Genomic DNA, 133084 nt, shown 5'->3' on the forward strand with positions numbered 1-133084 from the left:
CTCGTGGGCACCCACTGCTATTCATCCAGTAGATCCGGAGCGGCTCTGCGCTGGGCGGCGGGTGGCAGGGCAAGATCACCGATTCCCCTTCCTCCACCTCCACAGGTTTCACCGTCTCCTTCGGCCACTTGGGGGCACCTAGAAGGGACAGAGAGAGGCTGGCACTGTGGGGCCCAGCTCTCCTCCCGGTCAAGGCAGGGCAGGGCAGGGGAAAGGAGGAGGGACGGCCAAGAGGGTGAGAGGGCCAGGTGGCGAGGAAGTTCACGCGGTGGGAGGCAGAGACTCGGGGTCCTTTCCGGGCTCCCCACGCCGCACGCAGAGGACCAGATGGCTGTGAGGGGCCAACCCTTCACAATGCTCAGCTCCCACCCAGAGGCCTAAGATGGTTGGGGGGCGGGGGGGGAGGCTGCGGTGCAGCGGTGGGGGAGGGGAGCTGCGGAAGGATGTGGGAGTCACAGACCCTTCCATCATCCTGACACAGAAACCATGGCAACAGTTCCCAAGGTAACCCGCGGGGTGGAGAGGAGAGAGGAGCATGCTCAGGAGGCAGAAAGCTCAGGGAGGACGGAATGCAGAGGGAAAACCCCAGGGACAGGGTGACACAGATAACGACGGAGCTGGCTGGCGGGCAGAAAGGAGGGAGACGGAGGGGCCGGGTCGGAGGTGGAGGGAGGAGGGGAGAGCAGAGGAGAGAGGCCACAGAGTGACGGGCGCAGCGGAGAGAGACGGCCCAGGGTGGGGCAGGAGATGGGGCCGCGGAGGCACGGAGGGGGCAGTGGGTCACCCGGAGGCAGAGCAGGCCCGAGGGAGAGCGAGGCAGGTCAGCCAGGCCGAGGTGGGGCAAAGCCCAGAGGCAGAAACCAGGGAAGGGGAGACGGAGGGGACCAGGAAGGCAGCGCGGAAAGGGACACAGCAAAGAAGCAGGAGGACCCCGCAGGGGAGTGAAGGGGGAAGGCGGCGGGCAGGCGGCCGGCGGAGCAGCCGGTGTCTTCCGCCCGCTAAACCGGCAGCTGGGGGCGCGTGGCCACCCCCGGCCCGGACCCCCACACACGCTCCCTGAGACCCGTTCGGGGACCCTCTCGTGTACCCCCAGGCCCTCCCAGGCCCCTGCGGTGCCTCGCACCCTCAGCCATGAGCTGGATCTCGTGAGACATGGCGGTGCCCAGCTTATTGCTGGCAAAGCAGCGGTAGGTGCCCTGGAACCTCTGGGCGAAGTTGCTGTTGTTGCCCGCGATGGTGAAGGAGCCGGAATGGGGCGCCTGGTGCACGGTCACACCCGCTTCCTCCTTGGGTTTGAAGTGGACGCCATCCCGAGTCCAGCGGAACCTGTGGGCAGAAAAGGGCTCAGAGGCCGAAGGCCCTGGAACCCAGGACAGGGGCTGGCACAGGCTGGAGGCCACGGTGCGAGCAGCCAGGGGCCCCGGGGACGGGCCGTGCAGGGCAAGGACCAGGGGACACGAGAGAGATCCGGGGCATCCGGGCGCAGAGGCTGGGCGGCCCTGGGAGGCAAGAGGACTAGAAGCTGAGGTCAGCAGTGAACAACGGGGCTTAGAAGGTGATGGTCACTCACTGCACTTCAGGTCTGCCGCTGGCCTCGCACTTGAGGCTGATGTCGTCTGTGGGGAAGACGACCAGGCGCCGTGGAGACTGTTCGGTGATGACAGGTGGTTCCATCACTGGGGACAGGATAGGGAAGAGGTGGTGAGGATGGGGTCTGGCTGGCTTCACGGCCTCGACCCCCGTCCCACTGGGAGGGAAGGCACGGTCTGAAGCCCTCAGAGGCCCCAAGGCCGCGGAGGTGGGGGGGCAAGGAAGAACGAGCTGGAAACAACCCGGCTGGGCCACAGGCGGGTGGGCCATGAAAAGAGGGAGAGAAAGGGACACGGCACAAAGGTAGAAAGGGACAGAACAGAGAGGACAGCCACAAAAAGTACAAAGAAAGACATCTGAGGGAGAGATGAAGCCAGAGACAGAAACCAGGAAGTCACGGGGACAGAGGAAGCAGAGAGGACGCAGTGGCGACAAGAAGCAGGAGAGGGTACAAGAAAACCCAGGCCAGGGCAGAGACAGAACAAAGATGGCCCACGGGTGAGACAGCGGGACGAGGACCCAAGAGCCGGAAAAGGCAGCGACCCGCACAGGGCACAGGGCTCACAGAAGCGGAGCATGTGCGTCAGGGGGACTCGCTGGCACCCCTCTTCCCCGCCCCTCCCGCCCCGGGCCTGGGAAACACTCCCCCCCCCCTCCCCCGACTTACCACGGTATCCTTCATCTAAGAAGTCCGGGCAGCAAGGGAGAGAGCGGAGAGAAATGCTGACACTTGCAGACCCCCTGGGGAAGGGGACGGAGGGAAAGGGGGCTACGGGTGGTGTCATACGGGGGGGGGGGGGTGGGCACAGGCCAGGCTGGGGTTGTGGGGCAGAGCAAGGCGCAGAAGGACAGGACGGTCTCAGGGTGGGCTAGGCTGCGGCCCCAGCACACAGGGAGAAATTCCTGCCTTTAACAAGGAAGGCCCTCTGGACAGACGCTTGCATCCCGCGGGCGGAGGCGCAGAACCGACCCCCCTCCCCCCCAGAAGGTGGGGAGGCAGGCAGCCCAGCATCCAGGGCACCCTCCCCCGCTCCAGCCCACTTCCCTCCTAATCCAATTAGCACAGCTCAGTGTTTTCAATTACCCAGGCCCAGCCTTCAGAGCCCGGCTGCCCCCGCTCTCCCCCCCAGCCCTGCGAAACCCTCCCAAAGGCCTGGCTGCCTCCGAGTTTCCATTGCCTGCAGGGCTGACTCCAGTCTTTTCTTTCTCCCCTTCCTTCCTCCCGGGCGGGCGGGCGACGGGGCCACCAAGTTGCCCGGGGCCGAGGCCAGAGCTGCTGCTTCCCGGCCACAGGACTCGGCCCAGCACCAGCCAGGGCGGCTGTGAGGAGGGGAGAGGAGGCGGGGAGGCAGGACGGGGAAGGCAGGAGTGCACAGCCTCTGAAAGCTTTGTCTCTGCAGAAGACCTCAGTCGCCGGTCCCCTGGAGAGAGGAGGAGGCTCCCGGGGGACACTGCAGAGGGAGCCCGGGGCTGGGGAGGGGCCAGTACAGGCAGCCTAGAGCAAGAGACAGTGACCGGGATGGAGAAAGTCGCCTGGGTGGAGGAAGACGGGGAAAGAGACAAAGGGGCCCAGGGGCAGGGAGAGAGACAGCTCTAGCTGGAGGGCAGGTTCCTACAGGGCGGCACCGGGTGCCCAGAGCGGCCCACTTCTCTCTTTCTCCAAACTCTCCCTGCCCCTCCCTCCACAGACGGACACACCCGGCCAGACGGCCCCGTCGCTGTGGCAGCAGGGCAGGCCAGGCGGGTGCCCAGGGTGAGGCCTGAAAAGCGACCAAGAGGAGACGGAGGGGAAGGAGGACGAGCACATGTGTGTGAGTCCAGGCACACATGTGAATGCTCGGGAGTGTACCGCGCACAGGACGTTTGTGTGTGAGTGTGTTTGCATATGGGTGTGTCTTGACAGAGTACGTCTGAAGGCCGTGCGTGTGCCTCCGTTCAGCACCGTACACCTGCCTCTGTGTGTACGGATGACTCTGTTCCTTTGTGTCTAAACCCCTCGCTTGTGTGTTTGTGTGCGTGTGTGTGTGTGTGCCTCCTATGCGTCTTCTCCGGGGGCTCTGCCCCGTCTGTATATCTGTGCCTGGTTGGATACAGGTGGCTCGTCTGCGTCTACCCACGTGTGCCTCTATGTCCATCTGCCACAGGGAATCGGCACAGGCACGACTGCACGTACCTCCGTGTGCATATCCCAGGGGACATCCCCACCCTTTGTCCCATCCGTCCCTCTCCACCTCCTCCAAACCCTCGGCTGCCTCCCCCCAGCACCAGGTGTCCTCCAAGCCCGCCTCCCTCAGCCCCTACCCCATTCCCGGCATAGACAGTGTTCCCCAGCGCCAGCCCCCGGCCCATCTTTCAGGGACACTGGCCTCCCCCAGGTCCGGGCTCAGAGACAAAGGTGGCAAGGTGAGGGAGAAAGGACTGGAGCCACCAAGGAGCAGGCTCGAGATACACAAACGCTGCTGCCCTGCGAGATGCCCCTCACACAAGCCCAAGAGCCACTCACAGCAGTGTGTTTACACTTCCTGCTCACACTGGGGAGAACACATCATCACGGTGACACAGACTCCACACACAAATGGGTACTCACAGACGGCCCCAGCTCACATGCACGCACGACCCACTATAATCAAATGCTAACAGACACCTGCAGACCTTCACAGACCTGACCAACAAGTAACAGCTACAGCGACTCACAAACTTATCCATGTAGGAAATCAAAATCACACTCAATAGCCGCACCTAGTCGATCACAACCACACACATCCACACACACCAAATATACTGTCTGTGCAACTCACAAGCATACACAAATACTCATGTTTTGTCACAAGCCCCCAGTCACACTCCCTAACACCCGCACACCTACCCACGACCCTCCACGGACGGAAAGCTCCAGCAGTCTCACCCCTTCAGCCCCACCCAATCGTCAGGATTTACAAAACTGCTGGGCCTTTGTAAGGTGTCTTGTCCTGTGGCAGTTCACACACAGAGCTACCAGAGGCCGAAGATGAGATTACTCAGGTCAGAAACAGGGCAAAGCTTGAGTCCAGGCCTTTGCACAAGCTAGCCCAGGACTGGGGGCCGGCCCCGTTCTCCCGCCCGCCACAACACCGGGGGGAGGGTGGGGGAGAGCGGGCCAAGGGAGAGCACCGAGGGGGCCCTTCCGGCGCCGAGCCCGCTGTCCGTGGTCCTGAAACCGCCCTCCCCCGCCCGCGCCGGTCCCCTGTCCGTGGTGCTGACACACCCCGCGTCTTCCACCCTGTCCTTCTCTCCAGAGGTCCGGGGTCCCTCCTGTCCACTCTGTACCCAGGAAAGTAGAGGGGAGGGTTCAGAGCCGGCAGAAGGTGAGGAGGCAGAAGATAAAAGAGGAGCCCAGCGCGGCGGCGAAGGGAGGCGTCAAGGCTCCCTCCAGCTACTCACATTCCTCGGGGATCTGGATGAGCAGGCAGGGGCTGCACAGAAGGAGAGGCCACAAGTACCGCAGCGACACGGCCATCTTCCCGGCGGCGCCGGCGGCTCGGCACGGCACAGCCGGCCGGGCTCGGCTCAGGCTCCGGCCGGAGGGAAGGGGGCTGGTGGGCGGCTTGGGGCGGGAGCCAGGGGTGGGGGCACTGGGAGAGGGAAGGAGGGAAAGGAAGGGTGGGGGAAGAGAGAGGAGAGAACGGACGACTTTAGTGACTAACATCTGGGCGAGCCCGGGCTCCTGGCCCCGCCCTCCGCCCCGCCCCCAGTGGGCCAGCTCCCCCATCCCTCCCTCCCCCGCACCTTGGAGGGAGAAACCTAGAAGTCTTAGCACTGGTTAGGCCTCCAGGTTGCCTTTCATTCCCTTTCTCCTCTCCGTCTGTGCTTCCACACCAGCTGCCTCTTCAGCATCAACTTGTTGCCCCAATCAGCTCCCCTGGGCATGCCACAGGCCACTCTGTGCATGAGTGTGGATGTGGATGGGCATGTAGCCAAATATACACATTAGTATTTATGTGGCTGTGCGTGTGCATGCAGGAGCACATTTGTATATGTCTTTTCTGGAAAGGGGGTGTGTGTCTGCAAGAATCAACGCATGGGTCTAGATAGCTGCATGTGCACACGAGAGCATGTGTGTGTCTTCTTGTGTGTCTGTACCTCTGGGGGATGAATCCTCGTGTCTGCTATCTCTGTGTGTGCACACAAGCATGAGTGCACGTGTATGTAGAGAAGAACTCTCGTCGGTCTCATTGCTGTGGGTTTCAGAGCCAACTGATCTCTGGGTGGTGTTCAGGCCTACAAAGCTGGTGGGGGACAGGGAGGTCTTGGGAAGTGGGGACTGGGAAGGGAGGAAAGGGGCCCGGGAGGGTGGCATTTCACAGAACAGGTTGAGGAAATGGAAGAAGGGGGAAGGAAGCCTGACCTCAAGATGTGGCAGGAGGAAGGGAAGTAGGAGAACACCTCTCTGCTGTCCCTCATGCCCCTGGGGGGGGGGGGAGGCAATAGAGGTGACTGTGGCCTCTCCCCTTCCAGATGCTCCAAGCCAGGGTCAGGAGGAGCTCTGAGACAGTGTTTCTGTCACCTCTCATGGGTCTTTTTCTGAGTCTTCAGGGCTCAACTGCTAGATGTGTTCACCCCAGCCCAAGTGACACCAGCCATACCCACATTCTCCCTGCATGCAAGAAGCCCTGAAGACCGGAGGCCCAGGGAAGCGGGGGGGGGGGGGGGGGCAGGGATTCTCTGCCATGACTACAAGAGGAAACACACTCCCGAGAAGACAGCTGTCTTTGACTCCAAACAGGAAGGGGTGTGAGAAAGAGGCAAGGAGAGAAAGTGCAGGTGGGGTAAGAGTAGGTTGCTGGTTGACAGAGAGCTTGGAGGCTGGAGCTGGGGTCTGGATGCACTCTCCAAGACCATACTGGACATCTTCGTTGTGCCCAGCCAACACCTTATCAAAGGGGGACGAGGCCTCATCCGGCATGCTGAAGGGGAGGGGAGGGAGGCCTGGAATGCCATGCTAAGGCATCTAGACTCTGTCAGGAAGGGACTAGGAGACATAAATTGGTTTAGTGTAAGGGGACCCGACAAGAGTGGGGAGTTCAATAGACTGCCTGGGGACTCAGTAGGGGAAATGGATGGTGGTGAACAGCTGGAGGGGGAGGCGGAGAAGCACCAGGACAGGTCAACATGGATGGGCTGAAGGCCAAGAGAAGGACTCAGAGGGCAGGAAGTGGCGAACGCGAGGCCAGTTCCCAACTTGCAAGAACTGAGCTGGGGCCCAGAAGGAAGGAGCAAACAGCAGACCTGTTCTGCCCCCACCTTCCCCCACAAAGCCCGGACAAGCAGGGTGGGCCCCAGGCGGCCTTGGCCTCCACTTCAAGGCCTGTAGGAAACAGTAGGAGACTCAGATCAGAGGGCAGGCGATCAAACGACAACCTTGGGAGCTCTGAGCACTCTAGTCTTAGAAGGGGGGAGGGGAGAGAAACCAGCTAGGGGAAGCTCAAAGAAGGGCCTTCCTGCACAGAGGAGGCCAGGGAGCTCCCTTTGCTGGAATGATGATCACGGTCATGGGAACTCGTCTTTGTCCTCAAAATCTAGGCTCCCAGAATCGGGTTCGGCACATATGCCCTGGATGTATATGCAGGGAAAATGCAGTACTTCCGAGCCCCCGGCTCCCCATTCTCTGCCCCATCCTGATGTCCCACAGTCTCACACCCAACCTCTTTTAGTCTCCTGGCATTTGCCACCCAGCTTGCCGCCTTCCCGGGGAACTCAGACAGGCAGGAGCCAGAAGGTTGAGGCCCCTGACAGCTGGGAGGGGGCTCTGCCTCTTCCCCTCCCACCGCTGCGGGGTCTCTGATCTCTCATCATTCCTCAGGCAATTACAGAGCCAGCGGCTCAGGTTGTCGGCTCAGCAGGCCCCCCAACCCCCATCAGCACCTCCAGGGGCAAGGAAGGCGAGAGTGTTCCACAAGCTGGTGTACAGATGGAGCCAAGGCCACGTCTGCGAGGGGTGGGGATGGGCTGGGGAAGACTGAAGGGTGACAGACAGGGTGAGAAAGAGGCAGGAGGGAGCAGGAGAGGCTGAGGAGAGGGGCTGGGGGAGGGAGGGCAGGGAATGGGAGACAAAGACAGGATGCTGGACCACCACCACGGTAACCGAGACGGAGAAATCCAGCAACAGAGACCGGCATCGGGGAAAGGGTGAGAGCAAAGGAGTACAAAGGGTGAGAGGTGGCCGCAGAAAGCCCTGATGGGAAAAGGTCCAAAGAGCAAGAAGAGTGAGTGGTGTGTGTGCGTGCACATGTGCACAGACGTGGTGGTGCCTCCTTGAGTGTCCTTGTCCCTGGTGGGGGGGGGGGGGCATACCAGGCAAGGGACTGGAAGGGAGGAGGGAGGCGGGCCCAAGTAGGGGGGCTTCTTGGGCTTAGAGGTCAGGCTGTACTGACGGGCAGGGCAGAGAGACAAACAGCAGAGAAGCTGTTGAGCCAGGACCAGAGAGACAAAGCCCACGACAACAGAGACAGAGCAGCAGGTCCCTGGCCACTTGTGGCACTGGGGCTAGGAGACAGTTGTAAGGCAAGATGAATGAGCCACTGCTGGCTGGCCCTCCTGGAGGAGGTGGGGACCCCCACGGCAGGAAAGGAGAAGCACTCAGAGTGAGCAGCCGCCCGGCTGGAGGTAGGCGCCCACACGTCTCCAGGCACAAGCGTGAGTGTCCGTGTGGATGCCCGCACTTTGTGCTGGGGCGATGCACAACAAAGGCAGGCTGATCCTGAGTGGGTCTAGCTGGGAACCCATCCCCCCGGACACACCGCACCGCACAGGCAAGAAGAAAGGGCGTGGCAGGCACCGAGGCAGACTGCCGTCCGCTGGAGCCTGCACAGACACTCAGGGCTCGGGGCGGCAGAGGAGCCACGCCCCTTGCTGCACCCTCAGTCCGGGGTCCCCTGGGGAGTCTTCTCCTCTGGCCTCCTGTCCTCTTACTGAGGGGGACTTGGAAGGTCGTGGGTTGAAGCCGAGATCTGGGGTGGCTGCTTTCCTCCCTGACTCCCTGACCACACACACACACACACACACACTCCTCACGAACCTTCAAGGGTGCCCCACGTGAGTGAGTGCCCAGGTCCTGTGTAGGGTCCTCCGTGTCCCTCCCATCTGAGAGAAATGGAGTCCCTCCAGGGGCACGTAGCCAGAGGGCCCTCCAGCTCAATGTCTGTTGAGAATGGCAGCTTCCCATGGCCCGGCAGGCCCACCAGGGGCAGGGCTGGGGGCTCAGCTGGGGCTCAGTGCCCCAGGTGTGTGAGACGGTCAGGGTGTGGGTGCTGGGTCCACGTCCTTGAGGCTCGGGGAGTGAGCGCATGGTGCGTATATGAGGGTATGGGTGTCACCTCCACCCTACGCACTGTGTTCCTTTAAGGCTCCTCCTCGCCCTCCCCCCCCCCCCAGGCTGTGGCTGGCGGGTTTCCATGGAGATGGAGCCCAACTCCCTCCACTGGCAGCGGAGAGGAAAGCCTGCCTGCCTGCCTGCCTGCCTGTCTGCCTGCAGCAGCCTAATGGGTTAGATAATACATAAAGGAGGCTGCTGGGTGGGAGCCCCCACAGGTATCTGGGGCCTGGAAGTGCTGAAGGACTGCCACCTTGTCCTCTGTGGTTCCCACCGCCTCGCCCCTCCCAAGGCACTCCCCAGAGCGAGCCCACAGCCCCCTCAAGGCTGCAGTCTCCAAGGCAACAGCAGCTCACCTGTAATGGACCATTCTCCTTAAAGGATGAGGAAGGGGTGGGACAGAGGTTAACCCTTCATGGGAGAGCAGTGAGAACAGACCGTCTCCACCGGGGAAGGAAGGGGGCATCTCACCATCTGCGGCCGGAACGGCTTTTCTCCACCCCCTCACGTGTGCGTCTCAGTCAGGTGCCCCATTTTATTAAATAAATCCGTGGATACCACTTACCACACGCCAGGGCTCTTCCAAGCACGTTTACACACATCGCCCAATGAATCCTTAACATCACCCCGGAGAAGGAGGCCCTATCATGACCCCAATTTTACAGATTCGGGAACTGAGGCCCAGAGAACCAGAACACAGTGGCCAAGGTCACAGAGCTGGCACTAACGTTCACCAGGCGTAAGGTTCTAGATGGCGTGGAGGTTCCCAAAGCCACCAAAGACTACTCTGGCAGGGGGGAGGTCAGCTTGCCTCTCAGGCATGTGTAAGGCATGTGTACGTGTGTTCCCAGAGGGCCAGGGGCCTGGACGAGGATGGCCTCCAAGCCGTCCTGTCCCCTAGGGAAGGGCTGATTTGCTAGGCAGATGGCAGGCAAATGGGGGGGGGGGCAGGGATGGAAATCTTGGGAGGAGGCCACGTGGAAGTAGGATGTGACCCATATCACGCCTCAGCACAGAGCAGGGACCATCTCATCCCTAGGCCTGGGGCTTTACTCGACCCACCATTCAAGGACACCACCCAAAGAGAAGGCAAATTCCTTTCTCTATTAAGCTTGGGGACAGCGTGCAGAAGGGGAAACTGAGGCCCAGGAGAGCAGAGGCCAAGACTCATAGAATGCCAGTGCTACAGCCAAGTTTCCCATGCACAGTTGGGGAAACTGAGGCCCACAGCCCGAAAGCTGCCTCCCGCGATGCCCTCTAAGCCTCCCCTTCGACTTTGGAAAGCGGGCTGAAAACAAGACCAGAATACCCCCCATACACACCTGAGAAGTGAACCTGGCACTAGAGGGGGCTTCGGGGGCCAGGCTAGAGGGCACAGCGTATCTCTCATTGCTATGGGCTGGCGGGGCCTGTCGCTAGAGCAGGCAGGCGGTGCAGGGAAGGTGCTGCTCAGATACGTCAGTCCGGGGACACCTGGACCAAAAGGGCGGGTGGGGGCGCCTAAAAATGGCTCAGAGACTGCCAGGCCCCTCCGGCCCCCTCGCGGCTCCCCGCTGCCAAAGGGCTAAAGAACAGAGGGGGCCCAGGAAGCCTGGGGTAGACAATGGGGCCTCTGTTGTCCCCAGGGCCTCGGCATTCCTAAGGCATGAACGCAGGAGGCCAGGGGAGGGGTCAGAGGGCACCCCCCCACACACAGCGGGAAGCCCCACGTCATGCGCGTCATGCACCGGGCATGCCAGCCTCTGTGCCACCGCCATCAGTCCTGCCCCTTCCCCCACACAGGCCCACGGGGCATCTGAGGGGACCCATTCAGGCACAGAAGGATCTGTGTGCCCACGCTCTCTCACGAACACACACAAATGCACACATGCAACCAGATAGATGATCGCCACACATGCAAAGAGGAATACCGGAAGCTACGCACACGCCCATGCCCAACATCGCCCCCATGCAAACATCCAGCCTGGCTGCCCTCTCCCAATGGGCCTAGCTCCGAAGGCTCTAGACGGGAGAGCTGAGGGAGGGGCTCCCGGTAACTCATCTCCTCCCTTCAAGCTCAATCAGACCGACATCAAGATGGACAGGCTCAGAAGGCCCCCCTGGCTGAGTGCACAAAGCCCAGGACGCTGCCGCCTCCTGCTCCACCCAATCCAAGGCTGACAAAGCCGTCCGTCCTCGGTGGGTTTAGGGACAGAGGCTGGCATGAGCCGCTGAGAGGCAGGACAGTGGCTGGGCGCTCCCTCGGAAGCTTCAAGACCTAGAGAGAACACGAGGGCCCAGGCGGGCTCCCGAGGCCCTGGGTGGGGGGGAACTGGACAAAGAAAAGCTTCTGGAAAGGCCAGCAGCCCAGAGCCTTCCCCTGCAGAGGGACCCCCCTCCCCCCCTACCATCTGACCATAGCCTTTAGGAAGCCACAAAGATCCTGTTGATATCTGGGGAGAAGGCAGGCTGGCCTTGCTAACTGCCTGACCCCGGTCCTCTGGCTGGTGGCCAGCAGGCGCCTCCTGTCCACCCCTCAGGTCAGATGGGGCCCCTACGGGCAGTGTGGGCCCAACCCAAAGGCATGAGCAGTCACCCCGGTGCTGAGGCTCAGAGCTGGGGCCAAGCTCAGGGCCACGGGGAGTGGGGCAGGGGAGAAGCAGAGAGAGAAGACAGGCAGAAGGGGAGGGGTGGGGCAGGCAGAGGAAGGGGGAGAGAAGGAGGGGAGTAGTGCCCTCCCCACAGCGAAACTCAACTGAGTGGGGAGAGGGAGGGGGACCTGGAGAGGTGGGTGGCTGGCAAGGAGAGCCCAAGGGGGGGGGGCGCGGGGAGGGCAGAAGAAGGGAGGCGTCCAGAATGGGGCAAGTCAGAGCAAGCAGGAGGGTGGAAGACTGGAGGGCAGGGCCTGCTGAGGGCCCATCCCAGAGGGCCCCACCCAGGGACCCAAGCCCGGCCTTCCCAATCACGGCAGGAGTGGGCAGGGCAAAGACAGCTGCCAGCCTGTGACCCTAGAGGGGGGATCAGACCCGCCGCCTCCCCCATTGTCTGACTCACAGGGTGGGGCAGGGCCCCTGGGACTGCACTCCGGCTGTCACCCTCCCCCCTCGCTCCTGCAGAGGTCTGCACCGGACCCCCATCTCTACTCCATTCTCCCCCAGCGCATGCCCCTCCCCAGGCCCCCAGACAGCCCTGGGAACGCATCCCCCTCATCCCAAAACTGTTCAATCTTTTGCCCAAGAAGGGGGTCCGGCAAAAGCTGCCATCACCTTTGCCCTGGCTCTCCTGGAGGCTGGCCTGGCACTGATGCGTGACTGGCACGGCCTGGTTGGGCCTCTCCTCGAGGCCATGCGGCCCTCACTGCTCAGAAGAGGGCCCTGAGACGTGCTTTCCAGCTGCGGCCATTTGGAGTGGCCCCAGAGACGTTGGTCTTGAAAGGGACCTTGGAGATGAATGTGATAGCCAAGAGGGCTGAGACTCAAAGCAGGGAAGGGACCGAGGGTCCCAAGTCACTGGGCTGGAGAGTGGCAGGTATGGCACACGGGGCTGCTCCCTCCAGCCTCCCCAGCCGGCACTGCCCAAGTGGGTGCCATGGAAGGCACCCACCCCAGCGGCAGAAAGAGGCTTAACAGGAGAACAGTCTGATGCCCCTGCCCCACTGGAGTAGACCTTGGACCAGGCCTTCCGTCACTCCTCGCTTCCCTTTTCCCTTCAGATAGTCACAAAGGAAAAAAGAAAAGCAATCCGTACCCTCTGAGGACAAAGATGGTGTTGGGCTGGTTTGTTACCGGTTTTTCCATCAGTGGCACGGAGCCTGGCCCAAGTGGGCACTTGCCCAGCAAATGACCGTCCACACCACGGCCACCGAGCTCCTGGCCGGGGAGGAGCTCATCACTGTGCAGGAAGGGGACCCTGCCGCCTCGAGGCGCGCGCCTTGCACACACTCGCACACTCGGTGCTCTGCAGGGGGCTGGGGGGCTGGGGGAGGAGCCTCTGGGGAGCGGGCCCGTAGCAAAGCAAAGAGACTGAGGCCGGGGTGTGCTGAGCGGTGATCAGATCACCAGCGCTCCTTAATTTCTTTTGTTCTTTTCTGTATATTTCAAGCGTACCACAGTAAGATGCATTACTTCTGGGGTCGCGCACACACAGACACAAGTGAGTAGGGAGAGAAGGACGAGAAAGCAGCAAACAGAAACGACGGAGGAGCCAGAGGGCGCCGCTGGTCTCAGCCCCGATGCCAACTTGCCTTGTGGCCGTAGAAAGCCAAGAGCCCCTGGAGGCTGGGGAGCCCAGGGGTGCGCGTGTGGGTGCTTCATGGGTGCAGTGCCAGGTGAGAGGCTGGGCCAGACCGAGTCCCGCCGCCCGCAGCAAGGAGCCGATCGGGAGAGAGAGGCCCCGACGGGCCCCTGCCGTAGCCACCCCGTAAGGGACAAGAAACACGAAGCTCGGCAGCAGTTTGTGGGAAGAAAGGCTGACTGGCTTATTCACTGCCAGGGCCACGTGAGTCAGCAGAGATGGCACTGGGTTGCCCAGAAGCCCCTGCCCTTTGGGTGGAGTTAACTGGAAGCAGGGCACCTACTTGGAGGGGGGTGTCAGGCCTGCGACTCCTCGGGGCTGGCAGATGGCCCTGGGCCTGCCTCCCGAAGACAAGACAGGCAGTGAGGAGCCGGGCTCCAGATACCCTGTAGGGGGCGGCAGGTTGCACCACGGTGCTCCTTGCAACCCCTGCCAACGGAGAGATCCCCAAAATCGACCCTAGGGAGGGGGGAGGAGGAATTGCAGGCCCCTCCCATAACAGAACCGAGATAGAAAGACTTGGCAAAAGACCCGCAGTGGGCAGGGACATCGCCATGGGCACCTTGCTTTCCAGAATCCCTGGCCGCGAGCCAATGAGACCCTCCCTCCCTCACCTGTCCCCCACAGACCCGCATTCTACACCCCTGTGCACAGCCGCCCATCTGTTGGTGCCCGGGCTGACCTCACACGGTGCGCCCTTTCTTAGCCACAAGAGCCTGCGGACACTGAGGCCGCGGACACACCCTGCGCCTCCGCAGGAGGAGACCCCGGTCCCGGGGCAGGCTCTCGCAGGGGAGCCCCGGGGAGTCCAGGCTGGGGTTTGGAAAGAAGAGGGAGGAGAACAAAGCCCCCCTTCCCCACCCCTCCGCCTCGGGGGCGGAGGGCCAGGCAGCGCCCTGCCCCGTCCTCACCCCTCCCCCATGGCAGGGGCAGCCTAGGCCAGCCCCTACCACGCAGGCGACGGGATTTTCAGCCAAACAGAGCCGTCGGCTGGGGAAGAGGGGCAGCCACGCCCAGGGCCACACCCCACGGCGGCCGATGGGGGGTCACTCGGCCCGCACCGCGCTCCCTTTCTCACACACGCGCACACACCCGTAGGGACGTGCCAACTTGGGCCCCCCACCTGCCCGCACGGGCCCTGCCTGACTCCCCGCTTGGTGTCCCTCTCCAGATCGGCATCTTGGGCGTCGCCCAGGTACCGCTCACCTGTCGGGCTCCGGCCCCCGGCCTCCCTCCCCCGCCCGGCTCCCGTCCGTGGGGCCCGGAGCCCGGTGCCCGGCCTGGGTGGGGCTCCAGCCGCCCAGCCCGCAACTGCGGGCAGGGCCGTGCGGCGCTCCTAGCTCTCGTCCCCCGACCCCGGCCGGGCAGGGCTGGGACGGGGGGGGGGCCGGGGACGCCGCAGCCGCAGCCGCAGCCGGGGCGCGAGGGCAGGCCTGCCCGGCTTACCTGCGCTGCGGCCGCCGCTCGGGCTGCCCGCCCAGCCTCCGCGCACGCCGGCCTCGGACCCGCTGCCGGAGCGCGTCTGCGATGCCGATGCTGCGGCGGCAGCGGCGGCGGGGCGGGGCGGGCGTGCGCGCAGGGGAGGGGGAGGGGAGCGCAGGGGAGGCGGGGGAGGAGGGAGTGAGATCACCTCCCCCGCCGCCCGCTCCGCCCCGCCGCGCCCTCGCCCCTCGTCTCCGCGGACCCCGGCTTCCGAGCCGGGCTGCCGAGCCCGGCGCGGGCTGGGAGTCCCCTGTGGTCCCCGCCCCCCGCGGGACCTCCGGGGGACCCCCGCCGCCAGGTCCCGCCGGACCTGCGCCCGCAGTCCCGAAGTCCCTGGCCCGGGAGTGCCCCGCATCCGGGCGCCCGCGCTGCAGTGTTGGCTCGGGGCAGGGATCGCGGGGCCGGGGTGCCCCCGGGGCGCGGGGCTGGGCGGTGGAGAGAGGAGTCGGCTGGGGAAACATCTCCCAGCCCTTTCCCGGCCCTCGAGGGCGCTGATGAGCGACGGGCACCCACACGCAACGGGTCCCGGCCGCACCCTGGTCGTGGGGTGTTTGGACGCTCCCCAACCCCAAGGGACAAGATTCCTGAGGCCCTGGGCTCTCTCCCGCACCCCTCCCATCCTAGGCCCCCGATCCGGTCCAGTGGGGCCCGCGGGCCTCCATTTCAGCCCACCAAGGACGCTCCAGGGGCGCAGGCAGCCCGGAGCCCAGGGGCCAGGAGGTCGCGGAGAGGGAGCCCCCGGAGCCGCCCCTCTCATTTCCTAGATTTTCCTCCAGCTCCCTGCCAGCTTTCCCAGACCCGTGTTTTATTTCTTTGTGGTGGGGATTGGCCCCATCTCGACCTTTCCCGGCGGCCCCACTCTCTCTACAGCCTTGCACTGGAAGCCTGGGAAGAAGTTCCTCCCCTGCGCCCCCCCCCCCCCCCCGCGACCCCCCTGGCCGTGACCTCAGATGGGAGGCGGAGGGCGCAGCAATTCCGGAGTGAGCCGAGCCCGGCCTCAGGGCAAGGAAGGCCTAGGGCCCAGATGGCAGATTGCGGCCGTGGTGGCCACGGTATTTTTATGAGCATGCCTGTTGCCCAATGAAGCATTCCGGGGCCTTCAGCTCAGCCTCTCGAGACCCTCCAAGCCATGCAGGAGGCCCGCGTGGGAGGGGCCCGGGCATCCTGGCCTGAAGTTCCCATCCCCCTTCCACCTCCCCCTGAAGGGGAGGCTTGGAGCCCTGCCCTCGGTGACGGTCTGGATGCCATGTTCTAAGGGTCTTTTATTTTGTTTAAGCTTATTTATTTTGCGAGAGACAGACAGAGAGAGAGAGAAGGGGAGAGGCAGAAAGAGTGGGAGAGAGAGAGAATCCTAAGCAGGCTCCGTGCTGGCAGCGCAGAGCCCAGTGCGGGACTGGAAACCACCAAGCGTGAGATCATGACCGGAGCAGAAATCCAGAGTGGGATGCTTGACCCTTAACCGACTGAGCCCCGCCAGACGCCCCTCTAGGGGTCTTTAGAAGGAGGCCGGTGAGGAGGTCAGTCTGGGGCTTGCAGGTGGGGGGCTGCTCGGAGGGAGGAGCCAAGGGAGCTCCGCCCCCCACCCCACCCCCCGGGGCGCCAGGGGCCCAGGGTTGGGCGGTGGTAGACCCAGAGCCGGGGGTGGGTGGCGGGGTGGGTTGATGGCGGCGCTCTCCTACCACTTGCCCGGCCCCTTGCGGGAGCTGGGAGGAGGCTGTGGGCACCGGGCCAGTTGGCCCGGAGCTCCGTAAGGAGGGCGGGGGCGGGCGCCCAGGAGGGGGGTGTTTTCCATGAGGCACTGAGCTGCTATCTGCTTCCTGCCTGCTCTGATCCCACCGCTGATAGGCCCAGCCTCTCTCCTCTCTGGCCACCTCTGCCTCTCCACTCACCCCAAACAGTTACCAGCCTCTTCCTCCAGCCCCGAAGCCTTTGCTCCTTTCAGGAGGGTGGGGTTTGAGGCTGGTGGCCCTGCTGGCATTGGCAGGAGGGAGGTAAGAGGACGCAGCCCGGTGAGTCTGCTCCCCCCTCAGTGCATGATGGTGGGTTCAGTCGCCACGGACCGTGCCCGCGGTCACCACTGTCACAACACGAAATGGCATTCATTGAGCCCTGCCACGGGCCTGCCCTTGTCGGAAGCACGTTTCGTGTGTTAGCACGTTTATTTAACACACCGACCCCGGGGAAGTCCATCATTAGACCCCAGTACAGATGAGGGAACTCAAGTCCCAAGAGCACAGTGGTGCCCCTCTCCCACTCGTGCTCTCTCTCTCTGTCTCGTGGGAACCCGTTTGGAGGCGGTGGTCTCGGGCCCCTCCAGTGGTCCTGCGTGCTTCCCACCCCCTATGATGAACGTTCTCTTGTGATGCTCACTGCAAGCGAGGAGCCTGTGGTCCAGAAGGGAGGCCATGCAGCCCCGGGCGGAGGCGGGGGGGGGGGGGGGGGGGAGGCGCCGTGCCGAGTTTCTGCTCACCTGCTCCTCCGCCCGTCACTAGGGCCCCATTTCCCAGATGAGGAAACCGAAGGTCCGACGGGTCACGTGACTTCACCAAAATGACCCGGAAGGTGAATGGCACAGCTGGGGTTTGAACTCGCCTCTGTTTCACTGCAGAGCCCATTCTCCCACTTCTGCGTCCCAAGATAGAGGGGCCAGCGGGAGTGACAACAGGAAGAAGAGAGGTCCCTGGGCAGAGAAGCAGGAAAGATTGGCCTCTTTCACACGCGGTGAACCCGGTCTCCGCTGCCACACGCTCGCCGTGGAGACCGGGAGGCTCTGCAGAGACAGCGGCTGGGTCTCGCCCACTCACCACCTTCAGTGGCCTGAGCTACTCACGGCTCCCTGTGACCCACGCGTCTTGGGCACAGCAACCAGACGAGGGCAGCCGCCCAGAGTCAGGCCGGACCCTCCCCCACAACAGGACAAAGGCCACGTGATGAGGGAGCAGGAAGAAAGTGCCAGCAGGTTGACAGGGCGGACTGATGAGCCTGACCCACCTGTCTCTGGTTTTCTCCTTTCCATTTGTCTGCGTCTTCCTGTCCCAGGTGTATCTCTTCTTTTTTTTTTTTTTTTTTTTTTTCAACGTTTATTTATTTTTGGGACAGAGAGAGACAGAGCATGACCGGGGGAGGGGCAGAGAGAGAGGGAGACACAGAATCGGAAACAGGCTCCAGGCTCTGAGCCATCAGCCCAGAGCCCGACGCGGGGCTCGAACTCACGGACCGCGAGATCGTGACCTGGCTGAAGTCGGACGCTCAACCGACTGCGCCACCCAGGCGCCCCCAGGTGTATCTCTTCAAGCAGCATGTCGTCGGGGTTTGGTTTGCTTTGATCCGGCCTAACGATCGTTGCCTTTTTAAAACTCGGCTTTACGGAGGCATCGTTTACGTGCAGTAAAATTGGCCTCTGTGAGGTGTACAGCTCGACGATTTTCGATAAACGTCCCGTAACCACCGCCACAATCAAGATATGGAATAACTCCATCACCTCCCCAAATTCTCTCCTACCCTTTTGAAGTCACGCGCTCCCTCTAGCCCTGCCCCCCCCCCCCCCCCCCCCAATCTGCTGCCTTCGCTGGAATTTCAGACTGAATCGTGCCGGGTGTATTCTCTTGGCTGGCTTCCCTCGCTCAGGGTGGTTTTCGAGACCCATCCATGTTGGTGTGTGTGCGTACGCGGCAGTGGTTCGTTCCTGTTTATTACCGAGTAGCATGCCAGTGTTTGGCCATATCCCGCTTTGTTTAGCCACAAGCCCGCTGGGTGGTTTCCAGCTCTGGGCGCCGCTGACAGGAGCTGCTCGAAGCATTAACGTACAGGGTCTGTGTCCGCTTTCATTTCTGTAACCATCACCGAGCCGGGGCTGCTGGGCCAGAGGGGACGTTCTTCTACCTTTGTCTTTTACCTGGAGGGTTCAGTTGATTCTGTCGGTGGTGTTTGCTAAATGCTTGGATTTGTTCTTGCCTGCCTGTTAAGTGCTTCCCACTTGCCCGGCTTTCCACATTTCTCTTTCTCTGCCCCCACTTTCTATCAGTGAAGGTTCAGGCCGGGGAAGCAGAAATCACTCCAGCCATCTTCCGCAGAAAAAGGTTTGTGAGGGGCGCCTGGGTGGCTCAGTCCATTGAGCGTCTGACTTCGGCTCAGGTCGTGATCTCAGGGTCCGTGAGTTCAAGCCCCGCGTCGGGCTCTGTGCTGACAGCTCAGAGCCTGGAGCCCGTTTCTGATTCTGTGTCTCCCTCTCTCTCTGCCCCTCTCCCACTCGCGCTCTGTCTCAAAAATAAAAACATTTTTAAAAAATAAAAGATTTTGTGAGCCTAAGAAAGGGGGTGGGAAGCATGCAGGACCGCTGGAGGGGCCCCAGACCACCACCTCCAAACCGGCTCCCACGAGGAGCCGCCGCCCCTGGCCTCCGCCACCGCGGGCACCGAAGCAAATGCTGAGTTCAAGAAGACAACACCGTAGCCACGAGTCAGGGATCACCAACCCAGGACGGGAAGTCACCGCGGCCGTAAGGAGTGGAGGCCCACCCAGCGCAGGAGCGCTGCCGCCGAAGCCGCATGCTTCTTCGTCCTTGCCATCCAGCAGGAAAACCGCTCCGCACGGCAGAAACGCGGCCTTCCTTCAGCCTTCCCAGTCTCAGGGGAGGGCACCCGACTGGCAAAAGCCGACCTGCCTCCCGGAGCCCGGCCCGCACCGTCTGGGAAGTGCCGCTCATTGCCGCTGTTCTTGGTTGTCATTTACATGGATTGAATTTGCGTTCTGGAATCTTCCTTTCGGTTTAGAAGCACCGCGAGAATCTTTGAATAGTGACTCTAGATATTTTGACATGCGTTCTTTTTTTTTTTTTTTTAAAGTTTATGTATCTATTTTGAGAGAGAAAGGGAGAGAGCGCTTGAGCAGGGGAGGAGCGGAGAGAGAATCCCCAGCAGGCTCCGCGCTGTCAGCGCAGAGCCCGTCGCAGCGCTCAGACTCACGAACCGTGAGACCATGACCTGAGCCAAAATCAAGAGTCGGACGCTTACCCGACTGGGCCACCCAGGCACCCCTTGATGTGCATGCTTAGTAAAGCCCAGAGTTCACCAATATCTCTGTTCTGGTGGTTTTAACCTATGGCCACAAATTCTTTGTTGTTCCTCCCTTCAAGAGGTGGTGACTCCTTTCCTCCTCTTGAACACTGGCTGCACTCCATGCAGCGGAGGCCAAGGTTGGGGCAGGCTCTGTGATACACAGCGTGGCCATCTGTTAGGAACTGAATTTCATGTACCCCTCCCCTTCACAGGCTGAAGCCCTCACCCACCACGTGGCTGTATTTGGAGCCGGGGCCTCTGAGAAAGCCAGTAAGGCAAAATGAGGTCATAAGGGCAGGGCGCTGATCGGAGAGGATTCCTGTCCTTATGAAGACAGACAACAGAGACTTGTCTCTCTGTCTCCATCTCTGTCTCTGCCTCAGCCTCTCTCGTTGCTCTGTGAGAACACGGCAAGAAGACAACCATCTAGAAGCCAAGAAAAGGAAACTGACCTTGGCCGAACTTGATCTGGGACATCCTGCCTCCAGAACGGGGACAAAGTACACGGCTGTCGTTTAAGCCACACGGCCCGTGGCCTTCTGTTGTGGCGGCCCCAGCTGCCGAAGACCCCACCTCTGTGTCCATCGCTGCCAGTGACACCTCCGCAGCACCTGGCCTGGCTGACCACACTTCAGTTACCTGTTGTCTCGTGTCTCCTCCAAACCCCCGGGCTTTGAACGGAATGGCCCGGGTGACACCCACAGTCCCGCTCAGAGGCTGCAGACGCTGTAGGAGAAAGCCGTGTCAGTGTGTAGAGGGGTCTCACTAAGGATTCTCGAGCGCCAGACCATCTGGCTTGTAAGGAACGCAGTGCAGGTGTGTGCCCCCAGCCAGCCTCCGGCCCCTTCCAGAACGTCTCCACATACTGTTGACTTGGACGTAAAAGGGACAAATCGGGGTGCCTGGGTGGCTCGGGTGGGTAAGCATCTGACTCTTGATTCGGGCTCAGGTCAAGATCTCGCAGTTCCGTGCGATCGAGCCCCATGTCACGCTCCGTGCTGATGGCGCAGAGCCTGCCTGGGATTCTCTCTCTGTCTCCCTCTGTGTCTCTGCCCCTCCCCCACTCACACTGTCTCTGTCTCTCTTAAAATAAATCAATTTAAAAAAAATTTTTTAAAGGGACAAATTCAGCACAGCCATTTATTTGCTCTCCCTTATGAAACCCTACTAAAATGACAGCAAGTGAGTTTTTAAAAGCAAATGGTGCCGAGGACGAAAGTAATAGGAGATGAGGTAACCCCAACGAGAGCGTGGGGGTCCGGCAGTCACCCCCGCAGCGGCCCCAGCTGAACGGTGAATTCCCACGGCAGAGCTCACCTGTGGCGCAGAAATCAGCCGTGCAGACAGGGGTGAGAATCTGTGCAAGAGGCAGATAGACCCCCACATGCCGCCCCCCATCCCCGCAGAAGAGGAAGTTCTTTCTTTGGAGACGATGACACAGAAAGTGCCTTCGCTGGGCACCGCCAGGGACAGTTGCAGGGGCAGCACGCTGGGGACAGGAGGACGAGGCAGGTGAACGTTCCCAGCGAACATGGAGTCTTCCGGCCCTCTCGCCCTGCTCAGTTCAAGTGCAGACAGCCAGCCCCAGGCACCGGACTGGAGATCTTTCTCTGGGCTCTTCGGCCATTCCAAGAGGAAGGAACTGAAGCCAGGAGGTGGCGGTCACCACCGAACGCTGCTCAGCGCCGAGGACTGGCCACACGCGAACCTTACCTCTGGCCTCTCCCTGTGGGCCTCGGGCCTCGATTCGTGACCCTGGGCTCCTCGGGGCACCTCCGACCCAGCAAGCGACACCTCAGTGGAGCATGTGACTCCTGGTCTCAAGGTTGTACGTTCGAGCCCCGTGTTGGGTGTAGAGATTACTACAAATAAAATCTTTAAAAAAAAAAAAAGAATTGTTCCATTGCAGGCATTGGAAGAGGAGGAGGGGAAAGGGAGGCGGGTTATGGGCCAGCTGAGCGAGGACCTCGGCGATCCAACAGGTATGTGATCAAGCTGTCTGACCGGAGCACGGACTTGGGTCAGTTCAGCCAGAACACATCGCTGTACCCACTCTGCCGGGCCTGGATGCCCGACAGCCCCCCAGGGCAAGAGCGTGAATGCCCACTCGGTTCACCACTGCCACCACTGCCTGAGGACGAGGAGAGGTCAGAGGTCACTGACTGCCTCCACCCACCACCCCCAGACCACCTGGAGGGGCTTGCGGGATTTCCAGTTCAATCCCCGTTGCAGCCCGAGACCCAGGGTACCCCTGATGAGGAGCCCTCCAAGCCTGAGCCCTCAGCACCCACACCCTGGACATTCCCCTCCTTCACATCTTAAAAAAATAATAATAATGAAGAGAGTAGGGCCACCTGGGTGGCTCAGTGGGTGGAGCGTCCGACTTCGGCTCAGGTCATGATCTCACAGTTCGTGGGTTCGAGCCCCGCGTCGGGCTCTGTGCTGACGGCTCAGAGCCTGGAGCCTGCTTCTGTGTCTCCCTCTCCCTCTGCCCCTCCTTGTGCTGTCTCTCTCCGTCCCTCAAAAAAACGAATAAACAGTAAAAGAATTTTTTTTCAATGGAGACGAAATCGAAGAAGAAAACAGTTTCTGGGAAACAGGACCATGAGGGATAAGAACACAAATTCAATCCACGTAAATGACAACCAAGAACAGGGGGAATGAGTGGCACTTCCCAGACGGCGCCGGCCAGGCTCCGGGAGGCAGGTCGGCTTTTGCCAGTCGGGTGCCCTCCCCTGAGACTGGGAAGGCTGAAGGAACAAGTCAGTAGGTGGATGTTTTGCATCTGTCTGGGATGCAGAAAGTTGCAAGACTTTGGAAGCACGGTAGCCTCCAAAGTCATGGATTGTTTTTTCCTCTAAGCCCATCAGGGAGCTGAAGTTGCCACAGTGGGGGGAAAAGCAAAGTGGGCCAAAATGTGAAACACAACAGGCCCTTCCCAGGAAAAAGACACAGGGGCACTTTTGTCCTTGGCGGCAGCGGCCCTAGACTCGAGGAAGAAGGGAGCAGAGAACTGTTCGCTAATGTTTAAAGGTCGTGTGGCGGTGCAGTTTGAATCCCCAGCCTCAGACAGAGGAGTTTGTGTTCGCCCAGCAACTCTCTTCCACGGGTTTCCCCGCAAAGGCTGGAGGCAGCACTAACAGGGTGAAGTGTGAATGCAGGGGCAGGAGAACTGAGGGTAACCCCACTCCTGCCGGCAGCAGTCCATGGCCGGGGAAGGACAGAAGACCTGACCTGTCTTAAGGCAGGGGAGGGGGACTGACAGAAACCTTCCAGCCTCCCTGAGTCCGACACTGAGGACAAAGCAAAAGCCTGCTACGACAGCAGTCGAGGCAGAAGACCCGAGAGAGACGCTCCTGAGGCACCTGTTCGGGGATCTGCTAACGTCGCAGGGTGAGGTGGAACTGAAAAAAAAATCTCCAGGCACTCAGATCACAAGGCCACAATATTTTATTTATTTTTACTTACCTGTTTAAGATTTTATTTTTATTTATTTTTCATTTTTTTCAATGTTTTTATTTATTTTGGAGACAGAGAGAGACAGAGCACACGCGGGGGAGGAGCAGAGAGAGAGGGAGACACAGAATCGGAAGCAGGCTCCAGGCTCCGAGCTGGCAGCCCAGAGCCCGACGTGGGGCTCGAACCCACGGACCGTGAGATCATGACCTGAGCTGAAGTCAGACGCTCAACCGACTGAGCCACCCAGGCGCCCCTAAGATTTTGTTTTTAAGCAACCTCCGCACCCAACGTGGGGCTCGAACTTCCAACCACGAGATCAAGAGTCGCACGCTCCATTGACCGAGCCAGCCGGGCGCCCCACAAGTCCACAATTCTTTTTTTAAAGAAGCATCTGGGAAGGGCTCAGCTGGGTGGTCCCGCCCGAGGGTCCTTCGTGCGCTCGCTGTCCAGCTGGGGCTGGAACAGTGTGGAGTTGGAGCAACTTAGAGCTGCGTGAGCATCTCTCTTCACGGGTCAGAGCCCTTCCATGTGGTCTGTCCATGAGGGCCTAGCTTGGGCTTCCTCACAGCATGGCAGCCTCAGGGAAGCTAGAGGCCAGAAGGCTGAATATCCCTGCCAACAGGGCCGAAGCTGCATTGCCTCTTCTGACCCAGCCTCAGAAATCAAGCGGCATCGCTTATGCCACATTATGTGGATTATTTATTTTTGAGAGTCAGCGAGCGAGAGAGAGAGAGAGCAAGGGCAGGGAAGGGGCAGAGAGAGAGAGGGAGACACGGAACCCCAACTGGGCTCAGCACAGAGCCTGACGCAGGGCTTGAACCCCAAAACTGTGAGATCATGACCCGAGCTGAAGTGGGATGCTTCACCGACTGAGCCAGCCAGGCGCCCCAAATTCCACCTCTTGATGGCAAAATGGCAAGGTTCCAGAACAGCAGAATGGGAGATATTGTTGGGGCTACCTCTGAAAAACACAGTCTGCCACACACACAAGTTAAAAGGCAGAAACTGTCGGGCTAGATAAAATATGTTATTTACAAGAAGCACACTTTTAGCATAAAGGCACAGACAAGCTGAAAGTAAAAGGATGGAAAAAGATATATCGCACAAGCTCAGCGTAAGAAAGCTGGTGTGACGATATTAATATCAGAATAGAATTCAACACAAAGAATATTATCAGAGATAAGCAGGGATATTTCATAATGGAAAAAGGGCAATCAGTCAAGAAATACACAAATCTCCGGGGCGCCTGGGTGGCGCAGTCGGTTAAGCGTCCGACTTCAGCCAGGTCACGATCTCGCGGTCCGTGAGTTCGAGCCCCGCGTCGGGCTCTGGGCTGATGGCTCAGAGCCTGGAGCCTGTTTCCGATTCTGTGTCTCCCTCTCTCTCTGCCCCTCCCCCGTTCATGCTCTGTCTCTCTCTGTCCCAAAAATAAATAAACGTTGAAAAAAAAAAAAAAAAGAAATACACAAATCTCCAAATGCAGTTGGAGTCTATAACATCTTTTTCTCAGTAGCTCATAAAACAAAGCGGGGGAAAAAATCAGTAAGAATATAGATGTGAACAACACTGACAACCAAAGTGACCTAATTGATATTTACAGCATACCACACCCAACAACAAGAAAATACACATATACACATTCTTTTCAAGGATAGATGTAACATTCACCAACATAGACAATGTTCTGGACAACAGAACAGAGTTCAAGAAATGACAAAGGATAACAGTCCTACAAAGTAGGATTTCTGACCACAGTGATGCTGAATCAGAAATCAGTAACAGGGGCACCTGGCTGGCTCGGTCAGTAGAGCATGCGACTCTTGATCTCGTGGTTGTAAGTTCAAGCCCCACATTGGATGTAGAGATTACTTAAAAATATTTTTTTAAAAAAAAGAAAGAAATCAATAGCAAAATGATATGTAGGAAATTTCCAAATATTTAGAAATGAAAAAATACACTTCCAAATAAGCCATGAATCAAAGGGGAAGTCACAAGTTAACACCTGTTCTAATACAAAAAAAATCGTATTGAATTGAATAAAACTAAAAACGTAAAATATCAAAATTTGGGAATTCAACTAAACAAGCGATGAGAGGAAAAGGGTCCCAAATCAATTTGAGCTTCCGCTTTAAGAAACTAGAAGGGGTGCCTGGGGGGCTCAGTTGGTTGAGCGTCCGGCTCTTGATTTCGACTCTTGATTTCAGCTCAGGTCATGATCCCCGGGTTGTGGGATCAAGCTCCACTCATCAGCCTCCGCGCTGAGCATGGAACCTGTGTAAGATTCTCTCTCTCACACCCTCTACCCCTCTCCCCTGCTCTCTCTCTCTCTCTCAAATAAAAAAAAAAATTAAAAAGTAAACTAGAAAAGGAAGAGCGAATTAAATTTAAAATAAATAGAAGGAAGAAAATAATAAAGAGCAGAAGTCAAAGAAATAGAAAACAGAAAAACAATATAGTAAATATATGAAACCCAAAGCTGTCTTTGAAAACATTAGTGAAATTGATAAACCTCTAGCTAGTCTGATCAGAAAAAATGGAGAGAATACACAAATTACCAATATCAAAAATGAAAGAAGTAAAATGAAGGAGAAGACACCACTACAGATATTACAGACATTAAAAGGATGATAAGAATATGCTAATACATTACAATACAACTTAGATGAAATGGATGAATTATGTGAAAGATACAAACTATCAAATTCATTCCAGAGGAAATAGACAACCTGAATAACCCCGTATCTATGAAAGGAGTTGAATTTGTAGCTAAAAACGTTGCCACAGAGAATTCTACCAAACGTTACGAAAGAAAGAACACCAGTTCTACACAAACTCTTCCAGAAAATAGAGGAAACAGTTCCCAACTCATCTGACAAGGTAAACATTATCCTTATACCAAAACCAAAGATGTTACACAAAGAGGAAACTACAGACCAGTGTCCCTTGTGAATACACACACTGTAAAAATATTAACCGAAATTTTCGCAAATCAAATACAGCAATATATAAAAAAATAATACATCATGACCAAGTAACGTTCCTTTCAGGAACGCCAGTTTGCTTTGACATTTGAAGATCAGTCAAGGTAATTAATCATATTACCAGAACAACAACAAAAAAGGAAAAACTGCATGATCATCTCAATAGATGCAGGAAAAACATTTGACATAATTCAACACCTACTCATGATAAAAGTTCTCAATAAAGTAGAAATAAAGGGAAACTTCCTCAGCCTGATAAGGGGCATCTATGAAAAACCCTAGCAAGTGTGATAAGGCAAGAAAAAGGACTAAAAGGCATATAGATTAGAAAGAAATGTAAAAGCGTTTTTATTTGAGATGGCATTATTATCTAGGTAAAAAAAAAAACCCTAAGAAATCTACAAAAACCAATTGAACGATTAAGTGGGTTTAGCAAGGTCACAGGATAAACAGTCAGTATGCAAATATCAATGATATTTTTATACACTGGCAACAGGCAATTCCCCCCAGTTGTGGGGGGACAACCGGACAGCCACACGCAAAAGAATGAACCTGGGTCTTTAATCCATACCACGCACAAAATTTAACTCGAGATGAATTACAGGCCTAAATATAAGAGCTAGAAATACAGAACTTCTAGAATAAATCATAAGAGAATAGCTTTGTGACACTGAATTAGGCAAAGGCTTTTTAGAGAGGATACACAAAATACAAACTGTAAAGGAAAAAAAGACTGATAAAATTCGATATCTTCAAAACATCTTAAGTTGGTTTTTTCTTTTTTCAAGTAGGCTCCATGCCCAACATGGAGCTTGAACTCACGACCCTGAGATAAAGAGTCATGTGCTCTACCAACTGAGCCAACCAGGTGCCCCTAAGGTTTTTGTTTTATTTTAAAGAGACGGTTAGGGGCTGGCTCAGTCGATAGAGCACGAGACTCTTGATCCGAGAGTGGTAAGTTCCAGCCCCACCTTGCAGGGTAGAAATTACTTAAAAGAGACTGTAATGCAGTGACAAGGCATACTGGCAAAACAAAACATATATGTTAAAGAACTTGTATCCAGGGGCGCCTGGGTGGCTCAGTCGGTTAAGCATCTGACTTTGGCTCAGGTCATGATCTTGCGGTGTGTGAGTTCGAGTCCCCCGTCGGGCTCTCAGATGCTGTGTCTCCTCCTCTCTCTGTCACTGCCCTGCTTGCACTGTGTATGTGTGTGTGTCTCTCTCTCTCAAAAATAAAGAAACATTAAAAATTTTTTTAAAGAATTTGTATCCAAAATATATTAAAAGTGAGGAGTGCCTGGGTGGCTCAGTCGGTTAAGCATCTGACCCTTGACGCTCGGGTCATGATCTAACAGTTCGTGACATTGAGCCCTGTCTCTCTGCCCTTCCCCTGCTCGACCTCTTTCTTTCTCTCACTCTCTCTCTCTCTCTCTCTCTCAAAACGAATAAATAAACATTTTTAAAAATTCAAACACATTGAAAATGAAAACACTCTTACAACTCAGCAACTGAAAAAACTTTAAAAAATTGACAAAAGATTTGACTAGACACTTCATCAAAGATACGATGCAAATGGCAAATAGATCTATGAAAAGATTCTCACCATCAGCAGTCATAAGTAAAATGCAGAATAAGTTCCCAATAAAATACTGTTGAAATGGTTAAAATCAGAGAGGCAGAGTAGTGGACCTCATCAACTGACCCAGCAGCCTCAGTTCTAAGGATTTACTCTGGAGAAATTTTTTTTTTTAATTTTTTTTTAACGTTTATTTATTTTTGAGACAGAGAGAGACAGAGCATGAACGGGGGAGGGGCAGAGAGAGAGGGAGACACAGAATCGGAAGCAGGCTCCAGGCTCTGAGCCATCAGCCCAGAGCCCGACGCGGGGCTCGAACTCACGGACCGCGAGATCGTGACCCGGCTGAAGTCGGACGCTTAACCGACTGCGCCACCCAGGCGCCCCTACGCTGGAGAAATTAAACCATGTGTGTCCGTGCGTCAGATCTCATTAAGCAGTTTGTGAATTTGATTGGCTACTAATCAGACCTCAGAAAGTCTGATTTTAAAAAGCGAGGCGGGACGAGGAGCGAAGTCCTTGCGTACGTCGTGGCAGCCAGAGTAGTGGGAGCGCCGAACAACGACGCGGCCATAAGTGGAAGGGAGGCGAGCAGAGGAAGAAAGGTGGGTGGCGGTGGCGGTGGTGGGGAAAGGATGCCGGAGGCTCATTACGGAGCGAGGTGGCGGCGATTACCCAGGGAGCCCCTGGAAGGAGGTGAAATCAGGTGCCCCCGAACAATCGGCCACTTTAAACCACGCGCCTGGGTAACTCGGACCAAAAAGGAGACGCCTCCTGCCGGGCTGCCTTCCCCTCGGATGAGGACCTCGTGGTCATCCGGGGACAGAGGCCTCAACTGCTCACCTGTCTTCTACGCCCCTGGTCCTCAGCCCCTGCGAGGGGTGCTCCCCGTCCTGCGGGGGACCCTGCACCCCCCAGGCTTCGGGGCCTCTCCTCTGTCCAGAAACTTGCGAGCAGGCTTGGTCTAACTTTCAAAATGACTTATTCACTCTCGTTCGGGCCTCAGGTGAGTGGACGCCCTGTCTTGCCACCACCGTTGGCCCATACACATTTCGATACATGTGCACACGCACGCGTGTCGTTTTATTAAATGTACCTTCGGCCCTTTTGATCCCATCCTCTGACCCAATGCCCTTTCACCCCGTTGGAGCCTCTGCTTGTCACTTCAGCAGGTGTCAGTGCACTTACTCTCCCACGACCCTGCAGGATCTGTCATCTGCAGGGGGACCCCATCAGGACGGATGCCCAGCTGGGGCAGCTCGCGCCCTCGCCGGACTCCGGGGCACCTGTGTCCCCTCCGGCCTCTGAGCAGACGTTCCTCTCCATTCTGTCAACCCGTTAACGGGGTCCCCACATTTGGCCCCTGTGTGGTGGCAACAGTCTCCCCTGGCCCCCGTGGCACAGGGCCGGAAGCACTTGCTGTTTGTTCAGCAAAGCGTTCTGATTACAGAAAGCCAGTGAAGAGCGAAGACCCGGGGCCTGCCAGCTCTGATCACCTGCCCACCCCAAGGCCTCCTGTCTTCTCCTCAGACACGGGGCTGGGGCACACACGAGCCCACACTTCGGCCACCCACAGAATCCTTTGTGCAGATGCAATCCTGCAGGGATGGGGCGGGGGGGGGGGCGCGCGTCTGCTCAGTCCTGCCCCCGGCCCGAGGCCCGCTGGGGTAACTGGCCAGCCACGTGGTCAGGGCCTTCTCCAGTCCTTCAGAACCTGCTTCTCAGTGCTCCCTGGGGAGAGTGTGGGTCCATTCGGCCACCCCCCCCAAACATTTCTCAGGGATCCCCCCCCCGTCTCCTCCCCAGAGCCCCTGCCCATCTGCCTGTCTCAGGGAGGAGCGGTGTCCAGGCCAGTGCCCGGCTGTCAGTTCACTCTGCCCAGAGGACAGGGGCTTCTGGGTAACCAGGGACCATCTCTGCTAACTCATGTGGCCCTGACGGCGAGTAAGCCAGTCAGCCTATCCGTGAGCTGGGGGGTGGCCGGGGCAGGGGCCTGCCTGAGGCCTGTCACCTCTGATCAGCTGGTCCCTGCAGGTGACGGGCCTCGGCCAGCCTGGCCCAGCATGTCACCTGGCACAGCGCCCGGGGCACATGCGCGCCAGCCTTGGGGGCTCTCAGCTAAGGATCCAGACTCTCTCCAGGATGCCCTCTGGCTGTGGTGGCTTCTCAGTTCCTCCTGAAAGTCCCAGCACTTGCTCTGGCTGAGCAGGGGCGAGCTGTCCGTACGGACTCCCCATGATGTCTGGTCCACATGTGGACACAAACCCTCCCTTGCCTCTGGGAGAAAACCAGTGAGGAAGGGAGGGGGCTTCCCCAACATTCTTACCCCGGGCTCAACAACAGGAAACAAGGAGCGTAGGGAGCAGAGATGGCCGAGGAAGTGGCCTCATGGCTCAGGGGCCCCACCCTGCCTGTCACTTCTCCACTGGGATCCATCCCTGCGTGGCCTCGCTCAGGTCCCGGCAGAGGGACCCGTACAGAGCTTCCGGCCCTGGCCTCCAGCGCTGCCCTACGTGCAGTGAGCTCTTCACCTGCCGGTTCCGGGCCTTTGCCCAACTTGTCACCATGGTCCGCGTTCGGGTGTTGGCTTCCCCTTTAAAGGAGGGAACAGCCGAGGCCCCAAGAGCTGGGCAGAGCCTGCCCAAGGTCACACAGCTGGGGCAAGACAGGACAAAGGCTGCTCTGCGGGTGCCTGGGTTCCTCCCCGCCCCCCCCCCCCCCCCCCCCCGACCCGGGGCAGACGAGGGAGGTCCCATCCCTTTGTGAGGCCCCAGCCCAGGGGGGGACGGAACGAAAAAGGACGTGCTGGGTGTGGTGTGACTCTCTACCAGGGGCTCCCTCGAAAACGCTCTTCTATAATTGTGCCCAGAACTCCACTTCTATCATTTTTGTTGATCTGGAAGGCAGTAGAAAGTGGTTTCTTTGCTTCTATGTTATTAACGGCAGTGTGGTTACAGGGGAGAGAGTGAGGATGTTCCTGTTCTTAGGAGGTGTGGCTGAAGTGTTCAGACGTGGGCTGTCAGCATTCTGCAACCTGTCTCGTAGCAGTGTGTGTGTGTGTGTGTGTGTGTGTGTGTGTGTGTGCGTGTGTGTGCGTGTGTGCGTGCGCGCACGTGCTCGCGAGATTGTGCGAATGCACGGCACGTGTGGACATAGTATGTGCGCTGTGCGTGCAGCGTGCAGGGGTGCAGTGTGCGGGGGGGGGGGTGGTGCATGATGGCCGTGCTGCCCCCCGGGCCCTCTGGCCAGGAAGAGGAGGCCTCAGTGTCGGCCGGACTTGGGCCTGGTCAGCGCGGGAGCTGTGCTGGCCTCTAGCCTTGTAGGTCATCAGAGAAGACAGACAAACAGGAAAACGGGGCCAGCTGGGCCCAGAGCCTGGCCCTGGGAGGCCTGCAGGCCACTGCCTCGGGCCGGGCCGTGCAGGCCTTGTGCGAGCCAGGCCAGGGTCCTGGCAAGAGCAAGAGCGGGAGAGGGTGGGGAAGAGGGAGCCTGGGATGGGAGGGAAAGGCTGGGCTGGGGCGGGGGGGGGGGGGGGTGGATCCTGAACGCGGAGGACAGGAGAGAGGGGGAGCCCAGCCCGAAGCCCCTGGCAGGGAAGCCTCACTGTCAGGCCGTCCACACAGTGTGGGAACACGGGCGTTTATCTGTGTCTATGTCAAGTGTGTGTGCCTTTGCGGGCATATGGCTGTTGCACACACTCGGGCGTGTCTGTGTCTGTGCGTGTTACAGAGAGAGACAGACAGAGATCTGAAGCCTCCTCCTCTGACGACAGGTAGCGGCAGGTGGGGCAGGAGGAGGGGGGTGTCCCTGGCCCCCACAGGACCCTGGGGAGGAAGCTGGCTCTCACAGGGGCACATTAAGCCCTGGCTTGTACCCACCCCACACCCTCCCTTCCTGTGCCTCATCTCCGGCAGCCCTAATTGAGGAGGGGCGGGCCCTTCACAGGCCTGGGAGGAGCCACCACTCTGTAGTGGGGACTCCCTGCGAGCTCTCACCCCTTCCTCGCCCTGGCCCAAGAGGGACAGCAGGAGCCTGGCTGGGGAAAGGAGTCAAGCTGTGCCACGAGAAAGCTGCGTGATCTTCAGTCAGCCCCGCCTATCTCTGGCCTCAGTTTCCCCACTTATGAAATGGAGCTGAGCTAACTGATCTGCCACAGCCCTGCCACCTAGTAAGGTGGGCCCTGTGGGGGCAGAGGCAGGCAGGGGTTGAGGGGGATGGCCAAGCTGAGGGTCCCGCCTGGGAGGGTCCAGGCCCTCAGGGGCTGGGGGGTAGGAGTCTTGGGGACAGACCTGGGAGGGCAGGGACAGGAAAGGCAGCACAGGAGGCCAGGGGACTACTTCCCGCTGCCACAGGCAGGAGGCCAGGAGAGGCACGTGGGGGAGGAGAGGGAGAGGAAGTCCCCTCCTGGGCAGGTCACTCCCAGAGGCCGGGCTGGGGCGGGGCAGGCGATGGAGAGCAGATCCGAGCTCTCGGGCCACCTTCTGCGCCTGCCACTGCCCAGCTGCCCGGAGCCCAGACAGCCCAGCCAGGTAAGGGGCTTCGAGGGGCCCCGGGGACATGCCGGCCTCTCCCTGGCCAGCCCCAGCCCTCGGATGGCCACCTCTCCTGGCCTCTGTCGGGCCGCAGGGGGAGGACACGGTGAGGGGGAGGGTCTGCATGTCTGCTCCAGGTCTTGTGGGCTGACGAGGTGGGTCCTAGGGCTCGTGCGTCTATGTTACCCTGCCCGGTACTGAGAGGGGCACAGCGGGCCCTGAGGTTCACGTCTGGCTCAGGGGACCAGACCTCACCAACCTTGATCTGGCTAAGGGTGTACCCCCCCCCCGAACCCCATCACGGGAACACACACACACAAACGCGCACACGCACACACGCAGCTGCACACAGGCTGGATCCCCACCCGCCCCACCCCCCGCTGCCCCCCACACACACACACACAGACCTGTGTAGAAATGGGGCAGTGGGACTGGCCCCTCGGATGAGAGGCTGAGTGCGACACCCTGTCTCCTCCAGGCGCTCAAGACACCTGCCCGAGCTCCACCATGCTTATGGCATCCAGCAGCACGTCTGGTAAGGCTCCAGCCCCTGGGCCCCTACCCACCCCCCACCAATCCCTCCACCGGGATGAGCCAGGTAGGTCGATCGATCGGGGTTGGGGGAAGCAGAGAAGCCCCTCTTTCAGACATCTGCGTCACCTGCCTCTCCAGGCTGCCGACGTGGGGAGGGGAGGGGATGGCCCTGCGAGCTCCCGGGGAGGAGGGGGGAGGTTGGGACACCGGAGGGAAGCAGGAGGCCCAGCTGGACGGCTGCTCAGGCCACTGGCTCCGCCTCTCCCGTTGGAACTTCCTCGGGCCCAGGTCCCCCTGCAGAGCGCACACCCTAACCTGGCCCTCTTCCTCCACCCCTGCCCAGCCGTGCCCCGGCCCCTCTCCCGACCTGTTCCACCTGGCAACGGCAGCAAGGAGGAGCTGTCGGACACCCGGGACCCACTGCTGGCCCAGGCGGAATTGGCCCTGCTCTCCACCGTCTTTGTGGCCGTGGCCCTGAGCAACGGCTTGGTGCTGAGCGCCCTAGTGCGCCGGGGCCGGCGGGGTCGCTGGGCGCCCATGCACGTCTTCATTGGCCACTTGTGCCTGGCCGACCTGGCCGTGGCTCTGTTCCAAGTACTGCCCCAGCTGGCATGGGATGCCACCGACCGCTTCCGTGGGCCCGACGCCCTGTGCCGGGCGGTCAAGTACCTGCAGATGGTGGGCATGTACGCCTCCTCCTACATGATCCTGGCCATGACGCTGGATCGCCACCGCGCCATCTGCCGCCCCATGCTGGCATACCGCCACGGAGGCGGAGCCCGCTGGAACCGGCCGGTGCTGGTGGCCTGGGCCTTCTCGCTCATTCTCAGCCTGCCCCAGCTCTTCATCTTCGCCCAGCGGGACGTGGGAGACAGCACTGGGGTCCTCGACTGCTGGGCCCGCTTTGCGGAGCCCTGGGGCCTCCGAGCCTATGTCACCTGGATCGCCGTAATGGTGTTTGTGGCACCTGCCCTGGGCATCGCTGCCTGCCAGGTGCTCATCTTCCGGGAGATTCACGCCAGCCTGGTGCCGGGGCCGGCAGAGAGGGCCGGGGGCTGCCGTGGGGGGCGCCGGACAGGCAGTCCCAGTGAGGGGGCCCGGGTGTCAGCAGCCATGGCCAAGACCGTGAGGATGACGCTGGTGATCGTGATCGTGTACGTGCTGTGCTGGGCGCCCTTCTTCCTCGTGCAGCTGTGGTCGGCGTGGGACCCCGAGGCGCCCCGGGAAGGTGGGTGTGGCTGGGGCTGGGGCTGGGGCTGCGGGGGGGCCGTTCGCGCTCGGCCGCACACGCACCTTTACCCCCACCGACGCACGTGCTCACGTGGACTGCCATTCCCTGGGGGCAGGAGGGGCTGCCGCGCCCCTGCACGGGCACTCTTGGCCCCAGCCCGCACCCTTCCACCCCCACAGGGCCCCCCTTCGTGCTGCTGATGTTGCTGGCCAGCCTCAACAGCTGTACCAACCCCTGGATCTATGCCGCCTTCAGCAGCAGCGTCTCCTCTGAGCTGCGCAGCCTGCTCTGCTGGGCCCGGAAACGGGCCCCCCCCAGCCCGGGGCCCCCCGAGGAGTCCTGCGCCACCGGCAGCTCCTTCCTGGCCAAGGACACTTCCTCCTGACAAGCCGGGCGGCGCCTTCCTCCTAGAGGCTCTGCGACGCTCAGCCGCCTACCTGGAGCTGGCCCCGGGAGCCCCTGGGCAAAGGGGTCCCTCTGGGACTTGGCTGTGGGACTAAGAGCCAGAGGTCAGCTCCTTGGCGCTGGGTGTGGGGACAGGCTCCGGCGGCGGCGGCAGCGCGGTGGCACAGGGCTCCCACCCCAGCCGGTGCCTTCCCGGAGACGGAGGTCCCAAGGAGCCCAGGAGGAAGGAAAGGGGGCAGGGCCTCGCTCGCCCCCCTGGCCCTCCCCTCTCGCTCTCCTGAATAAAAGTTCCAGCTCATTTTCCACCCAGTGAGCCTCCTTGCATCGGGGTAACAGTGGTCGTAGGGCAGCGTGGAAAGACCTTCTGAGACTGCCCCCCTCAACACACGTGCACAGCTCGGGAACCCCCCACGTGGGTGCAGGCCCCCACACCACACGGTCTGGGCAAGGGCAACTCGGTGCTGTGCAGCCTCCCGAGACAGAAAAGGGGCTCGCACGGAGGAGTCAGCGCACAGGTCTTTATAAACAGCGGCCAACGCCTGCCCACCTCCACCAGGCTGGCACCCTCAGCTGAGGCAGAGAGCAGCCTGGGCGCCCACTGCCCGACAGTCACCGACGAGCCCGCCCGGCAAAAGCCCCTCGGCCTCGGCCGCCTTCCTCGGCTGCCTCCCAAAGGGGCCCGAGCCGGGGCTGGGGCAGGCAGGGGGGCGTTGGGGCGGCGGTACCTTCCTCTGCGGAGGGGACAAGAGCAGGAGCCCAGCGCTTGCTGGACAGGCCAGGGAGCAGCGCGTCAGTGCTTGAGGGGTGAGTCCAGGCCCTGGGGATGGGACAACGCGGGTGACGCCAGGGCCCCGGGGCCGCGGGAGAAGCCTTTGTTCTTGCCAAGGCGGCCGCAGGCTGGAGGCTTCGCGTTGCCGGGTCCGGGGCTGGGGGAGCCGGCGATTGCCGGCCCGAGGCCCTGGCGGGCGGAGGTCTTTCCCAAGAGCTCCTTGAACACGGAGTCCATGGTCTGTGCCACGGCCTAGAGGAGAGAAGAGAAAGGGAGGGCATCTGTCGGGAGCCGCCCCACCTGCCCTGCCCGGTTTCTCTTCTGTCACTTTCGGCGTGGCCGTCACAGCTGCCTCTGGGGACAATTCCTCAGCCCAGCCCTGAAGCGGGGACCCCTTCGGCGGCCGAGGCCCAGATCTCCCCTCTTCCTCTCATACCCACTGCCTCCCTGGCCTCCCGGACGGTGCCCACCCGCACCCCACCCGGCCCTGCCCGCCACGCGCCTCCCCTGGGGCCTCCCGGCCGCCCTACCCCACCCTTACCCCTTGGCTCCGGCCCCTCGGGCATTTGCGTCTGCGTGGCCCAGCTCCCCGCCTTGCCCCCGGACTCCTAGGCCTGGCCACCGGGCCACAGCTGGCACGCAGCCAGTCCCCGCTCTCACCTTGTCTACCTCCACGTATCGCTCCGGGGAGGTGGGGACCAAGCAGTGCCGCCTGTGCCCGGCGGGACCCCCGGGTGTGCCCAGAGGGGCCTCAGGTGGGGTGCACGGCTCTGGCCTGCAGGGGACGGACAGTGAGCCTGGCGGCACCTCCTCCCGTGCCAGGGCACGGCCAAGGCAGGGGGAACAGCGAGGCTGGCCCGGTGGGTCCCTCCTGCCCTCCTCTGGCGTCCCTCCGCCAGACGGCCCTCCCCTACCGGGCCCCTGTCCACGCGGCCACAGTCAGACCCCCGCCCCTTCTGACCGGGCGCGGCGCTCGGCTCCCCAACTGCAGTGCTCAGGCTGAGGTGAGCGAGGGGGGGGCCACCACGGCGAGTCCTCCCGAGGAACCACCTTTTCCTTGCTCACCGGTGGGCAAATTCTGTGGCCGGGAGGACGCCTGGACTGCTCAGCAGCTCCCCCGTAGCCTGTGGTCCCTGGCCGGCGGCTTGCTTCTCTGCACTGGGGTCAGAGAGACAACCTGTTGGGAGCGCCCATTCCGGGGGCAGGCCCCGGGGGGGTCGGCGGGCTGGGGAAGCGGGGGACTCGGGGCAGGGGACGAGCCGAAAAGCTGGCTGAGGGAGAGGCGGCCCACTCACCCCGCGGGCAGCGTGATGTACTTGTGCGGGACGAGTCCCCGGGTGCCCGCGCGCTCGCCCCGCCACCAGTCGCCCGAGGCCCGCTCGAGCAGCCGCAGCACATCCCCGCGCTGGAAGCTCAGCTCCTGGGCCGTGCGGCCCGTGTAGGCGAAGCAAGCCACGGCCTCCACGGCCCCCTCCAGGTCTGGGGAGAAAAGGGGGGGTCCGAGCTGGGAGGCGGAGCGGGCGGGCGCCCGGGAGGCCGGGCCCTCCTCGTCTCGCGGCTCCCTCACTCACCGTCCTCCGGGGCCGGGGTCCCGGCTTCCAGCTCCGGCTCGTTCTCCCCCGCCAGGCCCTCCAGCTGGGCGTCCCTGAGGTCAGAGGGAGGCGTCTGAGTAGGTGAGGGGGTTCCCCGGGGCTCGGCTCCCGAGCCGGGCCCGCCAAGAGCCTACCCCAGGCAGCTGGTAGAAGGCGGTGCCATGCACTTCTCATAGACGGGGCCGGGCAGCAGGCTCGCGGGCGGGAACACCCGCGACGGCTGCACGATGAGCGTCTGCACCAGCTGGTTCACCCGGCCCTGCAGGGCCACCGGGTCCTGCCCCGCGGGCACGGGCAGCAGTGTCGGCCCGAAGCACACGGCCAGGTTGTAGGGGTCCATCATGTTCTCGTCGCTGTACTGAGCCAGGCTGGGGAGCACACACGGGTCACGGGCAGGGAGCTCCCCGCCCGGTGTCCCCTGCACCCCCACGGGCAGCCCTCCTCGTCCCCTCAGGAGCACTCACTGGTTGAGGAAGGTGAAAAGGTAACGCAGGACCACCAGCACGGGTCTGGGCAGCCGGGCCAGCAGTTGGCTCACGAGCTCCACCCGCTCCGCCACGGCCTCCAGCTCTGTGGCCCAGGCCACCGCCCGAGGAGAGGAGCGCGTGAGTGTGACCACGGCCACCGGAGAGCGGCCCCTGCCCCCCACCCCCACCCCCCCCCCGCCGCCGGCCTCAGGCCCCGGCCTCACCTGCGGAAGCCAGCAGGTCCGCGAACAGGTCCGGCGGGAAGAGCGGGGGGTCCAGGCTCCGGAAGTAGAGCTTCAGCACCCCAGCCACGGAGTCCAGGTCGTGGGCCGTACAGCCTTCCACCAGCGGGTCCTCCCCTGAGGGTGACCGAGGGAGCAGAAGGCCGCTCGCAGCGGCTCTGGCTAGCCCCCACGCCCACCCCATCCTGCCGGTCCCTACCTCTCTCGAAAGCGTCGCGGATCTCTGAGACCCGGAGCTGGCCGCCTGACACCCGGAAGATGCCCTCGTGCTGCAGGCCTGAGGGAGGATGAGAGCGGACGGGCGCTGAGTCCCGCCCCCCACCCCGCCAGGCTCCGGTGCCGGGTGCCGGGCGCCAGGCCGGCAGGAGGAGGGCCCGGGGGTGGCTTACCATTCAGGTTAATGAAGCGGACACAGCTCTCCACCACCAGGGGCACCGGCTGGCCTGAGCTCTGGGAACAGAGAGGGTGTTCACGTCACTGTCCCTCCTTGTCATCTGCTCACGTGTATTTGCTCTTAACGATCCATTATGGCTATCGGCAACGACGTGTGGCACGCGGTTTGTGAGAGAGTCGCTCCCACGTGTCTGATATCCCTGGGGCCATTCTAGGCCTTACACTGTTTGCTGCTTAAAGTTGGCCGGTAAAAGTGCAACCAGATTCTCTACGTTGACCTGGAATCAGGTGACATTGCAAAACTCAAATGTGTTCACTTGAGTAGCCCCCTGCTTCTCTTCGATACGTACAAAGTGCGTCATCACGTCATAAAAAAGGCTAGTGCTATTTCTTCTTTTCCGACCTTTCTCGCCTCCCTCGTTTCACTTTCTAGGGTCCCCAGTACCGTGCTAGCCAGAAGCGGGGCTTGTGGGCTCAACTCGTTGCGCATCCCCGCCCGAGGCTTTCTGTAGGTGGCTGGTACTAGCGGAAGATGTCCCCTTCCATCAGTGGAGGCCGGACAAGGCCCATCCAGGAAGGGACAGTTGACCGGTCATCGGCAACGGAGGACACGGGAGCCCCGGGCTGGACAGAAACCAACATGCGGGGGAGGGCCTGAGCGCAGCTGCACCGTGAGGCAGGGCCAGTACCTGGATAAACTTCTCCATGTCTCCCCCGAAGAGTTTCTGGTTATACTGGGAGCTGGGGCGGGGCTGGCGGCTCTTCTGGAGTTTTCTCTGTGTGTACTGGGTCCTGGGGGGCAACGGAAGCTGGCTCGGAGGGGAGGGGGCATGGAGAACAGGATGTCCCGCCCCCTAGCCGAGGCCAACAGGGCCCTGGAGCCCGCGAGGTATTCCAGAACCCGATGGGCAAAGTGGAAACTTGAAGCCGCGGGACAATGCGCAGCAGAGACGGGCCGCCAGGAGGCGGGGGGCGGACACTGAAGCCTGGCCCCCGCGGCGCAGCAACTCCTCCGAAGCAGCCCCGCGTGAAGCACTCACCGAGACGCCTCCCCCTCCTCCTTGTCACCTGGGGACGAGAAAACATTGCTGTTCGTCTTGGGCCAGCAGGTCCTTAACGCACCGCACGGAGAAAGGGATGGCCCGAAGGTCAAGGGTGGTGGCCAGATAGGGGCCAGGACCCTTGCCCGGCTAGCCCCTGCATGCCGACCAACCTCTCCGGGCAGAGAGGAACGTGGGCTGGCTGGGGTTCCCAGGCAGGAAGGCTGAGGGCAGGTGCCACTCCTGGCCCTGGGGGTGGGGAGGAAGCAGCCAAGGGCCGGGACGGGGACCCACCTCGCTGAATGGCCTCCTGCAGTTTCTCATGCTTGGCCTGCAGCTTGGCGAGGATGCTTCGTCCACTCAGGTACTCCTGGAGCTTCTGGGAAGCCCCGAGAAGAGCCCAGAGTTGTAATCCCTGCTCCGGGCCCTTCCAGCGCCCTGCCCCTGGCCCTGCCCCTGCGCCCCCGGGGCCGCACCGTGATGTAGAAGGTCTCGGTCTCCTGCTGCTGGCCCCGCCTCCGGCCAGCCTGCCGAGAACCCGGATCCGAGCTGGTGGACTTGAGGGACTCGGTGGAGGGGCTGGCTTGGAAAGAGTCAAGCACGTCCCCGTCTTCCGACGCCACCACCTCCAGTAAGGCCTGCAGCGTGGCCTTCAGAGTCTTGCTCACCTAAGGAGGGGACGGCACCAGGGGAGGAAGCAATGGGGCACGACCGAGGGACAGGAAGTCCAAGTCAGAAGGGCAGGGGAGGGCAGGCCACGGCCACCTGGCTCCACGTCTTCAGGCCCGAGTCCCCGCCGGAGCGCGCATACCTCCTCCGTCTCGATGGTCTGTCGGTCCAGGCGGCTCTGGATATTCTGGGCCCTGGGCAGGATCTCGTCCCGCAGTTCTAGTTCCACCTGGATCTCAGCCACCTGTGTGGGGCAGCGTCCAGGGCACTGAGGGCTGAGCCTGGGGACAGAAAGCTCAGACGTGGAAGTGGGGCTGGGCAGTGGGCGCGAGGGAGGCACGCACGTTTCCTCTGCCTCGGCGGCTGCTGTCCAGAACCACCGATCCGCGCGCCATGATACGCCCGCTCCGGAAGACGCCAAGGGCCCCTCCCCAAGAGACAGGAGCACGCATGTGTGAAGACGCTGGGGGCAGCACTCCTCGTAACAGCCCCCAGACAGGAGCAGCCCGAGCATGTACCAGCAGATGAGAGGGTAAGCAAGTGTGTCACATCCATACAGCGTAATGTCACTCAAGCCACAAAAACGAACGATGTCCTGGCTGCCCCACGCTATGATGCAGGTGAGGCCGGAAGACATTCTGCTAAGTGAAAGAAGCCAGACAGAAAAGGCACATGTCGTATGCTTCCGTGTACATACGATTCCAGAAGAGGCAAATCCACAGAGACAGAAAGCAGACGAGCGAGGGGCACCTGGGTGGCTCAGTCGGTTGAGCGTCCCGACTCTTGATTTCAGCTCAGGTCACGATCTCACAGTTTGCGAGTGCGAGCCCCGTGTCGGGCTCTGCCCTGGCGGTACAGACCTGCTCGGGATTCTCTCTCCCCCTCTCTTTCTGCCCCTACCCTGCTCTCTTGCCTACTCTCTCTCCCAAAAGTAAATAAACATTAAAAAAAAAAAAAACACACACATCATAAAGAGAATGGAAAGTTACACAGTGAGATGAGTGGGTGCCAGGGACTGGGGAGTGGCTGCTTAATGGGTCCAAGGTTTCTTTTTAGGGGTGAACGTGTTTTGGAAGGAGATAGTGGTGATGGTTGTGTAACTCTGCATATATTCTAGAACCCACTGAATTGCACACTTTAAATGGGTAGATGACATGGTATGTGGCTCATACCTCAATAAAGCAGTTCATTATTTCTTTTTTTTTTTTTTAATTTTTTTTTTCAACGTTTATTTATTTTTGGGACAGAGAGAGACAGAGCATGAACGGGGGAGGGGCAGAGAGAGAGGGAGACACAGACTCGGAAACAGGCTCCAGGCTCTGAGCCATCAGCCCAGGGCCCGACGCGGGGCTCAAACTCACGGACCGCGAGATCGTGACCTGGCTGAAGTCGGACGCTTAACCGACTGCGCCACCCAGGCGCCCCCATTATTTCTTTCTTTATTTTGAGACAGGGCAGTGGGGAGCAGAGAGAGAGGGAGACAGAGAGAATGTCAGGCAATCCTCTGCACTGTCAGTACTGAGCCCGATGAGGGGCTCAAAGTCATGAGCCATGAGATCGTGACCTGAGCCGAAGTCGGACGCTCAACCGACTGAGCCACCCAGGCGCCCCCTGGAAGAGATTTGCACACTTGTGTTCACCGCAGGAGGACTCACAGCAACCAAAAGGAGGAACCAACCCAAGTGTCTATCAACGGATGAATTGATAAGCAAAATGTGATCTGTCCACAGAGTATAACATTATTCAGCCTTAAAAAGAAAGGAGGGGCTCAGTCCTGGGTGGCTCAGTCCGTTAAGCGTCCGACTTTGGCTCAGGTCATGATCTCACCATTCGTGAGTTCGAGCCCCGCGTCAGGCTCGGTGCTGACAGCTCAGAGCCTGAAGCCTGCTTCAGATTCTGTGTCTCCCTCTTTCTGTTCCTCCCCTGCTCGCACTCTGTCTCTCTCTCTCTCTCTCAAAAATAAATAAAGATTAAAAAAAAAAATTAAAAAAGAAAAAAAAAAAGAAAGGAGATCCTAGGTGGCTCAGTCGGTTAAGCACCAGGCTCTTGATTTTGGCTTAGGTCACGATCGCACAGTTCATGGGATCGAGCCCCAAATCGTACTCTGCAGAGACAACACAGAGCCTCCTTGGGATTCTCGGCCTCTCTCTCTCTGCCCCTCCCCAGCTCGAGCTCTTTGTCTCTCTCTCAAAATAAACATTGAAGGAAAGAAAGAAAGAAAGAAAGAAAGAAAGAAAGAAAGAAAGAAAGAAAGGTGGGGCACCTGAGTGGTTCAGTCAGTTGGGCGTCCTACTTGGGCTCAGGTCATGATCTCATGGTTCATGAGTTCAGGCCCCATATTGGACTCACTGCTGACAATGCAGAGTTCGCTTCAGATCCTCTGTTCCCCTCTCTCTGCTCCTCCCCCGCTTGTGCTCTCTCTCAAAAAAAAAAGGAAGGAGTTGCTGTCACAGGCTACAACATGGATGAACCTTGAGGACACTATGCTGAATGAAACCCGCAAGTCACAATAGACAAATACAGTATGATTTCACTTGTGTGAGTGATCTAGAGTAGTCTAGATCTAGACCTAAATTCACAGAGACAGGAAGTAGGATGGTGGGCGCGGAGGGGGGGTTGGGGAAGGGGGAGTTAGTGTCTAATCAGGACAGAGTGTGGTTTGGGAAGATGGAAAAGTTCTGGAGACATGAGTTCCAGCCCCACATTGGGTGTAGAAATTATTTAAAAATACACACACACACACACACACACACACACACACTTAAAGTGGTAAATTTCATGTATATTTTACCATAAAAATAAAATTTAAAAAAGTCTATTCAGGCCCTAGGGAACACTGACGTTAGAAGACCCTCGCTCAAACCCATACAATTAGCAGCAAACTAGAGATCTGCCCTCTAGAAAGGATAAATCAGAGGGATTCTGGACTTAGGGACAGTAGTCACAGCCAAAGAAGGGGACAAAACTTCCTAGTGATGAGAAAGAATAAAGCAGCCACTGCCATCTGGAGCTGCCCAGATGGGACTGGGTGTTATCCTACTGAACATAAGGAATGTCACAGAGCATCAACATCACACAAGGTCACTCTGTGACCACGATAGGGGAAGACCAAAGCAAGACCACCCCATAATGACATGTGAGGGCAGACCAAAACAAGAACTCTGTCCCAGCCACAAAAATGGCCAAACCTCCCTCTGTTTGGGCTACTACGAGTAACGGCTGCCTTCGTGTCCCTTCCTCCCCCACCCCACCCCCACCTCTTGCCTCCCAGATAAGATTTATGAACACATCCAATCAGAGTTACCCCTGCTTCCTCACAGTATCTAGGCCAGAGCCGAGTCCCTCCCCCAAATCCCCTAAACTCAGCCCCAGTCCTACTGACCCTTTCTAGCACCCTCTTACCAGGACACTCGCCAACTCCCCACCATGGGGGTCTCCCTCAAAGTAATGGTCTGAGTCCCTGAGGGGAAGCCCTCTGTTGACAAGCTCTGTTTGTGCACATCACGTATCTTTAAAAAAATTTTCTTGTTATTATTTATTTTTGAGAGAGCGCAGGTCGGGGAGGGGCAGAGAAAGAGGCAGACAGAATCCCAAGCAGGCCCCAAGCTGTCGGCACAGAGCGCACCTCAGGGCTTGAACTCACGAACCGTGAGATCATGACTCGGGCTGAAACCAAGAGTGGACGCTTAACCCACTGAGCATGGCAACTACCTAATCCACCTCTCAGCACTTCCTCTTAAATATGACCTGATGGCCAAGAATTGCCAGCCATTTGAGGGAAGCTCTAAAATGAAAGAGAAAGATGAAAGCAAGCTTTTTTAAAAACTGCAAGAACAAAGAAAATGCAGGGAGCAGAGAAAAATGCCAAGGAAACAAAAATGAACATTTCAGAATGATTGCACATGATATTATAGCCGTGAAACAAGAACAAAGGGTTATTTTAAATTGGAATTTGGACAACAAAACAGAACTCTTAGAAACAAAAACTGTGAAAGTAAATTGTTTTAAAAAGTCAACGAGGGGTTGGAGAAATCACTAAGGAAGCAGAATTAAAAGGAACAGAGGTTGGGGAATAGGAAAGAGAAAAGATAAGAAAATTAGAGAACCAACCCATGGAGTCCAGCAACCAGTTACAAGAATTCCTGAAAGTGAGAGAAAAGTGAAGAAGTTAAGTTAAAAAGTTAAGGAGAGGAAGTGATCGAAGGGATAATACGAGCCCCAAACCTAAGGACACACGATTTTACAGTGGCAGCACCCAGCCGTTGTCCAGCATGGAGAAGGAAACAGGATCCCCGAAGAACATCACTGTACAATTTTACAAGGGGGGAAGAGACTCCTAAAAGCTTCAGGGGGAAAACCTGCAGGTCACACCCAAGTGTCAGAAATCAGAATGGCATTGGGTTTCTCACCTAAGCACTGCAATCCTAGAGCGATGCCCTTACCAGTCTAAGGGAAAAATTACTTTCAACTCTGAATTCTATATCCAGCTAAAGTACCAATCGGTTTCAAGGAAAGAATCCAGGCACTTTCAGACAAGCAGAGTCACAGATGGCCCGCGGGGGCGGGGGGTGGGAGGCGGAGGAGGGCAGAGGGTGAGGAGAGGGTGGCGGGGCTGAGCACTCGCCGGCCCTGGGAGGAAGTCGGTAGAAAAGCAACCAGCAGGCGGCTGTGAAGTTGAACACAGGGAGGGCAGCCCCAGAAGCAACAGCCAGAACACTGGGAGGTGGCTGTTTCTGGGGAGCGGAATCGGGAACAGAAAGGGTGAGTCAGAGAACTGCTATGTGGCATCGTAAGCCTGGAGTAACGTTTGACTTTTTCAACTGCGACTCGGGTCAAAACACAGAGTAAAAAGCTAACAGCTCCGTGTAACCCCAGGCCATTCAGTGCCCTCCAGGATAAACTGGTAGAGGAAAAAATAGCTCAGAGACCAACGAAAAGACGCTAGCTACATTCGACCGCTGCTTTGGTTCATTTCCCCTCAACCTTGAATTACAAAATGTCAGAGCACGCAGAACATTTGGAAGAGGAGTATATGGACAGCCATATACCCACCTAGTACCTGCGTCAACCTGGGGATCTTTTTGCTGTGTTTGTCCTGGTGGGGACGTGCGCGTTCATTGGCTGAACTGCAGAAGTGAGCGGCACAAGTTTGCTCGCTTCACACGCAAGTGGCCAAACTTACAGGGAGCCTCGTTTGCCTCGAGGACATCGAATGAGGGCTGAGCAATCAGCTGCGTGCAGGAGTTGCGACTCCCGAGCCAAGCGGAACTCATTTGGCTGGACCACTGTGACAACAGAGACCAGAGAGCACAGAGCCCTTTGCCTCGCCGCTTGGCACATGAGGGGCAGGCGCCGTGACCCTCACCTCATCTCCCTCGTGGGGCTGGCAGTCGAAGCGCAGCGGGGGACAGAAGGCGACTGCGTGCACCTCCAGCACCTTGGCCTTGTCCCCCGGAGGATCTAGGGCCTCCACCGCCTCTTCCAGGCTGCCGAGACCCTGCATCTGGGAGGCCTGGGTGCGGGTCTCGGCAGCCGTGTAGCTCCGGAGCACCTGGCCCAGGGCTAAGTGGAATCCTGTGTCACAGCACTGGGGAGGAAGCAAGAACGCGGCTCAGGGTGGGCCCCGGGGCACGGGGCACCGGGCGCAGCCTGCCCACCTGGCACTCACATCCATGAGATCCAAGACGTCGTGCAAGTAGTAGTTGCTGACGGCAGCATTGACGCTGGCCAGGCTGAGCAGGTACTCGTTGCGAGCCTTTGTGCACTTGACTTTATGCTCCAAGAACTTGGCCTGACGCTGCTCAAGACCGCACAAGCACACCAGGGTCACCTACTCGGCCAGCCGGCCCCCATCTCAGGCCTTCCCTGGGATCTCCACCTCCACACCCCGCCTGCGGGCGGACCTCTGCCCCTGATGTCCCACAGGGCCCTCAAACGAATGGCCCAGAAGTCGCAATGTCCTCCCCTGCCCCACCCTGTGACGCATGAACTCGGGCCGGCAACCCCAGGTGCGCCTCAGCTTCTCGTGGCTCGGGGCCTCCCCATCCTTTCAGGGGCCACCTCAGACGCTCTCTCCCCGCACGTCGGCCAATCACCCATGCCACGCGTCCTCTTGCCCCTCTGCAACCTGCTGGCACCGTGCGAGGCCGGGTGGCTGGGTGGGCGGACAGCCTCGGGAGCACCAAAGCTCTCTTGACTCCAGCTGGGTAGGGGAGAGCTGGGAGCACGGGGCAGACTGTTCTCCTGCCCCCGCGTCTACCACCCCAGCTTGAGGAGCCGTCCAAAGCCGGGAGAGCCGACCGGAGCTCCGTGGCTGTCCTCTCCCCAGCCCGACGTTCCCCATCCACGCACCACCTCCCGGCAGGCCCCAGTGAGGGCCAGGGACTCGCAGGGACAAAGGCCAGAACCGGAGCCTTCGAAGACGGGCGCCCTCCAGGCCCACCTTTTCCACCAGCCGCCCTCCCTTCTTGAGGGAGCTCTTGCGGACAGGGCCCGCCTCATTGGTGGCCGCGGCGGTGGTGGCGGCGGTGCGGCCCGCCCGCTTCTCCTCTTGCCGCTCAGCCTCCCGGAGCTTGGCCTCAGCATTGACGCTCTCCATGTGGTACACGTGGTACGTCTTCTTGGCCTGCGGGGAGGAGCGAGGCCAAGCCGCCCTGCTGAAGGCCACGGCCACGGCCAGGCCGCCCTGTCCTCCCCACCCCCCCCACCCCCCACCCCGGGCCATCTGGGATTCAGACCCAGGAGGTAGCCAATCCCACGAGAGCGCTCAGCCTAACCACCCTGTGCCCAGAGCAGAGAGAGAGGGCTGTGCTCGCAGTCCCCAAACCCCAGGTCTGTCCCAGGCTCTCGATCCTCTGATCCTTGAGCCCGGCTTGGGGGGGGGGGGGGGGGCGGGCTTGCCCTGTCCTCACCGTCTGAAGCTCCGACACCACCTCCAGGAGCTCCTCCTGCAGCTGCTGCTCCAGATCCTTGGTCTGAGGACGAGAGTGTGACCACAGCACTGCCCCCGCACAGCAGCTGCAGACCCGGGGGCGGTGGGGGGGGTGGTGCTGACAGCAGCACTCAAGGCTCCACCCGGCTCCCTGGGCCTGGCGCCCACCCGGCCCCGCCCCACCTAGACCCTGAGGCCGTCCACACCTCCCTTGCCGCTTGCCGGCCGGGGGGCGAAGGCCTTACCTTCTTGACGATGCGCCCCACATCCTCCGCGATGTGACTCAGGCGCTGGGCCAGGGGCCCGGCCAGCACCTCGCTGAGGGTGGCGCTCTCCCGGCTCTGCTGCCGCGTATGCTGCAGCAACACGGCCCAGCAGTGCAGGGGCGACAGCAGGGTCGGCTCCTTCCTGGGGCAGAGGGGCACTCAGACCGGGAGCAGGGGAGGCGGGCTTCGGGCTCTACTGTGGCCACCCCACCCCGCGAGTACCCACCGGAAGCTCTGGTGCTCCCGGCCGCTGCCCCCCAGGCGGCCGCCTCGGCTGGAGAAGCGCTCGGCCAGTTTGTCCAGGCCCCGGGAGTACTCCAGCTCCACCTCGGCGCGCCGCCGCATGAACTCGGCCAGCTCCTGCAGCAGGTCCCGCCGCAGCTCGCCCTGCAGCTCCAGGCAGCGCAGCTGCTCGCTCAGCTGCCAGCGCATCTCTGCGAGGGACCGTGGCTCAGGCCCGGCCACGGCCTGAGCGCCTCCCCCCCACCCCCCGCGCCGTGGTTGCCCCCCCAGACGGAGGAGGGGAAGGACACTGGCCCCCCCGGGGGGGGGGGGCACGCTGGGCTCAGGGCAGTCCGGGGTGGGGAGGGGGAAGGGGCCTCTGGGCTAAGGCTAAAGGGAGCGGGCCAGGCCCAAGCAGTTGAAGAACAGGAAGGCTGTTGCGGGCAGACGGGCAGCGGGGCCGATCCGGGGTGGTGGGAACCTGTCACGACGATGGGAACCCAGAGCTGCCCCAGTGCCATCTGGCCCTGTCCCTAGCCAGGTGCCTTTCAACTGGGCTTCTCGTCACTCCGTGGTTCCTGGAAAGCCCCTGAGCTGTGTGTCCTGCCACTTCCTGCCCTTCGGGAGCCCAGGACCCCAGGCAGGGTGGCGGCCGCGCAGAGGCAAGGCTGCCGTGGCGCTCTGCCGAACGTGCGGCGAACTTGTGGCCACCAGTGGCCTCAGTGGCCGGGAAGCGTGCCCTTGGCCCCCCCCCGCGGGGAAAGGGCAGCCCCCTCGGCGGGGCCAATGGCCAGAGCAAGCTGGCTGGGGCTGACAAGGGAAAGGGACTGAGGGAGTTGGCCTGCTTTCGGTCTCCAGTTTCCACCCCCGGCACCCACCCGCAGGGCACCCCACCCCCACCTCCTGGCAGAGGCGCCACGCCCAGGGCCCCCACACCGCTGGCTTTTGACACCTTATCGCGGGCTTGATTTGGCAACACTGCTCTCCCCACGAAAGCAAAGAACCGCCTGAATGACACACTTAACCTGCTACAAACACCTTCTGCCACCCACCGGGCGCCCAGGTGGGCATGGGGGCTCCCGGGTCACAAGTCCCGGCCCGGGCTTCGGGCAAAAGGGTCGCCCACTTATTTATCTCCGTCCGTGTGCCCAGGGAGGGACATTAATCGATTTCTCCATTCCACAGAATGTTGATTACATACCCAGTCTGTGCCAGGCATGTTCCAGACGCGGAGACAGTGTGACAGAGGGCTGACCAAGTGCTTGCCCTCGCAAAGCCAGGATGGGAAAGGGGGTGCAGATCACAAGGGGCCACACACATACTAGAACGTCCAGGAGCACGGGGTGCTGAGGAGGCAAACCCAGCAAGGTGAGAGCAGAGCTGGAGGTGAGGGCGGGAAGGGGTCCTTCTAGAGGGGGGCCAGGAGCTGAAGGAGGTCACACAGGGGGCGTGGGCCGTTGGAACCAGTGTGGCTGGAGCAAGCCGTGGGCACACGCAGATGGCACAGGGCCCCTGGTCAGGGAAGGACTTCCGGCCAGTCACCGAGAGAGAGAGGAGACACAGCAGCCGAGCACCGCAGTCCGGCTCCCCCCTGGGCTGCCATGGGGAGGCCAGGCAGAGGTCAGGTGACCTCTCCGGTGGCAGAGAGAAAGTGCCCAGCTCCGGTGGCGGCTCCAGAGCCGCGCTAGGCGGAAGACAGTGAGGCCTCAGACCAGGGAGCAGGTGAGGGAGGAGGTGAGAAGCAGCAGGGGCCCAGGTCCACTGAAGAAACTGCCCTGCAAACAGCTCAGCACCTGTCCTTGCATTTGTGTCCTGCCAGTGACTTCCCAGGGGCCGTGGGCGTGGCGCCTCCGTGGGTACCGCTTGCCGGCATCCCCATCTCCTTGTCTGCTCTCCCTTTAGAGAAGGTGTCTTTCTTTCTTTCTTTTTTTTTTTTTTTAATTTTTCTTTATTTGAGAGAGAGAGAGAGAGAGAGAGAACGAGCAGGGAAGGAGCAGAGACAGAGAGAGACCCAGAGTCCGAAGCAGGCTCCAGGCTCCGAGCTGTCGGCACAGAGCCCGACGCGGGGCTCGAACCCACGAACCAAGAGATCATGACCTGAGCCGAAGTCAGATGGTGGGGGGTGCTTCCTGACAGGAAAGCCGCTGCAGAGCAGGGCAGGGCTGAGTGACCCAGTCCGCTCACACCCTCTGAGGCCGGGCTCCAGCGGCTGGCTCTCCGTTCCAGGCGCCAGGGGGAGCGGGCCCTATGCCGCCTGCAATCTGGGGATTCGTCACCGAATCAGGGCAACATTTTTGAGATCAAAGTGAATCTCATTTCATTCCAAGAAAGATCTGAAATGTCCCCACTCACCTCACCTTCCTCTGGTGTCTGCCCCGCCCTCCCAGAGCACCGGGTCCCTGGAGACCAATTACAACCGAACAGTGCTGAACAAAACAGCACGCCAGCCGCTTTCATTTTTTCTTCAGGGCAGCCATGCCTCGGTTAGATACGCTGGCTGTGTCGAGTAGACCGGGGACTGAGCATCACCTGAACGCGGCGAGCTGGTGCCCAGTCCCCCGCCTCGGCCGGCACTCTCCAGCTCTCAGATCTCAGCTCAAATGCACTCATCATCAACCCTTTCCCGACCTCCTCCCAATCTAGCTCTGGCCCTCCTCCCACCCCCTTCCTCCACCTCTGCGCTCTCCCCTTTCAGAGTGGCCAGCATCATTCTGGAACCTAATCGTGTTCGAGGACGTTTGCTGTCTGAGGGCAGGGACTGGTTCTCTTTTGCTCAGCGCTGTATTCCCCGGGGCCTGGGACAGAAAAGCCGCGTGCAAAACAGCTGTGGAAAGGAAGGATGGAATCCACATAGGCCTGAATTGCAGAGCTGAGCCTCAGGCCCCACCAGCACTTCCTGTGAGCAAGGCATACGGTCTCACTTCTGCTGACCGAAACCACGACTGTGCTGACCTTTCACAATTTAGGGTGTCAAGACAGTGATCCTGTTTTTTTTTTTTTTTTCAGCATGGTAAAAAGTGTTTTGGGGGGGAGGATGGGTTTACAAGCTAAAGTCACTGGAGGCCTTGCTCAAATTCCCAATTTTTCAGTGTGAATTAACCGACCCATATTTGCTGACTGAAGAGTTTCCAAAGCCCTTCAGCCTCCTGACGTTTTGGGGAAACGGGTCGGGGGGTCATTCTCTCCACCTGCAGAGCTGGCATGCCCTGCAAAGTCACCTCAAGTTGGCTCCGGGCAGCAGGAGCTACCAGAGGGGAGGACCCAGGCACACTTTGGCGGAAACTGCTCGCATTGGTTAATGATGGTGGAACCTGCATCTCTGGGTTGGAAGGAATTTCAAAGGTCATCTCCGTGTCCCTCGGAGGAACCGTGACCGTGTGCAAGGCACTTCTCCCTGAGGTTCGGTTTCCTTCGTCGGGGAAAACAGAGCGATTGAGAGTCATATATGGAGGGTCACACATCTGAAGACACGGGGAAATTTTAGGGCCCCAACTGTTGGCACTTGGATGCTACCTGCTTTCTTTCCTTGGCAAGAGTCACGGTGCCCTGAGTAAGACCGACAGCAAATTTGCAAAGCGGATTTGCATGAGATTTGCACAGAGTGTTTCTCAGAACCCAAGGAGGTCTACCCCCAGAAGGCTTCGAAGCTGGCCCCGCTGTATCTCTAAGTGCCGGTTTCATCCTCAGACAGCGGCCCTCAACTCTGAGCCACCTGGGTGCCCGCCAGAGGGCCAAAAACTGGTTTCAAGGCAAAGCCATCACTACTCCAGCCACCTAGGCACGCGGACTCCCTTACCTCGGCCTCCCCAGCAAAACTGAGGTGTTCGATTTCACTGTGGCTAGAATGCCACTTTCAAGGGGGCCCCCTTCCCTCCTCGGGCTCCTTGGGTGAGGTGCAGGGGGACCCAAGGAGGGCAGAGCGACCAAAGGAAGGGAGGGAAGAAGGAAGGGGGAACAGCCCGCGGTTGAGGCCAAGGGGAGGCGGAGAGGCGGGCAAGAGGCTCGGGCTCCCTCCCTCAACCCCCTCCGGAGGTCGCGGGGGGGGGGGGGTGGGGGGGGGCAGGGAGCGGAGCAGCGGGCCCTGGGCCAGCGGCGGGACTTTTCCGGGTCTCCGCAAGGGAACCGGGCCGGCAGCGCCCAGCGCCCTCTCACCTTTGACTTGCGCCTCATACTCGGCCTGCGGCCCCCGCTCCCGGCGCAGCTTCCCATGCGCGGCCATGGCTTCCGGGCGGCCGCGCCGTCGAGCCCCGCTGCTCCCACGCGGCCGCGAGAGGGCCGGGCGCCGGGACCTGGGGCTCTGCAGCCAGCACCCTGCTCTGGCTCCGCCCCGCCCCGCCCCTCCCCTCCCCCACCCCTCCCCACGAATCCCGGGGCCGGGCGCCCCCCTCCCCCGCCTGGCGCCACCCGCGAGGGGTTCCTGCCTGGCAGGGTCCCGCTACGGCTGGACCTTGCTGCCCCCTCGTGCTGAGCGCTGGGCACACACCTGGGCTGCCCGTGCCCAATGCTCAGCTGCCAGGCAGCCAGGGCCAGTGTGAGGGCCTCAAGGTTCCAGGAAGCTGGCAGCCCCCAGAAGCTGTCTGCTCACCGCGGCCCAACCACACCCTTCACAGCACGGCCCCCGGGGCCTTCAATGCCGGTGGGCAGCGCTACCGTAGCTGCTCCGGGCCCTGGACGCCCCTGGGTCACCTGCTTCCCCCAGACTCCCAGGACATCAGATGGGACCTACCCATCTCCACTGCCAGCCCTGAGAGATAAGTGCATGCCCGGAGAGGCTGGTGGGAAGTTCCCAGGGTGGGTGGGGAAGGAAAGCCAGCGCCAGAGAACAGAACCTCGGCCATTGTTCCCTCGGGCCCCCGCCCCCCTTGTTTTGAGGAGAGCAGGGTTTGGCTAAGGTTCCCCTTCTGCTCAACCCCGTAGGGAGGAACAAGCCTCATTTCCCCATAGGTAGTTACCACTTCCTACCACTTCCTGCTGCCGGAAGACACTCTTGTGCGTCCCCCACCCCAGCTTGCACCTGCCCTGTTTTAGGCTTGGGGCTGGCGGGGTTCAGCCGTCCTCTTCCCCCCTCAGAGCAAGGCCTTAGCAAGCCTGAGGGCAAATCTTGGGGCCTCCCTTCTCCGGGAGTGCTGGAGTTTCCCTCTACCCCTCTCTACCAACTGGAAGCCCAAGGGCAACAGAGTTTCTCCAGTAAATCGGGAAGGCAGGGTGCAGGTGGCAGTTGACAAACCGGAGTAGACAACGGTCTCCGGTTGGGAGGGAGGGAAATCTCCGGGGTAAAGATGGTGGGAGAGGGGCGAGGCAGTGAGGCTCCAGACTTGTGCCCAGGGAGGCAGGCCTGTAGGCACCAGGGCAAGGAGTCCAGGCACGCATGTGTGTGCGTGGATGTCAAAGTCAGGCTGTGTGCAAATGTGGGCACATATGACCTCGACCTGCAGCTCTGGGAGGAAGGGAAGGCTGTGCAGGTACTTCCCGCCTTTAAACTATGAGCAGTTCTTTTGCCCAGAAGGGGAAAACATGCCTCCTCGGCTCCCTGCCCACCCACCCCAACTCCCGCCCAGTACCCAGGCCCTTCTCTAAGACACCACGTGTCCATGGGGCCTGGGGTCAGAAGCCCCGGGGGCCGGCCAGACACCAGCAGGCCAGGACCTGGGCTCCCAGCAGCCGGTCTCAGCAGTACCACTGTTTGAGTCCTCCTACAAGGCAGGTGAGCCCCATCCAGAGGCATGCACGGGCACTCCCGCCCCCAAACCTGCTCCTGTGTCAGGGACCCATGCCCTCATCAGCTAACCCCAACACACCTCGCCCCCTACGCTCCATCTGAGCCCTGACTGGTCCCTCAATGTCCCTCACCCACGCAGCAGAGCCATGCACGGAGCTCAAGCCCACAGGAAACTGCTGTGAACTGGCTTCAGCCCCTACTTTCAAATAGATGGACCAGAAGGAGATGAGATCAATGGGGAGACTGTTACAGCTATCCACGTCAGAGCGAGAATACACAAGGGCATGAATCAGGCAGCGAAGGTCCCATATGAAGATGCTGTGAGGCTCCTATTTTCCTACAAGCCTGCTTTCCAGAAGTGTAAGAATGGGGGTTTCGGGGCGCCTGGGTGGCGCAGTCGGTTAAGCGTCCGACTTCAGCCAGGTCACGATCTCGCGGTCCGGGAGTTCGAGCCCCGCGTCGGGCTCTTCTGGGCTGATGGCTCAGAGCCTGGAGCCTGTTTCCGATTCTGTGTCTCCCTCTCTCTCTGCCCCTCCCCCGTTCATGCTCTGTCTCTCTCTGTCCCAAAATAAATAAATAAATAAATAAATAAATAAATAAATAAATAAATAAACGTTGAAAAAAAAAAAAAAAGAATGGGGGTTTCAGGGGCACCTGGGTGGTGCAGTCGGCTGAGCCTCTGACTTTGGCTACAGTCATGATCTCACCACGCGGGAGTTCGAGCCCCACATCGGGCTCTCAGCTATCAGTGTGGAGTGCGCTCCGGTTCCTGTCTCCCTCTCCCTCTCTCTGGCCCTCCCCAGCTCGTACTTTCTGTGTCAAATAAATAAAAACAAGGGTGCCTGGGTGGCTCAGTCAGCTGAGTGTCTGACTTCAGCTTAGGTCATGATCTTATGGTCTGTGAGTTGGAGCCCCACATCAGACTCTGTGCCGGCAACTCAGAGCCTGGAGCCTGCTTAGGATTCTGCGTCTCCCTCTCTCTCTGCCCCTCCCCTGTTCACATTCTGTCTCTCTCTCTCTCTCAAAAATAAACATTAAAAAAATTTTTTTAATAAAAAAAAATAGAATGCCGGCTTCAGAGGGGCGCCTGGCTGGCTCAGTCGGAAGAGCATGCAACTCGTAATCTCAGGGTAGTGAGTTCAAGCCCCACGTTGGGCGTAGAGATTACTAAAAGAATGAGAAAAATAATTTTGGGGTGCCCAGGTGGCTCTGTCAATTGGGCGTCAGACTCTTGGTTTCGGCTCAGGTCATGATCCCCGCGTTGGTGAGTTCAAGCCACGCCTCGGCTTCCAGCTGACAGTGTGAAGCCTACTTGGGATTCTCTTTCTCTCCCTCTCTTCCCCTTCCCCAACTCATGCTTGCTCAAGCTCTCTCTCAAGATAAATAAACTTAAAAAAAAAAAAAAGTTTGGGGGCTTCAAGGGTCAAGGTTGTGCACCCGGTCTGTGTACAGGTTCATCGCTTGGGGAGTCGTCTCCGGAGCCCCACCCCCGGGCACACAGCGAGGAGGTAACGCGGGGCGGGGGGGGGGGGGGGGGGGCCGGCTTTCCCACCCTCGGCCTTCCAGCCTCAGCTCGGCTCAGCAAGCCGGCACAGAGGCGGCCCCTCCCAGAGGCGGGCGCTGCAGAGACGCGGGAAGTGCTGGGCCCCAAGGGCCACTCGGGCCTGCGGCTTCCCCTCTCCCCTCCCCGCCCCCGCCGCGGCCCCCACCTCCGCCCAGGAAATCCGACCGCCTGGGGGCCGCCCAGCGTCTACTCGCCGCCGGGGACGCAGGGCGCGGAGGGCAGAGGGCGGTCCAGGTCCCTAGGGGCGGGCCCAGGGAGGGAGGAGAGCGCAGCTGGGCGCCGCCGTGGGAGCGTCCGCGGGCTCCCTCCCACCCGCGCCGGGGCGCGGCCGACGCAGCGCGCATGCCCGCCCCGCCGCGGGAAGTCCGGCCCCGCCGCCGCCCGACCAGTCAGAAACCCTGGGAAAGAAGCCCGCCGCGGCTTGCGAAGCGGAAGGGACTGACGCCAGACGCGCGGGGCGGGGCGAGGCCCCGCCTCCCGACCCTACGGCGAGCGGGCGAGCCGGCGGGCTCACGCAGGCGCACTGTTCCGCCCTCCCCCTCTCTAGTCGCCTCTTCTCAGGCGGCCTGCGGGTCACGTGCCAGGCGCCGGCCAAAGAGAGAACGGAGCTCCCGCCGCCCGCCGGCGAAATTACTCAGCCTAGCAGGGGCGCGGTGGGCCATCTGCAGTGGCAGGCGCGTGAAGTATGGTGACAGCTCTGGAGTGTTGGGCTCCGCTGGGAGGTGGGCAGCCCGGGCACGGCCTGGCCAGGGACTAACAGCAGCAAGTGATAGTGCCGCCGCCAGAGGGAAGGACAGGGACAGAGGCACAGGAGCAAATCTTAGGGTTGGAGTAAAGCCATGAAAAACGGAGGACTTACGGAAACAGACCCAGAAATGCAGAGCACAAACTGCTGGTTGCCAGAGAGGAGGGGATGGGCGGGAAGGGCCAAACGGGGGAAAGGGAGTGGGAGATCCTGGCTTCTAGTTCCGAAGCGAGGAAGTCAGGGACTAAAAGGCGCAGCCTAGGGAAGATAGACAGTGGTATTGTGACAGCACTGTATGGCGACACATGGTAGCTGTGCTTGTGAGCACAGCGTAACGTATACACTTGTGGAGTCACTGTTGTACGCCTGAAATTAACGTAACATTTGCCAACCACAATAAAAAAAAAAAAAAAAAAAAGAGGGCTTATATTCTCCAGGAAATGATATGATCCATTTGTGAAAACCCAGAGGGGCGCTTGGGGGGGCTCAGTGGGTTTAGCTTTTTTTTTTTTTTTTTTAATGTTTATTTATTTTTGAGACAGGGAGAGGAAGCATGAATGGGGGAGGGTCAGAGAGAGAGGGAGACACAGAATCCGAAACAGGCTCCAGGCTCTGAGCTGTCAGCACAGAGCCCGACGCGGGGCTCGAACTCACGGACCGCGAGATCATGACCCCAGCCGAAGTCAGACGCTTAACCGACTGAGCCACCCAGGTGCCCCAAGGGTTTAGCGTCTCTTGATTTCAGCTCAGGTCATGATCTCAGGGTTCATGGGTTCCAGCCCTGAGTCGGTTCTGCACTGACAGCATGGAGCCTGCTTAGGATTCACTCTCTCCCTCTCTGCTCCTCCCGTGCTCAGGCTATCCCCTGCCTCTCAAAAATAAATAAACATTTAAAAAATCATAGAATACACAACACAAAGAGGGAAATAAACCCTGGACTATAGTTAATAACGTTTGGATATTGGCTCATCGACTGTAACAAAAACAACATTTAATACAAAATATTAATAATAGGGGAAACCGGGGGATGGGGGGAGAGGCGACGGGAACTGCACTGCCAGCTGCTTTGTATACCTAACACTCTACTAACAATAGTCTATTAACTTGCAAATTAAAGCTTAGGTTATGGAGTACATTCCACAGGAGTTGTGGTGGTGGGTGGTCAGTGGTCGAACACACAGGACTTGCCAACCTTCTGGATGGCAGGGGAGGGAGGAATCCAGCACAGTTGCCAGGGCTCAGGGCATTACCAGGTAGGGCAGCAACAGAGAAGCCCAGTGAGCAGCTGGACTTTACGCATCAGGAGCCCGGCAAGGGAGCAGTAGAGCAGGGCTCAGAAGCCAGAGCGCCTGCCTCCCCGGCAGGGACTGGCTTCCAGAAGTCCGGGGTCTCCCTTCCCTGGACCCATAGGGGCCGAGAGCCATCAGACTTGGGAGCCCCGCCTCCAAACCCCCGACAGAGCGCTTTCCTCCTACTTGGGCTTGGCAGGACGCACCATGCCAAAAGGCTTCGAGGCCCACATCCCGGGACACAGAGGGACCGGGGAGAGGCAGCCCCCGCCCCCAAGGTGCACACTAGCACACACGAACTCCCCAAGGCCACTGGGTGAAGTTTATTGTGAACCCTTGAGGGGCGAGGACAGGACGGGCAGGTCGGGGTGGGGAGGGGAGCAAGTGCAGGCTCTAGGAGGCAGAGTCGGAGGCCTCCGAGCTGTCCTTGACATCGGTGCTCTCTGTGGTCTCGCTGACCTCGCTCAGATCCTTGCTGTCACCACCGCTATCCTCAGCAGCCAGGCCCTTGTCCTCACGACAGGCCTCTCCCGAGCTTGGAAGCGAGTTGCCCCTGCTCTCCACCTTGTTCTCGATGGAGCCCAGCACCACGTGCCTGCCCTTCTCCTTCAGCTCCAGGTGTCGCCTCAGCTGCCGCCAGGAGCCCAGGAAGAGGCAGGAGGAAGGAGACAGGTCTGAGTCTCCAGACCACAGAGACCCCCTTCTGCCACCCAAGCCAGGGGTGAGGGCAGCCTGCAGGACCGAGTCAGAAGACCCGGGTGGAGTCCTGGCTCTGCCCTCTGTGGACCTGTTTCCCGTCCCACAGAGTGAGGGTGCATGCGCCTCCCCCACGGGGTCTGCTGCAAAGCCTGTCGAACGGCCCTGGCCCCCGAGGAGCCTGGGGCAGGCCCCTGACCTTCTCCTCAGCCCAGCTGTCTTACCCCTGAGCCTTGGGGACCCTAGTTCTCAGTACACTGAGGGACCTCCTCCCTCACCTCTCACATCACGCCTCAGGCGGTACGAGCTTCGGGAGAGCATGCGATCTTGGGGCGATAGGGGCCCAGCTGCCCACCTGTCAGCTGAAGAAACGGAGGCGAACGGGGCCGTGACTCCTGGCAACACAGCCGCCAAGGCTGGCACGGATCCATCTCGCCTCTGGCCACGGAGGGCTTCCTACCGTCTCAGCACCCCGGTCCAGAGCTGCCCCTGACCTCCAGCAGGGCTCCCCCCACACCCCGAGCTGCCCCTGACCTCCAGCAGGGCCTCCTATGCTTTGCCTTGCTTTTCCTCATCTGTGAGACTGTGGCCCCGGCCCCACAGGACACTTACCTCGTCAGCCATCTGGGTGAGGTCCCGCTTCATCGCGTACGCATCTTCCCCATCTGCGTAGTATTTGGGTTCCACTTCGCTGATCCTGGGGGCAGGAGGTGGAGAAAAGAACGACCCAAATCAGGGGACAAATTCTCATCCTTCCAGCATCATATGCTAGTGGGGCAGGGGATCTGTTTTCCCCCAAAGGGCCCTTTTGGAGACAGCAAGCCCCGTTTCCAACATGGCCGTCCCTTTGCGCCGTCCAGCAGTAAGCGGCAAGCGGCGTCCAGCGCCTTTACCCCTCTGGGGCCTGCCCCTGTCCTGTGTCCCTCATCTGGCTACCAAGGATCTGTTTCTGTGCTTTCTTGTGAACTGAAGCCGTGGATTCAGCCATCCCCTCCCCCCCAAGGCCGGTTCCGTGTCACTTACTGAACAAGGCTGATTCCCGGGCCTAGCAATTAGAGCTGAGGAGGAGGGGCGCTGCGGCCACGGGTCCTGACAGCCACCACCAGGCCATGTGGCCCCTGCTCTGAGCAGCTCAGGGGCCAAGGCTGCACGGGGAGGTGTGTGTGCATACTCGGGGACCTTGCCACTGGAAGGGACACTGGACTTGATGGCCTAGGAGAGCCCCGCCGGGCCCGAGACCGTGGGACTGCTGGCTACCAGAGACATCTACGTCCAGGTCAAAGATCCCTCCTTGGATGCCCTTCCCAATAGTCCCTCTTTATCCGCCACCAAGCTGAAACTGAACGCCGTCTCAGTGGGCCCTCCAGCCCAGCCTCACTTTCAAGTAGCTTTTGCTACCGTGTCCTGCACACATCACTTCCCTGCCAGGCTTTCTCTGTCCCGTGCCAGGCCCACAGAGACTCCCACGTCCCTGAGTGGACCTGCCCTCATCCACCAGGACACCCAGGGCTCTAGATCCCTCCACTGCTCTTGCCGATATCCCTACCTGTCTGGATGTGCTTAGGTTTCTGTAGCGCCATGTTCTCCTTTCTCCTGGTCCCGCTTAGATGCTTCTAGGTGCCAGCTCACCACGAGTGCTGCACCCTGGCTTGTCCTCATGTCCTGGGCCCTCATCTCTACTCCTGAACCTTTACCCAAACACCTGTGTGCTCTTCACCTAGCCCCAGCCAGCGTCAGGCGACACAGCAAGCCACACCACTCTCCCGCCTCACAACACGCCTCGAGCAAACTCCAGCGGGCAGGTGCCGGCACCACAGACGCTGGAGTCCGCAGCCTGCTCCCCACCTCAGCTGACTCCAGGTCTGTCCTCCAGCCACCCCCATCCTCCCGCTTGGAAGGCGGCTCAGCCCACCTCGGCCGTCTGGATGCGCCAGAGCTGGGACCACCCCATTCCATTAGAAAAATCTGGAGCTACTTACTGAAAGTTGAGGGTGTTGGAATAGAGGTGCAGGGCGGCCCGGTTACTGCAGGGGAACAAGGAACTGCTAAGCTGAGCAGACTCGGCCACACAGGGACAGTGCATCCGGGTCCTCCGCCTCCCCCTCCACCCCCCTCCCCAGATCTCCACACGCCAGGGCACCCCAGGACCCCCATCGAGACATTGTCTCCTCCCCCACCCCCTCCCTCCCTCGGTCCTGGCTTCCACCTCTTCCTGACATGCAGGGAGACGTATTTGGCGTTGAAGTTCTCTATCATGGCTCGGGAGGCCTGGTCCATCAGCTTCTGTGCCAGGCCGAGGCGCCGGTGGGAACGCTTCACAGCCTGGTGGGAGAGGGCAGGGGACCTCGAGGGCTGCCCCAGGCAAGCCCACCTCCACCCCTGCCGCCACCCCGGCCGAGCCCCACGCACCAGTGAGGTGATATGTCCGTGGGGCACATCATCCGGGTCCTCCTCCCTACAGCAAGAAGAGAGGAGAGGCTAGAGAGGAGCCTGGTGCAGATACGCTCAGGGCCCCACAGCCCCAGCGTATGCCCAGAGCAGGAGCACCAAGTCCTCTGGTGGCTCCACCGTTCCCCCAGACCCAGGGTGGGCTACAGCTGAGACTCTCAAAACCCCTCGTGCAGCCAAAAGACAGGCGTGGTGTCAATGGAGTTCAATGGAAATCCTGATCGTGCTAGAAAGAAATGAGCTATCGAACCATGAAGAGACGTGGGGAAACTTTCAACGCATAGGACTTTGGTGAAAGAAGCCAGTTTGAAAAAGCTCCATACTGTAGGATTCCAGTCATAGGACTTTCTGGAAAAGGCAAAACTACAAAGACAGGAAGTAAGTGTATATCGGTGGCTGCCATGGAGCAGGGGGGGGGGGGGTGGACAGAGATGAGAAATGCAGTAACACCCAAGATTTTTAGAGCAGTGAAACTCCTTCTGATTCTGTAAAGGCAGGTAGATATGGGTTGTTATACATTTGTCCAAATCCATAGAAGGCTACCGTGCGAACAGTGAACCCTAATATAGACTGTGTAGTAAAACTACAGTATAGACTGTATAGACTGTAGTATAGACTGTAGTAAAAACGTAGCAAGACTGGTCCATCAGCTGTCACCAACGTACTGCAAGATGTTAACGATCCAGAAAACTAGGGGGCAGATGGCAGGAGGTACACGGGAACTCTCTACGCTTTCCACCGGACTTTTTGTAAACCCAAAACTGAACTAAAAAACAGTCTCTTGATTAATTAAAACAAGAAAAAGCAATCCACGCAGACCCAGCAGGCACACGTTGATGCCCACCCCCCAAACCCACGCCCCACCCCCAACTCTGGCATAGGGTTTCTGTCTCCTTCCTTCGTGACTCACATTTTGGCGAGGACGTACCCCACAATCTTCCCGTTCTCATCCTCTGCGATGTAAGAGAGCTAGGTAGGTGACAGGGAGAAGAGAGAAGTCAGAAAAGGACCTCCTGTCAGAGCTGGAGGAGGCCTCGGCAAACACTTGGTCCCGCTGCCAGCCTGTCACTGTGTGCATGACAGGAACCGAACGGGGTGGCGAGTTCAGTGACAGCTCCTGACCTCCCGGGCCAGTGGCTTGGTTTCCTTCGGCACACCCCACTGCCGGTGCTCCGAAATCTGCCCCTGTTGGGTTTCCCTGAGTCTGCCCCTGCCCTCCCCACCCCCCCCCCACCCCCCCCCGCCCACCGCAAAGTGCAGGGACACGCACCTGGGGCCAGGAGAGGCCGTGGTAGAAGTAGTACTTCATCTGGTAGTTCTCGGGCAGGCACAAGAGATTGCAGTGCTGCATGTTCATCAGGTCCTCCGGCTGCGGGGCGGGAAGGCCAGGGGCTGTGGTGACTCAGGAGGCCTCGGCCACGTTAGAACCCTGCTCCCTGTCTACTCACCGACCCCCACCCCCGCAGGGCTGGGCGGGCGCCGCGACTATCTGTCTGCACAGGCGCGGCGCACTGCCGCTGTGCAAAGATCATCTGTTCCGGGAATGGAGCTGCGCGCCGGGAGGCTCCGGGACACCACCCGACGGAGCCCCGACATCCCTGTTCCGGTAGGTCCACCCCACCGGGACGGTGGCCTTCACCTGTCCGTGCCCTGCGGCCGCAGGCACGCGGGGCTGCCGGCCCGGGGCTCGGCCGGACCCCTCGGGAGCATGCGCACGCGGCCACCGGGCCCGCACCCACGCGGCGCGGACAGCCTCCCGCCCCTGCCCCTCACCCTCGCATTGCGGATGTTCATAACGGCGGCGGGGCTCGCGGCTCCCAGCGGATCGGAAACGCGCAGTCAGCTGCCGCCGCGCTCCAAGGCGACGCCTGGGCGGCCGGGCCGGGGCTGGGGCTGGGGCTGGGGCTGGAGCTGGGTCTCCGGGCTCGCGGGGGTGGCGGCGGAAGGGGCGGCGCGCGCCGGGCCCCGGCCACGGGCCGGAAGTGCGCGCCGCCGAACCCGCCCTCGTGGCCGCTCGGCCAATGCGTGGGGTGGGCCGCTGCGGGGGTGGGGCGCGCCCGCGGGGCGGGGCGGGGCGGGGCGGGGCGGGGCGCGCCAATGGCCTGGCGAGCCCCGGCGAGGGGCGGGCCGGTCGGCGGGGTGGGGCGGTCCCGCGCGCGCGCGCGCCCCCGGGGCCGGGTCAGCCCGTGCCCTCCAGCCGGCTCGGAGGCCGCCCTCCTCCCGCGACCCCCACAGACGCGCGCACACGGGCACTGGAGCACGCTCGGTTTTATTTCGCGCCTTCGGGGCTGGGGGCGGCGGGAGTGCACTGCGTGCCGGGGCTCTGGGCCAGGGCGAGGCGGCTCAGCAGGGCGTCCAGCATCTCCTCACACATGGCGAGGCACCTCGGCACGTGGAAGCAGCCTGCGGCGGAGAGGCACGACAGCGGGTCGGGAGGTGCAGGGGTGGCCGACTGCCCCGAGCCCCTGCGGCCCTGCCCTGTCCCCCACTCACCTTTGAAAGGACCCCCCTTGATGGTGAGAGCGACCTTCCCCTCTCGGTTCAGGTAGCCAAACCATTCACCGTACTCAGGATCGCGAAACTGGAATAACAAGACCGTGACAGCCAGCGCCTGCGGGGGGGGGGGGGGGGAGGAGGGACTCCCAGGTGCCACGGGGCCAGGGAAAGAGGGGCCCACCGTCCCCACCGCACGGCAACCCGGGGGTCAGAGCCGGGGCGGGCCCCAGGTAACGTGGCTCCAGAATCAGTGCTTTTAAAGGTGAGATGGTGTCTGGGACACAGATGAAAACGTGGGGCTTTTCCTTTCTGCCTGGGGCTGGGAGTGGGCCGCGAGATAACCCGCTGGGGGAAGGGGCTCCAGGCTGTGATCTGAAACGCTACAAGAAGGACTAAGAAGCACCCTGTTTGGGGACGACATAAATGTAATATATCGTGATAGTGCTGCTGGTCACAGAGAGAGACGCGTGCGTTCTATAAATGATTGGAACACTTCAGATGGACATGTTTTACTGTGTATATACAGTGTACCTCAATACAACCGATAGGAAAAAGCAAACGTAGCTTTGTAGCAAGTTACTTACTCGGAGCCCGTGTTCCAGTACATGACACTGTAGACCCCCAGCACCGAGGTCCCACTCTTGGCTGCCTCCCCATGGGTCCCAAATACATCTTCCCCTCCCTCAGAGCTACCTGAAGCCTGCCCCTTCCCAGCAGCTCCGTCGACCTATTATTCTGTGTGCCTTCCTTCCCTCTGCCAGCATTACCATCAGGCACCTATCCCCTTCGGGCCTGTTAGTTCCACCCAGACACCCAGGATGGACCTCAAAGCCCTGGCCTAGGCCCCTCTGCTTCCTACCCTCAGAGACACTTCGGCGGACCCCTTCTCGGAACTATCATAGACGAAATCAATGACATTGAAGTTCACTATCAAAATGTCTTTACACTGATGCCTCTGTGGGGTACGTGAGTGGCTCAGTCGGTTGAGCGACTGACTTCGGGCAAGGTTGTGATCACGAGGTTTGTGAGTTTGAGCCCCCGCATTGGGGGCTCCCCCAATGCTCATGCACCTGCTCATGCACCTGCTCTCCCTCTAAAAAATAAATAAACACTTGGGGGGCCCTGGTTGAGCATCCAACTTTGGCTCAGGTCACGATCTCACGGTTTGTGAGTTCAAGCCCCAAATCAGGCTCTGTGCTGACAGCTCAGAGCCTGGAGTCTGCTTCGGATTCTGTGTCTCCCTCTCTCTCTGCCCCTAACCCACTCATATTCTGTCTCTGTCTCTCTCAAAAATAAATAAACATTAAAAAAACTTTTTTACATAAGTAAGCACTAAAAAAAATAAATTCGGGCCTATGAGCTGTGTCTATTCATGTCATTTCTCTAGTGACTTTGTTTATGTCCTTTATTTTTCCACTACTCGATCTGCCACAGGAAGAACGTACCTGTTTTCCTGCCCAGGTTTTCCATGGATATCTGAATTATTGCTTTAGGTATTCTGTTATGTTGGATAGCACGTAATGATTTACCTGTCGGTGGTAACCTTTGCAATTGCTCAATGCTGTCACAAGCTCTTGAAAACGTATTCTTTAGACTTGGCTTTATGCAATTAACACTGCTGGCCTCTAACACATGTTGTTTAGGAACGCATTCCGCATTAATAGCCTCAGTTGTCCTGATGCCGTGTTTGGAAGCCGTGATGTGTGCGTGCAGTATTGGAGATGCCTCTCTACCTGCCGTGGAATGTGAACACATTGGGGATTTCTACCGGTGACAAAGTCGGGCACCGCTAATACCACTGTGGAGGCGAGTGCTGAATTCCAGTCAGAGGTCAGCGCAAATGGGGATGTCGTTTTCTCCCACGTCTCAAAGCCCACACACCCCAGAACGAGACCCCCTATAGTTCCTCCTGTGCTGGGGTTTACCAGTGGAGTGCATCACGGCTCGAGAAACACATCAGGAATCTCCATTCATCACCAGGCGCGACAGCCAAGGTGTCCCCTGAGCGGCAGCTGGTACGTCACTCTGTTCACGGTGCTTGGCCTCTGAGGGACCCCTGGCTTCCTTCCTACCTCACAGCTGATTCATTCTTGCCACCTTGGCCGGGCCCTTGTATTCCCTCTTTCCTCTCCTGTCTCAAAAGCTTACTTTGCCTCACGGCTCACGGTATCGTCTATATTCTTATGACACCCAAGTGATCGTGGCCAGCCCAGACCTTGCCTGCTCGACCAGACTCTGACCCCTCTGCCCCCTGCCGCTCGCACCCCAGGCCGGGCCCCTGTCCTCACCAGCCAGGATGGACAGCTACAGTCTCCTACCTCCCTGCTTTTGCCCGCGGTCTGGAGTCTCCCTCCCAAAGCCCCTGGACCCAGGAATGCCTGAATCACACAAGGTAACTCCTCCGTGCAGAAGGACTCCTGCCTGTATTCTCTCCCACTCGCACTGCCCCCCCCCCCCAGACCCGTATTTCCTTGTTTATATTCTGCCCCTCCTCCCGTGGAAACACCAGCTCCAGACGGGCCGCTTTGCTGACTGACTAGAGGGTCCGGACCTCTAGGAACCCAGACCGGCCGAGGGACCGTGTCCAGTGTCGGGGAGAAGAAGGGGGTGTGGGGTCAGCCTCCCCAGCACAGCCCAGCGTCCTCCCACGGCCAGAAAGGCCCGGGGAGGAAGGGCTGCCCGCTGTTTCCTCCACACCCATGCCGAGCCGGGAGCCCACTCACCTGGCGGAAGGTGTAGTCGGCCACCCGGCGGAAGAGGTGCAGTAAGGCAGGGTCCCCGCTGTCACTGTAGCCCATGAGGAAGGCAATCATGGCTTCGCTGTGGGGCCACCAGAGCTTCATGGCCCACTCCAGCTGAAAGCACAAAGCAGTGGCGGGGTCTGAGGGCCCTGGGTCCCACCCTCTGCCACCTCTGTCAGCAGGAAAGCCACCCCCGTTCTCCAGATGACGGCTCAGACCCACCCGGCCCAAGCACTTGGAGCTTCATCGTAGGATGGATGTCTCTGAGGGTCTGTCTAAAGCCGGTGCCCCAGCTGCTGAGGCTGCAGAATCACCCAGAGCGCCTTTCAAGGACGAGGGGGACGTACGTGAGGTTGAGGGCCACCGGCCTAGAAGTCAAGAGTTTGTCACCAGGGTCGCAAGGGGCAAGTTCATCACTCTGAGACCCTGGTCCCCCTCTGAAATGGGTGATGACAGCACCCGCCTCCCGGCGAAGAAAGCCTTGAAGAGGCTAGTACCGTGGGCCCCGGGGCGCATTCCCACCTGGGTGGGGCAGAGGCCATCCGCATCCTGGAAGTAGAAGAGGCCTCCGTGGTCAGGGTCCCACCCAGAGCGGAAAGGCAACAGCAGGAACTTGTCGATAACGTGGGCTCGAAGTTCGGGATCGCCCTTCCTGATGGCATGACGGAGCAGGAACCAGCCGGCCTCCAATGCATGGCCTGACAAGGGTTCCAAGTGAGGCAGACAGAAGAGCCTTCCCCAAGCAGGGGAAGGGGTGGGGGAGCTCAACCCCCCTGTGCTGCCCGCAGGCGGCTCCCTTTCTCCTTCACTAACAGCAGGAGTCGCCCTTAGCGGGCCCAACGGCCACCCCCCTGCAGAAAGTTTGCCCTCGCCGCCGCCGCCGCCGCCGCCGTCTGTCCTCGACTCCCTCTCCTGCCGCTGACACCCCAGCCTGGGAGGTCTGTCCCCGCCTCCCTGCCTGGTCCTCAGCAGCAGGTGGAGGGCACAGAGGGCTCAAGGCAGCCCCCAGGCACTCCCCACACCTGAAGCCCAGAACCCAAGAGTGAGCGTTCCCTTCCTCCTGGGCCACCCCCAGCCCACCCTACTCCTCACCTGGGTTCTGATGTCGCCCCAGGCAACCAGAAAGTTCCTCACCATCCTCTGACACATTCTCCAGCACAGCCCGTCCATCCCTCTGTCGCGGGAGGAACAGAGAAGCTAAATGTGCCTTCAGCCCCTGCCATCCAACCAGAAAGACGCTCCCTCCCTCCCCTCTGTCACCTGCAGTCTTGGGCAGGCCGGGCTCACAGGGGAAATTTGAGAAGAGACCCAAGGGCCTGGGTGCATTCTGACCCTTGCTTCGGGCTGGGCCCTGAGAGGTGGGAAGGGGGACACACTGAATCGGGGGCCGAGACTGGGTGGCCTGGGCCTGCCCACAGAGGCCCGGAAGGACTTGGCTCTGGCCGGGTCTCCTGCTCCCTCTGACACGCCAGGGGCTCCGACACCCTCCCTCCTGCCCTTGGCCCCTCCCTCCGGAGCTCCCCTGGGCGCCCCCCCCCCCCCCCCCGCCTTCCCCAGGGTGTAGGGTCCTGCGCTTCCCCGGCCTCCGTGTCTCCCCATCCGTAAAGGGGACCATCGGCGCCCAGCTGGGGTGGCGGTGGCGGGGCGTGAGCCAAGGAGGTGCTGCAGGGGGTGGGGAGCGGGGGTCCCCCGCTCCCCAGCCCCCCGAGACCCGTCCTGGCGGCCAGCGTCCGCCTCCCGTCCCCCGGACGCGTCCCCAAACCTGGACGTGCTGCAGGATCCTCTGGGCGCACCAGTCCCCCAGCTCCGCGTAGTTGCCCGCCAGCCCCTCGTCCGCCTCCCCCAGCTGGTCCACGAGGTTGAGCAGCATCATGGGCACCGCCATGGACTGGGAGGCCGGGGCCCCGGGGAGCCGGGGCCGGCCCAGCCCCGATGGGTCCTCCCGCACCCAGTACACGATCTGCTCCATCATCTCCACTGCTTCGCTCTGGGTGGGGAGAAGGGAGGCGAGGGGAAGGTGGGGGCTGAGGCCGCATCCCAGTCCCTGAGGTCCTGCCTGGGGGTGGGGTCCTGACCGGGGCGGGGGGAGAGCCCCCTCCTCCCACCCACTCATGGGACGCCTTCACCGAGGGCCGACTCTGGGCCCAGCGTCGTGTCGGGTGCTGGGGGCCGGGGTGGATCTGCCCCACCCTGCCTCGGGGGTTCCCAGCGTGTGGGTGCAGGCCACCGCCAGGCATCCAGGTCGGGTCTGAAAGCACAGGGGGCTCCAGGGAGGAGGGAGAGCTCCCTCCCGGCCAGGGCAGGGCAAGGATTGCTCCCTTTATGCCTGGTGCCCAGTGTAGGGATTCAGAGGTAGAGACTTCCGGGAGGGGCCACCGGTGACAACACAGCACCGCGAGGGGGGTGTAGCCAGCAGCCCCGGGGCCCCGGGCTGGGGGGGCCGAAGAGAGGATTGACTTTGATAAGAGACCCGGCCTGCAGGCAGAGCCCGGGGCGGGGAACGCTGGTACCCAGGACTGGAATGCATCAGGGGGACCCCCACATGCAGCCTTCCTCCCACACACCTGGTAACGCGCTTCCCCCGTCACCCTCCACAGCTCGTTCATGGCCATGGTGTAGAAACACTCGCTGAAGATGGTTCGCTGCACCTTGACCGGGCGGCCGTCCCGCGTCAGCACAAAGGCACACTTCTTTCCAGGAGGTGCCACTCGGGCATAACGCAGCAAAAATTCGCCACCTGGTGGTGGAGAAGTCGGCCTGCTAGAACTCAGGTGAGGACACTGCCACCTTCCCCTTCCTTCCCACCCGTGAGCGTCCCCAGGCCCTTCGCTGCTTCTAGACCTCTCTAGGCGCTAGAGGACACTTGGAGGTGCCTCTGGGGAGATGGGGGGAGGGGAGGGGACACCTGCTTTTGCCGCGTCCAGAAGTTCGGGGCTGCGGAAGCGCTCGAGTTTGCGGTACAGGCGACAATACATCCACACCTGTGGGGGAGCAGAGGGAATCTGGCTTCAGTGGGGAGCAGCGGGGTCCTCAGGGCTGGGACGAGCAGTGCTCAGGTGCCGCCGTCATGTCATGGGAGGAAGAGCGTGGAGGGGACCGGCCTCGTGTGTGTGTGTGTGTGTGTGTGTGTGTGTGTGTGTGTGGACCGCGGACAGGCGGAGCTGACGTCCCCTACCTGCCTCCCCTGCAGCCACACATACTTGAGGTCATCATACACCTGCCCGTCTCGGCCAAGGCACGTGAAGAACCCCCTGTGGGAGGCACAGTATCAGTGAAGCAGGGGAGGGGCTGCACACACACACACACACACACACACACACACACCACCCCCGCCCCACCGCCCTGCCGGGCTCGGCAGATCTGGGTCCGCGGAGAGCGAGGTGGGGGCTCAGGAGGGGGCAAAGACCCCTGCTGAGGACACCACAAGGGGGAGACGCACCCATGCTCCTGGTCGTGGGAGTGCTCCACCCAGAAAGCCATCACGCGGTCCAGCTCCTGCCCCACGCGCTCCTTCCAGGCCTGCAGAGCCTCCCGCTCCTGCTCCTTTTCCATGTCCTGAGGGGAACTCGGGACTTGGAGACCCAGCTGCCCCGCAGACGTCCCCAGCTTCCCAGGCCCCAACCTCCTCCTCGACAGGTTCCTCTGTGTCCCAAGTCACCCCAGGCTCCTGTGGACCCCAGGACCACCTGACCCGCCCCCCTTAGGCCCCCGGGCCTCGGGACCCAGACCTCAGGGTCTCCCCGCACCCGTGCCGGAGGCTGCCCTCTGGCCCAGGACCGGCCCCAGGACTGACCCCACCGTCCCGGGAACCCTTCATGACAACGCCGTCCCCACTACGGGCCCCACCGCTGGGCTGCCGCACTCGGAGACCCCCGCTCATCCCTCCTTCTCCAGGAAGCCAGACGGAGCTGGTCGCTGTCCCGTGACTGTCATTCAGCTGACCCAGCGGCGCCCCACCCGACCCCTCCTCCGGGAGGTGCCGCAGAGCCTGGGGGCGGGGCTTGGCGGTCGCACGACTCCGCCCCCCGTGCTCCGGCACCGCCCCCACGCTGGCCCGGCCCAGACCCCTCGGGCCCCGGAGTCGGAAAGGAGGCGGGCAGTGGCCGCGGCTGGGCGCCCTGGGCTCAAGATCCTCCTGGGGAGAAATGCTGGGTGAGCTGGCGGGACAGTCTGGGACGGGGAACGCGGGGCCGACTCCCTCACATGGGCTCCCAGCCACCTCTCACCACCCTTCAACTGAGTTGGGATGAGGGGCGAGTGGGGGAGGGGCTGGGCAGGGGCTGGGCAGGGGCTGGGCAGGGCAAGGCAGCCCAGAGCGGTGGCCCCAGCTCGTGCTTAGGGGAGGTGCTGGCTTTGGGTCCAACGGGACCTGTACCCCGCCCCGCTCACAGATGCGTGTTGTCAGTATTCATGGTATTTCCCTTCACCTCCAGCCTCTCCCCTGCCTTCCTTGCAGTCCATCCGTCCCGGTCATGCCTAGCCAAGGGCAAGCCTTGGTATGTGGGAGGTTCCAAGGTTCCTGGCCTTGGGTCCAACGGACGGCACCTTGGCCAGTCCCGAGGCAGAGAACTGGCCCCACTCCTCCCCGCGCGCATGGGCCTCTCCCCAGAAGGCTGCAGAGCGCTGTGCTCAGGTGTGAGCCGGCACCAAAGATGCTGTAGTGACACGGCCCCGAGTGCCTTGCGGGCCGAGGGACGGTGGAGCGGCGGGTGGAAAGAACCCGGGCGGCCGTCCCCAGTGCAAGCATCCACGGAGCCGTCTGTCGCACGCCTGGCACGTCTGCACGGGCCCTCCCCTTCTGGGGCCAGCCCCACGTGGACCCTTTGCATCCTCCCACACAGGGGCATTGTTCCCGCTGCTCCAACCTGAGGGACACATGTCTGCCGTCTCCCTGGGTCCCTGCCCCCTGGAGACGCCTGGGCTCCAAACCAGATCAGAGCTGGTGCCGTGGGGAAGACGGAGCCATGGCTCCTGGTGTCAAGATGGACGGGTCAGGACCCAACACAAGACACCGTGAACCCGGTGGAGGGAGCACCGGGGGGGGGGGGGGAGATTACCCTGGGAGGCTTCCCGAGAGAGGTGGCCATGAGCTGGCACCGCGTGGGTACACGCACGCGAGGGGAGAGAGGGAGTGACTAGATGAGAGGGTGGCGAGGACGGCCTCTCCCCACAGCCCTTGGGTCCCCGGCAAGAGTGACGGGATGCGGCACAGCCCCTCCTGGCTGGTTGGCGGGAAGTACCAACCCCGCCCGTTTAACCCCTGCACACCACCCACCCTGGCAATTGCGCCAGCAGCGGGGCTGCGAGGAGCTACTTCGAGAGAGTTCCGTTCCTTCTCTTTCTGGGGCCTGGCCCACGTGCAGGATGGAGCCCGGGCAGGAGAGGATCCGCTCCAGTGGCACCTGCTGGGCCTCGGACACGGGAACCACCCGCAGGCGATACCCGTGCGTCCTGGGGAGCGGACACCGCGAAGAGAGTCCTCCCCAGCTCAGTCCTCCCCAGCCATTCGCGGGGGCCCGTGGCCGATGACCCGCTCTCTAGACAGGGAGTCGGGAGCGGCTGCCCAGGGCACTCCTCCCCTGTGTTCTAAACCCCGGCTACCGTGGGACCTTCTGCGGGCAACCAGGCCCTGGCCCAGCTCAGTCCCAAGGGCCAGGGGCCTTGGCAGACCCTTGAAACTTGGGAAGCAGTCTTGGATGGAGAGGCGCCCGGGTGGGGCGGGCAGCCCTGGGGGAGGGTCACACCCCTGGCCTCGAAGTCCCACGAGCCCAGACACAGTAAAACAGAAGGTGCTTATTTCAAAAAAAGTCTTTTAATTGTTCAAAATAGCACAAAACGACATCGCACTATGGTAATATTGAGTCACAGGGGTTACTCTACAATAGATGAACGGGTGTACTGTTCTCAGAAACAAGAGAAATCCAAGGGCGCTCAGGAGAGGGGACAGGGAAAACGACAGGACCAGGCGAGTGGGCTCCAAGGTGACGGACTAAACGTGACATTTTCCACAGCGAAATCTACTATAATACAACGAACCAGAGGCCCCAGAAGGTGCGGGCCAGCGGCAGGGCCGTGCGCAGGCCAGGCCCCTCACCGCGGCTGGGTCTCCAGGGCGGAGATGGGCGGGGGGGGGGGGTCCGGAGAGACTGGCTGCTCGCTCGAACTTGTCCCTCACAGCCTGCTCGCGAGCCCGAAGCCTGGGTGCGGGGCAGAGAGCCGGACGGCCAGCCACACTGAGCAGAGCCCCGGGCCACCTGGGTTTGGCCCTGGGAGGACGGCCACGGCCCTGCAAATGTATACAACCGCTGGCTGGTGCTGATAGCCCGCCTCTTCCCCGGGCTCCCTCCGGTGACGCCGCACACGTGCCCTCCCGGGCCGCCTCGGAGACTGAGCTCCCCTCTGTCCCCCGACCCCACCGCTCTGGACACCACTCTGTGTGGAGACGGCCGCTGCGGGAAGCTTGGCGGCCGAGGGTGGCAGACAGCCGAGCCGGTCATGCCAGGGAGGGGGCCCGGGGGTGGAGGGCAGGGGGAGGCGGGCCAGGACCTGCTCCTCCTCCGGCAACTGTCAAGCTCAGTCCTACAAGTGTGGAGCAATCGCCCGAGGGGAGTGAGCTTCGAGCTTCGCCAGCTCCCTCCTCCCTTGTCCCAGAGGCCTGGGGACGGGCAAAGGGGCAAAGGGGCAGACGGCAGGGGCCAGCAAGAGGAAATCGGGCCAGGCGGCAAACATCACGCCTACAGGGGAGAGTCCACACCTCTCCTGCCCGGGCTGCCCCCAGCTTTTCTTCCAGAAAGATCCCTGCCAAGGCTTAGCCAAAGAGAAAAAAGTAAAAGTTAAAAAAAAAAAAAAAAAAGAAAAGAGAAAGAAAGAAAAGAAAGAAAAAGATACACGTTCTGTACACAACTAACAACAATGAAAAAGGGACAAAACCCCACACACTAAGGCTAAAATTACAATAAAAATGTTAACTTCATCAATTCCAACTTAAAAAAAAAAAAAAAAATACAACAAATGCAGCAGTTGGTGGTGTGGCCCCTACCCCGACCCAGGGGCCAAAGCCGGGCTCGCTGGGGGCTGCCCTCCGCCCCGCCGGGAGTCAGGAGATTTGCACAGAACACTGCTCAGGCCACCACCAGGGGCCGGTTCTTCCCCCTTCCTTTCTCTTTCTTCTTGCGTTCTAGCTCTCTACCCAGGAAAGAAGAGGGAAGGGGAGAGGGTCGGAGTACGAAGGCCGCTGAGAAATCGCCAGGCTGATGGGGCTGGACAAAGCTCAAGCACGGGCCGCCAGGTGGCGGAGATGCAAAGGTAACAGGTAAAACGGAAGCAGATGGGACATGTGGTGCGCGGGCGCCCGCCGGTCTTCTCGGGCCAGGGGAGGGGCTGGGGCCGGCTTCCTTCCGCTTCCTGGCCGCCCCCCCTCCCGAGAACCAAGGGGAGAAGCTGCAAGAGGCACGCTCTCCGTTCTGTCTTCTTTGTCCAAAGTCTCTGTGGAGCGCCCGTCGAGGGCCCCGGCATGGCTGGGGTCGGGGGCTCACTGCCGCCGGACGTGCTCGCTGCTCTTCCAGATCTGGGTTCTGCTCCCACCCGCGGCAATGATAAAATGTGCTTTCTTGAGATTATTTTAAAAACAGAAAGGGAGAGAGAATGAGTGGCGGCCAGTGGCTCCTGAGGGTGAAGTTTGAGCGCCGGGTGGGTGGGGTGGGTGGGCCCTGGCAGGTGGCGTTCCTGAAGCAGAGGGGGGGTCTGGCGAAGAATCCAGGAGCAGGGAGCTGCCTCTCACTGACCATCTGCCTTAGATTTCTTTGGAGCGGATTTCCTTGGAAGAAGAAAAGAAAGAGGAAAGACACTATCAGCAAGGGTCCCGGCTGGGCTGGGAAACCGCGGGAGGGACTCGAACCTCTGTGGTTGGGGCCTGGTAGGAGTTCATACCCAGTTAGCACTCTCCAATCCTTCTAGGGAAGAGAAGAGCCATACTATCGCCACTGCTCCTTCTTCCCAGCGGTTGAGCCCCCAGCCTTTCAACCCCCAGCCTTAGAAGGTTCCCGACAGGGGCATTCTGCTTACATTTCCGGAGAGGACATGGGCCGCTTGCTGGCTGGCTTGGCGCCGGAGCTGTCTTTACTGGTTTCTGAAGGGAAAGACGGCACGGTAAGCAGCTCAGCGAGGCGGGCAGGCAGGACGGCTTCAGCCACACGGCAGCACACAGGCCGAGAGGGCAACCGTGGGGACAGCGTGGCCCCCACCCGCAAGCTCCGGAGCCCGTCGGCCCGAGTCGGCAGCCGGCCACTCGGCCTGCGTGTGCCACCTCCCGCGGTCGCCCCTGGGCTCAGGCTCCGAGGCCCTCCCTGTCCTCCCGTCATCAGCCTCAGGGGAACTGGCACAAAACCTGACGGGGCATCCCGGGGCCTCCGCTCCCCCCCCCCCCCCCCCCCCGCCGCCGCCTGGGCTCGGGCCTCACCCTGTGCCTCCTCCTTCAAGTTCTTGCCGTCCCTATCTCGCCTCAAACGACCCTGGACAGCATTCCCCGAGCCCACAGAGAAGGCAAGGTGCCCCTCCCGCCGCCCTCCAACTCCTCCCTAGCACCCGAGGCCACCTCCCTTGAGTCTATAACAAAGCTCCAAAGTCCCGCTTGGGGCCAGGTCAGCCCACCCCACCCGAGGCTCGGCCAAGGAGCCTGACGGACGACACCCACCTTGCAGCCACCTGACTTGGGTGGCAGGGCCGTAGCCCTTCTCGTTGCGGGCGGCGATGCGGAAGATGATGGCGGGCTTGGTGGTGTAGTCAATGTGGGCGTTGGAGAGGCTGGACGACTGCACCAAGCAGGAGGGGCTGGGCCCGCAGTACACCCGCATGAAGGCCAGCTGGGCCGGGGCGGAGCTCTTGGGCTCGCCACCGGCCTGCGAGCTCTGGATGGCCAGGTACACCGAGTACTCGATGATCTTGCCGGACGTCACGGACGGCGGCTCCCAGGTGAGGTGAGCACCATCTGGACTCTAGAAGCAAGGGGGCGGAGGTCAAGCCACGCCTTCTTTGGCCTTCATACCTCGGTCTCCGTCTGCCCGCCCAGGGACAGAGGAGCGAGAACGCGTCACAGCTTCCAGGACCCACTGCTCAGACTCCGCCCCTCTTCCTGACACAACGGACCCGTCTCCCGGCAGACACAGCAGACACACAGCAGACGCGAGGGGCTGGGAGGACGTGGCCTCGCCCGCCCCAACCCGGAAGGCGGCCCGGCGTAGCAACAAAACGAAACGAGCGGGGCCTGAAGACACAGCTTCATCCACCTGCTCTGCCACCTAACGTGTGACTTGGCACTTAGCCTCTCGGTGCCTCAGTTTCCTCATCAGGTCCCAGACCCCCGAACGAGCCACGGGGAACGCGGCACGTAACAGACCCACACCGAACACGAGCTGCCGTGTCAGGGAGCAGGAGGACGACGGGGAGCCGGGAGGAATCTGCCCCCGTCACTCCAGCAACCGGTGACAGCCAGGACCAGAAGCTGCCCTCCATGACCGGCAGACAGTCCACGTCCTGGGGCCCCTGCCGAGTCACCCCCACGTGGCCCAGCACAGAAGGGAGCACCCCGGGTGTGGACTGAGGTTGGGCCCGCCCTGCCGCGGGCAGGCGGGGGACGAGCTGGGGATAGGCCCGCCCCACGGCGAGACTCACTTTGCTGATTTTAATGGCACAGGGAGCCCCCGGGAAGCCGGGCAGACACGTCTTGAAAGCAGAGATCTCGCTGAAGGGCCCCCGGCCGCAGGCGTTGACCCCAGCGACACGGAACTTGTAGGCCGTGCCCGGCTGCAGCTCCTGTTTCTTCAGCTGGCTGTAGTCGGGGACGGCGCCCGAGTCATCCTGGCACAAGAGGCCGGGAGAGCAGGGAGAGAGAGAAGAGAGGCACGTAAACCCCGCCGCCGAGCCCGCAGTTCTGGGGTGGGGCTCTGGGGCCAGCAGAGCAGCGTCCTGTCCCGGGGAAGATGCGGACCCATGTGGGAGAGGGAGACGGGGAAAGGGCTGGCAGCGGCGGGAGGGGGCCAAGCCTGCGCTCCTCTGCTGCTTCGAGAAGCGCAGGAAAAGCGCGTGGAGAAGGCTCTACGCCTGGCTGTGCTCGGGGCCGGCCCCGAGACAGGCACCCCTGGGAAGCTTCCGAGGTTCCCACGAGCCTGGATACCTGCCTCACGGCCAGGATCCACCCCACCAAGGGCATTGGCTCCCAGGAAAACTTACATCGGACGGGACGGCATCGTCTGGTGGCAGGAAATAGTGTGTCACCATTACGTTGGTACCCTTAATGACGCCCACGTCGAACCACTGGTTCTCCTTCTTCACAGGGGCTTTGCTGGGCGGGGGCGGTAAGTCTGGCTTCTGGAAGAGGAGAAGGAGGGCTCACACCCTCAGCCTCTGGGGCGCAAAGGCAGCACCCCCTGAAGCCCCGTCGTACAAGACTCACCACGCCCAGGGACTCGATGCCATTGGCCACTTCGGTCAGGGTCGCCGCGGCCTGTAGTTTGGCAGGGCTGGCTACCACGACCGGCTGGGGGGCCACAAATGTGTTGGACGGAGCCAGGCCTGCGAGGAAAGAGGACGTCAGCGGGCACGGCCCCAGACACCCGGCTGCCACGGGTTGGCGGGGGGGGGGGGGGGGGGGCTGCCCTCGGGCCACACCACACGCGTCGGCTGGCCGGCCCCGCTTACTCTCAGTGGCTGTGGAGGGCAGCAGGGCCACGGTGCTGGGGACGGCGGCGGCCAGCTCATTGAGGCAGTTGCTCTCGATGGCCGGGTCGTTGAGGCTGTCGGCAGGCGCCAGGGCCTCGGTGGGCAGGTGGTGGTGCTGCTGGGCCTGTGCCTCCTGCAGCTGCTGCTGTTGCTGCACGAGAGCGGCCAGCTCCTGCTGCGTCAGCACGATGGGGATGGTGGTGGCCTGGCCCTCCTGGCCCTCGGCGGACAGGTGGCCCAGCTCGGCCTGCGTCACGGCCGCCGCCGCCTCAGACGTGTCCATGGGCTCCCCGGTGCCTGCTCCGGGGGGGCGGGGGGGGAAGAGAGACGCTACTCAAGAGGAGCTCCGGCCAGGGCAATCTGTCGCCGGCCGCAGGCCTGCAGACCTTGTTTCCGGGCCCTCCCCGGCCCAAGGGATCCTGCCTAACTTTTCGGGTGCCGTGCCCGGCCCGGCCGAGCCGCCGCACTGGTCCCCCACCCCGCCGCTGTCACATCTGACTCAGGCCGCCTGCTGTGGACTGAGCCACCTCTCCTCAGGCCGCCCGTCGCTGCGGCCATCCGGCCAGAGCTGTCAGCAGGGAAGCTCCAGAACCCCGTGTCTTTGCTCCGCTCGAGGGCCCCATCTCCCCCTCGGGTCTCCCGTACGGCCTCGACACAGACAGAGTGGCGAGCTGCCCCCCCCACCCAGCGCCTACCCATGACGGCCTGCTGTGCAGCCTGGAGCACCGCCTGGATGGCCAGGGCCTGGGCCTCCTCGGTGGCTGCAGCCTGGGCGGCTGCTTCAGCGGCAGCGGTGACCGCCAGCTCCTCGGGGGTGAGCCCCGTCACCATGAGGGTGGTGGTGCCTGCCTGGGCCTCGGCCATCAGCTCTTGAGGAAGCGACAGCTGGTCTACTTCAGACTGCGTAGGCGGGGGCGGCTGGACCACCACAGTGGCCACCACGGCGGAGCTGGCGGGCTCCTGGCCCGAAGACGGGTCCCCTGTACCGCTCAGATCCACGGCGGCTTGGAGCTCAGGGGTCTGGGAGGCTGACAGGACCTCGGCGGACTCCCCCATCAGGGGCGTGGAGGCGGGTTGCAGGAGCTGCCGTGGCGGAAGCTGCTGGCGGGGCCCTGGCGAGGCCTGGAGTTCCTCTGGGGGCTGCAGGATGTCAACAGCAGAGAAGGGCATGTCAGAAGTTTCTGTGTTGGCTATGGTCACTGTTATCGTGGCTGGGATGGGGACTTCGGTGGTCAGAGCCCCTGGGGTAGCCTCAGTCATTGATGAGATCTTCTAGAAAGGGAGAGAAGCCCCCGTCAGCGGGGAGGAGGGAGCGGCCAGAAGCAGGCAGCCTTCATCCTTCCCTGTCTCCGTGGGCCAGCAAAACCCCATTCAACGGGGAGGGGCAGCAGGTGACCGAGAGCGAGCGAATGCAGCATGAAGAGAGAGACCCTTGGGACCTGCTGGCTGATCTTCACCCATCCTCAGAGACACTTCCTGGTCTAGCCAAAGGGGCACCCAGGCTCCCGCTGTGTCCCTCTTCCAGGTTACTGCCAAATGACAAGCCGTGGGAAACACGAAGGAAAACAGAAGCGTCTGCAAGACGCTAGGCCTGGGTGCCCCAGGCGGCCCTTTTATGGTCAGCAAGAGGGCCGAGGAACGGCAGCGTGCTCGGTGCAAGAGCGACACCTGGTGTCCAACTCGGGAACGGTACAGGCCACGGGTGCCGTGAGCAGCAGAGAGGAGGTGCGAGGGGATCCTCCCGGGGCTCTTACCGGTACCGAGGGACCCGGGACCGGGGTGGACTGTGTCACAGTGGTCACAGCCCTCGTCAGTGTGGAGGACACAGTTGTCGTAACGGCACTGGAGCCGGTGATGTTCACGCTGTCGCCCTGGGTGCTCTCCACGTCTCCCTGGTCACTGGCGGCTGGTGGGGGATCTGCAGAGGAGGGGAGCAAGCAGAGAGAAGGGTGACGAGCACTAGGCCAGTAGGGGCCTGCGGGGGTGGGGAGGCAGGCCAGCAGGAGCCCGAGAGCCTCTACCTGGCTTTGCCCCCAGGGGACACAGTCACCTGGGGAACTCGACCCTCTGCTGGGAAACCGAGCCCCAAGAAAGCTAAGTACCGGCCTGTGGCTAAGGGGACCTCTCGGTTTCCACCTCCCTCAGCCCCCGAGCCCCGGGCTCGGGGAGACGACTAACGCCGGGCTGGCGGCCTTCGCTCACCTTGGTTTGAGCTCATGTTCGAGGTGACGGTGGTGGCCGTGTGTGTGGTGCCCGTCTCGTGCGTCTCACAAGGGGGGTTGGAGCACACCCTCTGCGTCGGGAAAGGAGCCAGCAACGAAGCAGCAGCCTGGGGGGTGATGGAGGGAGGCGCCGCCACCTCCAAGCCGGACTCCACGGGGAGCAAGGCGCCCACGCCGACCGACATGGTGGTTCCGGTGGACGTGGTCTGGTGTGTCTCGCAGGGGCGGCCGGCGGGGGGCTGCTGCCCGCCCTCAGGCTGGCCCGCACCCCCGTTGGACGTGGCCGTGGTGGGCGTGTGGGTGGTGCCCGTCTCGTGGGTCTCGCAGGGCGGGTTGGAGCAGACCCGCTGGGCGCTGCCGGCATTCGAGGTAGTGGCGGTGTGGGTGGTGCCCGTGTCATGGGTCTCGCACGGCGGGTCGGAGCAGACTTGGCTCGCGGTGGCCGAGGGGCACAGCAGCGCCTCCAGGGCCGTCACAGTCACGGCGCCACCGGCCGAGCTCTCGTACGCGGGTGTGGGGGTCCCCCGTGCCTCGCCGGGCTCTCCGGCACCCATGGCGGAGCGGACCGTGGTGGGGGTGTTGGTCGTGTGGGTGTGATGAGCCTCTGGCTGGCGCCCCACGGATGCCAGCTGACTCAAGCCGGCCACGGGGCCGCTGGGTCTGACCTGGCCGCTCACGGCGGCCAGCTGCACGAAGGTGGCGCCGCGGCCACCGGCCTCCACCGCCAGGGCCGGCCCAAGGAGCGGGCCGGCCGAGCATGGGGCCCCGGTGGCCAGCACAGTCATGGCGGTACCGGTCACGCCGGTCTGGCGTGTTTGGCACGAGGCCTTGACGGAGCCCTGGGCTCCCTCCGACACCCCGGCGGCCATGCCGACCCGGACCACGGCAGGAGCGGTGCCGGCCACGCAGGCACGGCGGAGGTCTCGCTGCTGGCCGGCGCCGATGCTCGACACAGCGGTGGTGGCGGTGCTGGTGGTGCCGGTCTCATGGGTCTCGCACGGCGGGTTGGAGCAGCCGTGCTGCCCAGCCATGTTGGACGTGGCGGTGGTGGCCGTGTGGGTGGTGCCCGTCTCGTGGGTCTCGCACGGCGGGTTGGAGCAGACGCGAACCACGCTGCCGTTCTGCTGCCCCACCGTCGAGGCCACGAGAGAAGCGGCCGCCTCCTGTCTGTCACAGACGAACTGCACTTGGGTGGGCTGCGGCTGCCCCCCGAGGTTAGCCACGACGGTGGTGGTGGCTGTGTTGGTGGTGCCCGTCTCGTGGGTCTCGCAGGGCGGGTTGGAGCAGACCAGAGTCACGGTGCCCGGCTGCACCTCGCCCTGGCCTGAATCGGCGATGGTGACCGTGGCCGTGGGCTGTTCTGTGGTGGGCGAGGCCAGAATGGACACAGGGAGGTCATGCACGGGCTGGGCCTCGACTCCACTGGGCGCCGTGATGAGCGTCACCTGGGTAGGCTGGGAGACAGGCTGCGGGAGATGCCAGATGGGAAGTCAGCTCGGGAACTTCCCGTCTGCCCGTCCCTCCCACCATCCCGTAGCGCCACCCGTGCTGCCGGGACCACGTCGGCTCCTAAAGGGACAGCCTCCCTGGTCAATCCAGAACCCGCTTGCCCTCTGACCCCCAGACGCTGGCTTGCTCAGGGACCGGGGAAGAGACACGGTCCCCACCTCAAAGGCCACAGGCACTGGGGAGCGGCTGTGGGGTCAGGGAGGGAACCCCGCTAACCCAGCACCACACAAAGGCCGGCAACAGAGGCTTTGCCGCTTCTACGGACTCAGCTGAAGACGGACGAAGGGAAGGAAAGTGCCACGTGCACGTGAAGGGGATCTGTCGCGTGCTCTAGATCGCGAGTCGAACAGCCCAGTGTTCAACCACTGGAAAGGCCTCGCGTCTGAGGTCTCAATACGACGGACGGTTAGACAGTGACTGAGAATCACGTGGTGCGACAGGGACGCGGGCCCCGGGTGCCACGCGGGGGAGGAAAAGAGGACGTGGCGCAGGGCCCCAAGACAAAGCCCAGAAGCCTTGAGCTGGGGCTCAGACGTACCCGCCTGGGGTCACAGACGTGTGTCCCCCCCCCCCCCCCCCACGCCCCTCAGCGCCGTGCTCTCCGGCCACCCTACCTGCATGGTGATGGTGGGGGTGGTGAGCCCGCCGGCCGCCGTCAGCGTGGTCTGCGCAGCCGACACGGTGATGGCGGTGGGGTTGATCACTTGGCTCGAGAGGGTGGCGATGGTGCCCAACGTGGTGATGGGCGTGGCCAGGGAGGCGCTGGTACTGTGGCCCCCAGCTCCGGCAAGGCTGGTGGAGACGGTGCCTGTCACTGTGCCCAGGGTCGTGACGCCTAAGGGCAGGAAGGGGGCAGTAAGGCCGGTGGCCACGCCTCCTCCCTTCAGGCAGCTCTCCTCCGGCACACCCCAAGGGAAGGGGGGGGGGCTGGGAGAGGGCGCCAGCGCCCCCCACCAGCCCTCCTGTGGGGAAGCGGGCCCAGCCTACAGGCTACACACCTGTGGTGCCCTTCACAACCAACGTGGTGACTGCTGGCTTGACGGCGGAGACGGTGACGGGGGTGACCAGGCGGACACCCCCCATGGGCACGGTGCGGAGGATGGTGCCCGGCTGTCCGGGGGCCCCCTTTAGCACCACCTGCAATGCCAGAGGAAATCGTCCCTGCGTCACTCTCAGCTTGCCTAGAGCCTGGGCTGCCCCCCTCCCAGGCCCCTCAGGACACGTGTGGCCTGCTGGGGTCCTGGCCTGGACACCGGGGTGACGGGACGCCTCACCTGGGTCACTCCTTGCTGCCCGTGGCCAGTGGCGATTTTAGGGACAGCTGTGATGATTTTGGCAGGCGCTCCGGTTCCTGAAGTCATCACCTTGGTGGTGATAATGGTGATGGGGGACTTGATGCCCGGACTGCTGGTCACACCTGGACGGGAGAAGGGCGGCTTGGCCTCTGGAGCTCCTCTTCTCCGGCGCCCATTCCCCACTTCCCTCGGGCCCTCTTCCAAGCAGTCCCTCCCACTGCCCCTCACTGCACACAGAGTGCCAGGTACGGCCGCAGCCCCGCCACCTCCCTGTGAACGTGCGACGAGGCAAGGAGAGAGAGGAGACAGAAAAAGCAGAACAAAAGCAAAAGCACGCCGCAGCCCAGCCCCCATCCGCCCGTCTGGCGTCCGCCTCCTGGAGCGGCCCCTCGCCAGCGCACCGCGGAGGCCCCTACCTGTGGCGCCGGCCTGCGTGATGATGGCCGACATGGGGATGGTCTTGATGATGGTGGTCGTGCCCGGCTTGGTGGTGCTCGGGGACACGCTGCTGATGCCCAGGATGGTGGGCTTAGTCCCGGCCCCACTGGCCTGCGTGGTAGTGATGATGGTGGTGGGCTTGCCGTCCGCGGAGGTTACCAGCTTCAGGATGGTCCCGGCCGGCAGGGGCCCTTTGGTCTGCGACAGAAAAACACGTGGAAGCCTACTCAACAACAACAACGTCGACGACGACAACGTCTAGATGCAAAGAGCGGCTCAGCCGACTAAGGGTCCGACTCTTGATCTCAGCTCAGGTCTCGACCTCAGGGTTGGGCGTTCAAGCCCAGGGCTGGGCTCTGTGCTCACGTGCTGGGCACAAAGCTTACTTAAATTTCAGAAAAAAAGGCCAAACAAAAAGTACGTCTCGAAAAGGAAAACGGCCGGAGGAGAACAAGGTGAACGGACACCACCGACTACCACGATGCAAACTGTGGCAGAAAGTCTGCTCCGGCTACTCTCCACCGGTGGCCCGAGCGGCTCGGCTCAGGGGATGTTCTGAAGACTGAGAGCGACCGCACCAAGCAGCAGGACTTTCTGCACCACACGTGCTCGAGGGATCTTCTCCAGGAGGGGACACGACTCCTTCCTGTGGCCCAGAGCCCCCGCGTGAGTGTCAGAGTCTGGGTCCCACAAGCTCACCTGGATGATCTGAGTCACCGGGCCCGTAGATGCCTGGCCTGTGACCGCTGAAGTCTGAACCGGTTTGGTCTGAACCACTGACATCACCTTGCCCAGGTTGGAAATCTGAAACAAAGGACGGAGCAAGGAGTGATCTGGAAACCAATTACGAGCACGGCTTGGGTCCGGCCTCTCCTGACCCGGGCCCAGGCCCGGGGTAGCGCCGCAGGCCGATCGCGGCCCCATGCAGCAGGGTGGCACCCGTCACTCACCAGAGCACTGCCTCCTGGGACAGAGATGGGGCTCTTCACCAGGGTGATGGTCTTGGTGACCCCACCCACCACCGTGGTCACCACCTGGGCTTGCTGGGCCACTGTCACAGTTCCCGACTTATGCACCGTGATGATGGGGCGGGTGGATGTGTTGGCAGCAGAGGAGACAGACGTCCCCACCTGGGCGGCCGCAGTCTTCAGCATCCGAGTGGCCGGGTTGCTCACCTTGAAGGGGTGGCGACGAGCCGTGAGTGGGGCAGGGCGGAGAGGCCCAGCTTCCGCCCAGAGGGGCCCGAAGCAGCTTGCCGGGCTTTGCCTTTCCCGCACCCACGGAGCGCGCGGCCGGCCTCAGGCTGCCGCGTCCCGAAAAGTACCCACTCATTCCAGAGCCCGTGGCAAGCGGCAATTACGGGCTGGTGGCCCCACGGGGGCAGGTCCAAAGCCCGGAGAGAGTGACTGCTGTCTTAACACGGCGCTCAGAAGCCCCCGGCCCCGAGGCTGCCCCGGCTCAGAACCCGGCACAAGGAATGCTCACCATGACCGGCGAGGAGGCCACCTTTACAGTAGCCGGGAGGGTGGTGGTGCCTGGCGTCACAGCCACGGTTTTGACGATGGTCGTGCCTGCTGGGACACTCAGCACCGTGGGCGCTGACGAGGGCGGGATCTTCTGGGTGGCGGCAGCTGCAGCTGCCAGCGCGGCCATGCCGCTCATTTGCGGGCTGCTGCCAATCACCTGCGGTGGTGGGCACAGGGAGCGTGAGCCCACACTCGGCACCAGGACCGAGGCTGCCTCGCCCCCTGCTCCAGACGCTTCAGCAGAACCCATCGAGAGGCCTAGCCCTGCCCGGAGAGCCTCCGTCCCGCCCGGCGTCCCTCCCAGCGGCACCTGTCGGCCCCACCTTGGCCCCTGCTGCTGACCGGGTGCAGTGGCCCAGCAACAGGATTTTGCCAGAAGCTCTAGATACTTTCTAAAGACCACAGAATTAGACACAGCTCTCTCCTCCTGGCCCTGGGTCAAACCCCAGGTGCCCAGGTCCTCCCTGCAGGCTTCCAAACGAGGAAGTTCACGTTTAAGATGCCCTCGTCTGAATCCGATTCAGACAGCAGGGAAGTCCTTCCGAGGCAGCAACTTATTAACTCGTATTAACTGAGTGAGGACAATTTGCCTCACCGGTACATTCCGGGCCCAGAAAAGCCCAGGCTGAACGGCACTAAGGCTGGGTGCCACCAACCACCAGGAAATCCCACCCCACCCACCAGCTCCTCACCGTGCCCTGGGCACTCTGCGTCGGCACAACCATTCGCACGCCCGCAGGAAGGGAGGTCACGGTGACGGGGGCTTTCCCAGCCTGGCTGGCAGGTCGCATGGTGACCAGCGGGGTTCCTGTCGTGGCCTGAGGACCGGTGACTTTGAGAACAGCGGGGACGCCTGGCGAGGGAAGGAGGTGGCCATCAGCAGAGGCCCGGGCCTCCGTCGCACCCGTTGCGAACGCGAACTGCTTCTGGGACCTGCTGGCGCTTCACATCTGGTCCTTCCAGACACCCTCAGCCACTGTCCCTGCGAGCGGGCCCGAGCTTTCTCCCGGCCCCAGCGCTCGGCCACAAGCCAGTGCCGTCGACGGCCAGGTGTGCTATCTTCAGCGGCCCTCTCGGGCACACGGCCTCCCGGCGAGTAGCCCCTACCCTCTGAAGCGCGAGGCCCCGCTCACCTTGAGTCCTGGCCGCCGTGGGCACGGAGATTGAGCTGCCGGGTACCGTCGGCAAGACCTGGATGGCGGTGGTGGTCGGGGGCGCGGCAGCAGCCTGGGGCAGGAGCGTGATGCCTACCTGGGTCAGCGGCTGCACGGCAGGTGCGGCTGCTGCCGGGGCAGGGCTCTTGGGAGGGTTGGCGGGCACAGACGGGACCGGATTGGGCGTGGGGGAGGCGGCAGTAGCGGCCGTGGCGGGAATGTCATATTTCTGGAGCTGCAGAAGGTAACTGTCGGCTGTCGCCACGGCCCCCCAGCTCACCTCCAGGGAATTGGTGTTGGCTCGTACCAGCTGTACCCGGGCCGGGGGTGGTGGCTTTTCTGCAAGAGGGCACGGCCGGTGAGAAGGGGTCGCGCCGGGAGGCCCCGCGCTGTGGCTCCGCTGCGCCGTGGCAGGCCCGCAGGCCCCTGTGCAGCCGCCTCACCTGTCTCCAGGTACCACAGGTCCTTGCAGCAGACCTGGTTGTTCCAGGCCTTTCGGTAGCCGTCGCGCCCACTCCAAATGTACAGGCGGGTGTTGATGGCTACGGCACAGTGGCCGGCTCGGGCCCGGGGAATATTGTCCTCCAGCGTGTCCATCAGGATGGTCTCCCAGGCCATGGTATCTGGGGACGGTGGGGTGGGAGGTCAGTGAGGACGGCAAGCGAACCCACAACCCCCAGTGGCCCTCTGGCCTTTTCGCTGTCAGGGATGGGGAATCCAAACCAGGAAGTCATTAAAGAGTACTAAATTAAAAACAAACAAACGAACGAACGAAAGATAACTCGGTGTGGCAAAAAGACCGTAAAAGATGTAATTATAAACCACAGACTGGGGAAACTATTTGAAACGCACAGCCAGAGGTCTCACTTCTCGCACATCAAACAACACAAGAGCCTACGTAGAAAAGAGACGGGCAAAGAGGAACGCAAGTTACGGAAAAGGCGACAGGAGGATCTAGGGGAAAATACATACCCTCGCTCAAAATAAGCGAAATGCAAACTTAAACCATAAGGTGCCTGGCAATTTGATTCCCGTGCCTGTGGTAGCCGGGGTTCAAGGCGAGCCAGGGGTGCTGGGGGGCCGGCCCGTGGGGAGAGTCAATCACCTATTGAACTTGGCGAAGAGCTGTTTGACGGTCGCCGCGCCGGCACTGCCGGGGGCATTTACACGGGCACAGCCTCTGTGCAGGATGGCTTGGCGACATCCTTCGACAGTGATCCTACCTCTAGGCTTTTACCCTTCAAATACACTTGCACGGAGGTGAGGACAGTGCAAGGATACTCACGGAGTAGCGTCTGTGCAAGTTTCAACACCTCGATAGCAATTCAAAAGAATGAGGCCGCTCGCCGTGCGGGGATGGGACGGGACGGTCTCCGAGACAGAGTAAAGCGAAAAGGCAGGCGTGGCGCGGCGCCGAGAGCAGGCTGCCGTCGTGTTTGTTTATAAAGGAACCTACAGACGACGCTTGGACATGTAGAAAAGTCCCTGCAGTGGGGAGGAGAAGCCACCAGCGCGGCTGCCTCTGCAGGATAGGAGGCGGGAGGGAGGCTGCGCACGGTTAAGCGTCCGTGCTTTCGACGGCGGGCCACGTGTAGGAAAAGAGCCTACTCAAAAATGAAAGCAGGGAGCGCCCTCAGAGTGCTCGCACCAGTGGCTGCCTCTCGTGGACTCGAGGGGCACGGGCCTTAGAAGCACACCCCACACAGCTCTCGGGACCGAGGAGGGCCAGCCTCCCGCAGCCCTCCGCAGGCTACTCCGAGCCCGAGGAGGCCATACCCAGGTTGAGACAAGCCAGTGTGTTGGTACACTTCCACTCCTTCTCGTGTGTGGCCACTTTGACGTCATCCATGACGAGAGGCACCCAGCCACCAAACACGTACATTCTGGGACGAAGGAGGGAAGAGTAGGAGAGGGTTGTAGAGGAGGTGCCGAGCTAGAGGCCACCTCTTCCATCCAGAAAGTTCTAAACACGCTTGGTCCTCCAGCTCTCCCCGGGAGAGGCCCCCAGGGCGCATGAAAGCTCTCGATGCCACCCTGTCCTTCTTGGTGGCTCAGCCCTCACAAGACCTGCGTCACCTCCACCACGTGGAGCCGTTACTCGAGCTCATCTAAAGCTCACCTCAGTCCCCATCATTCTCATATTCGCTTTGGGACTGTGGCATTGACAAAGACACCCGGCTGCTCGTGGAGAGTATCTAGGACAGTCTGCGCCCCTCTACCCCGAGTCTGTCTCGGTCTCCCAGGGCCGTAATGTAAAGACAGGGCTGCGGAAGGCCAGCCCAGCCAGAAAGGGGCCTCGGCAGGCCTTAGGAATTGCAGGAACAAAACCGAGAGCCCCGTGGGGGTGGGGGCGGGCCGGGAAGACAAGAGCCGTGGCCGCTACTCACTTGTTTCCTATGGTCGTGGCTGAGTGAAGACTCCGGGGAAGAGGCGCCACCCCGCTGAGACTGGGCTTGTTCCACGTCAGAGTCTCTGTGCAGAGCAAGGGAGGGAGGACGGTCACCTACGCCATGCCAGACACGGGCCCTCCGACCCAGAGGACGCTGCCCAGAAGCAGGGAAGGCTCTGGAAGGTGGGTGCCTGCGCACAGTGTAAGAATTCCGGGCCTGCGCTCCCTCCAGCCCGCGACAGGCCCTCTGGCCGGCAGATGCCAGCATTTCCCAAGCCGCGTTCACCACTCTGGCGGCTGCGCCCCTCCCACGCTTCCTGAGCACCTGCTAGGAGGCAGCTGTGTCCCTCGGGGCTGGGGTGCGTCCCCCGCAGGCCCTGCACGCCACGCCCCACCCTCCGCTAGCGCACCGGCCCCCACCCCACCGTCCACAGGCCAGGCGCCAGGAATCTCACTCGCGATCAACGGTTTCCTGAGTGCCGGTGCTGATCTACCGGACAGGCGCCGCCGGCCAGCTTCTCCCTCGGCCTGCCTTCAGGTCGAACACCCAAGCTGCTTCCTACCACTCCTCACACCCACCCTGCTTACCCGCCCAAGGAGCCCCTCGAGGTATTATGGTCTCTCAACATCCCACCTGACCGTGACACACCAGGGCATGCCACTCCTGTTAGAGTCTACCACGGACGAACGCTACCTCATCTAGATAATTCCATCCTAGGAAGATCTTCGCTTCTCTCCCCTTATCCTCCTGTAGGACGGCAGACCAACTCAGCCAACCGAGCCTCACTCTTTCTTAAGAGCAGCGCCACAAGCTCGGGGCAAAGGTGACTGACGCACACGGGGGCCCCCCGCCCCCTGGCCAAGAGGATGAGGGGCAGGGCAGCACACTCGCTCCCTGGGCCGTCAGCCCTGTCTCACCACCCTACGCCGGTGGCCCAGCCCAGTCTGCTAACTTTGCTCCGAGGCTCCCGGAACAGCTGTAGCCACGTCTTACCGATATCCAAGGTCCAAAGGTCCCCCAGCCTGCAGCCGCTCATCCCTCCATAGATCACCAGTTTGGACTTCTTGTTGTCTTTCTCAGTATAGACCACAGCAGTGTGGGACTCCCGGGGTGGAGGCAGAACGCCGTAAGTGATGGGGATGTCCCAGGCCACCACTCCGGAGCCCGGCCGCAATTCCAGGATGTATAAGTCATTCAGGTACCTGGAGAAGAAAGGTCAGTTCTGGCAAGCGCTGACTCCACGCACCAGAGGCCTCGGCAGCTTCTAGGGGTGAACAGCAGACTCCCTGGGAGACAGAGGGGGCCAAATCTACGTTGAACTCCAAGTTCCTCTACCCTCAGCCCGGAGGAGGGGCTGCCAGAAGCTCCCGAGGATAAGTGTGAGTCCGAGGGGAGCGGCAGGCTGCCTCGCACACAAAGCCGGGCACTGTACGTGGGCCCCCGGGGGAAGAGGGGTGCTGGCTTGGGACTACCTTCAGACTTCACGAAGGCACTCAGCCACCAGCCTTGGAAAATACCACCACTAAGTCTGCAGGTAGCAAGGGCTAGGAAGGAGAGCGCCAGCCCCAAGGTGGCCTGAGGAGCAGAGACCGGCCCAAGGCAAGGTGGGTTGCTGACCCCCGGGCCCAGCCCTCCTGCCATGCCACCTCCTCCTGGTTAGAGACCCCGGAGCCAGAAACTCCTTCAAGGGCATCTAGCGTCACCCTCTCACATCACAGAAGGAAGGAACCCGGCACGGTGCCACTGGCTGGCATGTGGCAAAGCACACCCACCCTCATGGGCTTGCACACGGAGAGGGCGAGGCCTCACCTCGGAATGTTGTTCTTGGGGTCCTCGCTATCGTTGGCCAGACCCCCAAACAGGTAGCACTTGTTGCCCACGAGGGAGAAGCTGTGCCCGAGCCGAGGACACGGAGGGGGTCCATTTTTGGGCGTCTTTGCTTTGAGTCTCTTCCATTCCCACCGGCTTGCCTGCAAAATCAAGACTCAGGGATTTAATCAGGAACGAGCTGGCCACCATCGGGGCCTGGGCCATTTGTTGTGGAGGGAGGACCTGGTAGGGGTGAGGGAGGCACGGGACCACGGGAGGCCTCCTGGGCAGCCTCCCCACCCCCACCCCCACACGGGGAGCACGCCGGGGGCCGTTACCTGGAGCTCGTAGAGGTCATTGCTGTATTTCCCATACTCCACCATCCCACCAAACACCAGCAGGCGAGTGCCGTCACACACGAAGCCATACGCGGCACACCCAGGGGGGATGTCCCCTCTCACGGCTGGGATGAACCACTGGTTAGTCGCTGGGGGAACAAAAGGAAGCGGAAGAAGTCAGAATACCTTGGGTACTCCTAAGAACCAGAGCCCCCACTCCTCCCACTCCCCAAATCCAGCAGCCCACGAAACGTGGCCTGACAAAGGAGGAGCCAAGACAGCGCCTCCTTGTCCCAGGGTGTGGGGCCTTCTCATTTCAGTATCCAGTCCCAGCACCCCATCCGAGCCATCTTTTAAGTCCCTTGCCTCAGAAGCCACCTTGCGACAGCCTGCAACCACCTGGCTTCTCATCAAGGTCGTCTTAATCAGCGGGAAGTCACTAATTCATTAGCTTCTGGGAACGTGGGCCCTGACTTCCTTCCCCAACTGCTCAGTGGATCATTGGAAAGAAAGGTCTAACACCCAAGATACCCTCTCGGTGGCCCCATGCACCTCTTCCTGGGGGCACGGGGGCCACACCTCCAAGTGGTTCACAGAGTGACCGTGACCAGCCAGTGCCCTCCCTCCCTGCAGGTGCCAGTGGCAGGAGGTGAGCAGGTGAGGGTGGCCAATCAAGGAAGTCCAGTCCGCTGGCTGAGGAGAGCCAGGGAGGGGGGCAAGACTCCATCTCGGCTGGCGTTTCCTAGGTGATGTTCCACACCACCCCTCCCCTCATGCCACACCCACACCAATCTAGAACATTCTTGAAATCCAGAAGCGGTGGCAGTAGCATCAGCTTCTGAGGCAGCCTCCACAGCCTCTGCTGGCTGCAGAAGCGTCCCCGGAATCCATCCCCTGTAACCGGGGCTGGGGTGGGGAGACCACCAGAACCATCCAGCACCCCGCTCCTCCCCTCACTTAAGGCTTGTGTCCTATGTTCAGCTCCCCAGACACTTGCCAAGCCAGGGCCTCCCAGAAGAGTCACGGGGCACACATCCTCCTCTTTTTGAGGGCTCCTTCTCATTACACATTATTTAAAGGACTCTCCCTAACCGGCACGCCACACTCTCTCCAAAAACCTCAAACCGGGCGCCAGATGCAAATCTGATTCGGTGCCCCTAAACCGGTATTGGTCAAACGTCAGTGACTTGAGACGGAGGCACCGGAGCGTGAAAGGGGCAGCCCTGGAGTCCAAATGAGGGTCAGGATAGTCCCACGGGGAGGGCCTCGGGGGGCCCCGGCTGCTCGACTGCTTCTCAGCCTCTGCGCAGGCACGTACTTGGTTATGCATACTTGGTTATGCGTACGTCCTTCCTGCGTACTAGGTAACAAGTCCTTTGTTGTCACCCTGGGGCCTCATGTGCACATTGGCCCAAAGGCCTGTCCTCATCTAAAAGCACACCAGCAACCCCCAGGACAGTTACAGCCTTTCCCGAGGTGAAAGCACTCCTGTCGCTCCCCACTCCCCACCTCTCCAGCTTTGCTTTGGAACAGGCTGTTGACCCCCTCCCCCCCCAACGGTTCGGTGGGGTCACTGGGACTCCAGCACGCCCAGCACCACTGTCCCCCTCTACTGTCCCCCTCTGCCGCCGTCCTGGTGCAGGTGCGAGGCTGCACTGCCTGCTGCACACGCGTGCACCCAGACCCCAGGTCCCGGCTCCCTCCCTCACTGTCATTCCTGGGGCAAAAACAAACCAAGAAAAGCAGCAGCTTTCCGTGCCGAGGCAAACCACCCATGCACAAATTGGAAGAGACGGAGTTTCATCCAACTTACCAGGATAAAAAGCTGAAAGAAACCTGGGAGACTGCCTAGGCCAAGCTCCCTCAATTGATAAAGGAACGGAACCCAAGAGAGGAAGTGACTTACCTGAGGTTATAGAGCAAAACGGACAGACACAGGCAAGAACCTTGTCACCAGCTTAAAAGCGACCGCTAGGTGCCCACCGTACAGGGAGGAATCGGCTATCCTCGCCCACCTGAGCGCCCTCTGGGCTGCTGCACGCAGCTACGGGCCACCATGGGGCCAGCGGTCAGGCCTGGGACAAAGCTACACGGCAAACAGGACCGACCCGCCGCTTTCCTATCCCGCTCTCATCGCTGATGCGGCCGGCCAGGCTGGAAGTGACCTGTGACACCCCTCATTTAAGAAGCGCTGGTCTTGTTCTAGAACACGGGGCAGGGGCCCTACACCGCCATCAAGAGCGGTCCGTCAGGCACTTGGTGGCATGAAGCCACAGCCCCAGTGCTGCCCTCCAGATGGCACGGCCGCTGCCTCAAACACACCGGCTGCTCTCAGGTACCCCTTAATCACGTTATCTGTAGCTCACCCAGCGGGCGACCCCGCCTCCGGTCCCTTGTTCTCCATTCGCTCCAGCCGGTCAATGCTCTCAACGCTCGCAGCTGGGGGCGTGGTCTGAGGAGAGGAGGCCACCTGCACACAGGACCCTCCGTGGGCTGGTCAGAAACCTGACTCCACCTTGTCTCTCCTCAGCAAGCTTGACACCCGGACAGTTTCCGTGTTTCATCAGCCGCTCCCACCCCTTTCCACACTTGCCAAACCCCCCTGTAGTTGCTCCCGTCAACCTCTATGCACCCTCCCCTAGAGACCCGCACCCGCACAGTTGGGGAGACCGACCGACCGGTCGCCCTTCTGTTCGCTCGGTCATAACACGGCACTTCCTGTGTGGCAGACGCAACACCAAGTGCGGGGAGGCTCGGAGTAGACCGCTCCCATCCTCAAGCTTCCAATGTAGTAGGAAGGCTGCCACGCCCTCCCCCCCCATGATGGGAAAAGCAGCCCGGGGCGGGGGGAGTCTGCACCAAGGTCAAGTCTGGGGAGCACAGAACAGGGCAATTTGGCAGAGGGGGCTTCTCAGAAAAGGTGACTTTGGAGCCAGGCCTTGAAGGGTGAACAGGATTTCCTGACAAATGAAACTAACAGGGCCAATCAGGAAGTGACTGCAAAAGCCAAGTGAGAAGAGGGGAGGTCTCATAATGGAGGGGGAACGGATCTGAGACAAGCTCAACTTAGTGACCAATGAGCTACAGGGACAGAGGAGCAGCAAGGTGTTTCCGAGGCGGTGGCCTGTGCCTGTTAACTGAAGAAGAGAGCCCAACTATGTCCAGGAAGAGCTGGACTCCAGGCACTCCCGTGTGACCCTACCACCGGCTGGCAGGGTGACCCTAGACCTGTCACTTCCCCTCTCAGACCCCAATTTCCTCATGTGCAAAAACAAGGAAGTTCCGCTAGATGCTTTGCAAAGCTCCTTCCAGCTGTTAACAGTCACTGGACGTTAAAGAACCACGGACGCAGACCAGCCTTGGGCAGCTGATGTGGTGACCGGTCACAGTCTTCCCTGGGTACCAGGTCCTCCATAATCCGCTCTGCTACCCTGAAATACAACTCCCCAAGGCCAAGGACAGTAGCTCCCCTAAGGACTCCCAAAGGCCAATCAAGTATCCCACAGCCGCCGTGGTAACCGCCGCTGAAGAGGAAGGACACGCTTTCTCACACACACCTGCTGGCCCCCAGCTCGTCACCGCCAGACCACCTTGAGCTAACCGAGACGGCAAAGTGCTCACAAGCGCCCCAAACGCGCCCCTGGAGCCACCGAGCTCAACAACAAGGAATGGGTCTCCCGTCCCGCAGAAGGAAGAGGGCGAGAGAAGAAGGAAGCGGCGCAAGGAATCTGCCCTGCCCTGACTTAAACCGAAACGACGACAAGCGGAAAGGCAGCCAGGCAGCCGTGCCGCCACTGGCGGCAGGAGGGCAACACCAAGCCCCATCTGTCCCGAAGGGAGCGCAAGAACCCTGCAGCTACCAGAAGCGCGGACACACAGCGAAAGCTGGCCAAGTTCCTGCGCCCTTCAGATAATGGGCAACACTTGGTGAGGACCCGGGAGTTGGGTCTGCTGGTGACTCTCCCGAGAAATCGCCTAAGGAGTTGGTAAGGGCAGTTTCCAAACTGCTAACTGGAGGAATCCGGGGCTGCGGCCCTTCGGAAGGCGGACTACCCTCTACTACACGACCCACGCTTGCAGACGGGTAATGAATTAATGCCAAAGTGGCCCGATTCATTTTCATAAACTAATGAATATGCAGAAGCCCCTGGAAGCAGTGGACTTCAGAGCTGATGGTAATTAGGCCCCTGTCCTACTTTCTAAAATTGTATTTCCCTGTTAAGGAGCCTGCTCCGGGCCTTGTGAGAATAAAGACAGTCCAAGGAGTTTAGAAGGTTCTGCTCAGGGCGACGGCCTCTCTAAAAACAGCCCTGCCCCTCAGCCTCATCTTCCCCGGCTGACTGCGGCCACAGCAGCTGTCTACGCCTGCAGGGAGCACCGCCAACCAGCCCGGCCTCGCTGGAGGCAACAGGTGCCGAGAGCCGGAATGCAAAGGGGTCGCCATCGACCCACCAGCCTTTGAAAGTCAACTCGGTAGGGGCAGCCAGCTACAAGGTGCGGAGAAAACTGCACTCTGCCTCAAGGGAGGGGGAGGGGAGCACCCAGCCCTCACTGCTCTAACCACTTTCTCCCTTGGGCGCCAACTCCCAACCCCAGAGTACCCTCACAGGTGGGAGGTGGGGCCTAGACTCAAGGAGCTGGTATTGCCAGAGCCCTGGGAAAGGACAGACCTGGAGAAACGGAGTCTGCTAGATGTGATGCCTGGGGGCAGAGCTGGAAAACAGCTCCCAGCCACCACCGACCCCAAGGCATCCCCCCCCCCACCCCCCACAGAGGGGAACTTCCTGAAAGACCACTGACAGGCGTGTGGGTGTGTAGGGCACGCTGTGAGACTGCTCTCCCCCCTCCCGGGGGGGGGGGCGTCTTAGGCTCTCTCCCGCTCTCCCCCCCAGAACACAGCGCACACAGGCCCGCTGGCCTCAGGGAGAGTGCCCAGCCCCTCCTTCTGAGCAAGGCGAGGCGCCGTGAGCCAACGTCCCTTCCACAGTCAACGGCTCCGTGTGCAAACCAGGCCAAGGGGCCGCCACGGGCAAGAGGCTGCAGGAGGCTGCGGCCCAGTCCGAGACCTGGCTGGCAAGGACGCCAGGCAAGGGGCGCGCACAGCAGCTTTGTGTGTCCGGAGGAATCCCGTTCCTCCCAATTAACAGCGCCCTGGGATTGGGGGAGATATGAACGGGGGCACGGCAATCTCGGCCTCACAGAAAGAGGAGAGGTAAGGGTCCACCTAGCCCACCATGGGGTCACTGGAATTCACCTCCTACACCGGAGGGCCCCCGATCCAAAAAAGAAGCAATTTGGAGCAAACACCGCAGAACTAAATGGCAAAAGGGCGAGCAGCAGCAACGCCGCCCTATCTGTGGGTGCACAAACCCTGAGACGGTCACCCAGCGGGGCACACAACCCCCCAGGTCGGAATCAGGGGCTCAACTCTGCCCCTAATCCGTCATCTAGAAGCTGTCATTTCTCCCGAAAAAGCATCAAAGAGGAAGAAGAGCTGAGCAGGCGCAGGAGGGAAGAAGGGGGTGGGACTTTGCCTGCGCCAAAGGGACGCATCCACCAGCCCGCCCGCCCGCCCGCCCGGCGGGGTAACGGTGTCTGTCTCGAGTCAACGCCGGCGACGCCCCCGCCCCCTCACCAACCGGACTGGATTTCTGTCGGATAATGAAAAGCACCCCTCAAACGCGGGGGGTGGGGGGGGGGGGGCGGGGGCAGAGGAAGAACGGGGAGAGAGCAGGAAAAGGCACAGAAGCCGGGCCGACCAAAGGGTCTCGGAAGAGAGAGAGAGCAGATCAGTGCGGAGGGAGAGGGAGGAACGGGAGGGAGAGGAGGCAGGAGGGAAGGGGAAGAGAAAGGAGGGGAGGGAGGGCGGAGAGGAGGGAGGGGAGGAGGGAAAGAGGGGGAGGAGGGGAGGGAGGGAAGACGAGGGAGAGGGAGGAGATGGAGGGAGGGAGGGAAACATCCCAGGACCCAGCGGGCTTTGCACTCACCCGTGTTGTACACGTGCAGTTCGTCCACTATCCCCTCGTTGCCGCCGCCAAACACCACGATGAGTTCCTTGATGGCCACGGCTCGGTGGCCGTGGCGGGGCCGGGGCACCGGACCCGACCAGCCCACCACTCGCTTCCAGCGGGGCTGCAGGAGCACCGCCGGAGAATTGGCGGGCGACACGGCCGAAGCCATAGTTACGGGAAAGGCCGCGGTGGGGAAAAAGTCACCAAGCGGGAAGGGAGCCCCCCAATTCCTCTCACACACACCCCCTTTCGTCTAAGGTAGCTCTCACGGAGAAGCGGTTCCTCACACAGCGGTGGACGGTTCCATGGAGGCCGCCATCTTAACTACCCTCCTTCCCTTCGGCTCTTCCCCTTCTTCTAGCTCACCCCGTCTCTTCAAAAGCCTCCCGAAACTTTCGAGCGCCTAGCCCCGAGAAGCCGGAGGCCGCCGAGTCCCGCCGCCCTGACAACTCACTCGGGCGCTCCCGCTTACAAGCTCGGGCGGGAGGCCCTGGGAGCCGCCATCTTGAGCCGTCCCTCTCTCCTCCCTTCCTCAGTCGTAGCCCTCCCCCGCCGGAAATGGCGGAGCCCCGGCCCGGTTCCCACACCCCCCAAGTCCCCTGCACTGGCCGGCTTCCGGGGCGGGTGGAAAGGAGCCACAAGCGCCGCGGTTGTCCCAGCCCCGCCGGCGCTCACACCACAATTGTGGGAGCCGCCATCTTGAGACCGTCCCGCTTCCCCGCCCAGCGCTTAGTGCAGCCGCCGCTCCCGAAACAGCCTCGACACTCGTGAAGGACAAAGGCGCGCCGGAGGCCAGTGGAACGAACTCGAATTCTCGGGGGCTGGTCGGAGACTCGCGCCGTACAGCCTGTGAGGTCTCGAACCTCTCCCCTGAGTCCGCCTCTGCTGCTCAGGCTGCGCCTGCCGCCCTGGGAGCCGCCATCTTGAGACTAACTCCCCCTTCCCCCCTATTCTCTTCCTCCTGGGTCAGTTCTTCCACTGCAAACCAAACGCAAGGCAGCGTCCGATCCTCGCTTCCCTCTTTATGACTCCTTCCCACAGGAGCCGCTCCAAAGAGCCAGAGTTAGGCCCCGGAGTGGCAACTGTACGGCAGGAGGAGCGGTAACGGCAGGGCGCTCATGCCTCCTCCCTGGGAGCCGCCATCTTGTGTGAAGAAGTAACAACTAAACATGGCGGCAACGGCGGTCGGGCGAGGGGGCGGAGTCAGGCTACGTCACTGTTTCCCCCCCCCCCACCCCCCGCCCTCGCACGGCTTCTCAGAGCCAAGGCCTCTTAAAGGACCCCCGCGCTGCCCCGGGCCGAGGGCCCAGGTCCACCGCGCGCCTAGCTAGGGCTCAGGCCGCTCTCGGGTCAGGCGCAGGCGCGCCCAGCCCCGCGGCCCACCCCCTCCCCCCCCATTGCGCCCTCACGCCTCCGCCCTGGGAGCCGCCATCTTGCCACTTCCCTTCGCCCGGCCGTCCACGGGCGTCAATAGCGACTTTCAGCACAAAACAAAGATGGCGGTTGAGGCCTCTGGTGAATGCCCGGATGAGGATGCCTCAAACGAGCTCGGCCCCGCCCCCCCTGGGAACATTCCCCCGGGTCGTTTAAGGAACACACGCCCGAGGAGTTGCCTTTAACTAGCAGTGGGGACAGGGCAGAGGCTGCTGGGGACGGCCGACGGGAAACGTTAGAGCTGCAGCTCGGGCCGAAGAGTGCACATGTTTCCGCTCCCCACACCCAGGGGCCGCGGGAGAAGCGGCCCAAGACACGCCGCGGGGGGAGTCGGAGGCGGGGCGAGTGGGCGGTGACGCAGCCGGCTCCCAGGCTCGCCCGCCCCGCCCCCGAGCGCCGGCGCCACCGCCCGCGCTCTAACGAAAGGAGACGCGCCGCGCGCCCGGGCCCGCTCCCCGTCCCCCGCCCCGCCGGCTGCAGGGCGGGCGGCCAGGCCGGCGGTACCCGAGCCGAGCGGGCGGGCGCGGGAGAGCTCCGTGTCGCCCCGCGTCACCTCGCGTCACCCCGCGTCACCCCGCTCCGCCTGCTTCCCAGAGCCCGGCGCCCCGCCCCGCGCGCAGGCGCAGGGCCGCTTCTCGGGTCCGCCCTTTCCCGAGATTTGAATTTTCCCCAGCCGAGATAGAGAGGCAAATACCCGGATGGTGATCGCTGGCCTTTTCGCGCCAATACTGTAAGTTCTCGTAGCAACCTTAAGAGGTGGGTACCGGCATCGCCCCCATGTGCCAAATCTTGCAGGAGGCCGGCGGGTGGCTGCACGGTCATCTGCACTGGCAGAGACTCAGGCTGTAGTGCAGGGGCCCTGAGCTGGTGTCTGTGAGCTTGAGGCAACCACAGAGGATTTTTCCACTTTCTCTCAGCTTTATTTCATTTTTATTTTCCCCAACCCCGAGTTGAAATTTGGCGTTTCCCGCAACTACGAATATAGGCCACAGAGCACACACAGAGTGTTAGCCTGGTGGCTTTGTCACCAATGGAAGTGACACCATTTCAGATCACTTAGCTTTTGTTGTAGTCATCTTGAAATGAACTCAAGTACAAGACCTGCCCGTACGTCCTGTCATTTAACTTACCAGTAAAGAAGCACATATATTACCATATCACACATTTTCCAAAATATTTTCATACCATCTCTCGACCCGTTAAGTTTATGGTGTAACTCTGTTTCTATGTATTTGGAAGCATTTGTTTGGGAAAGGCCACAGAGACCTGTGGTGGCCAGAGGACAAGAGCCCTGGCCTGTATATGGGTGTGCCGCCAATTGCCCTACATGACCTTGGGTATTCACCTCCCCTCTATGGCCCCGAGTCCCTCCCCGTAAAATAAGGAAGGTGAGCTGCTGGTTTCCAAAGACCTTGACTGAATTCAGCAGTTCTCTCCCTGGAGTTCAGGAGTCACTGGAGTTGTTCGAGGCTTCTTGGGTATCCTGGTGTCCCAGAGTGACCTCACCTGCAAGGGATGTCCCACATTACAGCCCTCAAGCTGGCACCCCCTTATCTGCAGAAAGGCAGCAAGGGTGGTCGGGACAGTCAGGGACACAACAAGCAGTGGTCATAAATGCCACAGGGAAGAAGCCAGCACTGTGACAGGTGACAGTGGCTCCTGCATAAATGCATATAGCCGCGGGAAGCAGGGGAGAGTGAGGAACATGTGTTAACCCCTTAGCCAGGATATCGTCCTGCTTTGCAGAACTTCTCCAAAAGACTCCACAACTGTGGGCCAGTGCCTTTGGCCTTTGTGTGCCAGGTGCTGGGGGAATCTGTAAAGAACTTTGAGGGTCATGTCACAAGGGTCATGGCAGGAGCCATGGTGTATGGAGGAGCTAGGCCATAAAGTACCCAGCCTGGTCTCCTTGGTGGACTTGGGAAATTGGTTGGATGACATGTCACTTTCAGCTTGCACAAGGGCTCGGGTGGACTCTGCCCAGCAGCCAGAGAGAGGAGTCACTCTCCACGCCCTTCCTGGACCTTCTCTATCAAGCTGACAGTGTTTTGCTCCTGTCCCCGCCTCTTACCCGTGCTTGCTGGCAGACGGGAGGGTCAGGCTAGCGCAGGTCCCAAAGGCCTGGCACTTCATGCCACAGAGCCGGGCCCCGGATAGGTGCAGGTGAGCTGTCCCGGCTGGAGTCAGCAGCTGAGTGGGGAAGCCGCTGCAAGAGAATGGCAGCCGAGTGGAAAGTGTCAGCAGACGTGAGGCAGGAGGGAAGGCGGCCTGCAGAATCTCACTCTGGGCAGGACAGACCGGGCCTAGGGAGCTTTCAGGACTCCAGCGGGAGGGCACTTGGACGTGTGGCCGAGAGACTGGGACGTGATCACGCGTGGAGTAGAGAGCCAGCCACCAAAAGGTGTTAAGCGGGACTGGCACGATCCACTCCGGGGGCGCTCTTGCGGAATGTGCTGGGGGCGGGGGGGGAGGGGGGCTGTCGTGCACAGACCACATTAGCAGTGGGCAGCCTGGGAACGGGAGCCCCAGGACAGACCTAGCCCCCTGGACCCAGAGGCTCTTAGGGAAAGAGCTGGGGCGGGCGTGGACCGCAAGCTGAGGCGGAGGCTCACGCTCAGTGAGGAGCTGTAGAGTCAGTATGAGGGCTCTGGTTCACTGGGGGAAATGCTGGGCCCCATGGTCCTCCTTAACAACGGACCCCTGAGGCAGGACGGGAGCAGGAAAGGCCAGCAGCACCGTCCCCAGAAAATAGAGGTGGCTGCCCAGGGCCACGTGAAAAGCGAAATGGTAATGTGCCAGTGAAAGCATAGGAAGGACAGAGACATGTGGGCTTTGTGCTTGCGTGGCCGTGAATTGAAATTGAGCCGGTATTCACAGAGCTTGGGAAGGAGAGCGGGGAGTCAGACCCTGCCCTGCCCTTTCAGGGCCTGCTTGTTGCAGGGGGAAATGGAGCTGTGCCTCAAAAACAAAAGGTGCTAAGTGGTCTCCACCTGTAAGAATTTAGTCCGCACGAGGACTGCTCCTGGAGGTACTGGAGGCATCGCCATTCTACACGTGTGCAAACGGGGGCCCAGACCGGTGAAGGCCCAAGGTCACACAATTAGCAGGTGTGGGGAGCCGGAGTTTGAACACAGGCAGTCCCTCTCTTCCCCACCGGCCTGCCGTTTTGGCTTTGAGTCATTTTCAGAGCGCGGAACCTTTTCTCTGTTCCATGGCAACATGCTTCTAGGCTACTGGGCCAAGTCACAGCGCAGCTGGCCCCAGAGCAGTTGACAGTCATGATAACTGCATGTTCTTTTTAAACTGTCTGCTTCTCCAACTGCAGGAAATGGAAGCTTTATTGTGGGCCAAGGGAAGCAGGGGATTTGGGATGGTGTGGCGCTTCGGGGCAGGGCAGGAAGGCCCACCCGGCAGATGCCCTTCCTCCTCCCGCTGTCCTCTCCCCCCCTTCCTTCCCCTCCTCCTGCCCCCTCCCCTCCTCCTCCTCTCGCACCGCCCCATCCCTTGCCTTGGATCCTGGAACTTGGACCACAGGGAATGGTGTCAAACTGGGTATTTGGTGAAAAGGGCTTGGGGCCAGCTGGAAACTTCAACATTTATGACACCACTGAGGCAGGGAAGCCCATTCTGAGTTGTAGCAACAGTCCTAGGAAAGGTTGAAGTGTGTAAATGCAGCGGCTCTAAGGGAAGTAGGGCGGTGAGCCGGGTGTTACGGTACACAGATGAAGGACTGAAGGACAGAGCGCCTGGGTGTCAGGAGAGAAAGGCACGAAACCTCTAGGGGAGATCTAGATGATTCTAGAAGCCATGATTCTGGAAGCCATGAGTAAGAAGGTGAACATGCTGTGGGTAGCGCTTCACTTTTATTTCTGGTTGGTTTTCTTTCTTTCATTTTTTAAGTTTTTAAGTTTTTTTTATTTTTTGAGAGAGCAGGTGAGCAGAGGAGGGGCAGCGAGAGAGAGAGAGAGAGAGAGAGAGAGGGAGAGGGAGAGGGAGAGGGAATCCAAGCAGGCTCCGCACCGTCAGCACGGACTTGGGGCTCGAAGTCAGGAACAGCGAGATCATGACCTGAGCCGGGGTCGGTGGCTTAACCCACTGAGCCCCCCAGGCGCCCCCTGGATGGTTTTCTTTCTAACCACCCTCTTTTTGTAACCACAGAGGAAAAAGGCAGAACGCCCTTCCACTTCTGCTCCCCAGTCGGCGGAGCCACGGCTGGCCCAGCGAGGGGGGCCGGGGCGCGTTGCTTGGCGGAAGCCGAGTGTGTGAGTTCCGACCTGCCGGTCACGCCTGCGGTTCCCATGCAGCCCGAGTCCACGCGGGCGCTGTGCCACGTGGCTGTGGCCAGCTGCTTCTGCCTGGCCGTCGTCTACGCGGGGGTTTTCGACGGCGTCTCCATTCAAGTGGGCTACGAACACTACGCTGAAGCCCCGGTCGCCGGCCTCCCCGTCTTCCTGGCCATGCCCTTCAACTCACTCGTTAACGTGGCCTACGTGCTCCTGGGGGTGTACTGGCTGCGGAGGAAGGCGGTTCCCTTGGGGCACCCCGTGCACGCGCGGAGGGCTCGCTACCTGAAGGACGTGTTCGCCGCCATGGCCCTGGTGTACGGCCCGGTGCAGTGGCTGCGGGTCGCCACGCAGACGCACCGCGCCGCCGTGCTGGACCAGTGGCTCACGTTGCCCATCTTCGCGTGGCCCGCGGCCTGGTGCCTCTCCCTGGACAGGGGCTGGAGGCCCGGCCTGTTCCTGGCCATCGAGGGCCTCTCCCTCGGCAGTTACGGCCTCGCCTGGCTGCACCCCTGCGGCTTTGAGGCCGCGCTGGCCGCACACATCGCGGCGGCCGTGGGCCGGGCCCTGCACGCTCACGGGCGCCACGGCGGCGCCTCCTCGGGAAGGCACTTGGCGCTGGGCGTGCTGTCCTGCGCGGGCTTCGTGGGCCTCAAGCTGTGTGACCACCAGCTCGCTCGGTGGCGTCTCTTCCAGCGGCTCACGGGCCACTTCTGGTCCAAAGTGTGTGATGTGCTCCAGTTCCACTGCGCCTTCTTGTTTCTGACCGGTTTAAACACCGGCCGGAGACTTCCTCCGGGTGGGAAGGCGCGTTAAAGCGCGGAGAGAAGCCGCTTCCAGCCACCGATCGCCGCCGTGTCGCCGGTGTGACAGATGCGAGGGCTCCGCGGAGGGCCGTCCCTTCCTCCGAAGCCACGGGCTTCGGTACTTAGGGGTGAGATGTTATGCTGTGTGCCACTTACTTTCAAAGAGAGAGAGCAGATAGCTAAGTGCAGGGGGTTCAGGGCCTCATCGTCCTGCTCTTGTAACTCTTCTGTACTTTGAAATGCTTTCCAAATAAAACGTGGGGGTAAAACGAGCCCGAGAAATCCATCACTCTCGTGGCGGCAGGGGAACGTTTGTCTGCAGTGGCTTCGCGGTTCAGGTCACGTCCGTGGGCTGCTGACGGGGAGACTGAGTCACAAACCCATGCTGAGCAGGCCGATGTGGCATCGGTGACGGCCGTGCTGACAGCAGGTCACACGGAAGGAGCCACGTCACCGCAGACCCTTCACGGAACAAGACAGGGCCGTCCGGATGAAGAAACACAGGTGTCAAAAGTTGAATTCTCAACGCAACGTTGCCCTCAGAGCCAGGGTGTGGCTCAGATGTCCTCCGCAGCAGTGGTTACTGAAGTGTCACGTGTCTGTTTCCATGGAGAGACCCAGAGCAGGGCATGAGCCAGCCCCACACCCCTGCCGTCCCAGGCCCTCAGGAACCACGGTCTCCTGATGGCGTGTCAGGCAGGGCCCCGGGGTGGGCATCTTGAAACCGACCCCCCCCCCCCCCCCCGTGCTTCTCGTGCAGACAACAGTGTCCGAAGCAGCGAGCCCAGGGGTGACACTGTGGCCGAAGAGAAGCTGAGGGTTTCTGCTCTCTTCGGACCCTTGAAGGCCATGCTGTTCGTGTCCCTTCTTCCGCTTGTTAACGTGCTCTTTTTTTTCCATTTTTTTGATGTGCTCTTTAGACGCCTGTTTTATACCCCGCTGAGAGGCGTTCAGTCCGTAGAAACAGAGGTGAAGACAGCGTTCGAGAGGACACTGTGTTCCTTCCAAACGGCCTCTCGGGACGGGCTGCCTACACGCACCCACTCCGTGTCCCCCCAGGCCCCTCTTCCTGGAGCCTGCGGGTTGCCATGTGGACCATTGCTGTGGAAACCGGGTCCCCGTACTGGATGTTCTGTCCCAGCTGGGCACCCCACGAGCAGGCAGTGGGTCCTGACCAGGCCACCGCCCGAAGAACCCCACAGGTGGGGGCCCACGCGCGTTGCCTCTGCTTGGGCAGCGGCCAGCTGAGCTCTGCCCCTCCCGCAAGGCCTGGGCGGATGGTGTGGCCCGGCCCGGGGTCTGGGGCCCAGAGGCGGGACGCGCCAGTGCGTGAGGAACAGGCTGGCATCTGCTTGGGGAAACAGCTTTGTTCCGTGGCAGTGTGTTAAAGGCTCCGGATGCCTTAGAAGGGGAACAGCGCTCTGGGGGTCGCCAGGACGGCCACCCTTCCCTCAGGCCAGAGGGAGGAAGGACCGGGAGATGTGTGTCCTGCGTCCTGTGTCCCGTCCTGCGGGGGGGCCCGGTGAGAGGTGAGGGTGGGTGGGCGGAGGGAGAGGGGACCAGGGTCTCATGTGGGGTGGGTTGCTCTCGGCAGCTGTTTCTGTCACCAACGGGGCGGGTCCCCTGAGAAGTGTCGGGGTTCTGCATAGCTGTGTTCATCCCACACCTTTGAGCGGTAACTTTTCATTTTGTTCCATTTCATTTTTACCAATACTTATTTAATAAGTAAGCCTGAGAACCTTCTGGTTTTCATTCCACTCCTGTGTCAGGCTGGGTCCCCACAGGAAACAGGTGGCAGGCTCAGATTAGGGTGATTCAGGACAGTTTCATGGAGAACTGTGCACGCCGCTGGGGGGCCCGGGGGGCCCTGGCGTGGGGGGGGGGCTGCACCCAAGGGGACACGGGAGGGTGTGGGGACCTCCAGAAACCTGAACCCCCCTATCCTGCTGGTCTCTGTCCAAGGTTATCTGATAAAACGCAGCAGCACAAATGATGTTTCAGTTGCAGCCTGTCCCAAATACCACATGCTTGTAGTAAGAAAATTGTTTCATTATTTATCCCAAATTCACATTTAACTGGGTATCTTGTCTTTTTATTTGCTAAGTCAGCTGATCCAAGCAAAGCCAGAGGGTGGGAAACTTCTGTTCCTCAGCCCAACCCCTGGGTTGGGGCCCCTGGAGGAAGAAAGCAGGTGGCTGTGCCCCCCCCCCCCGCCCTCCCCCTGCCCCTGCCCACTGAGCTCTGCCGCCCTTCCCTCTTCTCCTTGGCCCTGTTGGCAGTGTGGCGTCCCTCTGCCCGCTGAGAAGCTGGTGGTCACTAGAGGGGCCCTCTCCCTGCTTTGGGCCTAAACGGTTCAGAGGTCCCAAAGCTGGGAGGGATCTCGGAAACCGTCTGCCCCAACTCCCTCACTTCACAGAAACTGAAAGTCTACAGGTCCAACTTGGCTGACGGTTGCATCAGAAATGCAGGCATCCCACCTCCGTGCCCAAAGTCCCACCCACGGCGCTGCTCTGCCTGTCCCCGGAAAGGGCGACGGTGGGGTTTCAGCCTGGTCTCCTCCTTGCTTTCCTGTACCACAGCCTGGGAATCCGAGCCCCCCCCCCCCCACCACCACCACCCCCGCCCCGGTGAAAATAGCTGTATTGGCTTTGCTGCCCGTGGATGGGATACAGGCTCGTGGGGGTGGGGGACGGACCACGAGTCAATGGAGAGGACTGGCGGGATTCTGGGGGCCCTGCCACCGGACACGCAGGCGTGTGCAGTTGCGTGACAGGTGCAGACACTGCCCGAGGGCCCCTTGCGCTTTAGTGACATTGTGCCCATGGCTGTGGCTAATCGTGGGCTTCTTCACCCTGTCCTCATCTGGTGCCCTGACTCCTTCCCAGCTCTCGTTGCCGGCAAGGGTCCTCCGCTTCCACGCCCTGGAACGAGCCGCCTTTATCTGGGTCCGTCTCAGGAGTGTCATCGAAGGGCATGTGGGTTTGACAACCCTGGGCTGCTTTTCCACCTGACGCTCGTGATTCACGTTTCTACCAGCGACATGGAGGCCACCCCCGGCCGCCCCGCACCAGAGAGGTGTGAGCACACGTTTTCACTTTGTGCCAATCTGATGGTGGCAAATCGAGATCTCATCGCGACTTTAATTCCTGCCACCCCCTCCGTACACTGGCACACACGCGCACATGCACGTATGCAACGAGTGCTCAGGGGCTCGTCTGTTGCAAGTTTAGATTTGTCTGTCAGTTGCTTGTTGATATCCTTCCCTCGGTCTGCAACTGTATTTTCTTAATTTGTAGGAGCTCTTTTTTATATTACAGACATTAATCACTCGTCTGTCATACAGAGACAGAGTGTGAGCAGGGGAGGGGCAGAGAGAGAGCGAGACCCAGAATCCGAAGCAGGCTCCAGGCTCTGAGCCGTCAGCACAGAGCCTGACGCGGGCCTTGAACTCACAAACCGTGAGATCGTGACCTGAGCCGAAGTCGGACGCTCACCCGACTGAGCCACCCAGGCGCCCCATGCAGCTGTCTTTTCTTAATTTGTAGGAGCCCTTTTTTATAGTATAGATCTTAACCATTCATCTGTCATACAGATGGTAAATATGTTTTCTTTATCTATCGTTTGTCTTTTGACTTTGTGGATATTTTAAAGTAACACGGTTGAAGATTTACGGAGTCCTGTATGTCTAGATGTCTGTCTTTTTCTACATAGTTTTTGGGTTTCGGGTCTCGCTGAAAACATTTTTCTGGGTGCAGAGATTATACTTGTCAAGCCTTAACATCTCCTATGGCTGCTTCAGATGTCTTTCATTATAAAATTTTAATTATTCAAAGATTATTCAAAACAGGGGTACCTGGCTGGCTCAGTCGGTGGAGCCTGCGACTCTTTATCTAGGGGTCGGGAGTTCGAGCCCCACGTTGGGTGTTAAAGATTTAAAAAAGTAGTAAAAACCATAATTGTAAAAACAGAATCTACGTTGAGAAATAAGACAGAGCGGCTGTTATTGTCAACATGACAGTTTGCCAAGCCAGAGTTAGCCGGCGCTCTGGGACAACAGCTCCCTCTCACCTGGGAAGATCTCGGTAAGGTGAAATTTTTTAAAAATTATTTTATTCAGTTAACACACAGTGCAATATTGGTCTCAGGAGTGGAGTTCAATGATTCATCACTTGCATACGAGACCCAGTGCTCATCACAAGTGCCCCCCTTAATGCCCATCACCCATCTAGCCCGTCCCCCACCCACCTCCCTCCGCCAACAGTTTATGTCCTCCGCTGAGCCCCCAGATACCCATGTGATTAGGGAGCAACTCTTCCCCTTCTGAGTGGAGGCTTGTATCCCGGGTCCTTTCCGTGGTCGCCGTGCCCGTCGCCAAGACGAGCGCTGCGTGCGCTGGGCCTGCGGCTCGCCGATCTCCGGGGCCTGGTCCCTGGGGGTCTGGCGAGCCGCCCAAGCCCGCTTGCTGCCTGCAGCCTGGGCCCCGGGAGCATGGCAGGTGCTTCCCACCGTGGTCTTGTTTTTCTAGTCTTTTTTCCATTTCCTGCCCTTCGCTTTGATCTTTGCCCTCTGTGTCTCTTCAGAATCGCTGACTTCTGGTTCTACTTCTGCCTCTTCTTTCGCGGCCCTGCCTCACTTCCACGGGGGCCTCTGCCGGGCTGTACGCGCTGCCGCCATCTTGCCGGCTCAGGGCCCTGCCGTTGAAAGACGGGAAACCCGACGGATTGCATTGGAGCCCCGTCCCTGCCTTCCCGCCCCAGAGGAACGCACCGTGCGGAGACGGGGACGCCCTTGCCCCACAGGCTCTCACACCTTTCCCGCGGGCGAGAAGCCCTAGTGCGCGCGTTGTGACTTTCCGTAACCGTGCCACACGGTCCAGACCTTGTACGTGCGCCCTTCACGAGGGTGTCTGCCCGTGCGCCCCTGCACCTGTGAACCCACAGCCATTTCAGCAACCTCCTCCCTGAGCCATTCGGCAACTTGTAGCCAGGTGCAGGGGCGCACGGGGTACCGGATACCATCGGAGGACTTCCCAGCCACGGACCTAACACGGTCTTGAAAGGGAAAGAGACGGGGCGCCTGGGTGGCTCGGTTGGTTGAGTGTCTGACTGCAGCTCGGGGTCATGATCTCCCGGCTCAGCCCGTGAGTTCGAGCCCCGTGTCAGGCTCTGTGCTGACAGCTCGGAGCCTGGAACCTGCTTCGGATTCTGTCTCTGCCCCTCCCCTGCTTACGCTCACTCTGTGTCTCTTGAGCATAAGTAAACATTAAAAAAGAAAGAAAGGGAAGGGGAGGCAGACACCTGCTCCCACATCGATGAACCTCGGACACACGGCTGAGTGAAAGAGGCCAGACACGAAGGGACAGATGCCGGAGGATTCCACTCCTACGGGCTGCCCAGAGCAGTCGGATTCAGAGAGACAGGAAGCAGGGTGGGTGCGGGGCGGGGCTGGGGGAGGGGGAGGGGGAGCTGGCGTCCACCGGGGCCGGACTTTCACTTTGGGACGGTTGCACAGAATATGAATGTTCTTTATGCCACAGAGCCGAACACTTACAAATGGTTCAAATGATACATTTTATTTCTGCACTTAACCACATTAGGAAACACTCGGTGTCGACCTTTGCCTTTCACCAGCGGGGTGTGCTCTGGGAGTTCTGTCTCCTGCCGAGGGGAGGGTGCAGGTGAGCAGCTCCGCGGGGGTCCGTGGGGAGGGGGCCCGGCTCCCCACAGCTGGCTCGCCTTGGAGACGGGAAACCCAGATGCTAACAGTTCTTGAGGGCTTACTGTCTAGGAAAGTGAGTTTAGAGAAGTTGAATGACCTTCAAGTTCAAGGAGGTAGGAAGTAGTCAAGGTGGGGTTTGCCCCGGGGGCTTTAGACTTCCCTCCCTTGGCTGTTGGCTGTTACTTTCTTGTTTGTGACTGAAGCCCTCACCACCGTGACTTGGGATCCAAATCTCATTTTGAAAATACACTTTTATTTTTTTAATTTTTTAAGTGTTTATTTTTCAAATGCTTATTTGTTGCTTTTTGAGAGACAGAGCGCGAGCGGGGCAGGGGCAGAGAGAGAGGGAGACACAGAATCCGAAGCAGGCTTGGGGCTCCGAGCTGTCAGCACAGAGCCCGACGGGGGGGGGGGGGGGGGGCGAACCCAAGAACTGTGAGGTCATGACTTCCCGCGAAGTCAGAGACTCAACCGACTGAGCCTCCCAGGTGCCCTGAAAATACACTTTTAAACTGAGATCTACGTCACATCCCATGCCATTCATTCTTTTCATGGGTACAAATCACTGGTGTTTTGGTATATGCTCAGGGTCGTGCAACCATCACCCCTGTCTCATTGCAGAACGTTTCCATCATCCCGAAAAGAGCCCCTGGACCCACGAGCAGTCGCTCGTCGGCCCCTCTCCTCCCGCCCCCCACCCGGCCACTGACACCCACTCGTCTGCCTCCATGGATTGCGTGTTGTGGACGTGTCCTAGCAATGGAATCACTCAGTGTGTGTCTTCTGTGTGCGGCTCCTTTCGGTCGGCGTGTTTCCCGGGTTCATCCATTTTGTGGGGTGTCTCTCTTCCTTGTAAGGGCCCCAGAGTATTCCGTCGTGCGCGCGCACAACCGTCCCTTATCCGTTCGTCCTGCCGCTTCCACCTTTTGGTCCCTGTGGGTTACGCCATGGCGTGCACGGATGTTTTCCTTTCTCCTGGGAGCACAGCTGGGGTGGCAGGACCGGACCATACGCTAATTCCACGTGTGATTGTCAAAGCCGCCACACCGTTTCCCACGGGGCAGCCCGTTTCGCACGCCCACCGGCCAGGCAGAAGGGTCCAATTTCTCCAGAGCCCCGCCGACTTTTGTTATTGATTTTTGATCGTGATTGATTTTCACGTGGCGGGATGCGTGGTGGGCCAGGTGCGGACAAGGCAGGCCCGACAGATGTCACCTCTGAGGGGACTTCAGATGGGGGCGCGGTGAGAGATTGTCATGGCATATCAAAACCACAACATGCAGGCATGCGCTGCTTACTAGAGGCACACCTAACACATGACTGCAGAAGATTAGGTGCGAAAGGATGAGGAAGACGATAGCGTTGGTCACCTGCTAGCCCAGGGAACTGGAGAGCTGTGGGACAGAGTCGACTCTGGCACAAAACAACACTTTAGGAATAATGTTAAAATAGTTTCAAAATACATGAAGCCACAATCGACAGAACTCCAGGGAGAAATAGACCAATCTAACATTGTGGAGGTTTCTGTGGGCTTCCCTGGAAGGTATCGGAGGCAAACAGAAAACAGTCTGTGACGCTGCAGAAAATGTGAACCAGCCTGTGACTTGGGGTGCTCTGAGAGGCTGCTGTCCCCCCATGTCTGTGAGCGGCCTCCGAAGCCAATGAGAGCAGTGTAGCCACAAAGCGTTCTTGGAGCCCAGCACAATCAGGTCAGGAGGAGTAGCACGCACACACACACACAATCGTCATACGTTGCAAAGTTTTCAAGATCATGAGGAGAATTTAAAAATACTTAGAACTACATTAATAAAAGTAAAGTTTTTCCGCTGAGCCAAAGCATATTAACTGTGCGACCTGACCTTTCCCTGCGTGGACAGCGGAGGCTCCGTGAAACCAACCCCCAAGGGTAAACACCCTTGTGGCCTCTATCCCTACACATTGCTTTTGCGTGTTTGACAACTTCGCCTAAATGGAAGCATATGACCTGTGACATTTGTGCACATAACAGGACATCTATTCCTTTCTAGAAGTGAGTGGCGTCCCAGAATACTGACACAGGGAAACTAGAGGGACCCTGTGAGAAACTGCTTTTTTTTTCCCCCTGCTTTTCCTGCTTCTGTTCAAGAGCTGATGCTTTCTTTGGAGTCTTCGAGCACAGCAGGTGACATCTAAGGAGTCACGGGCGGGGTTGTCACAAAGGCTTTCCAAGCCCACGGACTCGTCAAGACCCCTGGCACCAGGGCGCCGGTGACTTCTCGAGGACACGTCGACCCTCGCCCTTGTTCCTGAATTACGGAGAAGACGTGCATCGGGCCGCTGTCCTCAGTAACAAGGCCAGGCCCCAGGCAAAGATGAGACGCCTCCCCCTCTCCTTTCTGGGCGTCCCCGATGCTCCGTCTGTGTGTACATTCTCTCTCAATCCACCCCGCTCTCATTTCCTCTGCCTCGCATTTCATTTCTATCCCGTGCAAAACCAACGACCGCCTGGGCTGCTCCCGCGGGACCCCCTCTGAGTCCACGGGCCCAGCCAGTCTGCATCAGTGCAGATTCACCAGTTTTGTCGATCTGCTCATTTTGCTAATGGGCATTCGGTTGCTTTGCAGCTGCTACAGTCACCCACACGTCTTTGTAGGGACAGACGCATTCATGTGTTTTTGGTAGAACCTAGCAGTGGAATTGCTTAGGGTAGGTGAAGTTCAAGTCCGTAAGAACTTCTTTCATAAGGTATCCACCGTGGCCGTCCCAGCTCACAGCCCACCCCGGGTCCATATCCTCACTGACACTTGGTATGACCAGTCCCTCTAGCGTCAGGCATTCGTCGGTATGTGTGAACTGTCTTCTGGTTTTCTCTTGCACTTCCCCTTGACTCAGGAGGTGGACCTTCTCTTCCTCTCGGTCCGCCAGAATGGGCAGAGCCAGAGACAAGGGCGGCAGACAGACCGGGAGAAGAGGGGTTTCGGGAAGGAGAGGGCAGGAAGGCCGGGGGAGGGGCAGAGCCCAGCTGGGAGAAGCACTGCCCCCCCCCCCCTCCCCAGGGGCCAGGCTCCGGGCTCCTCACTCTCTCCCGGGCTCTGGGCGGGGCCCCTTGTGCCTTTGCTCCAGGCTTCCTGGCTCCAGACAGAGGGGCCCCGATGCCCCCCGTGGGCCAGGGCAGGGGCCTCGGGGTTTTAAGGCACACTCCCGCAGCGGGATGGCTAGGGAGGCGAGGAAACGGACATTGCCAACATGGGCCCCAGAATAAAGAGAACAGCCGGGCGGAGAAGAAAATGGGGAGAGACGTCAGTCTCAGACCTTTCAGAAGCAGGTAGTTCTGGTGTGTGAAAGAAAAGAAAGAAAAGCTTCCAAATGTGTTTTATGAAAGCGGAAGGACCTCTCCTCCCAGGAGAACATTAGCGCCACAGATGCCCCGTCGGTGGGTTGGTGGCAAGAGTCCGGGCTGATGAATGGACGCAACTGGTCTCCAGACGTGACAAACACAACGACGAGGAAGACTGCAGATGACTATCACTGAGAAATAGTAACGCACATTTTGAAAATAAAAATATTGCTGATATAATTTCCAAAGCAGATTAAGAAGTGAATATCCTTTGCAGTACAGTCACGAATGAGACGGGTCTGGTTTGGGCTCCCCTGGGGCCCCTGATCTAATAGAGGACACAAATTTATTTATTTTTTATTTTAGAGAGAGAGAGAGAGAGGGCACAAGCAGGAGACAAGGACAGAGGGAAAGAGACAGAATCCCAAGCAGGCTTCACGCTGGGTGTGGACCTGGGGCTCGATCTCATGACCCTGGGATCACGACCCAAGCTGAAATCAAGAGTCAGCCACTCCACTGACTGAGCCACCCAGGTTCCCCGAGGAGAGGGATTTAATAAAAAAATAATTTACCCCCCCACACAAATATATAGTCAGAAAGTGTGACATTTGTATTGGGGGTGGGGGTATAGGGACTATTTCCGGGCACAAGAAATAGCACTCGGCCTGCTCTGCACCTGTGTTTTAATAGACAAATTCTAGCCGTGACCTTGAGCAGGTCAGCTAACCTCTCTGAACCTTCCCCCTTTCACCTATACAATAGAAATGATAACTGCTGCTTCACTGTATTGAACTGTGCCCATATAATTTATCATCTATAGAACGACGATTTCAAGAGTAATGGGGGGGGGCATGGGGGTGGCTCAGTCAGTTAAGCGTCTGACTCTTCGTTTCGGATCAGGTCACGATCTCACGGTTTGTGGGATCGAGCCCTGCGTCGGGCTCTGCACTGACAGCGAGGAGGCTGCTTGGAATTCTCTCTCTCCCTCTCTCTCTGCTTCTCTCCCGCTCATGCTGTCTCTCAAAATAAGTACATAAACATTAAAAAAGAATAATAAAAGGGTACTGTTGCAAGAAAAAAAGGAGAGAGAGAAAGGAAGGAAGGAAGGAAGGAAGGAAGAATCAAGTGAAGTTCATGTCAAGAGTGCACAGATGATTCAATTAGGAATTATGTTACTATAATTAGTAATATGAATGTATCAGAGGGCAAAAACATGACATCAGTAGATGTCTAAGAGATATTTGAAGCAATTCCACTTCTGGGCGTAAACTCAAATGAATCCCAAGTCGGGACTGGAACAGATATTTGTACCCCAAGCAACCAATAATGAATGAATAAACAAAATGTCATATGGATAAACAAAATGTGACAAGAGACATACAATGAAACGTTCTTCAGCCTTAAAAAGGAACAAAATTCTATGTTTTTAAGATTTTATTTTCTGGGGGGTGGGAGGGAGGGGAAAGTGGGTGACGGGCATCGAGGAGGGCACCTGTTGGGATGAGCACTGGGTGTTGCATGGAAACCAATTTGACAATACATTTCATATTTAAATAAAAAAGATTTTATTTTCAAGTAATGTCTACACCCAGCGTGGGGCTCAACCTCACAATCTCGAGGTCAAGACTCGCATGGTCCACGGACCGAGCCACCGGGCATCCCAAAAAGGGATAAAATTCTTTTTTTTTTAAATTTTTTCAAACGTTTATTTATTTTTGAGACAGAGAGAGACAGAGCATGAAGGGGGGAGGGTCAGAGAGAGGGAGACACAGAATCCGAAACAGGCTCCAGGCTCTGAGCTGTCAGCACAGAGCCCGACGCGGGGCTCGAACTCACGGACAGCGAGATCATGACCTGAGCCGAAGTCGGCCGCTTAACCGACTGAGCCACCCAGGCGTCCCAAAAAGGGATAAAATTCTGATACACGTTTCAACACGGGTGAACCTGGAAAGCCTGCTAAGTGATATAAGCCGAGACAGCAAAGGATGCATAGAGTACGATTCCATTCTATGAGATCTCTGAAGTAGGCAAACAGAGAGACAGAGTAGGGTGGCGGGCGTGGTGTGGGGGCACGGGATGGGTGCTGGGGAGCGGGTCTCTGCGGGGACAGAGTTCAGTCGGGGAAGATGGCGACGTTCAGGGAATGGACGGTGGGGGTGAACGATCTGAACTTAAATGCCACTGAACTGTGAACGGCACAGTTAAAATAGTCGAAATGGTAAATATCTTTTTGAGAGAAAGAGAGAGCGCGCCTGAGAGCAAGCAGGAGAAGGGCAGAGGGAGACAAAGAATCTTCAGCAGGCTCTACGCCCAGCACAGAGCCCCACGCCGGCTCCATCTGACAACCGTGAGATCGCGACCGAAACCAAGAGTCCGACGCTTAACCGACTGAACCACCCAGGCGCGCCGAAATGGTAAATGTTACGTGCCTATTTTGCCACGATGCAAAATATAAGAAGAAAGGTTGGTGCCGGACGTCAGCTGGGAGCAAATCATAGTGTTCGGTTCCAAGGGAGGGCATCCCACGAGAGGGATCCGGCCTCGGAGGTCACTAGTTCCCCTTCTCCCAGACCCCATCTAGTCAAGGCACAGACAGGGCCACCCAGGGTCAAGGACACTCCACCTCTCGATGGGGTAGTGGAAATGTTCTGGAAGAGCAAGTGGGATGGGAAGTATTATTCCAGCCATATTTTGTTTATATATATATATATATGTATCAAGCCACAAGGCCGAGAATTCCAAGAGAATCTTAAGTGCCAAAGAATTCCAGGCAAGAAGCGAACGCCGTCAGAATTGACCCCCAAACAGAGTGGTTTCCACGCAGAGTCAAGTTACAGGATGCAGCGGGGAACCCTGTTCGGTACCCAATTCCTGCAGCGACACCGCCACCCGCAAAAAGTGTCGTTTGCTGAGATGTCAGTCGCCGCTTCTCTTGATGACCAGGCCCCACCCCTGTCGGGGGCTGGTCCCCGGCCCCAGCTCCGACTGGCGGGAGACAGCGCGGTGGCGGCGAGCCCAGCGGGCGCCTTTACCAGTCGGGGAAGGGTCCTGGGGTCCCGTCTGCCGGAGCAGCCTGGCCAGTCCCACTTTCTCTTGGGGCTCGTCCGGTTGGAGCGTCGGGTTTACCCCTCGAACCAGTCTCGGGAGTGGCCTCAACGCCACGGAAACAGACACACGGAGTCCCCCTTAAGCTGTCGGAGGCCAAGTGCATCGTTTTCCAGGACTCCTGGAGGTACTGTCATTCTGGTTCTTACAATGGCGTCCATCTTCAAGCATGACCCTTGTACCCGATTCGAAGCGCTCCCCGGCGCGAGGACTCCCGAGCCGCCCCTCAGCCCTACCTACCGCGCAGTCCTTGCCGTAGGACATGCTTGTGGGTAGCGCCAGCGAGACAAGCCACCGGAAACCCCCGTCTCCTGGCTGTGCCGAATGGTGGCCAGCGGGCTGCCCGTGGCTGGGCCCTCCCTGGCTACTCATCGCGCCAGCCCTGCCCGCCGGGACCTCCGCCACTTCTAGATGAGACCGGGTGACCCGAGCAGGGGACGAGACCCCCATGCCTTCCCGTCAAATGCCACACCAGCCGGAGCCCCTTGTTGCCAGGGCATGAGTGTGACAGCGGGAGGTCTCGGGAGGGCCAGTTCTGCTCGGTTACGCCTCCCGGCAAGCTCCACGGAGCGGTGGTTTCCCCCACATGCGGCAGGTTTTGACCTCAGAAGGTGAGCAGCTCAGCAGAGAACTGAAACCAAAGACAGTCACCCGGCTTCTGGTGTCCCAGCACTCACATGCCTTTACTATGCCAGGAAATTCTTGTCTAGGAAGAGGAAGTTGCAAAAAACTTGATTATTTCAGGAACTTCCCCCAAATCCATTTATCCAGACATGAAATTGAAATCAGCCAATTAGTCAGCCAGCCCTCACCAGGGTCGGTGTTCAGGGGGTCATTTATTCTCGGACCTTCCCTCCAAAGCCTGTGCTTTGAGGCAGCCACTGATCTTAAACAACTTCACTCAACCCCCATCAGATGCCGTCCTTGAGCGTCCTGCCTTAAACCAGACTCGACACCCCGCCGTTGACCTCACACTTCCAAGAAGCTTGATTTCGCTTGACTCTGGGGGGAGTGGGAGCCACCACGGGCGTAGGGGTCCTGGCTGGGAAATGTGAAACCAACATCCTTTCCTAGCCCCGCGTTAAACCACACTGGCGGCAGACACGACTTCCTGTCCCCATTCCACCGTCAAACTGGGTAAGACCAAAGTAAATGAACTTCTGGCTCCAGAACATACCCGCTCCCGGAAGGCAAGACCCAACACTTCGTGGAGCCTCATCTGGGCTCTTCCTGAGGCACGCCCCTAGGCTGTGTCCACCAATCCAAGGTGACGATGTCATAGCCTCGGCCTGGCTTCCGGTTCCTACCCTGAAATCGCCGCCGGCTCTGAGGCTCTGTGCGGCTCTGTCTCTACTGCACTGAGCCCAGTAGACTCGGCTTTGTTTGCTCAACGGGGTTTTCCGGTGGTCGTTTTGGGGGACCCGTCACCAATAGCTACAACTGGGAAATGGGGGGACCCCCTTTGTTACTTCTGACGGGCTTGGTGGCTTTGGCGGCTGCGCACGAGGTAGAAAGAAACCACACACGTGTTCGGTTCCCGAGTGAATCAGTCCAAAAGGCAGAAAAGTGTCGGAAGCCAGACGGGTGCCCCGATCCCCTGCACGCCTCACCTGTGCGCAGGGCCTGCGGGCATTCTTCCCGGGCTCGCCACCTTGCGTGACTGCCTGTCTGAAAGGCAAGGACGGTTCACTTACCACGAGCGTAGACTGTGCCTCCGGACCTTTAGAGGCTGTGGCTGCCTGTGTCACTTTTGTCCTATTGAGTTTTTGACTTCTTTTGCAGACACTTTTGGAGATCTCTCTTTTGCAAAGAAAGTCGTTGGCATAGTTACCATTAGTACTTGGTAGTTTTTGTTTGAATTTCTTCCTCAACCTGAACCTTATTTAGAAGTGTGTTTTAAAATATGCACTTGGCTCAGCAAGTAGTTCTTGGAATGTTTTGTACACGTTGGAAAAGTGTGTATCCTGTTTGTGGGGCACAGTTCTCTGTGCCAGATCAATGTTGGTCTTTTGAATAAAACATTTACACGTTAAAAGATAAAGTCATAAGAGAGGAAACATGAGCGACCTTTCACAATGATCATGAAGTGGGAAAAGCCATTGGAAGCCTGATGGTGCAAACCGGAAGCCACGAAGAAAAACATTAGTAAATTTTTGCATGGAAACTGCCACAAACGAAGTCAAAGACGCATCGTCAACCCAGATGGAATATTCGCCACACGTGTGTGGATAGGTTACAGCTATGATGCCGACTATGCAAAGAACTCTCCTAACCAACAAGAAAAAGTTGTGAGGGGCGCCTGGGTGGCTCAGACGGTCAGTTAAGCGTCACGACTCCCGATTTCCACTCAGGTCTCGATCTCAAGGTTCGTGGGTTCAAGCCCGGCGTCGGGCTCCGAGCTGACAGCATGGAGCCTGCTTGGGGTTCTCTCTTTCCCCTCCCGCTTCTCTGGCCCTTCCTGTCCGTGCTCTCTCTCTCAAAATAAATAAACTTAAAAAAAGAGAAAACGTTGTGGAACTCTCGGTACAGATAGGACTAGATGGTACGCAGAAAAGAAGTTCAGAGGCTGATGAACATAATGAAGAAACTGCAAATAAAAGGCGAGCTCAGCTTTTTCACCGATACTTGCGAAGGTGAAACTTCTGGCCAAAGCCGGTGTTTTGCAGGCCACTTGGGCGACATCTGGCAAAATGATGTAGCAATCCAGCTGCTAGAAGTCTCCACGGAACACAGCCTGGCCTAAGTGTGCAAAAACACACGCGCAAGGACTCCGGATTGTTCGCGACAGTCAGAAAATCTGGGAACAGCCTGGGTGACCTCCCAGAGAGTCCTTGCACAGTGCATGTGTCGTCAGCCCACACGGTGCCTGCTTTGGGGTCTCCGGAGGAACGGAGCGGGTCCTTCTGTGCCACAGGGAACAGCCTTTATGGACGGTGCTGGGGGGGGGGGGGGCGGAAGGTGCGGGGCCGGGGTGTAGGAGTCACGGGAGGTGACGGGAGGTTCGCACAGCCACTCTTGGGGGAGGACACTCCAGGCTGAGACGGTGAGGACACGTCTGTACCGTTTGCGCGTGTTTGTAACGAGCAGGTATTTTTTTTTTTTCAACGTTTATTTATTTTTGGGACAGAGAGAGACAGAGAATGAACGGGGGAGGGGCAGAGAGAGAGGGAGACACAGAATCGGAAACAGGCTCCAGGCTCTGAGCCATCAGCCCAGAGCCCGACGCGGGGCTCGAACTCACGGACCGCGAGATCGTGACCTGAGCTGAAGTCGGCCGCTTAACTGACTGAGCCACCCAGGCGCCCCAAGAGCAGGTATTTTTGAAAGCAAAAGTTTGTCTTCAAAAAGTGGTGTCTCAAAATGTCCTGGCTAGGGAAAAAGGGGGGGGGGGCATGGTGGCCGGGAGCGGGACTCCGTCTGATCCCAGGTTGGCTTCGGTCCCGGCCCGCTGGCTGGTTGCCTTAGAAACGAGCTAAACGTGGGGGAGTCGGTTACCTCGGGCAGCCACGGAGCCCGTGACTCAGCAGAAAACCCCGCCCAAGAGGGAGGCCTCGCTCACCGGTTGTGCCCGCCGACTCCCATGCTCTTCTAGAAAAACAGCAGCGGGGGAGTCCTTCTGGTGGCACATTTGCAGTGTCGTGAGGTGATGGGAAATGCCGGGGGGGAGAGCGGCGGCATCGTGTGTGTGCGCTGGCTCGTCCTCGGGGGACCCTGGTCCCGGGCGCCGCTGGCCGTTGGCGGTGTTGAGTGGTGGCCCCGAGTCGGGCGCTGCCTTCTGGCCGGTCCCGCTGACGGCGCACGGCTCGCCCCCCCCCCCGCGTGGCCGCAGACACAGCGGGCCTGAGAGCAAGGGCTTGGCCCTTGGCGAGTTTTAGAAAAAAACCCGAAAGCCAAGCCAGACAACCCACCCGCCGAATGCGGGTCGTAAAGCAGCCCGGGCACAGATCTGTCCTGCACGCGGGTACACCGACGGGCGGAGTCGAACGTGTGGTTTGCGTGAGGCGCCGCCGCTGTGGGTGCGAGCGGGGGTCGAAGAGGATGCAGCGCGCTGAGCCCCGCGGGGGAGAAGGCCGCGCGGCCCCGGGCAGGGCCCGGGTGCCCGCAGGGGCAGGACTCGCAGGGTGGGGGCCCGGGCCCGGGCGGGGGGGGGTCGCGGAGGGGCCGCAAGGCGCGTGGGAGACAAACGCGAATGGGAGAGGACAGGATCCTCCCGAGGGTCCCCAGGCCACGCCAGAGCGCGTCACACCGAGCCTCCCAGAAAGCAGTTGCCACAGCCGGACAAAAGGTATGTTCCGGACAACGGGCAGCAGGAGCACGACTGGAGGTGCTCCGGCCCTTGACGTGAGGGCTCGAGGAGAGGATGGCGAGAATCTTCCCGAACCCCGGATTCCGGGAGGGTACGGCATCGCGAACATCAAACAACAGAGCTACGAACAAAATCACAACTAGGCACGTTATGACAGGGAAAGCTGGCGTTCCGGGGGCAGAGAGGGAAAGGTGAGGACCCGAGGTCCGCTGGCGGGGAGAGACAGATTTTGGAACAAGGCTGGGAGCGTGTGACCACGGCAGACCCCTCCGCCTTAAGGTTCCTCCTGAGAATGTACCAGACCCCACCCGCTCCCCTCAGGGTCCCCTCAGGCACTAAAGACCTGGCTAAAAATAAGACCGCGGAACGAACGTGTGGCCCACAAGGACCCGTAGGCTACAGACCACGCCTCCCGCAAGGGGACCGGGCCAGTCCGGGCCGCACAACCCAACACCTAGAGCGACCCGGCCGCCGGCCGATGAGGGTAGGACCTGAGAAGGACCGAGGGGGAGGGGAGGGGGAAGGGCTGACCAGAACCTTCCGAAACCAGAAGGGCCAAACGTGACGGCTCGGCGTCAGACACAGAAAGGCGGCCAACCTGGAGTCCTGTACCCGGCAGAGGAACCTCTGAACGTGAGGGCAAGGGGCGCCCGGGGGGCTCAGTCGGTTGAGCGTCCGACTCTTGGTCTTGGCTCAGGTTGTGATCCCAGGATCGTGGAATCGAGCCTCGCGTCGGGCTCCTGCTTAAGATTTTCTCTTTCTCCCTCTCCCTCTCCCTCTGCCCCCTCCCACGCTCGCTCTCGTGCCCTCTCTCTCTCTCTGAAAAAAATATCAGAAAATAATAAAAAAAAAAAAATTAAACCACTGCAGGTGGTCCTTCAGGCCGAGGGAGAGGGTCCTGCGCCCGAAAAGATGCCCGACACCGTCAGTCATCCGGGGCGGAAGTGAAAGTCGAGGTAGGGTAGCACCTCGCGCCTACCGGAATGGCCACCGTCCGAAGGAAGGACAGTAGCGAGTGTGGCGGACGACTCCCGCCCACGGCCGGTGGTGCAACACCTTGGCGCGTTCGCCCCCTGGGGTGTCTTCACACTTCCTGGCCCAGGCCGTGGCCGTCACGTGGCTGTGTACCCCTGTGAAGTCACTGAGCCGTACGGTAGACGCCGAGTACTTGCCTGCCTTCAAGTCGTGCCTCCGTAATGAAGTCTGTGAACAAAGTGTAACCGCTGGGGCGCCGGGCTTGCACAGCGGATGGCGGGTGGTGCTACACACCGAGACGGGGAGCTGGTGGCGACCGGGAGGCCAAAGTTCCATGTCCGGCTCGTGATATCTGTGAGACAGCACACAGGACTCGTCTGGCGGGTGAAGGGCTCAGCGGAGACTTCATTGTTGGAGATGTCATTTGGGAACGATCAATCCACAGACGGTGTTTAGGGCCACGAGAATGAGCGAGGTCAGCACAGGAGTGAGCAGAGGTAGCGAAGGGGGCCCCGGCCCCGCCCCCCCCCCCCCCCCCCGCCAGGGGCTCCCACCTTGTAGAGGGGACAGGGCGGTGTGGCAGAGGTCACGAGAGGAGAGCAGTCCGAGGGGCCCATAGGATGAAGTCAGAAAGAGACTAGCCAACCCGATCCCTGGTGACCTCGACACGCCGCTTTGACGGGGCGGTGGGGTAGGAGCCAGGTCAGAAGCCTGGTTAGAAGCTCTCCTGTTGGAGAGGCAGCAGGAGGAAGTAAGGAAACAGACAAGCGTCTGGAGAAGTTTGGCCGTAAAGAGGAGCGGAGAGTTGGGGCTGTGACTGGAGAGGGGTGTTGCCTCAAAGTTCTTCAAGAGTGGATGCTACTGGGACCTATCTGAGGACGCAGGAGAAAGATGGGGTGACGTCAGGAGTGAAGAATTCCTCAGAACAGACGAGAAACTTGTGATTCTGGCCACGGTGGGATAACAACTACTAGAATAGCCCTCTGGTCGTAAACAGCTAGAAAACTAGGCAAAATCCCGCGGACAACAGGCTGTGCCGGACCGTGATCACAAGGAGACCCGATGCCGTGACCCGTATGAGCGGCCTGGACTTCTGCCTCGAAGCACTTCTCAGATCACGGTGCAGGAAGGGGTGTCCTGAGTAGGACTTGTGGTCTCCGCTATTCCAGCTAACGCGCCAATAGTGGAGAAAAGACAGAAGACCGGAAACATTTGAATAGAAAACACATAGCAAGATGGTGGACTTAGATCCAACCATTACAGTGTTAATGGATTGGGCACCTGAGTGGCTCAGTTAGTTGAGTGTCTGACTCTTGTTTTTTTCCAGTTTCTTTCTTTATTTTGAGAGAGAGAGAGAGAGAGAGAGAGAGAAAGAGACAGAGGGAGAGAGAGCACAAGTGGGTGAGGGGCAGAGAGAGAATCACAAACAGGCTCTGCGTGGACAGAGCCTGACCTGGGGCTCGAACTCACAAACTGTGAGACCACGGCCCGAGCTGAGATCAAGAGTCGGACGCTCAACTGACTGAGCCACGCGGGCGCCCCTGAACAGAGCAATTCAAAGGCAGAGATTATGAGACTGGTTACAAAAGCGAGACCAGGCCACAGGCCGTCTACAGGTGCACTCGAAAGGAAGACACAGACGGGTTAAAAGAACACAACTGAAAAAGTCACACCAAGAAATAAAGTAAGCATAAGGAAGTTGGAGTGGCTACACCGAACAGAGCAGATGTCGACAGGAGCAACATTACCAGGGAAAAAGACGGCCGTTTCCTGGTCATCAAAGGGTCAACTCATCAAGGACATATCGTAGTCCTAAAGGCGCACGCGCCCAAAGGGAGCTTCAAATCAGATGCGGTAAAATCTGACAGAACCGACAGGAGAAAGACAAATCCACAGGTGCATTTGGAGGCTGTGATATTTTTCTTTCAGTCGGCCAGAGACAGCCGGTGGAGAGAAGATCCGCACGGCCACCGAGGACATACACAACATTACCAATCACCTCGAGCCAAACGACACTCGTAGTTCGCGCCACCAACTGCGGAACATCCACTCTTTCCAGACACACGCGGAATGTTCGCCGAGCTGAACCATCTGCCAAACCATACAAGTCTCAATCGTTTTAAAAGAAATGAAATTAGACATTGTAAATTCTCTGTCCTACAATGTAATTAAAAATGCATAACAAGGCGTCTGGCTGGCTCAGTCGGCTAGAGCACGTGACTGTTGATCTCGGGGTCGTGAGTTCAAGCCCCATGTTGGGCATGGAGCCTACTTAATTAAAAACAGAAAAACAGGGGCGCCTGGGTGGCCGAGTTGGTTTAGCGTCCAATCTCGGCTCAGGTCATGATCTCGCGGTCCAGGAGTTCGAGCCCCGCGTCGGGCTCTGTGCTGACAGCTCGGAGCCTGGAGCCTGCTTCCGATTCTGTGTCTCCCTCACTCTCTGCCCCTCCCCTGCTCATGCTCTGTCTCTCAAAAAATAATAAACCTTAAAAAAATTTAAAAAAAAACATTATTAACTCAATGATGATGAAAATAGAACCTATCTAAGGGCATAGAATACAGCTAACGATGTTCTTAAAGGGACTTTATGGCTTTAAATGCTTAGGCTAGACAAGGAAAGTTTTCATTTTTTTCTTCAAGTAGGCTCTGTGCCCAACATGGGGCTTAAACTCATGACCCTGAGATCAAGAATCACACACTCCACTGACTGAGCCAGCCAGGTGCCCCAGGAAAGGTTTAAAATAAATGACTTGAGGTTATACTGTAAGAAGCTGGAAAAGATTGGGGCACCTGGGTGGCTCAGTCGGTTGAGCATCTGATTTCAGCTTGGGTCACGATCCCAGGGTGGTGAGATCGAGCCCCACGTCAGGCTCCCTGCCTGTTTCTTCTTTCTATAGAGAGAGAGCATAAGCGGGGAGAGGGGCAGAGGGAGAAGGAGAGACAGAATCCCAAGCAGGCCCTGTGCTGTCAGCAGGGAGCCCAGAGTGGGACTCAGACCCACAAACAGTGAGATCATGACCTGAGCCAAAATCCAGAGTCAGGTGCTTAACCGCCTGAGCCACCCAAGTGCCCCTAAAGATTTTAAAGTAACCTCTATACCCCAACATGGGGCCCGAACTTACAACCCTGAGATCAAGAGTCACACACGCTACCAACTGGGCCGGCCAGGTGCCCCTAAAGGAACTGAAATTATAACTAAAAACCTTCCCACAAAGAAAACTCCCGCAGAAGCGGCTTCATTGGCAAACCCATCAGTCACTTAACGAAGTGACACCAAGCATACACGAGCCCTTGAAGAACGTAAGAGGAGAGGGAACACTTTCTAAAGCCAGGTGCACATTGCCAGAAAACTGCAGGTCCACCTCTCTCATCAACATAGACGCAAAACCTCCCCAGGGATATTAGCAACGGTGAAAGACGACATTTTGCACCCAAGTTTGAGTACAAGGCAAGGACGTCCATTTTCACGACTTCTATTCAACACTTGGTTAGAGGCCCTAACCGGTGCAAGAAGGAAAGAAGAAAGGCACACAGATTGGAAAAGAAGCAGGAAGTCTCTGTATTTCCAGAAGAACTGTGTAAGTGGACTACTGCAAGGTATTTACCGCCCTCCCCAAACGACTAGAGGTTGGTTCATTCCTTGGCTTTGGCACCAAAATAAGTAAATACATTAAAAAAACCTACTGGAGCCAATCAGTGAGCCTGAGCGAGGCTCAAGATGCAAAGCCATTCTTAAAAACTCAACTGCATTTCCCAAACTCTCAATGATCAATTAAAAATGAAAGGACGATACCAATGGGAGCAGAAACCAGAGGCTCCGGACGAGTTTCGGGGGGAGGGGAGCGTGTCCCACGTTTTGGGTTGGATAGTTACGAACCCCGAGACGAAAAGCATTGGAAGCACTCGAGGCTTTCAGGGCAAAAAAACCGCACGAGCACAGGCAGAGATGGAAACGTAAGCTTTTATTCCTCCGGGACGGCTTGGACTTCGCCAACGCCTAGCTTCATGGGGCACGTAGTGCGACTCGTGACCGCAGACACAAAGTCACTGCGAGCCTGCGCTACCTTTGAAGACACTCAGTTACAGGAAACCGGACTTGCTTTTCACAACGTGAATCCTGTTTTCTTCGTCCCTATCCGCCTCGCTTCCAACGCCCCCCCTTCCTGGGGCTCCTCACCGGCCGGGTAACACAAGGCTGGGGCTTAGCCCAGCCTTGGGTTCGTGGCCTCTCTGTCACAATCAGCGCCCGGGCCCGAGGCTGAGCCTGTGGCCTCCAGAGCCGGGGCTGGCGCGACACCCGTCGGGAGGCGCCCCCGGGGGTGGGCCGGAGTGCCAGGCGATGACGCTAGGCTGGCTCCCAGGTCCCCGGTGAAGCCTGCAGACACCAGCCCGGTGAGGGGACACCGCTGGGCTCTCTGGGATGGCTCCGGACTCTCGTTCTAGCTAGTGAACTGAACCATAGGACGGCCACACCTCACTTTTCCGAATCACAAGAGCCCGGGGAGGAGGGGGGCGGGGGGCGGCGGGGGGTGCGGCGCAGCCTCATTGGCTCTGTCCTACACGGTGGCCCCTTTCCCCCAGGGCTTCAGCCGAGTCCCAGGGGAAGGGCTAAGGGCCGCCCTGCCCAGTTCTTAGGGGAGCCAGCTCCCTGCTCCACCGGGCAGCCACACTCACATCTCTCCCCTGGCCTGCGAGGCCGGCAGCCTTCAGACACGCATTCCTCCCACACCCCTGCACCCCTCCGCTGAGAACAGCTCGCCTGTCCCCCAAACGCCGGAACAAAGGCAGGCCTCTGCGGCGTCCTGCCTGTCGACAGCTAGCAGCCGGCTCTGAGCCCAGCCTGTGCCCGCGTGCCTGGAGCAGCTGGGGCCACCTTCTGCTGTCCCCTGCGAGGAGGAGACCCCCACCCCCCACCGCCCACGGGCTGCTGAGGACTCGAGAGCCACGAGAACTTCCAACTATGAGAACTTTGACTTCCAGGTTTGGGGAATCCGCCAGGTGAACACATCAACTCTGAAATTCGTCGCTCTCTTCTGGCCCCTGCCTGTTTTGGCGCTCCACGCCTAAGCCTGCAGAAGGAGAGAACGGCAGTCAGCAAGTGCGGGAGGCGCTCCGGCTGCCAGAAGGCCTGGCTCGAGGGCCGGGCTGTGCTGCCGTCTCGGCTTCTGGGCTTCTCGGCAGAGAAGGTGAGGGAGCTGGGACGAGGCCTCGCCCCGAACGCGCAACTTCCAGAGGGAGGTGCGGGGGGGCAGGCCTGTCTCCAGCCATCGTCGCAAGGGGTGGCCTGCCTCGGAGCTGCCCCCACCCCCCCCCCCACCCCCCTCGGGAGCAGGCGCCGCGTCCATGCCGATCGGAACAAACGCTCTGCTGTCTGGGGCCGGCGTGAAGAGGCGAGCCCGAGCGGCCCTGGAGGCCGGCCGGCCGCAGGGCGCACCCGTGCCTCTAGCCCCTGGCCCCATGGGGGCCGGTCCCAGGGGTACCTGGGAGTGAGCTGGACGACAGCAGCTGTAGGCTGTCCAGGACCCCGTCCTCATACAAGGCCAGCTTCTGCACCATCTTCTGCCGGGCCGGGTTGATGACGATCTGTGGTGGCTGTGATGACAGAGAGCTACCCAAGAGCGGTCCTGGGGTGGAGAGAGTGTCCTCTGAGCTGCAGGGGCCGCTGTCCCCGGGAACTCGTCAGGGACGCTCCTGGCCAGCCCCAGCTTAGTTCCCTGCCCCTTGGGACACACGTCCTCGGTGCTGTCTCTGACGGGAGGGCCTGGAAGGGGCCGCGCCGTTGCCCCAGCTCCCGGCCCGGCCAGGAACCCCGTCCTGCGTAAAGCCCTCCTTGTTCCCAGCTTTCAGGGAGTGAGCTCCTGGCCTCTTCTCACCCACCCGGAGGTCAGGGCCTGGAGCTCGCTAAGGACACGGAGATTAAGGGCAGGCCCCCAGTTCTCTCCCGCCAAAGGGCTGGGGGTGGGGCGTATGGGGACCGTCAGCAAAGGAGGCCCCTGGTCCCTCTTTTGGGCACCGGTCCCCGGCTACCTTCCATAGCTGTCAGCCGGGGCCCTGGGCCGCTCCCCCAGCTCGACGCTTGGGTGGCACCCCCTTCGGTACCGCCGGCCGTCCCGAGGGATGCCGGGGCCCACACGGCGGCACCTTGCCCGGGGCTGCCGGGCAAGGCCAGGCCTGGGGGGCAGCTCGGGCTCAGGTGCCAGGAATGCAGGGCAGCAGACAGGCCGGACACGCTCTCGTCACTCTCCACGGGCTGGTTGGGGCCCTTCTGGAGCCAGTCTGGAGCCGGGGCTGGGGCTCCTGGGGGAACCGCCAGGGGCCGCAGCGGGCCGGCAGCGCTCGGGGCGCTGCCGGCCGTGGAGATGTAGGAGTTCTCCTGGGGGGAAGGGGGGCCGTGGCCGGCAGCCTCAGGCTCCAGCGCTGGCCCCGCCACGGCCGCCTGCAGCCTCTCCAGGCTCTCATACACCTGCGAGGACAGAGAGACGCTCTGAGGGGGTGGCCTGGGTGGGGTCTCCGTGGCTCTCCGCAGGCAGGCCAGGACTGGCCACGCGGACCGGTCACGGCCCTCACATAAGAGGGCCCTGCTCCGGGCCACCCGTGGTCTGTCCTGGGGCTCGGGCTTCCTGGGGGGGCTGCGGGGACCAGTGAGCTGGCACGCCCTGCATCTGTCCTTTGCCCTTTTGTCCCTGTCGCAAGGAATGCCGAGAAGTCACGGCCCCTAGGATAAAGGACCAAGAATGGCTTTTCCCTCTCTTCCAGAAAGCAAACCTCACTGCCCCCCTGCCCTCAAAGGGGCAGAGGGAAAGAGGGGAGGGGCGGGGAGGGGCAGGGAGGGGCCAGGGAAAGGCAGATGCAGTGGCACAGTGTACCCAGAAGGGGGCGTGGCAAAGCCCTTTGCTCGTGTCTGGCAGGGGGGGTTTGGTGGGGCTCCGGCCACCCCGAGCGGAATGGAAGGGCAAGCAAAACACGTGTGAAGACCCTGGCTCTAGAAAGAGGTCCGGCAGCTGCCGCGTCCGGCTCCCCGCGGAGCAGCACCGGGAACCCAGGGCTCCCGACACGCTGCTGTCCCCCACGGGCGGCAGAGTCCCAAGTGCTTCCCACCCTACGCCGCCGTGCAGGGCTACCTGGGTCATGGGGGGTCTCCTTTTGGCCCGCCGGTGCAGACAGCAGCAAGCCAGCTGGCCCAGCGCCAGGCCCAGCTCGGGGGGGCACGGCCCGGGCCGGGGGTCCAGATGCTTCTTACAGATCTGGGCGGCAATTGGGGCAGCCCAGGCGTCTGCGGCCAGACCTGCTTGGAGTGTGGTCTGGGTGCTTTTCAGGGCTAACCCGGCCTCCTCAGCCTCTTCTTCAACCAGGTCTTTCTGTGGGACGGATACTATGAGTGTGGCCACTGCGGGGGAGGTCGTGCCTGCAGTCCCATTCCCCAGGCTCTCATCACGGACTCCTGTGGTCTTTGTTCCGACTTAGTAAGCACCCGCTGTGTGCCCGGCACTGCCGGGACACACCCTAGGGACACAGTGACAAACGGAGCGCTCTGGGTCCACCTTCATAGAACTGACTTCCTGGTGTGGGAGAGATACCAACGAGCCCATAGAGCAACGGGACGCTTCAAAGGACAGGCCCGTGGGGCTTCTGACGAGGGCCTGAGCAAGGAGCACTCGAGCTGGGATCTGAAGGCACGAACTCGCCAGAGGTCAGAGCTAAGAAGGGAAGGGAGTGGCCCAGAGAGAGGTACCCAGGGGCGCAAAGAGGACTGGAGAGCATCTTGAGTTCTGACATGGGAAGGACCAGGAGGAAGCACCTGGGGTGGGGGTGGGGGGTCTTTCCGAAGGAAGGGCTCATAGAAAGGCCCTGGGGCAGGCAGCAGGGAGCTGGCTGAGTCCGGAGGACAGAGGGACGTGCTCACGGATGAGGCCGGCGAGGGGAGCATGGCTCCCGTCCGGCTCCCCGGTTCCGGCCCAGACCCGGTGAAACTTGGGAACAGACAGAAGCAACCCCGAGGCGGGAACAGGGGCCGCAGGAGGTACACCGGTTGTCACACGTACAGAACCGACACCGACGGAGTGGCCCAGGAAGTGCCTGAGCACGGCGCGGGGATTAAGTCTGTTCCCAGGGGAGGGGCGCCTGGGGGGCTCAGGCGGGTAAGCGTCCGACTCGGTTTTGGCTCCGGTCACGATCGCGCGGTTTTGGGAGTTCGAGCCCCGCGTCGGGCTCTGCGCTGGCGGCGCGGAGACTGCTTGGGATCCCCTCTCACCCCTTCTCTGCCCCTCCCCTACCTGCATGGTCTCTGTCTCTCTCAAGCAGACAAACAAAAAAGTCTCTCTGCAGGTGGGGAAACAGGCCCGGTGAGGAGCAGGGATTCGCTCCGAGACCGTCACGCTGGGACTAGAAGCCAGGTCTCGGTCCACGGTGAGACGAATGGGAAGCAGCTGGCCCGATTTCCCACCACTGCCTCCCCTGGGGCCCTGGGTTCTGTTTCCCACCGCGGCTTCTTGGCCCCGAGCTCTGGGACTGTCCTGTTGGGCCACCCCCTTCCCCGCCCACAGCCCGGGTAGGGGCTGGAGAGGCCATAGCATCTGCAGAAGACAGACAGGTTTTTCCTCGGCAAGGTCAAGGGAAGCTGTTTGGCGCCCTGCCTGCTTTCAAAGATGAGTCAGCAGTAGCAGAGGCTGGCTTCTGTGGGGCACTGCATTCCAGATCATTCCACCCTCCAGGGCTGCACCTGTTGGTTACCAGGAGTAGCGCTTCCCTGCCTCCCTTTCTGCCTCTCTCCCTGCTGTCTCCTCGCCTCTCTGTCTCTCTCTCTCTCTCCTCTGCCTCCCTCGCTGCCCCACCTCAGGAGGCTCACCAGATACTTGGTCTTGGTACCATGCGTCCTCACGGCCCTCTGGCCAGCCAGGGTCTCCAGCACTACCTGGAGAGGGCAGGACGGAGAGTGTGGCGGTGGCTTCTGGGATGGCAGGGAGGGCCACACGCGGGGGTGGGGGGGCTCGTGGGGTGGACCGGCCCAAAGAGGCTGCTGAGGCACGGATCCGGGCGGACGGGGGCTCGGCCCTCGGACGCGCAGATGGGGACCGGCTGCCGGCAAGGACGGAGCCGCGCGTTACGGGACCGGAGCTCCGGCGGGAGCACGCACGGGGAGTGAGGTGCAGGGCGGAGGCGAGGGCCCGTGTCAGGGAGGGAGGGGCCCCGGAGCCGAAGCTCCGTTAGCTTCCTCCCGCCAGGTCGGCCTCTGGCCCCACGGGGAGCTCCCCAGGCCCCGGTGCCTTCGCTGGGCCCCGGCCTCCCATCCCCCCCCCGTCGCCTCCCCAAAGCGGCAGAGGGGGCCTGCGGCTCACCACGCCGAAGCTGAAGGTGTCGGTGTCCACGGCCAGCCGCCCCGTCTTGACGTACTCCTCGGGCAGGTAGGCCAGAGTGCCACGCACGGTCCGCGTCCGGGCCACGGTGCTGCTCTGGCCGGGACTGGCCGCCGCGAAGCGGCTGAGACGCGCCAGGCCAAAGTCTCCCAGTTTGGGCATCAGTCTGTCATCCAGAAGGACGTTGGAGCTGGGGGAGGGAAGCGGCGGCGTCAGCTCGGGCCCCGGCCCGCTCCACACCCCAACACCTGCCTGGCGCCGACGGAAGAGGACTCCGGGCTGCCAGCTCGCGCCTCGCCCACGGAAAGTGGCTGGCGGCGGCCGGCGGTCCCGCTGCCCGGGGGCTCCCTCACGCGGGCCAGCCCCTGCTCCTCGGTGGGGCCCGTCCTCAGCCTCTGCTTCCATACCTGTCCTGCGCCCGGCTCTCCGTGACCCGGGGCCCTCAGCTCCGATGGCCCGGGCCTCGGGGCTGCAGCCCGTCCCTCACCTCAGCCTCAGGCAGGAGAGGACAGGCCTATTCTCATGGGGGACACCCAGAGCAGGGCTCCTTGGGACTCGGAGAGCGAGCGCCACTGCTCCCTGCCGGCAGAAGGTTGGGGAGCATCATTCCCTTGCGGCGGACTCCGCTCTGACAGCCGTCAGAGGCCGCAGGGGCCTGGCCGTGTCCCCTCCTCACCTCTTGATGTCTCCGTGGATGAGGCTGGGGCTATCCTGATGTAGAAACTGAATCGCCCGCGCCGTGCCCAGGAGGATGTTTAGTCGCTGAGGCCAGGAGAGAGGGGGGCAGGCCTGGCAGAGGAAGCAGAGGGGCGCAGAAGAGGCTGGAAGGGCCCCCGTTCCTGGACCCCAAGCCTCCCTCCGCCTGTCACTGCAGGGTCTAGACAAGTCACTTCACTGCCTGGGCCACAGTCTCCCCTTCTGGAAAACCACGAGCCAAAAGTCCATGAGCTACTTCACAAGAAGGTCAAGGCTAAGCTCTTCCAAGGAGGGGAGGATGGCTGGGGTGCGCCCTTCCTCCTGGGGTGAGCGGGATGTCGGGGGAGGGAGGCGTTCTCTCCACCTCCCCCAGCACCGCGCGCCGATCTCCAGAGCTGAAGTCCCTGAGCGCCGTGAGCCCCTGGATCTTGGGGGCACGTCACGAGAGGGGGCTCAGTCGTGGGTCCGGATGGTGCGGTCCGCCGCCCCCTTTCTCCAGGGGCAATGCTGACAAGACCCCTTAGCTACTCTGCTTGCAAAAGGGAGGAGCTTGACTCCGGCCACTGAGTCAATAACCCTCCTTTGATTTGATTTGATTGATTGATCCTTAACTATTTCTTTATCTTTAACTTTATTTATTTATTTATTTAGAGAGCAGGAGCACAGGAGGGGCAGAGAGAGGGGGAGAGAAGCCCAAGCAGGTTCCGTGTTGTCAGTGCGGAGCCTGCCTCCGGGGCTCAAACCCACGAACCGCGAGGTCGTGACCTGAGCTGGAATCAAGAGTCAGACGCTTAACCCGCCGAGGCACCCAGGTGCCCCAGTAACCCCCCCCCCCCCCCGCTTAGAGGCGTCACGACCCAGGCTTCCCAGCGCGTGGGAGCAGCCAGAGGGAGGCCCCGGGAAAGGGTGCCGGGGAATATGGCCACCCACCTCGGGCCGAACCCCGGACCCAAACCTGCCTGCCGGTGGGACCCGCTCACGGAGCCTGAGCGCCCAGGTGCCGACAGCGCTGCGGGGCCGGGGAAGCGTGTGCGGCCAAGTAGGCCTACCTGGAGGTGGAGGCGGTCCTCCAGGGAGCCACTGGGCAGGAAGCCATAGACGAGGCAGTAGAAGCCACTCTCGGCGCAGTAGCCGGCAAAGTCCACGATGTTTGGGTGACGAAACCTGCTTCAAAAGCGGGGCCTGAGGGCTCTGGCCTCCAGCCTCCACCACGCTCTCCGGCTGGCTGTCGTGGGGGTGGGCAGTCCCCGGGGGCTCGAGGGAGCCAGGCACCGCAGTCCGCGGTCCTGGAGGCCGATGGGGCCCCGACGCGGCTCTCTCTCTCCGCCGCCACCCGGGAGGGACGCCCCAGGCTCACCGAGACAGCTGCTCCACTTCGGTCAGGAAGCTCTGCCTCACTGTGGTCCACTCCAGGTCTGCCCCCTGCGGCCCCCAAGGAAAACGAGGGCGGGAGGCAGCGTGAAGCCTTTGCGGCCAAGGCTTGACGGCCACTCTCACTGCCGCCTGACCCGGGCCCAGAACAACCGAGGGGCTGGGGACCTTGAACTGGGGAATCAGAGGGCTGAAGGAGGTACACGGGGCAGCGTGTCCCGGGGAAGGCCCAGAGAAGCTAGGGTCTGCTGACGACCGGCCAGGGCCTTTGCGGGGGTGCTACACCCACCTCCTTCAGCCTCTTCACAGCATATAGCGTGTTCCTCATCACAGCCCGGTACACACACCCGAAGCCGCCCTCCCCGATCTTCAGCTCCTCTGAGAAGTTGTGGGTGCCTTGGGAAATCTCAGCGAGGGGCCAGCAGAACGGAGAGGGGTGGGCCCCCTGCAGGAGGGACACCGGGCTCTCCCGGTTAGGCTGTGGGAAGATACCTCGGATCAGGTGAAGTCCTCTGTCTTCCTCTGTGCCCCAAACCCTCCCCTGCGCCTGAAACTCACAAGCTCTTGCTACCCCAGCTGCCTCCTGGCCGGCCCTCCTGGCTGGCTGGGGTTCACAAGTGTACCAAAGGCTACCTGTTTTGCTCCTCGTCTTGACTCTTTCTCTGCCGGCAGGCCCCACCTACCTTGGTAGAGGAAGGGTCTGGATATGGTGGTGGTGGCTGGAGGGCAGCAGGGCTTGGGACAGGACCCAGCTCAGCCCCAGAATGGGTTTGGGAGCCTGGAAAAACTTCATAAAGACACCAGTGAGAGGCAGGGAGAGACCAGCGGCACGGTCTACGGCAGTGGCCATGGTCAAGGCGGACCTTTCCAAAAGACCATCAAGCCCCACACTGGGCCCCTCTTACCTGGGGAGGGGAGTGTGGAGGCTGACGTCTGCAACTTCCGGGGGCGGAGGGCCTCGGCCTCAGAGGGTGCAGGGGGACTGCTGGGCCTCGGGGTGCTGGTGCCGGGGGGCAGAAGGGGGGCGGGAGGGTGCCCTGGGATGCCAGGGAAGAAAAGGGCGGTTAGGCCCAGGCGGGGGAGGGGGAGGAGGGAGGAGTCCCGTGGGAGGTCCTGGGTCAGCCCGGGATCCCGGGGTCCCCGGGGCCGCTCGCTCACAGGCCGTGATGATATCCCGCGCGCGGAGCAGCTGCAGGTGCGTGAGGATGCGCACGAGGTCGGCCACGCGGGCGTTGCGGTTGATCCAGGGCCACAGGACACTGGCCGTGCGCTGCCCGGAGCGCTCGCACAGCCGCAGCTCGGTCTGGTCGCGCACGATCAGGGCGGCTGCGGGGCGGGAGGCGTCAGGCCCGGGCGCCCGGGGCCCGCGCGCCTCCCGCCCCAGCCTCTCCCAGCCCGCCGCCACCCACCGAACTGGCACCAGTCGGCGGGCTCCAGGGCGTCCATCACTTTGTAGAAGCGGCACATGACCCAGGGCGGCACCTCGTACAAGAAGTGCTGGGCGCCGGGGGCCGCGGGGTCCCCCGGGCCCGGCCCACCGGCCATGGCCGCCGCCGCCGCCGCCGCCGCGCCAGGGCCTCCTGGGGCCTCTCGGGGCCGCGGCGGGCGCGGGCCTTGGCCGGCCGGGTCCGCGGACACTGACTCACTTCCCCTTTAAGCCGGCCTCGTGCGGCGCCCGGCGGGGCGGAAGGGGCGGGGTCCGGGCCCGCCGCCATCTTGCCCGCCGCCGCCGCCGCCGCCGCCGCCGCGACCCTCGGCCAGACGGGGGCGCCGCGCGTGGTGTCTCCCCGCGGAGGCCGCGCCCCTTCGACCTGTGAGGCGGCCAGGCGGGCTTCCCGGAGGAGGGGCCGCCTGAATGGGGCCCCGAGGGATGGAGGAGCGCGGTTCCGAGCCGTGGGACAAAGGGCGAGGCACGGCCCGGGACACGCCAGACCGGGCTACAGCCGGGCCTTGGGAGAGTCACCGGGAGGTCCCCGCAGGAACTTCTGGCTTCATGTGGGAGGCAGTGCAGAGTCGTCAGAGATCCAGGCAGGGCGAGGTCAGATACGGGCCACACAGAGGACCCCCGCCGAGTCCCGGCAGCTGGCCGGAAGGCCGGGCGCAGGGAGAAGCGTCTGGAAGCTTGCCCGGCAGGCTACCCAGCTCAGGGCATTGTTGCCCACCTCCTCTGCCCTGCATCCTATCTTTCCCGCTCCTTGAGGAACCTGCTCCAGCAACTGTTAGCTCTTTGCGGTGTTTGCAAGTCTTCCTTCTTTGCTGGCCTCTTCCCACTAGCCCATAAAACGTATTTACACCTCTTAAAAACAGGCCTTCAGCTTCCGCCATCCCTCCTCCCTCTGGTGGCCATGCTTCTGGCTCACTTGGCGTTCCCCCCTGCTAGGACCGCAGACTCCAGCCTCTCCCCGGCACCAAGCTCGGCTCCCAGCCTCCTTGAGGTCTTCACCACGTTAGTGTCTCTTGCCCCTTCCCACAGTGGGCTGCAGCCATGGACTTCTTTGGATTCTCTGGCGCTCCTCCATTCCAGCAGCCACTATCCTCCGCTCATTTCCCTGAACATCTCGGGAGTCCGCTTCTTCCCCATAGGCCCATTGCTCTCACTGCTCCCTGCTACCTGGGGGACCTTCGGCCCCTAGCTCCCTCTGGGCAGAGCTGCCTGCTGCCCCTGGGGCATCCTTTTGGAGCCTCTGCACTTGTTTGCCTCCCCCACTAGATGGGGGAAGACCCCAGCAAGCAGCAGCGGTGCCTTCCTCTTTTGTTTCTCCAGTTGGATGCGTGCTTGCAAGGCAACAGGTGTCCTTCCCTGACCCCCCGCCCCCCGCCCCCAGTCCCGACCGGTAGTGGGCTCCTCTCCAGGCCGTCCTCCCGACATGGGCCTCCAATGGGAGGCTCTTCCCAGAAGCCACAGCCATTGCCAGCCACACCCTGAGCCCCAGTGGCTTCTCGTGGGACAGCTTTACGAAGACAACTGACTCTGGTGCGGGAAAGCCTCCTGCACGCACACACTGAGCTCTAAGGGAAGAGCAACGCGCTCCTCCTTGCTCACTGCTGTACAGCGGCTCCCAGGACGGGCCGGCACGCGAGAAACGCTCAGTATACACAGGTCGCATTTCAACCCTTTGTTTTAACATTCAAGGCCAGGATATTGGAGTGCACCTTTTAGCAGCTGTGTCCACATTTGCATGTGAAGCCGGGCTCTGGGCCGTCGTTCCCTCCAGCCCAGCCACAGCCTGCTGAGAACAGCTGCGGCAGGGCGCGCAGCTCCTGAATGCGGGCTTTGCAAAAGGTCTGCACACCCACGGTGATGACAGCGCCCCCTGTGGGCAGGGGGCCAGGTCAGCAGAGGCCTCGGGTGGGGGGGGGGGAGGGGTCCTGGGCGGCAGGCACAGGAGGAGCCGCAGCCGGGGGATGGCTGGGTGTTTCCCAAAGCACCTGGACAGAGAAGGCGCCCCCGCCACGGCCCCCAGGAGCGGGAAAGTTGTGCTTCTGTGCAGAAGGCCTGCGGCCCGCTGGCCTCTGGACCTGGGGCACGGCGGGCCGCCCCCGCACCGGGCCCTTCC

General features: G+C 60.6%; 8 protein-coding genes, 1 long non-coding RNA gene and 1 other non-coding gene across 26 annotated transcripts in view; 4 read left to right on the forward strand and 6 right to left on the reverse strand.

Moving 5' to 3' along the window:
• L1CAM (L1 cell adhesion molecule) overlaps positions 1–14776 on the reverse strand; it is a 24291-nt gene extending 9515 nt beyond the window's left edge. For 2 of the 4 annotated variants that reach the window (XM_045473144.1, XM_045473143.1), the window contains exons 1-6: positions 14657–14776; positions 5011–5201; positions 2258–2272; positions 1571–1676; positions 1124–1326; positions 16–138 (exon numbers count right to left, since the gene is read on the reverse strand). In XM_045473144.1, the coding sequence (XP_045329100.1) occupies positions 16–138; positions 1124–1326; positions 1571–1676; positions 2258–2272; positions 5011–5086 (523 nt within the window). In that variant the 5' untranslated portion in view covers positions 5087–5201; positions 14657–14776. The remainder of the gene's footprint in view (positions 1–15; positions 139–1123; positions 1327–1570; positions 1677–2257; positions 2273–5010; positions 5202–14656) is intronic. The other 2 variants (XM_045473147.1, XM_045473145.1) reach the window with 1 other exon arrangement.
• A 16728-nt stretch (positions 14777–31504) lies between these two features.
• On the forward strand, positions 31505–34772 carry AVPR2 (arginine vasopressin receptor 2). Of its 2 annotated transcripts, none has more exons than XM_045473198.1 (4): positions 31505–31938; positions 32776–32832; positions 33175–34059; positions 34242–34772. In XM_045473198.1, the coding sequence occupies exons 2-4, from the start codon at positions 32805–32807 to the stop codon at positions 34445–34447; spliced, it is 1119 nt and encodes a 372-aa protein (XP_045329154.1). In that variant the 5' UTR covers positions 31505–31938; positions 32776–32804; the 3' UTR covers positions 34448–34772. The 2 variants fall into 2 exon arrangements, with proteins under 2 accessions (XP_045329154.1, XP_045329153.1); XM_045473197.1 differs by lacking the exon at positions 31505–31938 and adding an exon at positions 32192–32294.
• A 199-nt stretch (positions 34773–34971) lies between these two features.
• Positions 34972–51369, reverse strand: ARHGAP4 (Rho GTPase activating protein 4). Of its 2 annotated transcripts, XM_045473152.1 has the most exons (22): positions 51211–51368; positions 47063–47270; positions 46816–46978; positions 46551–46613; positions 46082–46264; positions 45308–45436; positions 45005–45226; positions 39782–39883; positions 39447–39638; positions 39265–39349; positions 38971–38998; positions 38620–38722; positions 37927–37987; positions 37737–37814; positions 37520–37654; positions 37293–37398; positions 36963–37196; positions 36808–36881; positions 36532–36715; positions 36302–36394; positions 35897–36011; positions 35151–35488 (listed from the first exon to the last, which is right to left on the reverse strand). In XM_045473152.1, the coding sequence occupies exons 1-22, from the start codon at positions 51275–51277 to the stop codon at positions 35258–35260; spliced, it is 2856 nt and encodes a 951-aa protein (XP_045329108.1). In that variant the 5' UTR covers positions 51278–51368; the 3' UTR covers positions 35151–35257. The 2 variants fall into 2 exon arrangements, with proteins under 2 accessions (XP_045329107.1, XP_045329108.1); XM_045473151.1 differs by lacking the exon at positions 35897–36011 and having other exon boundaries at positions 34972–35488; positions 51211–51369.
• A 5314-nt stretch (positions 51370–56683) lies between these two features.
• NAA10 (N-alpha-acetyltransferase 10, NatA catalytic subunit) lies at positions 56684–61539 on the reverse strand. 3 transcript variants are annotated; one of them, XM_045473213.1, is made up of 8 exons: positions 61293–61539; positions 60790–60888; positions 60430–60488; positions 59481–59526; positions 59278–59393; positions 59051–59095; positions 57684–57768; positions 56684–57005 (listed from the first exon to the last, which is right to left on the reverse strand). In XM_045473213.1, exons 1-8 carry the CDS (start codon positions 61311–61313, stop codon positions 56769–56771), a joined length of 708 nt encoding a protein of 235 aa, XP_045329169.1. In that variant the 5' UTR covers positions 61314–61539; the 3' UTR covers positions 56684–56768. The 3 variants fall into 3 exon arrangements, with proteins under 3 accessions (XP_045329169.1, XP_045329168.1, XP_045329167.1); XM_045473212.1 differs by having other exon boundaries at positions 56684–57020; positions 61293–61485; XM_045473211.1 differs by lacking the exon at positions 61293–61539 and adding an exon at positions 60968–61224.
• Positions 61540–61772: 233 nt separating this feature from the next.
• LOC123595413 (renin binding protein) lies at positions 61773–68714 on the reverse strand. Its single transcript, XM_045473171.1, has 11 exons — positions 68550–68714; positions 68196–68311; positions 67932–68007; positions 67662–67737; positions 67321–67493; positions 66519–66743; positions 65849–65930; positions 65279–65454; positions 64739–64870; positions 62013–62100; positions 61773–61922 (listed from the first exon to the last, which is right to left on the reverse strand). Exons 1-11 carry the CDS (start codon positions 68634–68636, stop codon positions 61789–61791), a joined length of 1365 nt encoding a protein of 454 aa, XP_045329127.1. The 5' UTR covers positions 68637–68714; the 3' UTR covers positions 61773–61788.
• Positions 67416–70668, forward strand: LOC123595439. Its single transcript, XR_006711165.1, has 3 exons — positions 67416–67527; positions 68651–68908; positions 69930–70668. It is a non-coding gene; the product is annotated as an uncharacterized LOC123595439 (long non-coding RNA).
• HCFC1 (host cell factor C1) lies at positions 70550–95414 on the reverse strand. 7 transcript variants are annotated; one of them, XM_045473129.1, is made up of 27 exons: positions 94141–95414; positions 88154–88302; positions 87816–87976; positions 87000–87208; positions 86004–86088; positions 85393–85499; positions 84060–84239; positions 83897–83955; positions 83596–83689; positions 83155–83315; positions 82422–82619; positions 81887–82111; positions 81636–81740; positions 80915–81134; positions 80478–80620; positions 80202–80340; positions 79818–80038; positions 77675–79160; positions 77227–77390; positions 76168–76744; positions 75452–75772; positions 75207–75325; positions 74984–75121; positions 74426–74611; positions 73449–73749; positions 72821–72884; positions 70550–72572 (listed from the first exon to the last, which is right to left on the reverse strand). In XM_045473129.1, the coding sequence occupies exons 1-27, from the start codon at positions 94331–94333 to the stop codon at positions 72533–72535; spliced, it is 6045 nt and encodes a 2014-aa protein (XP_045329085.1). In that variant the 5' UTR covers positions 94334–95414; the 3' UTR covers positions 70550–72532. The 7 variants fall into 7 exon arrangements, with proteins under 7 accessions (XP_045329085.1, XP_045329082.1, XP_045329080.1 ...); XM_045473126.1 differs by having other exon boundaries at positions 75452–75769; positions 83596–83955; XM_045473124.1 differs by having other exon boundaries at positions 83596–83955.
• A 9-nt stretch (positions 95415–95423) lies between these two features.
• TMEM187 (transmembrane protein 187) lies at positions 95424–100960 on the forward strand. 3 transcript variants are annotated; one of them, XM_045473208.1, is made up of 2 exons: positions 95424–96354; positions 99757–100960. In XM_045473208.1, exon 2 carries the CDS (start codon positions 99897–99899, stop codon positions 100695–100697), a length of 801 nt encoding a protein of 266 aa, XP_045329164.1. In that variant the 5' UTR covers positions 95424–96354; positions 99757–99896; the 3' UTR covers positions 100698–100960. The 3 variants fall into 3 exon arrangements, with proteins under 3 accessions (XP_045329164.1, XP_045329165.1, XP_045329166.1); XM_045473209.1 differs by having other exon boundaries at positions 95424–96328; XM_045473210.1 differs by lacking the exon at positions 95424–96354 and adding an exon at positions 96363–97761.
• Positions 100961–120295: 19335 nt separating this feature from the next.
• TRNAN-GUU lies at positions 120296–120369 on the forward strand. Its single transcript has one exon. It is a non-coding gene; the product is annotated as a tRNA-Asn (tRNA).
• A 1685-nt stretch (positions 120370–122054) lies between these two features.
• IRAK1 (interleukin 1 receptor associated kinase 1) lies at positions 122055–131166 on the reverse strand. 2 transcript variants are annotated; one of them, XM_045472159.1, is made up of 14 exons: positions 130937–131166; positions 130686–130853; positions 130433–130564; positions 130211–130314; positions 129817–130005; positions 129514–129578; positions 129206–129320; positions 128137–128249; positions 127443–127650; positions 126953–127018; positions 125229–125465; positions 124135–124570; positions 123588–123731; positions 122055–123176 (listed from the first exon to the last, which is right to left on the reverse strand). In XM_045472159.1, exons 1-14 carry the CDS (start codon positions 131070–131072, stop codon positions 123115–123117), a joined length of 2175 nt encoding a protein of 724 aa, XP_045328115.1. In that variant the 5' UTR covers positions 131073–131166; the 3' UTR covers positions 122055–123114. The 2 variants fall into 2 exon arrangements, with proteins under 2 accessions (XP_045328115.1, XP_045328116.1); XM_045472160.1 differs by lacking the exon at positions 125229–125465 and having other exon boundaries at positions 130937–131158.
• Positions 131167–133084: the final 1918 nt, after the last annotated feature.

The sequence above is a fragment of the Leopardus geoffroyi genome, chromosome X, assembly GCF_018350155.1.
Source record: "Leopardus geoffroyi isolate Oge1 chromosome X, O.geoffroyi_Oge1_pat1.0, whole genome shotgun sequence".
NCBI lineage: Eukaryota > Metazoa > Chordata > Mammalia > Carnivora > Felidae > Leopardus > Leopardus geoffroyi.

Coding starts and splice junctions, on each gene's coding strand:
- ARHGAP4 (XM_045473151.1), bottom strand. CDS start 51,277: ATGGCCGCGCATGGGAAGCTGCGCCGGGAGCGGGGGCCGCAGGCCGAG. Junction 38,999..39,264: donor GCAGGAGGCCATTCAGCGAG/GTGGGTCCCCGT, acceptor TCTCGTCCCCAG/GTGACAAGGAGGAGGGGGAG. Junction 35,489..36,301: donor GCCACAGAATTTGCCCACCG/GTGAGCAAGGAA, acceptor TCTCTCCTCTAG/GCCGTGGCACAGACCATGGA.
- LOC123595413 (XM_045473171.1), bottom strand. CDS start 68,636: ATGAGCGGGGGTCTCCGAGTGCGGCAGCCCAGCGGTGGGGCCCGTAGT. Junction 67,494..67,661: donor TCTGGACGCGGCAAAAGCAG/GTGTCCCCTCCC, acceptor CTCCACCACCAG/GTGGCGAATTTTTGCTGCGT. Junction 65,455..65,848: donor GGGGCGACATCAGAACCCAG/GTGAGGAGTAGG, acceptor AACCCTTGTCAG/GCCATGCATTGGAGGCCGGC.
- NAA10 (XM_045473211.1), bottom strand. CDS start 61,051: ATGATCTTTGCACAGCGGCAGTGCGCCGCGCCTGTGCAGACAGATAGT. Junction 60,889..60,967: donor CCCTGCGGGGGTGGGGGTCG/GTGAGTAGACAG, acceptor CCCGCCCCGCAG/CCGGAGGACCTGATGAACAT. Junction 59,096..59,277: donor TCCCTGCATGTCAGGAAGAG/GTGGAAGCCAGG, acceptor GTTCCCCTGCAG/TAACCGGGCCGCCCTGCACC.
- AVPR2 (XM_045473198.1), top strand. CDS start 32,805: ATGCTTATGGCATCCAGCAGCACGTCTG. Junction 32,833..33,174: donor GGCATCCAGCAGCACGTCTG/GTAAGGCTCCAG, acceptor ACCCCTGCCCAG/CCGTGCCCCGGCCCCTCTCC. Junction 34,060..34,241: donor CCCCGAGGCGCCCCGGGAAG/GTGGGTGTGGCT, acceptor CCACCCCCACAG/GGCCCCCCTTCGTGCTGCTG.
- IRAK1 (XM_045472159.1), bottom strand. CDS start 131,072: ATGGCCGGTGGGCCGGGCCCGGGGGACCCCGCGGCCCCCGGCGCCCAG. Junction 130,565..130,685: donor GCGGGATATCATCACGGCCT/GTGAGCGAGCGG, acceptor CTGGCATCCCAG/GGCACCCTCCCGCCCCCCTT. Junction 129,579..129,816: donor CTGTGAAGAGGCTGAAGGAG/GTGGGTGTAGCA, acceptor TGGGGGCCGCAG/GGGGCAGACCTGGAGTGGAC.
- TMEM187 (XM_045473208.1), top strand. CDS start 99,897: ATGCAGCCCGAGTCCACGCGGGCGCTGTGCCACGTGGCTGTGGCCAGC.
- HCFC1 (XM_045473124.1), bottom strand. CDS start 94,333: ATGGCTTCGGCCGTGTCGCCCGCCAATTCTCCGGCGGTGCTCCTGCAG. Junction 86,089..86,999: donor CCTTTGGACCTTGGATATCG/GTAAGACGTGGC, acceptor TGCTCTGCACAG/AGACTCTGACGTGGAACAAG. Junction 72,573..72,820: donor CCCATGTCCTCTCCGGAAAT/GTAAGCAGAATG, acceptor TCTTCTTCCAAG/GAAATCCGCTCCAAAGAAAT.